The following is a 144,179-nucleotide window of genomic DNA, read 5'->3' as shown; positions in this document are numbered from 1 at the left end:
ATCTGCAGCCACCCAATCCTCAAAAGCTAGATTGATTTTTGTCTCAGTGCCTTCAGTGATGAATTGTGAGGGGCAGCATTTGGTTCCATTAATGAAACCTTCCAGCTTATCTCTTGATAAAAGGAAGAACATGTGTGAGCCACTAGGAATAGTTGAGTCGTCTGTCCAACTTAATAGAGCAGGGCTGAGATAATGGGCTATTTTTTTTTCAGTCAGTTTTGATAAAAGAGAAGCAGAAACAATGGAACTTTCTTCACTATTGCTTGAACCCGTGGCTGGTGTTTGAGGGTTGCTATGGGACTCACCTCCTTCCTCGTGATTTGTTATTGGTAATTAACCACACAGTGCTCTAATACCAAGACAAGATTATAATAAGAAAGGAAATGTTTTTAGTGGGGCGCATTGCTCAAGGTCCTTTTCTATTCTATATATAGACAGGGTAGAAACCCTAGTTTACATAAGAGGGAGACACGTGTCTAGTGTACAAGAAGAAAAGAATATACTTGAAGAATACAATTAGCTATTTGGCTTTAGTAGGACTGGGCTTAAATGTAATGGCTTTACTGTTGGACTTGCTATATTCTTGATAGTGCCAAAGGATAGGGAACTTGACCACGATGCCTTACTTTTTAAGAACCCAAAGAGGCTGAAATGAGCGCACGGCCCCAAAGGATAACAAAAGAATCACTTGACGATACAATTCCATGTCTAACAATTTTTTTAATTCTTTATGGCCTCCAACTATGTATGAAAAGAATTCTTTATTCTCAATGTGAGTGGCCTTTGGGTCTCATGCCCAGCATCCATTAAAATAATAAATAGACAATAGAAAAATCTCCAGACTAAGTTACTACATATATACATGCAACTATCTATAATTTCTATCCACAGGCACGCGCAACCAAAAATTTTAAGAGAAAATGGGTTAATTGATTTTTAATTTCTTTAGTATGCCTTAGTCCTCTGCTCTCCAAATTCTGGTTTTACCAAGAAGTTGATGCTATGGCTCGACTGGTAGTAAATATTGCGTATACATGTGGATATTAACATTGCATAACAGTAAGTATTTTGGTCTCGATGCTCTTTACTAATGTTATCGATATCATATAAGTCTGAATTGCATTCATGCATGTCTTGCAATTAGAAACAAGCCTTGTACAGAATAAAACTTAGAATGAAGAGAAATATAGATGCCATATATTATGTATTTCACTTGTTTAACAATCCAATTACGAACAGAGCATGTGAAGCCTGTTTTTCATCACCGACAGGTCTAGGAGGATCGAGGGGTGCGGCATGAATGTCACCATCATCACCCTCATTTTACCAGTTGGTCATCAAGTGAAGAGCTCTGAATCATTTGAGTTGTTAATTAAGGTGTTGTTTCTTGTCTTTTTCCTGGTGATTTGGTTCTGGTTTCTCTGCAATACCACAGGTGGAAAATATGACAGTGTGGGAATGACAAGAATGATATGTGATTGTGAACCATTTGGATAATATGCCAAACTTGGTGGTTATGATTGTATTTGGCTTTCGTGCTTTGTTTGCTGACTTCAGAAAGTCAACTGATTTTTTTTACTCAGAAATTTTTGGCCATATCAGATGTTATATTTGCTCAGAATTAGTCTTTCTTTTTTTCCTTTCTCACCGCAAAAATAGGTGAGAAAATCATCAAATCTGTTTGTTGTATCTCAGAGTAGCGTAATGAATTCCTTCTCATATAATGATTGAATAAGGCCAGTTTTTCCTATAAATAGAGCCACCATCACTGATTTTCGCTAGTAACATTGGTTTTGTCCCATTTCAAATCCAAAAGCTAGAGGGGGAAAAAGTGATGTATTTATATATAAAGATCAAGGAAAGCCTATGAAGCTAGCACAGTATCGCCATTATACTTTCAAAAAGTTGTTTTCGGATGTTTATTGATCGTTAATTTCACCTATTTCTTTGTTTATTGGCTTCGTTTAAGTGAACATTATTTTTAAATAAATTTCTTGGATATTTATTAGTTGTCAATTCCTCTAGGTTCTTTTGAGTTTTGACTTTCTGGACTTTGAGAAAGCCAAAATGAAAACATGACACTGTGCCACTACAAGTGAAACTAAACGGAGTACTTTGCTGGAATTTATAATGAAATAATTGAGGAATTAAACTAATCGTAGGATAATTTTTGAAGTATTCATGGACACATTATGGGAAAAAAATTCCTTGAAAAGAGCACATCAAATTTTGACGTGTTTACAGAGATGAAAGTAACATTGAAAATTAAAATCATCATCAAGTCAATCATAAACCAAGTTTATTTTTCATTCGTCATTGTGAATGTGAAATATAATTAATAAACTATTCAGCATTAAAACTTTTTGTGTGGGTAGTAAGTGTGTGAAACAGGGGAAGTGATTTCATTTAAAATTGTGGGGTCTAACTATATTATAGGAAGCCTATTATTGGCCACAACTATAATGAATCCTACTAAACTATGGCCGGAAACAGAACCAACTACTGAGGATTCGACCCAAGTCCAGACAAGGTGGAGCAGAGCATGCGAGGTGAAAAAGAGCGGAGGAAATTAATATTATCAACTTTTAAAAAATTAAAGGCACTTTCTTAATTATTCCCCCGAAATGAGCGCTCTTGTTCTCTCTTAGGGAGTGTTTAGCAACCCTCAAAAATACTTCTCAGAAGCACTTTTCCGCAAAACAAGGCAAACTCCTCCACATATTTATTTCGTAGATTGTAAAAGTACTTCTAAAACCATGATTTGGTTTCTATCCAAATATCTCCTTAGTCATCTTTATGTAAGGTAGGTCCTATTTCTTGTCAACATATATAATAGAATGTGCCCACCATCCCATTAGCAAATGTATCAGTACATCCTGTTATTAATATAAGATCTAATTAATTAATTTGAAGAGATTAAAAAAGTTAGTTATATTTGTTATTTGTAATAAATAGATGTTGTCTTCCTTAAAATACTTTTATTAACAATGTTTATTTGAATTACATATTGATAGCAAGTGTTTAACATATACAACCAGTATAGGAATTACTTGAGAGCAAAATGAATGAATATCGGAGACAAAATGAATTGTAGTCTTATATTTAAGGTCAAATTGAAAGTCAAACTAGTCCTTGTATTAAGAATTGGAAGTAGCGTATGTGTCTATATGTATATAAGGACCAGTTATATATATAATGAAGAAAATTATACAACTTTGGTTAATACAAAGTTAATACAACTTTTAGGGTAAAATATTTTTTAAATTTTGAGTACCTTCCCCATATTTTAAAGTTTAAATTTAGCCTCCTTGATGTTATAATTTTTTACCTTAAGCCCCCTATCGTTAATAATTCTCAGATGGAAACGGCAATGTTGGATTAATGAGGATGCTGTGGCATCCTACATAAAATCAAAAATAGCATCTGTATGAGTTAATAATTTTATGATAATTATATATTTTTTACAGAAGGGTTAAAATGCCATTTGTCATTAACAATAACAAACCCCCATCCCTTTTATCTCCTTGCTGCGGCCTAACTCAACTTTCAATTATTAAAATGAACCTCTCTTTCGGCAGATATTAACATTTTGACTTTCAAAGTGTTTGTGTTTTCTTTAGTTGCTTGTACTGATTTCTGCATCGTATCATTGTTCATGTCCCCATTGCATTATCTATTTGCAGTTGTCTAGTCTTTGTGCTTTATTCGATCCCGATTTCAGTCAATCACTCATCGATTTTACCACAACCATTTATAGCTGTGTGATTTCAATTTTTGGTTTTATGATTTTCTCCTTTGATCCTAAATATAAGACTCTTATACACACTAGTATAAAGAGTCTTATATTTAGGACCGGAAGAGTAATTTCTAGTTGTCTGGTTTAGAGAACAAACAATCTGGATGGGACTGTTATGCAATGATTTGTCTTTCAAAGATGCATATAGTTCTATCTCCTCTAAATCTATGCAAACATCTATGACCATCCTTTCTTAATTCCATCAGCCTCTTCAAATCCTGGCTTCGTGTAAATTTGAGGACTTTGAGACTCATAAGCCTATTACTTCACTTAATAATTAGTGAGAAACCCCTTTTTTTTTTTTAAAAGAAAAAAAGCAAAAAAAGGAAACTGGTGCCTTCCATAATATATAGATATAGATATATATATATATGGGTGTTTCACTTGTCCCATCTCATCTCGGTCTTGGTCAATTCGGGACGGGACAGGACAAAAAGAATTTCTGGACTGGACGACTACAGGACAGGATAAAACAATGATCAGGACAGGGTCGTTCTATTCTATCACGTGGTGTTTTTCTTCAAAAAATTTTTTTATTAATAATTATTATTAGATTATTCAATTTAGTTAATAATAATAATTATTTTTATGGTAATTCTTAGCTCTTAAGTTGCAGTGTTATTTTAACAAAATCTCATTTATCAATAAAATAATTTATAAAGTCATTATATAGTGTTTTTTTACTGTTTTTTAACGTACCCTTTTTACATTATATGGTTAGGCTTTCTACAAAGTAATTTTTTAATAATGTTTTTATCTTTAGAAGCACAATGAAAAACAAATATTACAATAATGGAAAAAAAAGATCCATGCCTAAACTTACAATGGTTCTTTGAAAAAAAAAAAAAAGAACGCCTTATACGGCGTCTGGGACGGGACACATCCTCTTCCATCTCGTAAACAACCCTAGATGATATATGTGTGTGTATTCAACAATCGAAATTTCTCAGCACCTATGTCTTCAGATTTCAATGGTTTGGCGCGTGAAAGGATGATTCCAAGACGCTCCTGTATGTCACTGCACCACATAATATGTAAGTTGACCAGTATAGATCGACTCGTTAACTTTCAATAGCATATTAAAAAACTTACATGTTAAAAATGTAGGATTATTATTCCATACACACAATTCATAGAGAGAAATAGATGAGAATCTTTCAAACTTGCTTAAACAACAACTGAGGTGTATTTGGAAAAAATATAATATCAGCAAGTCAACAAGCGTTTTGTTGGAAAAATTTGCATTAAGAAAAGATATCTGCGTTCGATTTTTCATTTTGATAAATGCAGATAAGTTCTTGGGGATTAGAACATTGGCAAGATGATCAAAGTCTTTTTACCCGTGTATAACCAATTCACCCATCTATATGTTATAATCAATATTAATAATCCAATAGCACCTTTTCTCCTGGGAAAAAAAAATCCCTTCCCATTTATTATTAATTTTGATTTTTTTTTTGAGGAAACTGAATGCAGTTGCAGGTAGTTCATAATGTTTATGATGGCTCAAATTATATATTTCTTAGGTTCTAAATATAAGCTTTTAATCCATTTTGTCTTATTAAGTTATACTACCTCCGGTCCTAATTATAAAAGACTTGTTTGGATTAACTTATAAGTAGTTTTTCAAACATGATTTACGAAATTTGAGGTAAGTATATGAGGAGAGTTTTGTTTCGACTTATGTAAACTTGCTTAAAAGTCCGTTTTCAACTAAGCTCCAAACAAGTCCAAAGTCTTGTTTGTATTCTATAAATAAGATTTTATAATTAGGATTGGAGGTAATAGCTTTTCTCTAAACTTTTCCTATTAAATGAACTTATTAAAGAAGTTTTTCATTGAAGAAATAATTTATAATATATAATGCACGAAATTAAAAATGTAGTTTAAAAAAATTGGGATAAGATCCACTTTTGCCATGAAAGTTTTTGCTTAGGAGCTACAGATATTTGAAATTTTTTTTTTAAATTAGTATTACCTCGAAAGTATTTTAAAATGTAGCAGTGTTACCCTAAGCATGAGGGGAAAAAAATAATTTTGACCGTTAACTTTTCCTTTTTGACTTATTCTTGCTGATGTGGCTCTCTCACCTCCTCCCTGTTAGCTTACCTGGCATTTACAAAACATTTATAACTTCATTTTGTAAAAATGAATGGCTCTGCAGTTCCCTTCCCTTTCTGGCGTTGACTCTCAACCTCTCCTCTCCTCTTCGGCTCTCATCTCAATCTTTCACCGCTTGCTCTGAAACCTTAACTTCACCACCACAGTACCGTCCTGTTTACTACAGTCACCATTCATCATCTTCTTCGTTGGCCTTGGATCGTGGTTCTTTCTTCGTCGTGGGCTCATTTGTTTCTTGTTCGTTGTAATCCTTTTCCCAATCCCCATCCCGAATTCCAGTCCTAGAGTGTATTGTTATTGGCATTGATATTTTGGATCTTCATTTGGTGATTATCTCAGAAGCTTGTTGTACCGTCTTTTTCTAAATACAAAACAGGGGAACTCTCCAACTTCACTGGATGTCCTGTACAAATTATTGGCTTGGTTTACCAATGTTTTATAAACTGAGTCTGTCTATTGAAGCCCAACACAAACCAAGCCCAACATTGAAACAAAACCCATAACCGAGAGTGGGATGCTGGCAGAATTCTTCTCCTTTCTTTTTTACTTTTGCTTTACACGTGTAATACCTGTACTGGATAGTGCCCTCAATATATTAGGACACTACTGTTCATAGACATACAATCAATACACACGTTACTTACTCTTCCCCTTGCATGTCTCTGTTGCCTTATTTTCATTGAGCTCTGCTGCCTTGTTTTCACTTCGGCTCTAATATGGTATCAATGTAGAGGCTGCTCTAACACTTAGCAAATGGCTGGTTCTCCTTCACCAAATATGTCCTCCACCACCATGCCACCCTCTATGCCTTCCTCCTCCACTATTGCCTTTCCTACTCCACCATCCACACTTCCTCACTAGACTAAACTCACTCAGGAGAACTATCTTATTTCAAAAGCTCAAATCATGGCCTACCCCTATGGACAACAACTTTTTGGCTACATTGATGGATCCATTCCTGCCCCACCCAAATTATCATCTGGCATTCCAAATCAAGATTATCTTACTTGGTTCCAACAGGATCAAATGGTCCTCTCCATTCTTCTTGCCTCCTTATCTGAAAAAATTATTCCCTAGTTTATTAGACATAGGATCTCACGTGCCATATGGCTCACTTGCACCAGCAAATCAAAACTTTCAAGAAAGGTGGGGAGTCAATTAACGAGTACTATAAAAGAGCAACTGTCTTGGCCAACTCCTTAGCCACAGCAGGCAAACTTGTAGCTAATGATGATTTTATCACCTATCTGTTAGCAGGCTTAGGATCAGAGTTTGATATTATAGTTACTGTTCTTCCCACTTAGCATGCTTTCTCTCACTATTGAGGGAATATTGAGCCATCTCTTAACCTTTGAAGAGTGACTCAACATGCAAAACTCTATTCCACTACCAACTGAAATTACAGCCAACACTATCAGTAGGTTTCCAAGCACATACCCTGGTCGTGGAGGCAGAGGTGGACACTACTCAAGGTTCGTTTGGCAGGGCTTTTGGAGGGCTTAAAAGTAGCTTATTTGTAATGTAAGCCCGATTGGAAAAATCTTGGTGTTTGGTTGGGCTTAAAAAAAAAGGAGCTTATGGAATTTAAGCTGGCAAACGTACATTGTGGCTCAAGCTCCATTTTCTGGCTTATTGGATTAGTTTAAGAGCTTATTTTTTTATTGTTGAGGTGTCGGAGGCTCAAGCTCCATTTAGCAATATTTTTTTTATTTCTCTGATGCTTTCAAATTTAATTCACTCAATCAATTTCACTTCTTCATATTAAATTAATTTAAATTTATTGTATTATGTCAATTCATTTTTTTTTTATCATGTTTCACTTTATATTTTAAATATTTCTTATGATTTCTTTAAAGTTTTTAATTTTAATTCACTAATTAAATCTCACTTCTTCATTATATTATCTTAATTCATTTTTTTTCATCTTTCACTTTATATTTAAAATATTTTTTATGATTTTTCTAAAATTTTAAAATTTAATTCACTTCTTCATATTAAATTATTTTAATTTCATTGTATTATGTGAAATTATTTTTTTAATTATTTTTCATTATTTATTAAAACTCATATCCATTTTGGTTATTTTATAATCAAACTTACTTTTACTCAACCATAATCCAAACAACCTTTTACTAATCTCACTTTTGCAAACTAGCTTTTCTGAACTCTAAATCCAAACACAATTTAGCTTATCCAATTTAGCTTTTACCCAATTTCACTTATCCATAAGCTACTTTTTCAACAAGCAGCTTTTCTAATCGCTGATCCAAATGGATCCTTAGGCTCAGGACGTGGTTTGGGCATTTTAGGCCATGGTCCCCTCCTGTATGGGGGAGGCCGTACACGTGGTGGCCCCTACCGAGAATGTGGTCCAGGTCGCTTTTACCGAGGAAGAGGCTGCTACTTCACTTCTCAACCCACCTTTTCCACCTTTTTCCCTTATGAAGAAGCTCCATGCCAACTCTGTAATCGCTTTGGACCTACTGCCCTCACCTGTGTTGACAGAACCAACAACACACTGCAAGCTCCTCCTCCTCCCACTTTAGCTGCCCACTACTCACAATACTCCAACATGGACGACTCCCTTTGGTTTCTTGATATAGGAGCTACTCACCATATGACCAGTGACCTCTCCAAGCTCAACCTTAGCTCCAAACCTTACTATGGCAATGACTCTGTACTTATGAGCAATGGTTCACCAATGACCATTCACCATCATGGCTCTGGAACTCTCAATACCTCCATTGGCAAATACCTCCTCTCTAACCTCTTACATGTTCCTAATGTTTCAAAAAATTTACTCTTTGTCTATCAGTTTTGTGATGATAATAATGTGTTTTTTGAGTTTCATTCTTGTTATTTTTGTGTGAAGGACGAGGAAACCAAGATGCTTCTTCTTCAAGGTCCCAGCCTTAGGCGTATGTATCCCTTTTCTCCCCAGGTTCACTATGGTGCTCGTACCTCTCCTCTTCACTGGCACCAGCGTCTCGGCCATCCCGCTTTCCGCATTGTTCACCAAGTCCTTCGATCCAACAACCTGCCTATCACCAAAGTCAACATTCAACATCATCAATGCGTTGTAGGACCTCCAAGAGTCATCGCCTTCCTTCCCTTGCTTTACCACACTGTTCTAGCTTTCCTTTTCAATTAGTTTTTTGTGATGTATGGGCTCCTTCCACCACTATGTCTGTAAACGGTTTTAGATATTATGCATCTTTTGTTGATGATTTCTCCCATTATGTTTGGTTCTATCCTCTTCGCACCAAAAATGAACTTCGTTTTATTTTCTATTAGTTTCGCGCTCTTGTTGAAAACTTCTATAAATCCAAAATTTGCTCATTTTAATCAGACTGGGGGCGAGTTTCGCTCTCCACACAAAGATTTAGTCTCTCTTGGCATTTTTCACCAAATCACTTGTCCTCATACACATACTCAGAACGACACTGTTGAACGATGACACCGCACCATTGTTGAAATCGGTCTTGCCCTTATGCATCATGCCTCTGTTATGCAAACATACTGGTCTTTTGCCTTCTCTACAGCCACTTTTCTTCTCAACCGATTACCCAGTTCAATTTTAAAAGGCAAGAGCCCATTTGAGGTATTAACTCACACAAGGCCTGATTATAATTTTCTGAAAGTTTTTGGCACAGGTTGTTGCCCCAATTTACAACCCTATGCTCCTTACAAGCTTGTACCATGATCCCTTCTCTTTGTCTTTATAGGCTAAGCTTCAAATCATCTAGGTTACCTTTGCTTGCATCTCCCCATAGGACGAATCTATGCCTCCAAAGATGTTATTTTTGATGAAAATCTTCTCCCTTTTCAAGCCCAACCCACTCACCGTGAGCCCATCTCCCCTCTTCATTCCAACATTCATCTACCTACTCTTTTACTTTGGCCCAACACAAACAGGCCCACTACTGACTGCCCACCTCCCTCCTCTAACCCTAGTCCTCTCCTTCCTTCCCCCAACGCGTCCTCCCTGTCACCTTCCTCTGACTTATTAGTGCCATCTCTCTCTCTCTCTCTCCCTACTGCCTCTCCAACTGCTACCCCACTTGCCCCCTCACCAGCACCACCTCGTCCTTCTCACCTGATGGTTACACGGTCACAAGCCAATATTTTCAAACCCAAACAACTACCTCTTGACTTTCTCTCTCAATAACTCCACAGGCTCACTACTCCTTGGTCACCGAACCTGCCGTATTCTCTACCATCTCTCAAGCTCTCAAAGATCCTGACTGGTGCCATGCCGTGTAGGATAAGTATCATGCCCTCTTCTCCACCTAGACCTGGGAGGTTGTTCCATATTCCCCTTACTTGAACATTATAGGATGCAAGTGGGTTTTTTTGGAAGAAATTCCTCCTTGATGGATCTCTTGACAAGCTTAAAGCATGGCTCATTGCCAAGGGCTTTCACAAACAACCAGCAATCACTTTTATTGACACCTTCTCTCCAGTTGTCAAACCCATCATGGTTCAGCTCATTCTGGCTCTTACGATTTCAAAAGGATAACCAATAAATCAAATTGATGTTCAAAATGCCTTTCTTCATGGATCCTTTACCGAGAATGTATATAGTCAGTAGCCTCCTGGGTTTGTTCATCCTAAATTCCCAAACCATGTTTGCAAGCTGCATAAGGCCATCTATAGCCTCAAACAAGCCCCTCGTGCTTGGTTTGCTTGCCTCAATGCTCGTCTATCTGAACTTGATTTTTACTCTTCTTAGTAAGATACTTCTCTATTCATCTACCACAACTCCCATTGCACTATCTATGTTTTAATTTATGTTGATGACATAATTGTTACTAGGTCCTCTACTAATGCTATTAACAATCTGATCACTGCTCTTGGTATCTCTTTTCCTGTCAAGAATCTCAGTAAATTGCACTATTTTTTGGGTGTTAAGGTGCTTCCTTCCACCTCTCGTCTTGTTCTTTCTCAACGCAAATACATTCTCGACCTTCTTGAGAAAGCCAACATGTCCAACGCTCGACTAGTATCAACACCTATAGCCTCGGGTTCTATTCTCACTACCTCCCTTGGTCCTAATTATCCCTATCCTCACCACTATCGAAAAATTGTTGGCACCCTTTAGTATTTAAGTTTTACCAGGCTGGATATCACCTTTGTCGTCATCCGTGTTTGTCAATTTATGCACCACCCAAAGGAGCACCACTAGACAGCTGTCAAACGCATCTTACGGTACCCTAGAGGAACCTCTCATTATGCTCTGCATATCAAGTCTTCCTCATCCCTCACCTTTTTTGCCTTTTCAGATGTTGATTGGAGTGGCAACCCAGACGATTGCCGGTCCACAAGGGCTTTTGCTATCTATCTTGGTCCTAATCTCATTGCTTAGAGTTCAAGAAAACAAGCCTCTGTCGCTTGCTCAAGTACTGAGGCTGAGTATAAAGCCATTGCCACCACTGCAAGTAAAGTTATCTGGGTGCAAAATCTGCTATATGAGCTTGGGATTTACCTTCCTGATGCACCTTTTCTCTACTATGACAATTTGGGTGCTACCTACCTTGTTGCCAATCCTATCTTTCACTCCAGGGCCAAACGTATTTCCTTGGATTATCATTTTGTCCATGAATGCCTCACTTCTTGTCTTAAACATCTTAACCAAGCCTCTTCCTACCTCTCAATTCAATATCTTGTGTTTGAGTCTCACTGTCCTTTCAGTCCAGTTCAACTCGTGGGGGAGTATTGAAGCCCAACACAAACCGAGCCCAACATTGAAACAAAACCCATAACCGAGAGTGGGATGCTGGCACAATTCTTCTCTTCTTCATTTTTTACTTTTGCTTTACACGTGTAATACCTGTACTGGATAGCGACCTCTATATATTGGGACATTACTGTTCATAGACATATAATCAATACACACGTTACTTACTCTTCTCCTTACGTGTCTCCGTTGCCTTATTTTCATTGGGTTATGCTACCTTGTTTTCACTTCGACTCTAATACTATCCAAGAATTTTGTGCACGATCATGTAAGGCAAGATTGAAGATGAATTGATGTGTTTTATTTGGGGAATGGGTAACCCTGTGAAGTTATCTTGCCACTGGAAAAAAGCTCTCAGATGAGGAAATTTTCTAAGAGAAGCCACCGGCAATGCGGAAAATGTCAGAGTCGGAGTCAGAGTCTGATATCAGTTCACAATGATCTTCACCTCAGTGTTGCTGAGATCATGGGAGAAATGGATCCGTGGGCCGATTCCGGTTTTGGGTGTTTCAGAGCACGTATCATGAAGATATTTTTTAGATCATGGGAAAAGCTTTTTAACTTGTATATAAAAATCAATTGGGTTCCTAATCAGAATTTTAATAAATAAATCTGGTAGGAGCATCGGGCCAGGGACAAATGGGAAAAGCAAAGGAGGAAGAAGAAGCTATCATGAGGTATTATTGCCATGGTGTAATTTATTATGTCCTATGAAGAGATGCCACATGATATTATGGAGTTAAACATGATGATTTAACTGTCAAATATAACATTTTAAACAGTTGGAGTAACATTGCTACATTTTTAATACTTTCATGGCGATAGAGCTAAAAAAAAACTTCCTGATACTCACAACACCTAGACAACAACTTTCAGAGCAAAATTGGATCTTATCCCTCAAAATTATAATGAATCCTACTAAACTATTACCCAAAACAGAGAGACAAAATTGATGAGTGTGAAAGCATCTTTAATGTATATGCCCAAATTAATGGTGGAAAGCAACATTATCATCCATAAGAGTGGAAATAGGCCAGACGGCCTGTCGGGAGCCTATGGCCTGGCCTATTTAGATATCAGAATAGGTTCATGCCTGTAAAAAGGCCTATTTACTTTATTAGGTTAAGCTCAAGCCTGATAGTTGGCCTGTTAAGCCTGTCAGGCGGCCTGGGCTTGTTATCTTTTTTTTTTCAAGGTTAAAATTGTAAATGGACAGGAGGGAATCTTTTATTTTGATTGGTTAATTGAGAAAACTCCATCCACATAAACGTGTTATCCAGAGCTTGTTACATGTTTCATTTCATTTCCATTCTCTATAATAAAAATAAGTGGTGTATGTATAATGACAAAATTTGAACAGAAAAAGAAAACATAAGTACATTAAAAAAAAAAAAAGCATCATTCATTTTTTTTATTCATGCTTTTTATATTAATCTTATATAGAATATATATATATATATAATTGACCTATTATGTTTTAGATCATATATATATGTGCTCAATCTAATTCTTATTATAATAGTTGCTTAATTAATTTAAATAAACAAATAAATTATAATAAATGTAACATATTTTTTTAAAAAAACAATTATGTGTAACAACAGGATCAAATATCATTTTGTTAGTAAATTAGTTTGAACAAATGATAAATTTAAAATATAAAAAGGGTTAAGGAAGTTTCATATTTTAAACTAGATCTAGTCATCAACTAATTTTTATACTAGAGATAGGATGAAGTGATATTTTTATACCAGAGTAAAATTATGTTTTCTAATAATTTTTCATATTTGATTTTTTTTTTGGGGCCTAAGGGGACATATTTTACAAATTGTGTTAATTTGATAATTTCATATTTTCTGTTTGTATTTTAAATAAATTGGGTTGAATTATTGTAATTTTGAATTGATTTATGTGTATTTAAAATTTGTTAAAAAAACAGGCTTCTTAACAGACTATAGGTCAGGCCAGGCCTGATTACAAGCCAGGCTCAAGCTGATTAAAAGGCTTTTCACAGGCCGTAGGCCAAACTCAAGCCAACAGACCTCACCACAGGTTAGGCCTATTAAGAGTTAGACCTAGCCTGGCCTGTTTCCATCCCTAATCATCTAGCACCAATATCATAAATTAATGAACTATTTAATTTTTTAATTATTTTTTTGATGGTGAGTGTCAAACAGGGAAAGCATTTTTATGTATTCAAATTGTCAAAAGAAGCAGACCATCATCTCTGAAAAGTTATTTTTAATTAATATTATCAACTTTTAAAAGTTAAATGTATGTCGTTTTCCCTCCGAAATGAGCGTTCTCGTTCTCCCTTAGTCGTCTTTATGTAACGTAGGTCCTGTTTCTTGTCAACAAAGAATGCGCCCCCCATCTCTACATCAAATTTGTCTGTCTCTATATATATAAAAGGGTCAACTATATATAAAACGAAGAAAACTACATGCTTTGGATATGGACATAAAATCTCTGGTTAAATAACACGCTTGTTGTTTGAGAAGATAACATTTGACTATAAAGCAATCAAGTCAACAAATCAAATATTTATTTGATTTTTATTTTCTTTTTGGGGCAAGGCAAATGGAGAAAACACGCCTAAGCCAATTTGCCATTTTATTTAAATTATTGAACTTGCTTTCTCATAACGAAGGCTCCTCGTATTGATAAGGAAGCTCCCAGGAACCTTGTTCTTCGCTTAAAACTGCATTGCTGTCTACCCGGACATCACTTTTGCTCTTAGTTTGCCAGAGATAAGGTTTGATCTATCCAGGTACGATGATCTTCTTCCTCGTCTCTGTAAAATTTACATCTTCAAACTATTCATGCATCAGTACATGCGTATCAGGAAAAGCCATAATGTTCCTAATGAGTTCCATATATATGGTTCATGGTTGTGTTCTTGCTCTGTTTCACCATCTTTCATTTCCACTTGTTTGAATTTTATGATGAAGCAGGATCAATATTATGTTAAATTTTAAATAAAAGTTTCTGTGAGATGGTGAATCTTAATCATATATTCTGAATTTCCCTCTTCTACAATTAATCTTGATAAAATAGTCTCAATGACACTGGGACACTCATGTCTGGATTTTAGATCTTGTTCCTTGAAATCTGATCCACTTGTTATAGGTTTAGCTAATAAGTCCTTCAACCCGTTTCAGATTATAATTAGTAGTATTGTTACTTCTGAGATGCTCAACTATTGCTTGTCAGAGGAGAACTTTGAACTTTTCTCCGCCCAGTCACTTACCTTTATTTAATTTATTTCCTGTTTATTGGTCTGAATTGTAGTTGTTAATGACCTATGCTCTTCTTCTCGCGTTGACATCGCCATGCTAGATAGAAATTAAATTCACATGGGAGTAGACATATAATATTTGAGCAGTTATATGTTTATTAGAATGTTATAAACGGGAGCTTGAGGGGAGAGATTAGCATCAAATTTATTAGGAATGATTAACACCCTATGGTTTTTTTTTTGGCTAAAGTATACATTTGGTTTTTTAATTTTATAAAAGGTTTCAATTTGGTCCCTTAACTTTAAAAAGTATACTTTTAGTTCTTTAACCCTAAAATTTTTAGACTTAAATGATATTTTTTGTGACAATCATGGTTGTTTTGAATATTAAACTTAATATGTTAGCATTTAGTAATATTTTATCAACATTCAACAACTCAATATCATCATTTGTTGTTAACAATTTTGAGGTTAGATGACTAAAAGTTTACTTTTTAAAGTTAAGGGACCAAAGTGAAACATTGTGTAAAGTTAAATGACTAAAAGTATACTTTAGCCTTTTTTTAAATATCCAGTAATGGCAACATTTATGACTTCTTCCAAAGTTCGGCAGGAAAAATATGATGTTTTTGTTAGTTTTAGAGGTTCAGACACTAGATGTGGATTTCTTAGCCATTTGAGAAAGCAGTTACAACTCAAAGGGATAAATGTGTATGACGATGAGAGGTCAAAGAGAGGAGATAAAATATCATCTGCACTTTCGGAAGCAATACAAAAATCAAGAATTGCGCTCGTGATATTCTCAAAAGACTATGCTTATTCAGGATGGTGCTTAGAAGAGCTAGTGATAATCATGGAATACAACCGAGTCAATAATCAGATTGTAATTCCAGTTTTCTATGATATAGACCCATCACATGTTAGGCATAAAAAAGGATCTCATGAAGATGCATTTGTTCAGCATCATAATAACTACAAAGTTGATTTAAGGAAGTAGCAAGTTTGGAGATCAGTCTTGGAAGAAACTGCAAATCTAGGTGGTTATCATAATTCCTCAAAATTTAAGTAAGATGTTTCCTCTTTCTATTTATTATTACATAAATCTTGTCACAGTTTATGAATTATATATGTTTCCCATAGACATTCAAAGATAATTATATCTATGCTTGTATTATTGATAATTATATCTATGCATGTATGATTTTTAACAATGTACTGTGTGATTTTTTAAAAACAATTTCTTTCTTTTAACATGTCAGGAATGAATCTGACCTTATTGATGAAATAATCAAAGATGTATCGAAAAAGCTAGAAGGTAAAGACACAATGGAGCCAAAGCACCTTATTGGAATTGAGAAAGATTTGACTGATATTGAATTATTTATGAAAGATGAATCACACAAAGTTAGAGTTCTTGGAGTTTGGGGTAAAGGAGGAATAGGCAAAACCACCTTAGCTTGTGCCGCGTTTGATAAATTTTACCACCGATTTGGTAGGTCTTACTTTACTGAAGATGTGAGAGAGGAATCAAAAAAGAATGGAATAAATTGTTTGGTTGAAAAAATTCTCTCTATTCTTCTAGATGAAAAAAGGCCGAGAATGATTGGAATGCCTAATATTCAGAGGAGCCTACGTAGAACAAGAGTTCTTCTAGTTCTTGATAATGTAGACACCTCAAGTCAATTACTTTCTCTTATTGAAGAAAATCTTCTATTAGGACCAAGTAGCAAAGTCATCATAACAAGCAGAGACAAGCATGTTTTTGTTAGTGGAGGAGTTCATGAAGTACATAAGGTGGAAGAATTAAAAAGGGAAGAATCGCTTCAACTTTTTTGCTGGCATGCTTTCAAGCAAGGCCATCCCAAACAAGGATATGAAGAGTTATCAGTGCAGGTAATTGACTGTGCAAAAGGTCTTCCTCTGGCATTAAAAGTTTTGGGTTCATATTTGAACTCTAGAAATACAAAAGCATACGTGAGTGCCCTTAAAACATTGAGAAAGTATCCAAATAGGGAAATTCAAATTGTACTAAGGGTAAGCTATGATGGACTTGATATACCAGAACAGAGGATATTTTTAAATATTGCATTCTTCTTCAGGAGAGAAAAGAAAGAAGATATTATGAGAGTGCTAGATGCTTGTGATGATGACCTCTATGTGGATATTGGAATGGATAGGCTTCTAAAGAGAGCACTCATAACAATTTCAAGTGACAGCAGAGTAGAAATTCATGATCTGCTACAAGAAATGGCTGAAGAAATAGTTCGTGAGGAATCTAGAGAGCATCCTGAAAGTCGAAGTCTATTAAATGATGACAAAAGAAGTTCAAGATATACTGGAAAATAACAAGGTAAATGAAGGATGCTTTAACTTCCTTTTTCATTCATTAAATTATTTCATTGAAGAATTTTTACTCGCCACTTGTTTGATTTATTATTTGCATTTTGTTATGTTCTAGTGAACTGATATAATTGAAGGCATTGCATTAAACCCATGTGAGTTAGAAAGGGACATACACTTGAGTGCTGACGCTTTTAGTAGAATGAGTAATTTAAGATTTCTCAAGATTGGTCTTAATTTTCAAGGCAAATATAAAGTGCTTTTTCCTTTTGGTCTAGAGTCACTTCCTAATAAACTAAGATATTTTTGTTGGAAAGATTATCCATTGGAGACTCTACCACTTGGTTTTTGTGCAGATAAACTTGTTGAAATCCATATGCATCGTAACGATGCTGTAAAACTATGGGATTGTGTGCAGGTATGGCTATGTATTAATGTACGTTTCATTCTTTAGTCTAATTGAATTATGAGGGCTTTTTTGGTAACTTTTCTCTTTTAATTGTCACAGGATCTTATGAATTTGAAGATAATAAATCTTGCCTATTCGCGGAAGTTAAAGGAATTGCTTGATTTCTCCATGGCACAAAATCTTGAAATAATGAACCTCTGAAATTGTGAAAGTTTATGCAGTTTCATCCATCAATCTTGTCTCTTCCTAAACTTTTTTCTTTGAATCTAGTGGCGTGCTGCAAACTGAAGAATCTTCATGGGGATAACCATTTGAAATCTCTCAAGGAACTCAAGATGACGTTCTGCTTTGCTCTCGAGGAATTTTTGTTGTCATCAGAAGAAATGAGAAGTTTACATTTGGAATATATAGGTATCAAAACATTAAACTTGCAAGTTGGACCGTTCAATAAACTTGAAGAGCTACGTCTCAGTAGGCCTCTCAGGGGCTTTCAAGTAAATGAGCGAAGTTGCTTGACACCTCTTAAAAGATTCTCTCTTTATCGTTTTGGAGGAAGAATAGAGAAATCAAAATCACTCATTCTGTTTGATGCCTGGTGCTCGTTAGAAGAATTGAGGTTGACATACTAAGAGATTTCTGAGCTCCCTGACAATATCAGTGTCATGTCATTGTTGAAGATTCTATCACTACAAGAAAGCAGCGTTAAGAGTTTGCCAAATAGCATCAAGCATCTTTCAGAGCTTAGAGAACTTCATTTGAGTGAATGCAGGAGGCTTAGGTCCTTACCAGAACTTCCACCTTCTCTTACTTATTGTTATCTTGATGAATGCCAGCCACTGGAGACCTTTGGTTTCGCACTGATGCGAGCAATACAAAACTCTAGTGAGGTTAGATTTTGTTATCCCGGAAGCATAATCCCAGGGGGCTTCAAATATTCTCAGACCGCTAAGAGGTCCATTAGTATTGATCTTACACCAGCTTCTTCTGACCATTTATTGGGTTTCGCTTCTTATTGTATTGTTTCCGCATCGCTGATCGACTATTTACCACTAGTCTATAGAAAATTCCACTTTGAAGATGAAAAGATCTATTACAGGTGTGACAGCAAACTCCGTTACCTCAGGTATATGAGTACAGATCATGTTTTGTTATGGTACGATCCAGTGGATCACGTGTTGAGGGAAAACCAAAAAAGGTGATTTAATGAGGGTGCCACTTGCAAGTTTACATGTGAATTCTCCATTGGAGATTCCCTTATCATCTGCCCAAATATGATCGCGTAATAAAAAGTTGCTGAATTTGGCCAATATATGCATCAGAAACACAGGAGAAAATGGAATTAATGCTGGAGATGGATGCTGTTACAAGCAGTACCAGCCAGCACCCTAATGCTGAAGGGTCCCAACATCATCCAGCACGTGATTTTGTTAGGAGAAGCACTTGTGTGCGCCAGGGGACAGGGAACTTGAGCACGATGCCCACTCTTTGAGAACCAAGAGATGTCGAAATGAGCTAACGGCCCCAAAGGATAACCAAAGAATCACTTGATGATGCAATTCCAGTTCCAACAATTTTTTTTAGTTCTTTATAGCCTCCAACTATGCATGAAAAGAATTCTTTGTTCTCAATGTGACTGGCCTTTGGGTCTCATGCCCATCATCCATTAAAATAATAAATAAATATTACTCTTCTGATCCTTAATATAAAACCTATTTAGCCAATATGATTAGATTAAGAAAGTTAGATAAATTAGTTAATTATAAAAAATATGACATGTTTTTTCTAAAACGTCATAATTATCTTCTTTAATATCCTTTCTCTTTTTTTTAACTTGATTATGGTTGAGAGAGTATCAATATGGGATAATTTAGAAAAAAAATGATAAATAGGTCTTATATTTAAGAACAAAATCAACTTAACAATTAGGTCTTATATTAAGGACTGAAAGAGTAGAAAAATCTCCAAACTAAGCTACTATATATATATATATGTATGTAACTATCTATAATTTCTATCCACAAGCACCTGCAACCAAAAATTGTAGAGATCATGGATTAATTGATTTTTAATTCCTTTAGTATGCCTTAGTTCCGTGCTCTCCAAATTCTGGTTTCTTACCAAGAAGTTGATGCTATGGCTCCACTGGCAGTAAATATTGTGTATACATATAGATATTAACAATGCATAACAGTAGGGATTTTGGTCTTCTTCATAGCTGGTCAATTTCCAAGGTCCACGTGATTTTTTGCTTTGCTCTTTACTAATGTTCACGATATCATATAAGTCCGAATTGCATTCATGCACATCTTGGAATTAGAGACAAACCTTGTACAGAATAAAACTTAGAATGAAAAGAAATATAGATGCCATATATATGACGTATTTCACCTGTTTAACTTTACATGTCATATAATATTGGTTCGGTGGGCCAATCCAATTATGAACAGAGCATGTGAAGCCTGTTTTTAATCATCGACAGGTCTAGGAGGATCCAGGCGTGCGACATGAATGTAACCATCATCACCCTCATTTTACCACTTGGTCATCAAGTGAAAAGCTCTGAATCATTTGAGTTGTTAATTAAGGTGTTGTTTCTTGTCTTTTTCCTGGTGATTTGTTTCTGGTTTCTCTGCAATGCCACAGGTGGAAAATATGACAGTGCGGGAATGACAAGAATGATATGTGATTGTGAACCATTAGGATAATATGCCAAATTTGGTGGTTATGATTGTATTTGGCTTTCCTACTTTGTTTACTAACTTCAGAAAGTCAACTGATGTTTCTACTCAGAAATTTTTGGCTCTCATCTCAATCTTTCACCGCTTGCTCTGAAACCTTAACTTCACCACCACAGTACCGTCCTGTTTACTACAGTCACCCTTCATCATCTTCTTCGTTGGCCTTGGATCGTGGTTCTTTCCTCGTCGTGGGCTCATTTGTTTCTTGTTCGTTGTAATCCTTTTCCTAATCCCCATCCCGAATCCCAATCCTAGAGTGTATTGTTATTGGCAATGATATTTTGGATCTTCATTTGGTGATTATCTCAGAAGCTTGTTGTACCGTCTTTTTCTAAATACATAACATTCTCTGAAACTCGGGAGAAAGAATCTCTTTTAACGTATTGATTCGCTTAATGTTAGTTTTTGATTCTAGTCTTTTGTTTTCTTGTTGTGTTTTTCTTCAAGTTACAACCTTATTAACCAATTAATTTGGTTTTAAGAAGTACCTACCATTTAAAAACAGGGGAGCTCTTCGACTTCACTGGATGTCCTGTACAAATTATTGGCTTGGTTTACCAATGCTTTATAAACTGAGTCTGTCCAAGAATTTTGTGTGCCAACATGTAAGGCAAGACTGAAGATGAATTGATGTGTTTTATTTGGCGAACGGTTAACCCTGTGAAGTGATCTTGCCATTGGAAAAAGGCTCGTCGGCTGAAGAGATTTTCGGGGAGAAGGCACCGGCGATGCAGAAAATGGTGTCGGAGTCGGAGTCTGATGTCGGTTCACTATAACCATCGTCGGTGTTGTTCAGATCATCGAAGAAATAGATTCGTGGGCCGATTCCAGTTTTGGGTGTTTCAGAGCACGCATCATGAAGATATTTTTCAGATGATGGGAAAAGCTTTTGGTTTCCTAGTCGGAATTTTATGAAATAAATCTGGTAGGAGCACTGGGCCGGGGAGTAATGGGAAAAGCAAAGGAGGAGGAGGAAGCTGTCTTGAGGTATTATTGCCACGGTGTAATTTATGATGTCATATGAAGAGATGCCACATGCATATTATGGAGTTAAACATGGTGATTTAACGGTCAAATATAACATTTTAATACTTTTAGGATCATATTGCTACATTTTTAATACTTTTCGGATGATATTGAGTTAAAAAAACTTTCTGATACCCAAGACTCTTGAGCAACAACTTTAAGAGCAAAATTGAACCTTATCTCCAAAATTATAATGAGTCCTACTAAACTATTGTCCAAAACAGAGAGACTAAAGTGATGGGTGTGAAAGCATCTTTAATGTATATGCCCAAATTGGTGGTGGAAAGCAACATCATCCTCCAATACCAATATCATAAATTAATGAACTATTCATTTTTTAAATTATTTTTTTGATGGTGAGTGTGAAACAGGGAAAGCATTTTTATGTATTCAAATTGTCAAAAGAAGCAGACCATCCTCTCTGAAAAGTTATCTTTAAAAGTTAAGGGTATCGTTTGCCCTCCGAAATGAGCGTTCTTGCTCTTCCTTGGTCGTCTTTATGTAAAGCAGGTGCTGTTTCCTCTCATCATATATGAAAGAATACGCCCTCCATCTCCATATCAAATGTGTTTGTGTCTATATATATATATATATATATAAGGGTCAATTATATATAAAACGAACAAAATTATACAACTTTGGTTCATAAAATAGTCCGGGGAATAAGCAATTAACAAAACATTGTTATATGAAAAAATGACTGGAAAGAGATTGAAATGTTTCTCGAATAGATATCATTTTCCAACGTGTCACTGACCTTTGAGTAAATGAGAACATCATTGAACAAATTTTTCTTGGATGTAACAGACACTAATGTAATTCGAGGATAATTAATGTTGAGGCAACTTGAATAACCCAATGTAATATTAATCTCCAACAAAATATGCCAGAAGAAGGTGATCATCAAAACATTGCAGTTTCACCTATGATCAAAGTAATAAATTTTTGCAACACACGTGTGATACTCGTCTAATCCTATTTATAAGTCACTTTTAACATGTTTCATATAGACAAAAAAAAATTTAAACTTTATTAACTTTCATTTATCCAACAACTTTTTAATTTTATCCTTATTTAATATACATTATACCTCATATAAACAAAGTCAACATAATAATAAATAAAAGGTAAAATTGTACATCCACATAAAAATTCTCTTAAGTACCCTATAAATAGAATAAAAAATATATTCTCTCTCGGTCCTATAAATAGGACTAGAGGAGTACCATATAATCTTAATAATGGGGGCAATTTAGGAAGGTTGATTTAAATGTGTATAAAGAATGGTGATTTTGATTATGAAACAGCGCAAAAAAAAAATCTATTAATTTTGGATGGAGTAGTTTTAATTATTTTACATATATTAAAGGAGTTTTTTAAAATTGGTTTAAAAAAAAAAAAAGGGTCAGTTATTTTTAATTTGTATCAGGTCACAGGTACCGAGCACTGACATCTAGTATGGCCCACATTTGGATGCGAACATAAAATCTCCGGACTACCAGCTAATTAAATTACACGCTTGTTGTTTGAAAAGATAGCATTTGACTATAAAGCAGTCAAGTCAACAAATCAAATATTTATTTGATTTTTATTTTCTTCTTGGAGCATGACAAATGGAGGAAACGCGCATAAGCTAGCCATTTTAAATCAAATATTTGTTTCGTTGATCATTATGGAAGAACATTGTTACTATTGTCCTAAAATTAGCTACTGTAAATTTGTGAATTGAGACTTCAATTTGTTGCTTATGTTATAAGTGGCGGATTGTCAAATTTCCACTACATTTGGATCTCCATGGCCATTCATTGTGCCGGTGAGATCTTCTTCCACTCTAAACCAATTCACTAGCCCAAGAAGACACGTTAAAAAGTATTTATACCTTTGTACTTCCACTCTCTTGAGGAATGTGTGACTTATGTTTATTTTGACACACCAAGACATATACACCAGCTCCAACAAGGAAGACGAACTTCATGGACGATGGTCACACTTCAACGTCGCCTTACTAAGTAAGCAATAAAAGAAAACCTTAAGTTCATGAGAAACAAAGGGGAAAAAAGAAGACAAGAAGCAGAAAGAGCAAAGGCATTTTAATACGTCATTTTAAGAGATTACCCAAGAAGTTAAAATAAATAATAAAATATTTTGTATAGTCACCAAAAAGTTAAAATAAATAAGTCATTACTCTTACATTGGATATAATACGATGTAACCATCATTACCTGCATTTTTCTTGCTTAGGTTTTGGTTCTGCTTTATCTGCAATATCACAGGTAGGAAACTATTACAGTGTGGGAATGACAAGAATGATACGTGATTGTCAGTCACTTGGATAATATATGCCAAACTTGCTGGTTATGTTTGTCTTTAATGGGCTTTCATGCTTTTGATTGCAGACTTTAGAAAGTCATTAAATCTGATTTTCTCAAGTAATAACATTGGTTTTGTCCCATTTCAAATTCAAAAACTAGAGATAAAAGTGATGTATTTATAGAGATCAAGGATGGAACTTCCGAAAAATTGTTTTCATATGCAACAAAAAGCATTTTTGCTGGAATTTGAAACGAAGTAATTGAGAAGTTAAATTAATTTACAATAATTTTTGAACAATTGATGGACGCATGGAAAGAATCCTTACAAAGAGCATCCCAACTTTTCACAGGGATCAAAAGTAACAGTAAAAATTTAAAATTATCATCAAATCGATCAAAAACCAAGTTTACTTTTCATTTCTCAATGTGAATGCGAAATAGAACTAACAAACCATTCAATATCAAAACTGTATGCATGGACTTTGCATGGAAGCGTGTGAAACAGGAAAAATGATTTAATTTAAAATTGTTGGATATAATATAATTATATCCAAAACAATAAAGGAAAAAAAAAAGTCCTGCTAAACCATTGCCCAAAACAGACACTAACTAAAAGCATAATGATTTTGGAAAACACCGCGATGGGTGTGAAAGCATCTTTCATGTGCCCAAATCGTCAAAAGCAGCACACTCCTCCAACACCAATACCATAAATTAATGAACGAATTTAATTCTAATTATTTTTTGATAGTGACTGTGAAACAGGGAAGCATTTTTATGTACTCAAATTGTCAAAAAAAGCAGACCATCTTCTGAAAAAGTTATTTTTAAGTAATATTATCAACTTTTAAAAGTTAAAAGTATGCCGTCTCGTCTTTATGCAAGTAGGTCCTGTTTCTTGTCAACATATATAAAAGAATTAATGCGTCCCCCATCTCTGTATCAAATATATATATATATACACACACACGTACGTAAGGGTCAATTATATATAAAACGAAGAAAATTATACAACTTTAAGCTCGTATAATGCAGTCCAGGGAATAACCAATTAATAAAACGTTAGTTATATAGAAAGAATGACAGGAAAAAGATTGAAATATTTATTGAATAGATGTCATTTTCCAACGTGTCACTGAACTTTGAACAAATGAGGAGATTATTGAACAAATTCTTTCTTGCATGTGATTCAAGGATAGTGTTGAGGCAACTTAAATAACCCAATGTAATATGAATCTGTAACAGAACATGCGAAGAAGATGATTATCAAAAAATTGCAGTTTCACTTATGGTCAAAGTAATCGATTTTTGCAACACAAATATTATACCATCTAATCTTAATAATGGGGGCAATTTAGGAACATTGATTTAATTGTGTACAGAGAATGGTGATTTTGATTATAAAACAGCGCAAAAAATCTGTTAATTTTTCGTAATAATACAGGACAGATGGAGTACTTTTTATTATTTTACGTAAACTAAAAGAATTTTTTTAACATTAATAAAATAAATGGGTAGTTATTTTTAATTTGTATCAAATCACAGGTACCGAGTAGCGACATTTTAATATGGCCTACATACTTAGGACGCGAACATAAAATCTCTGGACTACCAGCCAGAGAAGATGACATTTGACTATAAAGCAATCAAGTCAACAAATCAAAACGCGCATAAGCCAATTTGTCACCTTAAATTATTGAACTTGCTTTTTAATAACGAAGACTCCTCGTATTGATAAGGAAGTTTCCCAGAAACTACCTTCTTTGCTTAGAAACTGCATTGCTGTCTACTCAGACATCACTTTTGCTCCTAGTTTGCCAGAAATAAGGTTTGATTTATCCAGGTATGATGATCTTCTTCCTCATCTGTAAAATGTATATATTCGAATTATTCATGCATGTGTACATACGCATCAGGAAGAGCCATAATGTTCCTAATGAGTTCCTTATGATTGTGTTCTTGGTTCTTGCTCTGTTTCACCATCGTTCATTTCCACTTTTTTGAATTTTATGATGAAGTAGGATCTACATTATATTAAATTTTAAATAAAAGTTTCTGTGAGATAGTCAATCTTAATCATATATTCTGAATTTTCTCTCTTATCCAATTAATCTTGATAAAATAGTCTCAATGACAACGGGGACGCTCACAACTGGATTTTAGATCTTGTTTCTTGAAATCTGATCCACTTGTTTTAGGTTTAGCTACCAAGTCCTTCAAGCCATTTCAGATTATAATTAGTATTGGTAATTCTGAGATGCTCAGCTATTGTTTGTCAGGGGAGAACTTTGGACTTTTGTCCGCCTAGTTACGTACCTTTATTTCATTTATTTCCTGTTTATTGGTCTGAACTATAATTGTTAATGAGCTATCCTGTTCTTCTCGCGTTGGCATCGCCGTGCTAGATAGAAATTGAATTCACTTGGGAGTGGACATATAATATTTGAGCAGTTATATGCTTATTAGAATGTCATAAACGGGAGCTTGAGGGGAGAGATTAGCATCAAATTTGTTAGGAATAATTAACACCCTATGGTTTTTGTCTATATCCAGTAATGGCAACTTTTACCACTTCTCCCAGCGTTGGGCAGGAAAAATATGATGTTTTTGTAAGTTTTAGAGGTCCAGACACCAGACTTAGATTTGTTAGCCATTTGAGAAAGCAGTTTCGACAAAAGGGGATAGAGGTTTATGTTGATGAGACGGCAGAGAGAGGAGATACAATATCACCTGCACTTTCGGAAGCAATAGAGAGATCAAGAATTGCGCTGGTGATATTCTCAGAAAACTATGCCTCTTCAAGGTGGTGCTTAGAAGAGCTAGTGAAAATCATGCAATGCAGGCGAGACCATAGTCAGACTGTAATTCCAGTTTTCTATGATATAGACCCATCACATGTTAGGCATCAAAGAGGGTCTTATGAAGATGCATTTGTTCAGCATCATAACTGCAAAGTTGATTCAAGGAAGTTGCAAGATTGGAGATCGGTTTTGAAAGAGACTGCAGACATATTTGGTTATCATAATTCCTCAGATTTTCAGTAAGATGTTTCCTCTTTCTATTTATTATTATATAAATCTTGCCACAGTTTATGAATTATATATTTTTCCCGTAGACATTTAAAAATAATTATATCTATGCTTGTATTATTGATAATTAAATCTATGCATGTATGATTTTTAACAATGTACCGTGTGATTATTTTAAAAACAATTTCTTTCTTTTAACATGTCAGGAATGAATCTGACCTTATTGATGCAATAATCGAAGATGTATCAAAAAAGCTAGAAGGTAAAGACACAATGGAGCCAAAGCACCTAATTGGAATTGAGAAAGATTTGACTGCTATTGAATTATTTATAAAAGATGAATCGCACGAAGTTAGAGTTCTTGGAATTTGGGGGCAAAGGAGGAATAGGCAAAACCAGCTTAGCTCGTGCCGCATTTGGTAACTTTTACCACCAATTTGATAGGTCTTGCTTTGCCGAAAATGTGAGAGAGAAATCAAAAACGATTGGAACGAATTGTTTGCTTGAAAAAATTCTCTCTGTTCTACTAGATGAAGAAAAGCTCACAATGGTTGGAATGCCTAATGTTCAAAGGAGGCTACGTAGAACAAGAGTTCTTCTAGTTCTTGATGATGTAGACACGCTTCTTCAATTAAAATATCTTATTGAGGAAAATCTTTCATTGGGACCAGGTAGCAAAGTCATCATTACAAGTAGAGATAAGCATGTTCTTATTAGTGGAGGAGCTCATGAAGTACATGAGGTGAAAGAATTAAATAAGGAAGAATCGCTTCAACTTTTCTGCCGACATGCTTTCAAGCAAGGCCATCCCAAACAAGGATATGAAAAGTTATCAATGCAGGTAATTGAATATGCAAAAGGTCTTCCTCTGGCATCAAAAGTTTTGGGTTCATATTTGAACTCCAGAAATACAAAAGCATGGGAGAGTGCCCTTAAAAAATTGAGAAAGTATCCAAATAAGGAAATTCAAAATGTATTGAGGGTGAGCTATGATGGACTTGATACACCAGAAAAGAAAATATTTTTAAATATTGCATTCTTCTTCAGTGGAGAAAAGAAAGAAGATATTATACAGGTGCTCGATGCTTGTGATGATGACCTCTACGTGGACATTGGAATAGATAGGCTTCTAGATAAAGCACTCATAACTATTTCAAGTCACAGTAGAGTAGAAATTCATGATATGCTACAAGAAATGGCCGAAGAAATAGTTCGTGAGGAATCTCGAGAGCATCCTGAAAGTCGAAGTCGATTAAATGATGCAAAAGAAATCCAAGATGTACCGGAAAATAACAAGGTAAATGAAGGATGCTTTAACTTCATTTTTTGTTCATTAAATTATTTCGTTGAAGAGTTTTTACATGCCACTTGTTTAATATATTATTTGAATTTTGTTATGTTCTAGGGAACTGATACAATTGAAGGCATTGCATTGAACCCAGATGAGTTAGAAAGCAACATACACTTGAGTGCTGACGCTTTCAAAAAAATGAGTAATTTAAGATTTCTCAAGATTGGTTTTCGTTTAGGCAAATCAGTGCAACTTCTTTTTGGTCTGGAGTCACTCCCTAATAAATTAAGATATTTTTGTTGGGAGCGTTATCCTTTGAAGACTCTACCACTGGGTTTTTGTACAGACAAACTTGTTGAAATTCAAATGCCTTGGAGCAAAGTTGTAAAACTATGGGATGGTGTGCAGGTATGGCTATATATTAATGAATGTTTCATTCTTCAGTCAAATTAATTGAATTATGAGGAATTTTTTCAGTAACTCTTCCCTTTTAATTGTAACAGAATCTTATGAATTTGAAGATGATAAATCTTTCCTCTTCCTACGAGTTAGAGGAATTGCCTGATTTCTCCATGGCACAAGATCTTGAAATAATGGATCTCAGTTATTGTAAAGGATTATGTCGTATTCATCCATCAATCTTGTCTCTTCCTAAACTTGTTTCTTTGAATCTAGCGGGGTGCATCGAACTAAAGAATCCTCACGGTGATAACCATTTGAAATCTCTCAAGGAGCTCAAGTTGATGTTGTGCCCTGCTCTCAAGGAATTTTTGTTGTCAGCAGAAGAAATGAGAAGTTTACATGTGAAAAGTAAAGGTATCAAAAAGCCAATCTTGCCAGTTGACCGGTTATTAAGCTTTCCATTTGGATGGTTCAATAATCTTGAAGAGCTATGTCTCAATAGACTTCTCAGGAGCTTTCAAGTAAATGAGCTAGGTAGCTTGACATCTCTTAAAGTATTCTCTCTTGATGGTTTTAAAGGCAAACTAGACAAATCAAAATTAGTCATTCTATTTGATGCCTTGCCTTCTTTAGAAGAACTATATTTGACGTACTGCAGGATTCGTCAGATCCCTGACAATATCAGTGCCATGTCATTGTTGAAGATTCTATCACTACAAGGAAGTAGCGTTATGGGTTTGCCAGATAGCATCAAGCATCTTTCAGAGCTCAGAGAAATTGATTTGGGTAAATGCAAGATGCTTAGGTCCTTACCAGAACTTCCACCTTCCCTTGCTTATTGTTATCTCAACGAATGCCAATCATTGGAGACCTTCGGTTTCTCATTGATGCGAGCAATACATAACTCTAGTGAGCTTAGATTTTGTTATCCCGGAAGCACAATCCCAGGGGGCTTCAAATTTTCTCAGACCACTAAGGGCTCCATTAGTATTAAGCTTGCACCAGGTTCTTCTCACCATTTGTTGGGTTTCGCTTCTTGTTGTATTATTTCCCCATCGAGGCTCAAATCTTTGCCACTAGTTGGTAGAAAATTCCACTATGAAGATGAAGAGATCTATTACAAGGTTGACGACAAACTCTCTCGCCACGAGTTTTGGAGTACAAATCATGTTTTGCTATGGTATGATCTAGTGGATCGTATGTTGAAGGAAAACCAAAGAAGGCGATTTGATGAGGGCGCCAATTGCGAGTTTGCATGTGAATTCTTCCACAGAAGTTTCGTCGGTCCTCATGTGGCAAAATATAATAACAGGATAAAAGGGTGCGGAATTTGGCCAATACATGCATCAGAATTGCAGGGGAAAATGGAATTAAGGCTGGAGATGGATGCTGTTACAGACAGTACCAGCCAGCACCCTAATGCTGAAGTGTCCCAACATCAGCCAGCACGTGATTCCGTTAGGAGAAGCACTTGTGTGCGCCAGAGGACAGGGAACTTGACCACTCTGCCTTACTCTGAGAGCCAAGAGATGCCGAAATGAGCGCACGGCCCTAAAGGATATCAAAAGAATCGCTTGAGGATGCAATTCCAGGTCCAACAATTTTTTTAATTCTTTATGGCCTCCAACTATGTATGAAAAGAATTCTTTATTCTCAATGTGACTGGCCTTTGGGTCTCATGCCCAGCATCCATTAAAATAATAAATACATATTAGAAAAATCTCTGAACTAAGTTGCTACATATATATGGAACTATCTATAATTTTTATCCACAGGCACGTGCAACCAAAAATTGTAGAGATAATGGATTAATTGATTTTTAATTCCTTTAGTATGCCTTAGTGCCCTGCTCTCCAAATTCTGGTTTCTTACCACGAATGTGATGCTATGGCTCGACTGGTAGTAAATATTGTGTATACATGTAGATATGAACAATGTATAACAATAAGTATTTTGGTCTTCTTCATAGCTGGTCAATTTCTAAGGTCCATGTGATTTTTTGCTCTGCTCGTTACTAATGTTAACGATATCATATCAGTCGGAATTGCATTCATGCACATCTTGGAATTAGAGACAAACCTTGTACAGAATAAAACTTAGAATGAAAAGAAATGTAGATGCCATATATATGATGTATTTCACCTGTTTAACTTTGCATATCATATAATATTGGTTTTGTAGGCCAATCCAACTATGAACAGAGCATGTGAACCCTGTTTTTCATCACCAACAGGTCTAGGAGGATCGAGGCAGTTGACGTGAATGTAACCATCATCACCCTTGTTTTACCAGTTGGTCATCAAGTGAAAAGCTCTGAATCATTTGAGGTGTTAATTAAGGTGTTGTTTCTTGTCTTTTTCCCGGTGATTTGGTTCTGCTTCATCTGCAATATCACTGGCGGAAACTATTACAGCGTGGGAAGGACAAGAATGATTTAAGATTGTGAGCCATTTGGATAATATGCCAAACTTGGTGATCGCGTTTGTCTTTGGCTTTCATGCTTTTGTTTGTTTGACTTCAGAAAGTGAACTGATTTTTTCTACTCAAAATTATTTTGTCAAATCGGATATTATATTTGTTCAGAAGTAGTCTTCATTTTATCTTTCTCACCACTAACAGGTGAGAAAATCATCAAATCTGTTTGTTGTATCTCAGAGCAGCGTAATGATTTTCGTGTTATATGATGATTGAATAAAGTCTCTGTTTTTCCTATCAACACTAGAGATAAAAAGGTGATGTATTTATACATAGAGATCAAGGAAAGCCAATGAAGCTAGTACTGTATCGCCATTATACTTCCAAAAAATTGTTTTCATATGTTTACTGATCGTTAATTTCACCTATTTCTTTGTTTATGGGCTTCGTTTAAGTGAACATTATTTTAAAATAAATTTCTTGGATATTTATTAGTTGTCAATTCCTCAAGTCCTTTTGAGTCTATGAGAAAGCCAAAATGAAAACATGACAGTGTGCATTAAAAAAAAAAAAACCGCATTATTCTTGTTGTTTTCTTACCCCTTGTCACTACAAGTGAAACTAAATTAAGTACTTGGCTGGAATTTATCACGAAAAAATTGAGAAATTAAACTAATTGGACGATAATTTTTGAAGAATTCATGGACACATTATGGGGAAAAAATCCTTGAAAAGAGCACATCAAATTTTGACAAAGTAACATTGAAAATTAAAATTATCATCATTTCAATCGTAAACCAAATTTATTTTTCATTTGTCATTGTGAATGTGAGATATAATTAATAAACGATTCAGTATTGGTCGTAAGTGAGTAAAGTGATTTCATTTAAAATTGTTGGGTGTAATTATATCATAGGAAGCCTATTATTGGCCAAAACTATAATAAATCCTGCTAAGAAATTGCCGGAAACAGACACTAGAACATAACGATTATGGAAAACTGCTATGAGCCCAACCTCTTATGTAAGGTAGGTCCTGTTTCTTGTCAACACATATAAAAGAATCCCCCCCCCCCCCAAATCCCTACGGCAAATGTATTACTGTATCTAATTATTAATATAAGACTTGATTGATTAATTTAGAAAAATTAAGAAAGTTAGTTAAGTTTATTATTTTTAATAAATAGATGTTGTCTTTTCTAAAATATTCTTATTAACAATGTGTGTTTGAATTACAAATTAATAGTAAGTACTTAACATATACAACTACTATAGGAATTACTTGATAGCAAATACAATTTTCAGGCTAAAATATATATTAAAAAACCACTGAATTTTGAGTACCTCCCTAATCTTTTAAAGTTTAAATTTAGCCTCCTTGATGTTATAATTTTTTACCTTAAGCCCCCTATCGTTAATAATTCTCAGATGGAAACTGTAAAGTTGGATTAATGAGGATGAGGTGGCATCCTACATAAAATCAAAAATAGCATCTGCATGGGTTAATAATTTTATGATAATTACATATTCTTTTCATAGAAGGGTTAAAATGCCATTTATCATTAAAAATAACAAACCCTCATCTCTGATCATCTCCTTGCTGCGGGCTAACTCAACTTTCAATTCTTAAAAAGAACCCCTCTCGTTCAGCAGATTAACACTTTGACTTTCAAAGTGTTTGCGTTTTCTTTAGTCGCTTGTACCGGTTTCTGCATCGTATCAATGTTCATGTCCCCATTGAATTATCTGTTTGCAATTGTCTAGTCTTTGTGCTTTATTCCATCTGGATTTCAGTGAATCACCCATCGATTTATAGCTGTGTGATTTCAATTTTTGGTTTTATGATTTTAATTTCTAGTTGTCTGGCTTAGAGAACAAGCGATTCGGATGGGACTGTTATGCAATAATTTGTCTATTTTTTCCCCCTTCACTTCTCTAATTTTATGGATAAAGGCTGTATTTTCTTCGCTGGGATGGTGGCGTTGTGCTTGACGGCGACCTGCGGCGAGGAGCTGCAAAGAAATGAGGGTTTGTTTTACCATTTTTAATGACAAAATGACAATTTAACCCTTCTTTGAAATAATATATAATTGTCATAAAATTATTAACTCATACAGATGGCAAGAAGTTGGATGTTATGTAGGATGTCACGTCCTTATTAATTTGACTCGAAACTTAGGGGAGTTTTATATTTTAGCCCAATTTTTAATATTTAAAATTTGAATTCATTGTAATTTTGGTCCCTAAAATTTAAAACAAGTAGTTTTGCTCCTAAATTTGATTTCATTTTGGTTTGGGTATCTAAAATTTGAGACCAGAGAATTTGGTTCCTGAAATTTGATGTCATTTTGGTTCACTTAAAGAATTTCAATCCATGAAACAGTATTTTTCAAGGATCAAAATTAAAATGAGGTCAAATTCTGGAGATCAAAACTGCTAGTGATTTCAAATTTTAGAGAGAACTAAAATAGTAATCAGCTCAAAAAAAATAAAATAATGTTAAATTTCAAGAATCAAAATGACTGGTTTCAAATTTCAGAGGCCAAAACCAAAATAAAATTAAATTTCAGTCACTAATAATGATATTAAGCCTTGATATGACATAGTGGAAGAATAAATTCTTCTTGCAGCAAATGACATTAAATTGACTTAAGGATGGAGAAAATATTGAGGTAGCTTAAATAACTCAATGTAGTACTAGTCTCAGCAAAGGAATGCAATTTCATGTATAAATTTCATAACGACCAAGTTAATAAAAAATGGAATAATCCAATAGATGGCATATTAAAGGAAACCCAAAGAAGGCGATTTGGCGAGGGCGCGACTTGTAAGTTTGCATGTGAATTCTCCATCAGAGATCGCTTTGATTCTCGCGTGGTTCAATATCAGAATAACACGAGAAAATTCAACAAGTGGGATTAAAGCTGGAGAAGGGTGATTTCCTGTCCTATACCATTATTTTATCCAAATGTATCTTTTTCTAAGGGGGAAAAAGGATCCGCCATATACTATAAAATAATATTTATTCATTATTACCTCCAGTCCTAAATATAAGAATTAGTTGACTAATTTGAGTAGATTAAGAAAATAAGTTAAATTAGTTATTTATAATAAACATGTGTTGTTTTTTTCTTCTAAAATATCCTTACTAATCCAGTTTATTGGCTAAAACTACTATTATTAGAAGGACTATCTTGAAAAAAAAAAAAGAATAATTATGAGAGACAAAATATATTAGAGTCTTATATTTAAAACTAAAATAAAAGTCAAACGATGTCTTATGTTAAGGACAAGAGGTGGTATTTTGAATAGAATGAATACTCTTCCTATAATATATCTAATCCTATTGATATGCCTTAACGTCTCTTGTCATCCAAATCTATGTATATGGCGGCTGATAATGATGGACACGTGGCGATGACGTGGACAAGGCGATGACGTGGCTGCATAGGAGAGAGGAAGAGTTGTGGTGGCATCCAGTAATGGACACGTGGCGATGATGTGGACGAAGAGATGATGTGGCAACATGAGAGAGAGGAGTTGGTGAGGTGGCAGCCATTGATGACGTGGCAGCTCATAGTGATGGACACGTGGCGATGATGTGGTATTTTAAATTTACAAAATAAAAAAATTTAGCGACGGATTAGTGACAGAAATTTCCGTCACCAATTTGTGACGGAATGTTCCGTCACAAATCCATCATTATTTTGTGACGAAATTTTTGTGGGATATCCATTACTAATTAGCGACGGATTAGTGACGAAAAATTTCCATCACTAATTTCCGTCGCTGATCTGTTAGTAATCCGTTGCTAATTTTGAATTCCGTCACTAATTATTTAGTGATAGTGGAATTAGTGACCCAAAAAATTTCGTCACTAATTCCGTCGCTAACTGAATTCCGTCACTAATCCGTCGCTAATTTTGATTAGTGACAGAAATTCCTTCACTAAATTCCATCACTAATTTGATGTTTTTTTTGTAGTGGGAGAAAATCTTTGCTCAGAATCAGGCAGCAAAGTCATTATAACGAGTAGAGATAGGCATGTTCTTAAAAGTGGAGGAGTTCATGAATTGCATGAGGTCAAAGAATTAAACAACAAAGAATCACTTAAACTTTTCTGCATGCATGCTTTCAAGGAAGGCCATCCTAAAATGGGATATGAAAGGTTATCAACCCAAGCAGTTAAATATGCTAGAGGCCTTCCCTTAGCGTTAGAGGTTTTGTGTTCATATTTGAGGTCCAAAGATGATATTAATATACGGGAAAGTGCTCTAACAAAATTCCAGAAGTATTCTAATGTGGAAATTCAAACAGTTTTGAGGGTGAGTTATGATGCACTAGAAGAAACAGAAAAATGCATATTTTTAGACATTGCGTTCTTTTTCAGAGGAAAGAAAAAGGATGATATCATGAGGGTGCTAGATGCTTGTGGCTTTTATGCACACTGTGGAATACAAAATCTTGTAGATAAATCTCTCATAACTATTTCAAAAGACAACATAATAGAGATTCATGATTTACAGCAAGAAATGGCTGAAGAAATAGTTCGTGAGGAATCTAGAAAGCATCCTCAATGTCAAAGTCAATTAAATGATGCTGACAAAATATGCGATATACTAGAAAATAAAATGGTAAGAGACATGCATTAAATTTTTTTTTTAATTCATTGTTATTGAAAAGTTTGTAAAATCCATTCTTCAACGTTATGTTTTTTTTTTTTTTCACGTCAAGGAACTGATGAAATTGAAGGCATTATATTGGATGGAGGCAAAATGGACAAGCCCTTGTGCTTGGGTGCGGACGCATTCAAAATGATGACAAATCTAAGATTACTGCATATCAATTGTGAAGTGTGTCTTCCTGTGGATTTGAATCCAATTTCTGAGAAACTTGGGTACATTAATTGGAGCCGATATCCCTTGGAGTCACAACCTTTCGGTTTTCATCCAGAGAAGCTTGTTGAAATCCATATGGAAGATAGCAAAATTAAAAAACTATGGGATGGTGTGTAGGTGATTTATATATATAATATTAATTTACGGTTCAATTTTTTGGTCTGTAATCTAATTGAATAATGGCCCCATTTGCTAGAGCGGTGGAAATCCCCTATAAGCATGTTTAATGTAAGCCAAGACAAAACTCATCTTATATACTTGCCTTGTATTTTGTAAATCAGTATTGAAAAACAGCTTATAAGCTATTTATAAGCTGTTCCAAACAGACAAAATGTGAGGGCTAGCTTCTCCAGTAACATTTCTCTTTTATTTATCACAGGATCTTACGAATTTAAGGATCTTAAAAATCAGCTCCAGAGAGTTGGAGTTGTCTGATTTCTCAAGGGCACCTAATCTTGAAATAGTGAGCCTAAAAAATTGTCAAAATTTGCGTAGTGTTCATCCCTTTATCTTATCTTGCCCTAAACTTGTGTCTTTGGATCTAAGTTTTTGCCCTCAACTAAAGAGTCTTCACAGCGAGAATCATTCGAAAACTCTCAAGCATCTCGAGCTGATAGGCTGCTATGGTCTGGAGGAATTTTTGTTGTCATCATCAGAGATGAGAATTTTGACCTTAAACTGTACCAGAATTGAAACATTGATCTTGCCCAGTGGACGGTTCAATAAACTTGAAGAGCTGCATATTGGTGGGTTGCTCAGGAGCTTTCAAATAAATGGCTGTCGCTTGGCATCTCTCAGAAAACTTTCTTTTTATGGTATGAAAGAAGCAAATAAAGAGAGGAAACTACGAATCTTGTTTGGTGGCTTAAGTTCCTTAGAAGAATCATATTTGACCTCTTTGGCGGTTTATGAGATCCCTGACAATATCAATGCCCTACCATTGTTGAGCAATACGTAACAAATTCTGTGGTGCTAGACTTTGTTACCCAGGAAACACGATTCCAAAGTGCTTTAGACGCAGTCAAACGGCAGGGTCTTCCATTACCATTGAACTTGAACCTGCTTCTTTATTGGGTTTTATTTGTTGCTGCATTCTTCCTCTGTGTGACATAGACTTGGAGGAATCCATGTCATTCTACAGGATCTTCAGCTTTGACGGTGAAGAGGAGATCAAAGACAATGCAGATTCAGTGTCCAAACTAAGCAATGAATTGAGTATGGATCACATTTTGCTATGGTACGAACCTTTTGAGTATGGATCACTCCGATCCTTGTAAATACTAAAGAATTCAGATAATTCTGAATTGCATTCATGAACATTGTAGAATTAAAAATAGGCATCAAGGAAAGCCAATGAAGCTAGTACTGAATTGCCATTAATATTATACTTCCAAAAAAGATCGCTTTCATATGTTTATTGATCATTATTTTAACCCATTTATTGTCATGTGTAGTAATGAGTGATTATATTTGATTCTACTTCATTTGTTAATAATCTAAAAAGGAGTATAATATAAAGCTGGTTGATGGTATTTTGATTGGTGCAAGATATGGAGGCTTAGATGTGTCACACTAAACTCAAACTTCAGCAAAAGCACTTGCCATCAATGTCTGAGAAACTCAACTATTCTAGTCCTTGTCCTTCACCACGGCTACTCAAATTTTAATTTCAAATTGAAGGTAAATGCTGCACCTTCTTTTCCCTCCATATTTCATTTATTTGGCTTCAGCCCCTTATTTATTCTCTTTTTAACCTATGAAAATTGTGAATATATATGGGAGCAAGGACATTGTTTAAAGCTTCTTACGTCATATAGTTCATATTGATTCTTACTGCTGGCTTCTTCTCACTATCAACTGTAGGGTGTAGTTGAACTTACAGCTTTGTCTGAATCTAAAATTCTGAAACGAAGCACAATTCGAATTAGTTAGGATTGCAAGGGAGACCAAATTAGGGACGGAATAGGATTATTAATAACACACGTACCATGATGAAATAAAATACCTTTGTTTTCCATCACAGCATTTATACCCTTAAGTGTATTGATACTATTGATTATTGATCCTTTTTTCCATTTTAACTTGTTTTGAGCTGGTTTTATGCTCAAAAGAAGTGGGGGAAAGAGCTGTATTTCTATTTATGAAGATGCAGCAGTTACAACTGCGAGGGTGCTTATGACAATGAGAGGTTGACAGAATAGTATCAGAAATACAATGAGGCTTGTTGCTTAGTGCTTGATCTTTCCCCCAAATACTGGTGACAGCATCGTCAAGTTATTTTCTTGCATCCTGCAGCAGAAGAATGTGTTCATCTTATTACAATGGTGGTTGAATGAAGTCTTTGTTTCTTAAAAATAGAGTGTATTACACAACTCATTTTGTTAAGCAACATTGATATAATCCAATTTCATATCCAAAAGCTAGACAAAAAAGTGATTTCTTTAAGGGGAAGTGACTAATACAGCTACTAAATTGCCCTTTTACCTCCAAATATTAACAGTAGCTTTACACAACTGCACTTTCATCTATAAACAAAAACTTCAACTAATGTTTTTGTTGAATGAGACATTTCCCATCTCAATTTTAGCACCATATATTAATGAACATCAAATGGATGCTGTAAAATTACCAAATGGAGATTTACAATCGTTATATGCCAACAAGATTCTATCAGCATTCAAATATCAGAAATTTTCATAACTCTGAATAAATCTCATTCTCCTTGTATAGGTTCATGTTCCTAGTGGTGTTCAGGTAAGTGTTTTGCATCCTTGATCAAATTCAATGGGCTAGAGTCAAAATTAGCCTTAGTGATTATCATATATATGTAGTCTGGTACTGTAGTTAGACAATAATTTTGCCTACGTTTAACACAATACCTTTTGCAATTTCCTTCGATTCAGTAAGCTGAAAAAAATAATATGTGGTAGTTAGATATACTGAACTACCGGGGATTTCTATATGTTCAGTCCTTTTATTTTCAAGATGCAAACCAAATTGAAGCAACAAAGGATCAAAGAAGAAAAAAAACAAAATACCCCATCGAAAAAAAGAAAAAGGCAAAATATCCATATGGGTGTGTTGTGTAGTCTTGCCTCCTCTAAATTGATGCAAACCTCTATAACCGTGCTTTCTTAATTTCATCAGCCTCTTCATAATCAAGTTTGCCTATGATGATGCTAACGTCCAAATTGTGCACATATTATCGAAAATTGACCCATTTAAATTTGATGACTTTGAGAGTCATAATTATTTTATTACTTCACTTAATAATGTACTAAAATAATTATGTCAGCGAGAAACCCCTCCAAAAAAGAATAAATATATCGGTGCCTTCCGGTGACATATTACTTCTTATCCTTAATATAAAATCCTGTCGATTAATATGAGAAGATTAAAAAAGCTAAGTAAATTACTTTAAAGTATTTATATTTATTTTTTTAAAAAATTAATTTGTCTAAATTATAAATTGATGTATAAACTCGTAAGTATTTTATAGAAATCATATAACATATATTATAATTAAATAATTTTTTTAATTTTTCTAAATTAGTTAATTGGTTTTTATATTAAGGATATGAGGTAGTAACTTCTAACATTAAAAGAAGGAAAATATTTAAATCAAGTTTCTTATATCCATTATATTAAATTCTTCAATCACACATGTTCATTTATCTTTTTTTGTTTTTCATATAGGTTTATACTTAAATATGTCTTATGTTAAGAACCGGAATGATACTACATAACTATTTTACTAAGAAAAAGTATTGGGAAAGGTTTAGTTTTTTTTTAAAAAAAATTTTATTACTTCTGAAAGAAGAAATATTGAGTAAGTGCAACGAAAAAATTTCAAAAAAATTAACTGTTAAATTTCAAAATCTTAAATCAAGAATTACTACAAAAATATATTGTTATTCACTTTTTGAGTATAGTAATCGATACTCATTGAAAATTTTAAAATTTAATAATGTTTTTTTGAGATTTTTTTCTAAATGCAAACTCCAAAGTCACGTGGGGTGAGATAACTGCTGGAGGAAAAAAAAAGAAAAGTTACTCCTTCGGTATTTATATAAGACCTAATTAGAAGGTTAATCTTAATTCTAAATATAGGACTTATTTCTCATATTTACCAATTCTTTCCTTAATTACCCCTATTAAATAATTAAATACCACAATAATACTTATTACTCATTAATAATACATCTATATATTTTATAAAGTGAGTGAATACTTATTACTCATTAATTCCATACATACATCAATTCTACCGTTTTATATTTTTAATTAAATAATTTTTAAATGAATATTTTCATACAAATACCGTTCAAAGTGATTGGATTTTTTTACCTATAAAGAATAGCATAATAAAATATTAATCATATTATCTATTTTCTTTGTGGCTAGAAAAGCATAATCTTCTATTTATATTTTACCCAATCAAATAGAAAAAATTCCTTCCAGAAGGAAAACAAAAAAATTAATTCTTTTTTTTTTTATAAACAGGGAAATTAAAAACGAACAACGAAACAGAAGCAAAACATTAAACCAAGTTACACCCTAAGTTACACCCTGTCTCACTAACCCAAAAAAAAAAAAATCAAAGAAGTTGGATTGAGCAGAGTTTCAACGACATTGGAGTGGAACATCTGCATTGAACCCAAATGAGTTAGAAAGTAACATACACTTGAGTGCTGACACTTTCAGTAAAATGAGTAATTTAACCCAAATGAGTCAGACATTGTGCAAGTTTATGTAGTATTCATCCATCAATCTTGTCTCTTCCTAAACTTGTTTCTTTGAATCTAATGGGTTGCTTCAAACTAAAGAGTCTTGATGGGGATAACCATTTGAAATATCTCAAGGAAGTCACGCTAACTAGGTGTAGTGGTCTCGAGGAATTTTGATGTCATCAGAAGAAATAAGAAGTTTACGTTTGAATAATACTGGTATCAAAACATTGAACTTGCTAGTTGGACGGTTCAATAAACTTGAAGAGCTACGTCTCGGTCGGCCTCTCAGAAGCTTTCAAATAAACGAGCTAAGTTGCTTGACATCTCTTAAAGTATTCTCTCTTTATCATTTTGAAGGAGTAATAGACAAATCAAAATTAATCATTCTGTTTGATGCCTGGTGTTCGTTAGAAGAATTAAGTTTGAGATACTGTGAGGTTTTCGAGATCCCTGACAATATCAGTGCCATGTCGTTGTTGAAGATTCTATCACTACGAGGATGCACCATGAAGAGTTTGCCTAATAGCATCAAGCATCTTTCAGAGCTCAAAGAAATTGATTTGGGAGAATGCAAGCAGCTTAGGTCCTTACCGGAACTTCCCCCTTCCCTTACTCATTGTTATGTTGACGAATGCGACTCATTGGAGGCCATCGATTTCCCAGTGATGCGAGCAATATATTACAACTACTCCGGTGAGGTTAGAGTTTGTTATCCCGGAAGCACAATTCCAAGGGCCTTCAGATATGCTCAGACCACTAAGAGGTCCATTGCTATTGAGCTTGCACCATCTTCTTCGGACCTTTTATTTGGTTTCGCTTTTTGTTGTATTCTTTCCCATGGCTGAAGGACTGTTATCCCCAAATTTGTAGAAAATTCCACTTTGAGGATGAAGAGATCAATTACAAGGATGACAAGGCATTCCTTCAAATCAATAATCCACTTACAAATCTTGTTTTATTATGGTATGATCTAATGGATGTCATATTGAAAGAAAACCAAAGAAGGTTTTTTGATGAGGGCGCCACTTGCAAGTTTGCATGTGAATTCTTCTTTGAAAATCACTTTTGTTCTCATGTGGTTCAAAATGATTAGTGGACAAAAGGGTGCGGAATTTGGCCAATATATGCATCGGAATTACAAGAGAAAATGAAAAAGGATGCTGTCACAGGCAATACCAGCAAGCACCCAAATGTTGAAGTGTCCCAACATCAGCCAACATGTAATTCTGTTAGGAGAAGCACTTGTATGTGCCAGAGGACAGGGAACGTGAGCACAATGCCCTACTCTTTGAGAACCAAGAGAGGCCGAAATGATAACAAAAGAAACGCTTGAGAATGCAGTTCCAACAATTTCTTTTATGGGCAATTTTGTATTCATGCACATTTTGGAATTAGAGACAAACTTTGTACAAAATAAAATTTAGAACGAAAATAAACATAGATGCCATATATTCTGTATTTCACCTGTTTAACTTTGCATATTATATGATATTGGTTTTGTAGGCCAATCCAATTTTCAACAAAGCATGTCAGGTTCATTTTTCATCATCGACAGGTCTGAATGTAACCATCATCATGACTCTGTTTTTTTTTTTTCCCAGTTATCCATGAAATGAAAAGCTCTGAATTATTTGAGCTGTTAATTAAGGTGTTGTTTCTTGTCTTTTTCCTGATGATTTGGTTCTGCTTTCTGCAAGGTGGGAACGACAAGAATGATATGTGATTATCAGCCATTTGGATGATACTGAACTTGGTGGTTATGGTTGTCTCTGGCTTCCATGCTTTTGTTTGCTGACTTTAGAAAGTCAACTCATTTGTTCTGCCCAGAAAATTTTGCCACATCAGATGTTATATTTGTTCAGGAGTAGTCTTCCCCTTTTCTTTCACACCACAAATATATACATAGGCGGGATAGTCATCAAATCTGTTTGTTGTATCTTCCTCAGAGCAGTGTAATGATTGAATAAAGTCTCTGATTCTCTCAAGTAATTTACCGTTTCAAATCCAAAAGCTAGAGATAAAAGTGATGTATTTTTATGTAGATATATCAAGGAAGAAACCCAATGAAGCTAGCACTGAATTGCCATTATACTTCCTAGAAAATTGGTTTCATAAGTTTATTGATAATTAATCAATTGTCAATTCCTCTAGTCCTTCCGAGTTTTTGAGAAAGCCAAAATGAAAAACATGATATTGCGCAATGAAATGGAAAAAAAAAATCCCTACCAAGAGCATCCCGAATTGAGTTTACAGAGGTAAACTAATAAAAGTAACATAAAAAAATTTAAAGGGTTAATACAAACTTTGGTCCCTCAAGTTTGTCCTCATTTTGGTTTTGGTCCCTCAAATTTCAAACCATAGGTTTTGGTCTCTAAAATTTTCTTTCATATAAAACATTGGTCCCTATAATCCAATAAAAACCTGGACCATTTTGCCCTTTGAGGGACTAAAACCTATGGTTTCAAATTTGAGGGACCAAAACCAAAATGAGGGCAAATTTGAGAGACTAAAGTTTGTATTAACCCAAATTTAAATTATTATGAAGTCAATCATAAACGAAGTTTATCTTTCATTTGTCAATTTGAAGGCGAAATACAACTAATAAACCGATTCATTATTAAAACTTTTTTGTTTGGGTAGTAAGAGTCTGAAAAAAGGAAATTGATTTAATTAAAAACTGCCAGGTATAAATATATTATGAAGCCCATGCTATTCATGGCCAAAACTAAAATGTGTCCCACTAAACTATTGCCCAAAACATAACGATTATGGAAAACATTATGTGATGGGTGTGAAAGCATCCTTCATGCACCCAAATTAATCGTGAAAAGCTAGGGTGTTGTTCATGGGACAGGGTATAATTGGAATGGGATAGTGACGTCTCATCTTTTTTTTCTTCACTTTTTTAATTTAAAAACTAACCATGAAATATAAGAACTTATGATAAAAACTATATAAAGAAAATAGATAAAAATAAGGAAACAATGACAAAGAAAAACTATTTTTTGTAATCTTGAGAAACAAAAAATAAACAAACTTCACTACAAAAAATATCATGTATGCCATACAAAACAACTTATAAATAAATAAATAAATAAATAAAAATTGATAAATATCATTACCAAAATACTATTACAATGATAAATAAATAAATTTATAACAATTAAAAAGAAAGATAATATATTAGAATGGGATTGGGACATGATACCCCTATCCTGTGTCCCATCCTGTCCCCCGAAATTTTATGACACTGAGACGGGACATAATTGAGCACTCCTAGTGGAAAGCAACATCCTCCTCCAACACCAATATCATAAATTAATGAACTAATTAATTTTAACTATTTTTTGATAATGAGTATGAAACAGGGAAATCATTTTTATGCATTCAAATTGTCAAAGGAAGCAGACCATCCTCACTAAAAAGTTATTTTTAATTAATAGGATTAAGATGTAATTTTAACAATTAAATTTTACGTTAAAAGCATATGGCACCATTTAGTTTTGAAGAGTACAAAATTAGACATAATCATTAAAAAAAAAAAAGAGCAATTTCACCACTTCCGTTAAAAAGCAACAAATGACGTTTGTTTTTCTTAAGATGGGTCCCACTCTTTTCACTCATTTCTTCTCTCTCCTCATTGTCATTTTCCTCTCTGTTATTTTTTCCTCAAACTTGCTCTCCAGTTGACGGATGTCTTGTTCACCCTTCTTTAGATTCTCAAACTCTCTCTCCTATTAACACATTCAATTCTAGTCTCTCGTCTCCTCTTATCTACCTTTGCCTCTCATCTTTCTTTCTCTATTGCTCTTCAGCAACCAAGCATCTTGCATCTACAAACCAATGAGTTAGAGTTTTTCAGCGGTTGAGTTCGACAAGCTCATAGCGGTTGAGTGACATGGATAATCTCCCACTGGATGTATAGACAGCTACTTCTAAGGGTAGAACCAGAGAGGTGCGTGGAGCCACTCTCCAAGACTAAGTTGCAGAGAAGCTCTAAAAGGTCCTTCGTTGAGGGGAAGAAGGAGGGCGGAGGGACGATCATAATTCTCAAGCATCATCATTTGGGTATGATTCTTCACATTGCTTCCTTTAGTTTGACCCACTGGGTGCTCCGTAACTTGAATTTGAAAATGCTCATAAACGTAATCCCACTGAGTTTTCCCATGGGAACCACGTGGCGGTGGTTGGGCTGGTTGGCGTCTAAGCAGATGAATCAATCGATACTGGTAACATCATTGGTTTGGGTTGTGGCAGTGTTAGGTGGGACTTGGGTGAGAATTGGGTGGCCATCGGTAAGGAAGGTTGATGCTTGGAGCTCTATGGAGGATGATGAACTTTCATGGTAGAGGCCTGTTTTTTTGCGATCGCTTGAGAAAGTAGCCATGGCAATCCTCTCTAGCGAAGCAGGGATAATAATGGGATGGACAAGAGAGAAAGCAAGAGTTAATTCCAATATGTCAAGAAAAAGAGAGAGGAACTGAAGAGTGATATTATTAAAATAATTTGAGGTGATGAGGGAAAGAGGAGAGATAACATTTTTGCAAGAGTGATGTGTCATTAGAGAGTAGAGAGTAGAGAGCATTCCGACATATACCAAAAACTAAAAAGGAAAAAGTGAATCTGGACCCCCAATCACATGGTTTGGACTTAAAAATTGTCAAACAGGCCCAAAAATCTAAGACTATGGTTTGGATCAAAATTATGGTTTTGAAACCTGAAACCATGGTTTGCAAAGAAGGAAAATGAAACCGCTTCTAGCCAAAAAATTGAGAACTTTTGGTGATGATTAAGCTGTCAGACAATTATATATGACAAAAAACACCCCATATTTCAATTATTCAATTATATCTTCAACCTTCATCCTTCGGTCTTTTGGTTCTTCAAAAAATTAATATTTTTTGTTAGAGAAAAAAATAATCATTTTTCTATAAACATATTTAATCTTATGTTTTATAAATATATATACATATATTAATTATTTATTAGTTACATTTTCTTATATATTATTAATCATGTTGGTAAAAAATATATTATTAACAAATTTATTTCTTCAAATTAACATATATTATAAAATCTATCTTTTATATAATTATCATATTAACTTATTTTTTTTTAGTAATTTGCACATATAAAAAGGGTTTTTGATAACAACTATCCAAATATTTTTATTTTATCAAAATCACTTTTTTACAAAATTTATTATTTATAAAATTTATTCTCCCAAAATCTATTTTTCAGAAATTATTCTCTAAAACATGGTTTAGTTTTATCCAAACACCCCAAAAGTGAAAGAAGACTGACCAAGAGAGAGAACAGAGTGACAAGTAATGAGAACCCCTTTGAGGAAAAGAAACGGGCGTTGCTGCCTTTTAACGGGAGTGGTTAAATTGCTCTCTTTTTTTAATGATTATGTCTAATTTTGCACTTTTCAAAATTAAATGATGTTAGATGCTTTTAAAGTAAAATTTTACTGTTAAAACTGTACCTTAATCCTAATTAATGCTATCAACTTTTAACAGTTGAAGGTATGTCGGTTTTCCCCCTGACATGAGCGTTCTTCTTCTTCCTTGGGGTGTTTGGCAACCTCCAAACCATGGTTTCAGAATTACTTTTCCGCAAAATGAGGCAAATTCTTCTACACATTTACTTTGTAAACCGTAAAAGCACTTCTAAAATCATAGTTTGTGATAAATCATATTCTTTCATATGTTTGGAATGTAGATTTTAGACTATTTTAAGAAATAGATTGAGCATTAATTGCACTAATAAATAAATAAAATGCTGATGCACTTAAGCAAAAGAATTAAGCAATTGTGATATTTTAATAGCTTTATGAAATTCCACAGTTGGATATTACTTCTGGTTTATTGTTCTGAATTCAGGGGCAGAGTTGTAAACATAAAGTGGCAGAAACACATTTCCAGTGAGAAAGGAAAGGGGAGTCCAGAGGAAAACCAATTCCATCACTGATAGAAACTGATTTCTATCACCAATGGAAAAGAGTTTCCACGCAAACTTACACTTAATTCCGAAAACTCCAATTACGGACGGAGGGGAGGGTTCAGAAATTGGGGAGAGCAAAGCGATTAGTTACAGCAACAAGATTAATAACGGCAGAGGATTAGGAAGTTGGAGAAGAAAAATGATTTTATCTGGGCCGAACGACCGGAGAGAGGAGTGATACATTCGTCCACGGGTGCTGATTCATCCGGATCTTGGCAGAACGTCGACTGAGGGATTAGTGGTGATTACCGAATCTGATATTCTGATGGCAGAGCTACAATCTAAGTTTGAAGGAGGAGAAGTCGCCATCATGTGTAGCTAATTCCAGATATTCCTCCAAGAGCAGAGCTGAATCCGAGCTACTGAATTTAAGAGGGAGTCTCACACTCATCTAGTTCTTTTAATTCTTCATTGCTTTGTGAGTTGCAAAGTGATTAGGAATAGATTCAGATGTTTTCTGTTTCAAATACTGAGGTGAATGTTGTACGATTGAATGTTGCAAAGAATTTGGTATTTCACTCTGAATTGAGAAATTAATCAGAACCTTATTCTGATTCAGTGTTTTGAGAATTCGTGATTTGATTAATTGATTCATATGAGCAGGAATTCTGTTCAGTTAATGGTGTTTAATTTTCTGCATATTCGGTGATACTTAGCTCCAGATTAGATAATGCGATGAAGATAAAGCGAAACTCTTGGGAGAATTGACACTCTGATTGTTTTTCTTGAGTTCCAGAGTACCGTTTGCGTTTCCATTCATTCTCATTTTAATATTGCATCTGAAAATCAACAAAGATCTTTTTGTATTAATCTGAATGTTGTTCTTCTTCTATATGTTCTGCAAGTAAATTGTGTTAATTTTACTTAGAAATTCAGAGAGTTATTAGACCAAGTGATTCGACACTTAGGTTGCATCAGTGTACTGCATACCCATTTCTTTATTATTTTTGATTGCCTATACGACTAAGGATAAATCAGTTTGGTTTCTATCTAAACAACCCCTTAGTCGTCTTTATGTAAAGTAGGTCCTGTTTCTTGTCAACATATATAAAAGAATGCGTCCCCCCTCTCTATATGAAATGTGTATATATATAAAAGGGTCAATTATATATGAAACGAAGAAAATTACATGCCTAGGATACGGACATAAAATCTCTGGTTAAACCAGCGCACGTCTCTCACTACCAGCTAATTAAATTACACGCTTGTTGTTTGAGAAGATCACATTTGACTATAAAGCAATCAAGTCAACAAATCAAATATTTATTTGATTTTTATTTTCTTTTTGGCGCATGGCAAATGGAGGCAACGCGCATAAGCCAATTTGTCATCTGAAATTATTGAAGTTGCTTTCTAATAACGAAGACTCCTCGTATTGATAAGGAAGTTTCCCAGAAACCTTCTTCCATTCTTCGCTTAAAAACTGCATTGCTGTCCACCCAGACTTCACTTTTGCTCTTAGTTGGCCAGAAATAAGGTTTGATCTATCCAGGTATGATGATCTTCTTTTGATTCTTTTGATTCTTTCGCTTCACATGTTGGCCTGTTCAATGACACCTGGACGCTCATATCTGGATTTTAGATTTTGTTCCTTGAAGTCTGATCCACTTGTTTAAGCTAATAAGTCCTTCAACCCATTTCAGATTGTAATTAGTAGTATTGGTACTTCTGAGATGCTCAACTATTTTTTGTTAGAGGAGAACTTTTCTCCGCCTAGTTACTTGCCTTTATTTCATTTATTTCCTGTTTATTGGTCTGAATTACAATTGTAAATGAGCTATCCTGTTCTTCTGGCGTTGACAATGGTTTTTGTCACCTACTGATGGTTTTTTCCCACTTTATGATGTTCTAGATGTGAAACCAGCTTTAATTATATCCAAGCCACCCATGCTAGCTACTTTTCTTTTCTTTTTTGCCATCGCCATGCTAGATACAAATTAAACTCACATGGGAGTAGACATATAATATTCAAACAGTTATATGTTTATTAGAATGTTATAAACGGAAACTTGAGGGGAGCGATTAGCATCAAATTTATTAGGAATAATTAACACCCTATGGTTTTTTTTTTGATGTCCAGTAATGTCAACTTTTACGACTTCTTCCAAAGTTCGGCAGGAAAAATATGATGTTTTTGTTAGTTTTAGAGGTTCAGACATTAGACATGGATTTCTTAGCCATTTGACAAGGCAGTTACGACTAAAGGGCATAGATGTGTATGAGGACGAGAGGTTAGAAAGAGGAGATGAAATATCATCTGCACTTTCGGAAGCAATAGAAAGATCAAGAATTGCGCTGGTGATATTCTCAACAGACTATGCTTCTTCAAGGTGGTGCTTAGAAGAGCTAGAGAAAATCATGGAATGCAAGCGAGTCAATAATCAGATTGTAATCCCAGTTTTCTATAATGTAGACCCATCACACGTTAGGCATCAAGAAGGATCTTATGCATATTCATTTGCTCAGCACAAGCAAAAGTTTAAAGACAACTTGTTGCAATTTTGGAGATCTGTCTTGAAAGAAACTGCAAACTTATCTGGTTATCATCATTCCTCAAATTTTCAGTAAGTTGTTTCTTATTTCTGTTTATTAGATAAATCTTTTCATAGTTTGTGAATTATATATTTTCAACATAAAGATTAAAAATAATTATATCCATACATGTATTATTGATAATTATATCGAGGCACACGTATTACATTATTCTTAAAAATGTGTTGTGTGATTTTTTTTTTAAACAATTTCTTTCTTTTATCATGGCAGAAATGAATCTGATCTTATTGATGGAATAATCAAAGATGTGTCAAAAAAGCTAGAAGGTAAAGACACAATTGAGCCAAAGCACCTTATTGGAATTGAGGAAAATTTTGCTACTATTGAATCATTTATGAAAGACAACTCACAAAAAGTTGGAGTTCTTGGAATTTGGGGTAAGGGAGGGATAGGTAAAACAACCTTGGCTCATGCCACATTTGATAAGTTTTCCCAACAGTTTGATAGTTCTTGCTTCGCAGCAAATGTGAGAGAGGAATCGAAAAAGATTGGATTGACTCGTTTGCTTGAAGAAATTCTCTCAATACTACTAAAAGATGAAAGTATTCTCAAAATCGACGGAATGCCTAATATTCAAAGGAGGCTACGTCGAACAAGAGTTCTTCTAGTGCTTGATGACGTAGACACCCCCAGTCAATTACAATATCTTATTGATGAAAATCTTTCATTGGGAGCAAGTAGCAAAGTCATCATAACAAGTAGAGACAGGCATGTTCTTATTAGTGGGGGAGTTCATGAAGTTCATGAGGTGAAAGAATTAAGCAAGGACAAATCGCTTCAACTTTTTTGCCGGTATGCTTTCAAGCAGGGCCATCCCAAACAAGGATATGAAAAGTTATCACTGCAGGTAATTGAATATGCAAAAGGTCTTCCTCTGGCATTAAAAGTTTTGGGTTCATATTTGAACTCTAGAAATACAAAAGCATGGGAGAGTGCCCTTAAAAAATTGAGAAAGTATCCAAATAGGGAAATTCAGACTGTATTGAGGGTGAGTTATGATGGACTTGATATACCAGAAAAGGAACTATTTTTAAATATTGCATTCTTCTTCAGGGGAGAAAAGAAAGAAGATATTATGAGGGTGCTAGATGCTTGTGATCATAACCTCTACGTGGACATTGGAATAGATAGGCTTCTAGATAAAGCACTCATAATTATTTCACGTGGCAGTAGAGTAGAAATTCATGATATGCTACAAGAAATGGCTGAAGAAATAGTTCGTGAGGAATCTAGAGAGCACCCTGAAAGTCGAAATCGATTAAATGATGCAAAAGAAGTTCAAGATATACTGGAAAATAACAAGGTAAATGAAGGATGCTTTAACTTCCTTTTTCATTCATTAAATTATTTCATTGAAGAATTTTTACATGCCACTTGTTCAATATATTATTTGTATTTTGTTATGTTCCAGGGAACTGATATAATTGAAGGCATTGCATTGAATCCACATGAGTTAAAAAGCGACATACACTTGAGTGCTGATGCTTTTAGTAGAATGAGTAATTTAAGATTTCTCAAGATTGATCGTAATTTTCAAGGCAAATATCAAGTGCTTTTCCCTTTTGGTTTAGAGTCACTTCCTAATAAACTAAGATATTTTTGTTGGAACAATTATCCATTGGAGACTCTACCGCTTGGTTTCTGTGCAAACAAACTTGTTGAAATCCAAATGCCTTGTAGCGATCTTGTAAAACTATGGGATGGTGTGCAGGTATGGCTATTTATTAATGCACGTTTCATTCTTTAGTCTAATTGAATTGTGAGGGCTTTTTTCGGTAATTTTTCTCTTTTAATTGTCACAGGATTTTATGAATTTGAAGATAATAAATCTTTTATGGTCGCAGAAGTTAAAGGAGTTGCCTAGTTTTTTCAAAGCACAAAATCTTGAAATAATGGACTTCGGACATTGTAAAAGTTTATGCAGTATTCATCCATCAATCTTGTCTCTTCCTAAGCTTGTTTCTTTGAATCTAGAGGGGTGCAACAAATTAAAGAATCTTCATGGGGATAACCATTTGAAATCTCTCAAGGAACTCAAGCTGACAGGCTGCTTTGCTCTCGAGGAATTTTTGTTGTCATCAAAAGAAATGAGAAGTTTACATTTGGAATATGTAGGTATTGAAACATTAAACTTGCCAGTTGGACGGTTCAATAAACTTGAAGAGCTATATCTTAGTGGGCCTCTCAGGAGCTTTCAAGTAAATGAGCTAAGTTGCTTGACATCTCTAAAGAAATTTGTTCTTTTCAGTTTTGAAGAAAGAATTGAAAAATCAAAATTAGTCACTCTGTTTGATGCCTGGCGTTCTTTAGAAGAACTGTATTTGACGTACTGCGTGATTTGTGAGATCCCTGACAATATCAGTGCCATGTCATTGTTGAAGAGTCTATCACTACGTGGAAGCAACGTTAAGAGTTTGCCAAATAGCATCAAGCATCTTTCAGAGCTCAGAGAAATTGATTTGGGTGAATGCAAGAGGCTTAGGTCCTTACCAGAACTTCCACCTTCCCTTGCTTATTGTTATCTCAACGAATGCCAATCACTGGAGACCTTCACTTTCCCACTGATGCGAGCAATACATAACTCTGGTGAGGTTAGATTTTGTTATCCTGGAAGCACAATCCCAGAGGGCTTCAAATATTCTCATACCACTAAGAGGTCCATTAGTATTGAGCTTGCACCAACTTCTTCTAACCATTTATTAGGTTTTGCTTCTTGTTGTATTCTTTCCGCATCAGCGACCTACATTTTACCACGAGTTGACAGAAAATTCCACTTTGAAGATGAAAAGATCTATTACAGGGGTGACAACAAACTTTGTCACCTCAAGTATCAGAGTACAGATAATGTTTTGTTATGGTATGACCCAGTGGATCACATGTTGAACGAAAACCAAAGAAGGCGATTTGATGAGGGCGCCACTTACAAGTTTGCATGTGAATTCTTCTCCAGAGATTTCTTTGGTTTTTATCAGGATAAATCTGATGACATGATAAAAGGGTGCGGAATTTGGCCAATATACGCATCAGAAATACAAGAGAAAATGGAATTAAGGCTGGAGATGGGTGCTGCTACCGGCAGTACTAGCCAACACCCTAATGCTGAAGTGTCCCAACATCAGCCAGCACGTGATTCCGTTAGGAGAAGCACTCGTGTGCGCCAGAGGATAGGGAACTTGACCACGATGCCTTACTCTTTGAGAACCAAGAGAGGCCGAAATGAGCGCACGGCCCGAAAGGATAACAAAAGAATCGCTTGAGGATGCAATTCCAAGTTCAACAATTTTTTTAATTCTTTATGGCCTCCAACTATGTATGAAAAGAATTCTTTATTCTCAATGTGACTGGTCTTTGGGTCTCATGCCCAGCATCCATTAAAATAATAAATAAACATTAGAAAAATCTCCAATCTAAGCTGCTACATATATATGCACCTATCTATAATTTCTATCCACAGGCACGTGCAACCAAAAATTGTAGAGATAATGGATTAATTGATTTTTAATTCCTTTAGTATGCCTTAGTCCCCTGCTCTCCAAATTCTGGTTTCTTACCAAGAATGTGATGCTATGGCTCGACTGGTAGTAAATATTGTGTATACATGTAGATATGAACAATGTATAACAATAAGTATTTTGGTCTTCTTCATAGCTGGTCAATTTCTAAGGTCCATGTGATTTTTTGCTCTGCTCGTTACTAATGTTAACGATATCATATCAGTCGGAATTGCATTCATGCACATCTTGGAATTAGAGACAAACCTTGTACAGAATAAAACTTAGAATGAAAAGAAATGTAGATGCCATATATATGATGTATTTCACCTGTTTAACTTTGCATATCATATAATATTGGTTTTGTAGGCCAATCCAACTATGAACAGAGCATGTGAACCCTGTTTTTCATCACCAACAGGTCTAGGAGGATCGAGGCAGTTGATGTGAATGTAACCATCATCACCCTCGTTTTACCAATTGGTCATCAAGTGAAAAGCTCTGAATCATTTGAGGTGGTAATTAAGGTGCTGTTTCTTGTCTTTTTCCTGGTGATTTGGTTCTGCTTCATCCGCAATATCACTGGTGGAGACTAGTACAGCGTAGGAATGACAAGAATGATTTGCGATTGTGAGCCATTTGGATGATATGCCAAACTTGGTGATCGCGTTTGTCTTTGGCTTTCATGCTTTCGTCTGTTGACTTCAGAAAGTGAACTGATTTTTTCTATTCAAAATTTTTTTGTCAAATCGGATATTATATTTGTTCAGAAGTAGTCCTCATTTTATCTTTCTCACCACTAACAGGTGAGAAAATCATTAAATCTGTTTGTTGTATCTCAGAGCAGCGTAATGAATTCCTTGTTATATGATGATTGAAAAAGAGAATATCAACAGAACCAACCACCACCACTGATTTTCTCTAGTAACATTGCTTTTGTCCCATTTCAAATCGAAAGAGATAAAAAAAGTGATGTATTTATATATAGAGATCAAGGAAAGCCTATGAAGCAAGTACCGCATCGCTGTCATACTTCCAAAAAATTGTTTTCATATGTTTATTGATTGTTAATTTCACCTATTTCTTTGTTTATTGGCTTCATTTAAGTGAACATTATTTTTAAACAAATTTATTGGATATTTATTAGTTGCCAATTCCTCAAGTCCTTTTGAGTTTTGACTTTGGAGTCTTTGAGAAAGCTAAAATGAAAACATGACACTGTGCAATAAAAAAAAACCGTATTATTCTTCTTGTTTTCTTACCCCTTGTCACTACAAGCGAAACTAAACTAAACTGAGTACTTTGCTGCAATTTATAGCAAAAATAATTGAGAAATTAAATTAATTGTATGATAATTTTTGAAGGATTCATGGACACATTATGGGGAAAAAATCCTTGAAAAGAGAATATCAAATTTTGACAAAGTAACATTGAATATTAAAATTATCATCAAGTTAATCATAAACCAAGTTTATTTTACATTTGTCATTGCGAATGTAAAATATAACTAATAAACGATTCAATATTAAAACCTTTTGGGTGGGTCGTAAATGTGTGAAACAGGGCAAGTCCAGCCAAGGCGGAGCAAAGCATGCGGGGTGAGAAAGAGCAGAGAAAATTAATATTATCAACTTTTAAAAAATTAAAGACACTTCCTTAATTATTCCCCCGAAATGAGCACTCTTCTTCTTCCTTAGTCATCTTTATGTAAGGTAGGTCCTGTTTCTTGTCATCATATATAATAGAATGCGCCCACCATCCCAATAGCAAATGTATTAGTACATTTAATCATTAATATAATATCTAATTAATTAATTTGAAGAGATTAAAAAAGTTAATTACATTTGTTATTTTTAATAAATAGACGTTGTCTTCCCTAAAATACTTTTATTAACATTTGAATTACAAATTGATATTAAGTGCTTAACATATACATCCACTATAGGGATTACTTAAGAGCAAAATAAATGAATATTGGAGGCAAAATGAATTGTAGTCTTATATTTAAAGTCAAATTGACAGTGAAACTAGCTCTTGTATTAAGAACCGGAAGTAGCATGTGTGTCTATATGTGTATCAGGACCAGTTATATATAAAATGAAGCAAATTATACAACTTTGGGTAATACAAGGTTAATACAACTTTTAGGCTAAAATACTTTTAAAAAAAAAAACTCCTGAATTTTGAGTACCTCCCCAATATTATAAAGTTTAAATTTAGCCTCCTTGATGTTATAATTTTTTACCTTAAGCCCCCTATATTTAATAATTCTCAGATGAAAACCGCAACGTTGGATTAATGAGGATGAGGTGGCATCCTACATAAAATCAAAAATAGCATCTGCAAGGGTTAATAATTTTATGATAATTATATATATATTTTTATAGAAGGGTTAAAATGCCATTTCTGTGGCCTAACTCAACTTTCAATTCTTAAAAAGAACCTCTCGTTCGGCAGATATTAACATTGACTTTCAAAGTGTTTGGTCAAAGTGTTTGTGTTTTCTTTGGTTGCTTGTACTGGTTTCTGCATCGTATTATTGTTCATGTCAGCATTGAATTATCTATTTGCAATTGTCTAGTCTTTGTGCTTTGTTCGATCCCGATTTCAGTCAATCACTCATCGATTTTACCACAACAACATTTATTGCAGTGTGATTTCAATTTTTGGTTTTATGATTTTAATTTCTAGTTGTCTGGTTTAGAGAACAAACATTCTGGATGGGACTGTTATGCAATGATTTGTCTAATTTTTCCCCCCTTTCACTTCTCTAATTTTATGGAAAAAGGCTGTATTTTCTTCGCCAGGATGGTGGTGTTGTGCTTGACGGCGGCTTGCGGCAAGGAGTTGCAAAGAAATAAGGGGTTTTTTTTTATTGACAAAATGACAATTTAACCCTTCTTTAAATATATATATATATATATATATCTGTGTGTGTGTAATTATCATAAAATTATTAACTCATACAGATGGCAAGAAGTTGGATGTTATGTAGGATGTCACATCCTTATCAATTTGACCCGGAATTCAGGAGAGTTTTTATATTTTAGCCCAATTTTTAATATCTGAAATTTTAATTGATTTTGATTGTGATCTCTAAAATTTAAAACAAGTAGTTTTGATCCTAAATTTCACCTCATTTTGGTTTGGGTATCTGAAATTTGAAACAAGAGGATTTGGTTCTTAAAATTTGATGTCATTTTAGTCCATCTAAAGATTTTTAATCCATAAAATAGTATTTTTCAAGGATCAAAATTAAAATGAGATCAAATTTTGGAAATCAGAATTACTGGAGGTTTCAAATTTCAGAGAGAACTAAAATAATAATCAGCTTAAAAAAACTAAAATAATGTTAAATTTTCAGAACCAAAATTACTAGTTTCAAATTTTAGAGATCAAAAATCAAAATAAAGTTAAATTTTAGTGAGTAAGAATGATATTAAGCCTTGATATAACATAGTGGAAGAATAAATTCTTCTTGCAAGAAATGACATTAATGTGATCTAAGGATGGAGAAAATATTGAGGTAGCTTAAATAACTCACTGCAGTATTAGTCTCAGCAAAAGAATGCAATTTCATGCATAAATTTCATCACGACCAAGTTAATAAAAGGATGGAATAATCCAATGGATCGCATATTAAAAGAAACCCAAGGAAGGCGATTTGGTGAGGGCACCACTTGTAAGTTTGCATGTGAAATATTGTGAATTCTTCATAGGAAATCGCTTTGATTCTCGTGTGGTTGAATATCAGAATGAGAAAATTCAACAAGTGGGATTAAAGCTGGAGTAGGGTGATTTCCTGCACTATAACATTATTTTATCCAAATGCATCCTTTTTTGTTGGGGGAGGATCCGCCATACATTATGAAATACTACTTTATACTTAATATAAGAGTTCATTTGATTTTTATTTTAGTCTTAAATATAAGACTCCAATATACTTTGTCTCTCATATTTATCCATTTTTTTCAAAATAGTCTTCATAATAATAATAATTCTAGCCAATACACTTGATTAGCAAGAATATTTTAGGGAAGACAACATCTATTTATTACAAATAACTAAATTAACTAGTTTTTTTAACTTACTCAAATTAGTCAACTAGTTTTTTATATTAAGGACCGGAAGTAGTAATGTTTATTCATTATTTTGAATAGAGGGAATACTCTCCTATAATATATCTAATCCCATTGATATGCCTTGACCTTTTTTTGCCATCCAAATCAGATATATCTCCCTGCTTCAGATCCCCAATCATTGGATTATGCTGTTAGAATCTCCATTTAATCAGCTTTAATTTTAACAGCCAAAGATGGGAGAATCTCCAACCATGAATGAAAAGAATTCTTTATTCTCAATGTGACTCGCCATTGAGTCTAATGCTGAACATACATTGAAATAATGAATAAACATTAGAGAAAATCTCCAAACTAAGCTAGCACGCATGCAGCTAATCTCTAATTTCTATCCATAGGCAACTGCAATAAAAAATTGAAGAGATAATGGATTTAATTGGTTTTTAATTCCATAAATGTGCCTTAGTCCCCTGCTCTCCAAATTCTGTTCTTACAGAGAAGTTCAGTGCTATGTCTCGTCTTCAAAAATTACGCAAAGTCGGATGAGGCTTCGCTTGTCTTTAGTGAGCAATTGATTCAGTGCTCAATTATAGTGTGTACTTGAACTTACAGCATTTTTTGAATTAGGATTACAATGGAAGCCAAAGTTAGGAAGGGAATAGGATTGTTGATAATGCTGATACTATGATAAAAATATATATCACCTTGTTATCAATCAAAGCATTTATTCTTGAGTATACTTAATTTCATCAATATGCTTCCACACATATTTTCTTAAACAACTGTTTATTAGAAATGAGTCCCATGTGTTAGCACAGAGTCTAAAATAAGTCATACTAATGAATAAATCAACTTCCTATAAATTTTATTATAGACATTGATATTATTGATTATTGATTTCTTTTTTCCATTTTAACTTGTGAGCAGCTTTTCTTCTCGGAGGAAGGTAGAGGAAAAATGATTTCTTTAAAGGGAAGTCACTGATACAGACTATATTGCGGTTATACTTCCAAATATTAATAGTAGCTTTACACAACATCATTTAAATTGCGCTGCCAAACATTTACGTACAATCCTTGTGTTCACATTATTATATGCTATGTCTGCAATTTCCTTCAATGTAAAAAATTAGTATATTTGTAACAGCCAGATATAATGAACTCCCAGGGATTTCCATCTGTTCAGTCCTGTTATTTTAAAGATGCAAACCAAATTGAAGCAACCAAAGGAACAAAAAAAAAAAACACATATATATATATATATATATATATGTATGGGTCACATACTCCTCTCTCCTCAAAATTTTTGGAAACATCTATAACCATGCTTTCTTAATTTCATCAGCCTCTTCAAGTCCTAGCTTCGCTTAAATTTGAGGACTTTGAGACTCGTAATCCTATTACTTCACTTAATAATTAGTGAGAAACCCTTTTTTTTTAAAAAAAAGAAAAGAAACAAAAATGCAAATCAATGCCTTCCAATGATGTAACTTCTAATACTAAAACAACATTCTCACTCTACAAACTATATATAGTAGATGTGTTCACAGAACAAAACGAGACGGGGACAACCCCATCTCGATAATTGGAACGGGAGAACTTTTCTGTCTCATGTCCTGTTCCATCCCATTCGAGACGAGACAGGGATGTCTCATTTTTCTAAAATTTTTTATGTTTTTTAATTTAAACACTAGTTATACATGAACTATAACAAATTATGATAAAAACTATATAAAGAAAACAAATAAAAATGAGGAAATGATGGCAAAGAATTTTTTTGTGGTAATTTTGAGAGACAAAAAATAAATAAACTTAAAATGTACAAAGAATATCATGTAACCATACAAGACAACTTATAAACAAATAAAAAATAACATTTGACAAATATCATTACCAAAATATTATACAATAATAAATATAATAAATTTATAACAATTAAAAATAAAGATAATATATTAAAAAGGAATAGGGACGGGACACCTTCATCCTGCATCCTGTCCTGTCCCAAAACAATTTTGTCTCGTCTCGCTCTCATTCCGTTACAAAATGATTAGAACAAGGACGGAATGTTGGGACGGGACACAATTAGACACCCCTATGGGTGTTTCACTTGTCTCATCCCGCTCTAGTCTCAGTCAATTCGAGACGAGACAAGACAGAAAAAATTTCTGGACTGGATGATTACAAGATAGGACAAAATAGTAATCGGGATAGGCTCGTCCTATCCCATCATGGGGTGTTTTTCTTAAAATTTTTTTATTAATACTTATTATTAGATTATTTAATTTATTATTAATGATAATTCTTTTTTTATAGTAATTTTTAGCTCTTAAATTGCAGTGTTATCTCAACAAAATCTCTTTCCTTGATAAAATAATTCATAAAGTAATTATATAGTGTGTGTTCTTATTTTTTTGGGCCAAAAAGTCAATTTTATTAATATTCAAAAAAACATTACAAACACCAAGCCAAAAAAACACACTCAAAAACACCTACAGTACAATCTAACACTCAACTAACCAAAAATAAAACTAAAGAAACAAACACAATTAGCCTATGCCAAGCTTATTAAAAGCTTTACACACGTTAAAGTCTGAAGCCATTATTCAGTGTTTTTTTTATATTGTTTTTTAACGTACTGTTTTTACACCGTTTCTACATTATATAGTTGGGCTTTTTACATAGTATTTTTTTATAATATTTTTATCTTTAGAAGCCTAATAAAAAACAAATATTACAATATTAAAAAAAAAGCATCCATACCCAAAATTACAATGATTTGTTAAAAAAAAGGAACGTCTCATACAGCTTCATGATGGGACACAGGACAAAAATCCCATCTCGTTCCTGTTTATCAGGATGGGCCTAATATAATCCTATTCCGTCCTGTGAACAATCCTAGATGATATATATATATATATATATATATTCAACAATCGAAATTTCTCAGCTAGTATAGGTTGACTCGTTACCTTCCAATCGTATATTAAAAAACTTACATATTAAAAATGTGGGATTATTATTCTATACACGCAATTCATATAGAGAAATAGATGAGAATCTTTCAAACTTGCGTAAACAACAACTTAGATGTATTTGGAAAAACATAATATCATCAAGTCAACAAGTGTTTTGCTCGAAAAATTTGCATTAAAAAATATCTGCGTTCGATTTTTCATTTTGATAACTGCAGATCAGTTCTCGGGGATTAGAACATTAGCAAGATGATCAAAGTTTTTTTTCCCCTTGCATAACCAATTCACCCATCAATATGTTATAATCAATATTAATAATCCAATAACACCTTATCTCCTGAAAAAAAAAAAAATCCCTTCCCATTTATTATTAATTTGGATTTTTTTTATTTTTTTTGGGAGGAAACTGGATGCAGTTGAAGGTCAAATTATATATTTTCTAGGTTCTAAATATAAGTTTTTAATCTATTTTATCTTATAAAGTTATACTGCCTCTAATCCTAATTATAAGGCCTCATTTATAAACGAGGCCTTATAATTAGGTTTCTTATTAGATGAACCTAGCAAGAAAGTTTTTCATTAAAGAAATAATTTATAACAATGCACGAAGTTAAAAATGTAGGTTAAAAAAATTGGGATAAGATTCAATTTTGTCCTAAAAATTTTCGCTTGGGAGCCATAGATATCCAAAAACAATGTTTTTGGCTCAGGTCACCCCGAAAGTACTTTAAAATGTAACAATATTGCCCAAATATTAGAAAAAGTTAATTTTGACGGTTAAATTTTCCTTTTTTGACTTATTCTTGCTGATGTGGCTCTCTCACCTTCTCCCAGTTAGCTTACCTGGCATTTACATAATATTTATTACTTTATTTTGAAAAAATGAATGGCTCTGCGGTTCTCTTTCCTCGTTTCTTGCTGGCATCGACTCTCACCCTCGCCTCTTTGGCTTTCATCTCAATCTTTCACCGCTTGCTCTGAACCCTTAACTCCACCACCACTGTACCGTCCTGTTTACTCCAGTCACCCTTCATCATCGTCTTTGTTGGCCATGGATCGTGGTTCTTTCCTCGTCGTGGGCTCATTTGTTTCTTGTTCGTTGTAATCCTTTTCCTAATCTCCATCCCGAATCCCAATCCTAGAATGTATTGTTACTGGCATTGATATTTTGGGTCTTCATTTGGTGATTATCTCAGAAGCTTGTTGTACCTTCTTTTTCTAAATACATAACATTCTCTGAAACTCGCGAGAAAGAATTTGTTTTAACGTATTGATTCGCCTAATGTTAGTTTTTGATTCTAGTATTTTGTTTTCTTCCTGTGTTTTTCGTCAAGTTACAACCTTATTAACAAATTCATTTGGTTTTAAGAAGTATCTACGGTTTAAAAACAGGGGAGCTCTTCAACTTCACTGGATGTTCTGTACAAATTATTGCCTTGGTTTACTAATGATTTATTAAACTCTGTCCGTCCAAGAATTTTGTGTGCGATCATGTAAGGCAAGACTGAAGATGAATTGATGTGTTTTATTTGGGGAATGGGTAACCCTGTGAAGTTATCTTGCCTTTGGAAAAAAGCTCGTCGCCGGAAGAGATTTTCTAAGAGAAGCGACCGGCGATGCAGAAAATGGGGTCGGAGTCGGAGTCGGAGTCTGATGTCGGTTCGCTATAACCATCGTCGGTGTTGTTCAGATCATGGAAGAAATAGATTCGCAGGCCGATTCCAGTTTTGGGTGTTTCAGAGCACACACCATGAAGATATTTTTCACATGATGGGAAAAGCTTCTGGACTTGTATAGAAGGATCAATTGGTTTCCTAGTCGGAATTTTATGAAATAAATCTGGTAGGAGCACTGGGCCGGGGATTAATGGGAAAAGCAAAGGAGGAGGAAGAAGCTGTCTTGTCTTGAGGTATTATTGCCACGGTGTAATTTATGATGTCCTATGAAGAGGTGCCACATGGATATCATGGAGTCAAACATGATGATTTAACGGTCAAATATAACATTTTAAACGGTTGGGGCAATATTGGTAGATTTTTAATACTTTTAGGATGATATTGAGTAAAAAAAACTTTCTGATACCCACGACTCTTGAGCAACAACTTCAAGAGTAAAATTGAACCTTATCTCCAAAATTATAATGAATCCTACTAAACTATTGCCCAAAACAGAGAGACTAAAGTGATGGGTGTGAAAGCATCTTTAATGTAAATGCCCAAATTAGTGGTGGAAAGCAACATCATCCTCCAACACCAATATCATAAATTAATGAACTATTTATTTTTTTAATTATTCTTTTGATGGTGAGTGTGAAACTGGGAAAGCATTTTTATGTATTCAAATTGTCAAAAGAAGCAGACCATCCTCTCCGAAAAGTTATCTTTAAAAGTTAAAGGTATCGATTTCCCTCCGAAATGAGCGTTCTTGTTCTTCCTTAGTCGTCTTTATGTAAAGTAGGTGCTGTTTCCTCTCATCATTTATGAAAGAATACGCCCTCCATCTCCATATCAAATGTGGGTGTGTCTATATATATATATATATATATATAAGGGTCAATTATATATAAAGCGAAGAAAATTATACAACTCTGGTTCATAAAATAGTCCAGGGAATAAGCAATTAACAAAACATTGTTATATGAAAAAATGACTGGAAAGAGATTAAAATGTTTCTCGAATAGATATCATTTTCCAACGTGTCACTGACCTTTGAGTAAATGAGAACACCATTGAACAAATTTTTCTTGCATGTAACAGACACTAATGTAATTCGAGGATAATTAATGGTGAGGCAACTTGAATAACCCGATGTAATATTAATCTCCAACGAAATATGCAAGAAGAAGATGATTATCAAAACATTGCAGTTTCACCTATGATCAAAGTAATAAATTTTTGCAACACACATGTAATACTCGTCTAATCCTATTTATAAGTCACTTCTAACATCTTTCACACAGACAAAAAAAAAAACTTTGAACTTCATTAATTTCATTTATTTAACACCTTTTTAATTTTATCCATATTTAGTATACATTATACCTCATATAAACAAAGTTAATACAATAATAAATGAAAGGTAAAATTGTATATCCACATAAAAATTCTCTTAAGTACCCTATAAATAGAACAAAAAAATATCTTCTCTCTCGGCCCTATAAATAGAATCAGAGGAGTACCATATAATCTTAATAATGGGGACAATTTAGGAAGGTTGATTTAAATGTGTATAAAGAATGGTGATTTTGATTATGAAACAGCGCAAAAAAAAAAATCTATTAATTTTGCCTAGTAATACAGGATGGATGGAGTAGTTTTAATTATTTTACATATATTAAAGGAGTTTTTTAAAATTGATAAAAAAAAAAGGGTCAGTTATTTTTAATTTGAATCAGGTCACAGGTGCCGAGTACTGACATCTAATATGGCCCACAATTGGATGCGAACATAAAATCTCTGGACTACCAGCCAATTAAATTACAGGCTTGTTGTTTGAAAAGATAGCATTTGACTATAAAGCAGTCAAGTCAACAAATCAAATATTTATTTGATTTTTATTTTCTTCTTGGAGCATGGCAAATGGAGGAAACGCGCATAAGCTAGCCGTTTTAAATCATTGAAGTTGCTTTCTAATAACGAAGACTCCACGTATTGATGAGGAAGTTTCCCAGAAACCTTGTTCTTCGCTTAAAAACTGCATTGCTGTTTACTCTGACATCACTTTTGCTCTTAGTTTGCAGAAACAAGGTTTGATCTATCCAGGTATGATGATCTTCTTGCTCGGCTCTGTAAAATGTGTGCCTTCGAACTATTCATGCATGTGTACATACGCATCAGGAAAGGCCGTAATTTTTCTAATGACTTCCATTCCATATGATTGTGTTTTTTCTCTGTTTGACCATCCTTCATTTCCACTTGTTTGAATTTTATGATGAAGCAGGATCAACATTATGTTAAATCTTAAATAGAAGTTTCGGTGAGATAGTGAATCTCAATCATATATTCTGAATATCTCTCCTATAATTTATTTTATTACACAATTAATATTAATAACATACTATAATTTCTATTTTATTTTTCAGCTTTTATAACGCTCTCTGATATATTCTACTCACAAAAAAATTTCTCCCCTCTGCGTCAATAATCCCTATTCTTCAAGGAAGAACAGAGATTTTATTTGATTCTTTCGCTTCGCATTTTGGCCTGTTCAATGACCCTCGGACGCTCATGTCTGGATTTTAGATTTTGTTCCTTGAAGTCTGATCCACTTGTTTAAGCTAATAAGTCCTTCAACCCAATTCAGATTGCAATTAGTAGTATTGGTACTTATGGGATGCCCAACTATTTTTTGTTAGAGGAGAACTTTTCTCCGCCCAGCTACTTGCCCTTATTGCATTTATTTTCTGTTTATTGGTCAGCATTACAGTTGTAAATGAGCTATCCTGCCTATTCTTCTGGCGTTGACAATGGTCTTTGGCACCCACTGATTGTTTTTTCCAACTTTGTGAAACCAGCTTTAATTATCTCCAAGCCACCCATGCTAGATGCTCCCCCCCCCCCCGGGCCATCGCTTGGCTAGATACAAATTAAACTCACATGGGAGTAGGCATATAATATTTAAACAGTTATATGTTTACTAGAATGTTATAAACGGAAACTTGAGGGCAGAGATTAGCATCAAATTTATTAGGAATAATTAACACCCTATGGTTTTTGTTTATGTCCAGTAATGTCGACTTTTACAACTTCTTCCAAAGTTCCGCAGGAAAAATATGATGTTTTTGTTAGTTTTAGAGGTTCAGACATTAGACGTGGGTTTCTTAGCCATTTGAAAAAGCAGTTACGGCTAAAGGGCATAGATGTGTATGAAGATGAGAGGTTAGAAAGAGGAAATAAAATATCATCTGCGCTTTTGAAAGCAATAGAAAGATCAAGAATTGCGCTGGTGATATTCTCAAAAGACTATGCTTCTTCAAGGTGGTGCTTAGAAGAGTTAGAAAAAATCATGGAATGCAAGCGAGCCAATAATCAAATTGTAATCCCAGTTTTCTATAATGTAGACCCATCACATGTTAGGCATCAAGAAGGATCTTATGCAGATTCATTTTCTCAGCACCAGCAGAAGTTTAAAGACAACTTATTGCAAGTTTGGAGATCTGTCTTGAAAGAAACTGCAAACTTATCTGGCTATTATCACTCCTCAGATTTTCAGTAAGTTGTTTCCTCTTTCTGTTTATTAGATGAATCTTGTCATCTTTATTGATAATTATATATATGCACGTATTATTGTACATGATTTTTTAAAAAAACAATTTCTTTCTTTTAACATGCCAGAAATGAATATGATCTTATTGAGGGAATAATCAAAGATGTATTGAAAAAGGTAGAACATAAAGACACAATGGAGCCAAAAATCCTCATTGGAATTGAGGAAAATTTGCCTACTATTGAATCATTTATGAAAGATGACTCACAAGAAGTTAGACTTCTTGGAATTTGGGGTAAGGGAGGGATAGGTAAAACGACCTTAGCTCGTGCTGCATTTGATAAATTTTCCCACCAATTTGATAGTTCTTACTTTGCAGCAAATGTGAGAGAGGAATCGAAAAAGATTGGATTGACTTGTTTACTTGAAAAAATTCTCATTGTTCTACTAAACGAAGAAAATCTCACAATGGTTGGAATGCCTGATATTCAAAGGAGGCTACATCGAACAAGAGTTCTTCTAGTGCTTGATGACGTAGATACTCCCAGCCAATTACAATATCTTATTGAAGAAAATCTTTCATTGGAACCAAGTAGCAAAGTTATCATAACAAGTAGAGACAAACATGTTCTTGTTAGTGGAGGAGTTCATGAAGTACATCAAGTGAAAGAATTAAACAATGAAGAGTCGCTTCAACTTTTCTGTCGGCAAGCTTTCAAGCAAGGCCATCCTAAACAAGGATATGAAAAGTTATCAGTACAGGTAATTGAATATGCAAAAGGTCTTCCCCTGGCATTAAAAGTTTTGGGTTCATATTTGAACTCAAGAAATACAAAAGCATGGGAGAGTGCCCTTAAAAAATTGAGAAAGTATCCAAATAGGGAAATTCAGACTGTATTGAGGGTGAGTTATGATGGACTTGATATACCAGAAAAGGAACTATTTTTAAATATTGCATTCTTCTTCAGGGGAGAAAAGAAAGAAGATATTATGAGGGTGCTAGATGCTTGTAATGATGACCTCTACGTGGACATTGGAATAGATAGGCTTCTAGATAAAGCACTCATAACTATTTCAAGTGGTAGTAGAGTAGAAATTCATGATATGCTACAAGAAATGGCTGAAGAAATAGTTCGTGAGAAATCTAGAGAGCATCCTGAAAGTCGAAGTCGATTAAATGATGCAAAAGAAATTCAAGATATACTGGAAAATAACAAGGTAAAAGAAGGATGCTTTAACTTCCTTTTTCATTCCTTAAATTCTTTTGTTGAAGAATTTTGATACGCTTGTTTAATATTAGTTGGATTTTTTTATGTTAGGGAACTTATGCAATTAAAGGCATTACACTGATCCAAAATGAGTTAGAAAGCGACATATGCCTGAGTACTGATCCTTTCAAAAAAATGAGTAATTTAAGATTTCTCAAAATTTCTTATAATATGCCAAGTTTTTGGGTGCCAATTCTTTTTTGTGGAAGCAAATCAACGCAACTTCCTTTTGGTCTGGAGTCACTTCCTAATAAACTGAGGTTTTTTTGTTGGGACCATTATCCTCTGAAGACCCTACCGTTGGATTTTTGTACTAAAAAACTCGTTGAAATCCAAATGGAGGGTAGCCAAATTGTAAAACTATGGGATGGTGTGCAGGTGTGGCTAAATCTTAATGCATGCTTTATTCTTTAGTCTAATTGGATTATGAGGGCTTCTTTTCAGTAACTTTTCTCTTTTAATTGTCACAGGATCTTATGAATTTGAAGAAAATAAATCTGGGCTCTTCCCAGTTAAAGGAGTTGCCTGATTTCTCCATGGCACAAAATCTTGAAATAATGGATCTTCGATATTGTGGATGTTTATGTAGTATTCATCCATCAATCTTGTCTCTTCCTAAACTTGTTTCTCTGAATCTAGAGGAGTGCCACAAACTAACAAATCTTCACGGGGATAACCATTTGAAATCTCTCAAGAAACTCAAGCTGACAGGCTGCTATGCTCTCGAGAAATTTTTGTTATCATCAGAAGAAATGAGAAGCTTACGTTTGAATGCTACCAGGATAAAAACATTGAACTTGCCTGTTGGACGATTCAATAAACTTGAAGAGCTATATCTCGGTGGGCATCTCAAGAGCTTTCAAGTAAATGAGCTAAGTTGCTTAACATCTCTTAAAATATTCTCTCTTGATTGTCTTAGAGGAAGAATAGACAAATCAAAATTAGTCATTCTGTTTGATGCCTGGTGTTCATTAGAAGAATTGAGGTTGAGATACTGTGAGGTTTCTGAGATCCCTGACAATATCAGTGCCATGTCATTGTTGAAGATTCTATCACTACAAGGAAGCAGCGTTAAGAGTTTGCCAGATAACATCAAGCATCTTTCAGAGCTCAAAGTAATTGATTTGGGTGAATGCAAGAGACTTAGGTCCTTACCAGAACTTCCACCTTCCCTTACTTATTGTTATCTCAACAGATGCCAATTATTGGAGACCTTCGTTTTCCCACTAATGCGAGCAATACATAACTCTAGCGAGGTTAGATTTTGTTATCCCGGACGCACAATCCCAAGGGGCTTCAAATATTCTCAGACCGCTAAGAGGTCCATTAGTATTGAGCTTGCACCAGCTTCTTCTGACCATTTATTGGGTTTCGCTACTTGTTGTATTCTTTCCACATCGCCAATCAACTCTTTGACACGAGTTGAGAGAAAATTTGACTTTGAAGATGAAAAGATCTATTACAGGGGTGACGACAAAATTAGTTACCTCGAGTATGGGAGTACAGATCATGTTTTGTTATGGTATGATCCAGTGGATCGCATGTTGAAGGAAAACCAAAGAAGGCGATTTGATGAGCGCGCCGCTTACAAGTTTGCATGTGAATTCTTCTTCGTACATTACTTAGGTTGTCATGTGGATGAAATTAATGACAGGATAAAAGGGTGTGGAATTTGGCCAATATATGCATCAGAATTACAGGGGAAAATGGAATTAAGGCTGGAGACGAATGCTATTACAGGCAGTACCAGCCAGCACCCTAATGCTAAAGCAGGCCAACATCAGCCAGCACATGATTCCGTTAGGAGAAGCACTCGTGTGCGCCAGAGGACAGGGAACTTGACCTCGATGCCGTACTTTCTGAGAACCAAGAGAGGCCGAAATGAGCGCACGGCCCCAAAGGATAACAAAAGAATTGCTTGACAATGCAGGTCCAACAATTTTTTAATTCTTTATATGAAAATAATTCTTTATTCTCAATGTGACTGGCCTTTGGGTCTCATGCCCAGCATCCATTAAAATAATAAATAAACATTAGAAAAATCTCCAAATTAAGCTACGACATATCTATGCAACTATCTATAATTTCTATGCAGAGGCAGGCGCAACCAAAAATTGTAGAGATAATGGATTCATTGATTTTTAATTCCTTTAGTATGCCTTAGTCCCCTGCTCTCCAAGTTCTGGTTTCTTACCAAGAAGTTGATGCTATGGCTCGGCTGTTAGTAAATATTATGTATACATGTAGATATAACAATGTATAACAGTAAGTATTTTGGTCTTCTTCATAGCTGGTCAATTTCCAAGGTCCATGTGATTTTTTGCTCTGCTCTTCACTAATGTTAACGATATCATATAAGTCTGAATTGCATTCGTGCACATCTTGGAATTAGAGACAACCCTTGTGCAGAATAAAACTTAGAATGGAAAGAAATATAGATGCCATATATATTATGTATTTCACCAAGGTGACTTTGCATATCATATAATAATGGTTTTGTGGGCCCATACAATTATGAACAGAGCATGTGAACCCTGTTTTTCATCACCGACAGGTCTAGGAGGATCCAGGCGGGCGACGTGAATGTAACCATCATCGCCTTCATTTTACCAGTTGGTCATCAAGTGAAAAGCTCTGAATTATTTGAGTTGTTAATTAAGGTGTTGTTTCTTGTCTTTTTCCTGGTGATTTGGTTCTGGTTTCTCTGCAATATCACAGGTGGAAACTATGACAGTGTGGGAATGACAAGAATGATATGTGATTGTCAGCCATTTGGATAGATAATCCCAAACTTGGTGGTTATGTTTGTCTTTCTTTGGCTTTCATGCTTTCGTTTGCCGATTTCAGAAAGTCAACTGATTTTTTATACTCAAATTTTTGGCCAAATCAGATGTTATATTTGTTCAGAATTAGTCTTCCTTTTTGTTCCTTTCTCACGGCAAAAATAGGTGAGAAAATCATCAAATCTGTTTGTTGTATCTCAGAGCAGCGTCATGAATTCCTTGTTATATGATGATTGAATAAAGAGAATATCAACAGAACCAACCACCACCACTCATTTTCTCTAGTAACATTGATTTTGTCCCATTTCAAATCCAAAAGCCACAGATTAAAAAAGTGATGTATTTATATATAGAGATCAAGGAAAGCCTATGAAGCAAGTACCGCATCGCTATTGTACTTCCAAAAAATTGTTTTCTTATGTTTATTGATTGTTAATTTCACCTATTTCTTTGTTTATTGGCTTCATTTAAGTGAACATTATTTTTAAATAAATTTATTGGATATTCATTAGTTGTCAGTTCCTCAAGTCTTTTTGAGTTTTGACTTTAGAGTCTTTGAGAAAGCCAAAATGAAAACATGACACTGTGCAATAAAAAAAAAAACGTATTATTCTTCTTGTTTTCTTACCCCTCGTCACTACAAGCGAAACTAAACTGAGTACTTTGCTGCAATTCATGGCAAAATAATTGAGAAATTAAATTAATTGCACGATAATTTTTGAAGGATTCATTGACACATTACGGGGAAAAAAATACTTGAAAAGAGAATATCAAATTTTGACAAAGTAATATTGAATATTAAAATTATCATCAAGTTAATCATAAACCAAGTTCATTTTACATTTGTCACTGTGAATGTGAAATATAACTAATAAACGATTCAGTATTAAAACCTTTTGGGTGCGTGAAACAGGGAAAGTGATTTCATTTAAAATTGTCGGGTATAATTATATCATGGGAAGCCAATTATTGGCCAAAACGATTATGGAAAACTGCTATGGGTCCAACCTCTGATGGCCCTATATCCACAGAACCAACTATTAAGGATTTGACCCAAGTCCAGCCAACTCGCAGGTTACGGGTTGGCCCGTGACGGGTTACAGGTTATTTGGGTCGGGCTTAAAAGGCCCGTTTTCTGACAGGTTGATATCTTGCGAACCCTAACCCACCAACCCGCCAGATTTTAAAAAAAAAATTTTTTCTTATAAATAATTAAAAATTAAAAAAATCAGAAATGATTTAAAGTATTCTAAGCATTCACACAAAATTACAACACATTAAAACACAAAATATACAATTGTCCAAAGTTCAAACTCCAAACATATAAAACACAAGTTCAAACATAAATTTTTCCTACCTTTCTAGCCCATCTCCTAATATTTTAATATATATAAAAAATTTTAAAAAAAAATTTTGGCAGGTTGGCGGGTCGTGGGTTGACCCGTCGCGAGCTCAGGTTGTAGGGGTGCAGGCTCATATTTTTTAGGTCGTGGCGAGTTGACCAAAGGCCAACCCTAACCCATCTGTTTTGGCGAGTTGGGGGTTTAACCCGCGGGTCCAACTCATATTACGGGCTCTGGCACGGGGTGACAAAGAGCAGAGGAAATTAATATTATCAACTTTTAAAAAATTAAAGACACTTCCTTAATTATTCCCCTGAAATGAGCGCTCTTCTTCTTCCTTAATGGTGTTTGGGTAAGAACAAAATCATAATTTTAAAAGTGTTTTTACGGTATATGAGGGGATGTTTTGATAGAAACTAAACTATGATTTTAAAAGTACTTTTACAGTATACAAAGTAAATATATAGAGGAGTTTGTCTCGTTTTGCGGAAAGGTGCTTCTAAACACCCCCGAAATAAATATGTGGAGGAGTTTATCTTGATTTGCGAAAAAGTACTTCTGAAAAGTGTTTCTGGAGTTACCCAAACACCCACTCATCTTTATGTAAGGTAGGTTCTGTTTCTTGTCAACATACATAAAAGAATGGGCCCCCATCCCTATAGCAAATGTATTGCTACATTCAATCATTAATATAAAATCTAGTTGATTAATTTGAAAAATTTTAAAAATCAGTTAAATTTGTTATTTGTAATAATTAGATGTTTTCTTTTCTAAAATACCCTTATTAATAATGTGTGTTTGAATTATAGATTGATAGTAAATACTTAACATATATAACCACTATAAAAGTTACTTGAGGACAAAAGAAATGAATATTACAAATAAAACAAATTGTGATCTTATATTTAGAATTAAATTGAAAGTCTAACTAAGTCTTATATTAAGGACTGAAAGTAGTATGTGTGTGTCTATAGGTATATAAGGATCAGTTATATATAGAATGAAGAAAATTATGCAACTTCGATTAATACTACCTCCGGTCCTTATTATAAGACCCCATTTGACTTTTTGTTTGGTCCTAATTATAAGACCCCAATCCATTTTGTCTCTCATATTTATACATTTTTTTCCAAGATAATCCTTCTAATAATGATAGTTCTAGCCAATATACTTAATTAGCAAGGATATTTTAGGAATGACAATACTTATTTATTACAAATAACTAACTTAACTTACTTCCTTAATCTCCTCAAATAAGTCAACAGGGTCTTATAATTAGGACCGGAGGTAGTACAATTTTTTCCGGAATTTTGAGTTGATAATTATCAGATGGAAACCGCGATGTCGGATTAATGAGGATGAGGTGGCATCCGTATGGGCTAATAATTTTATGATAATTATATATATTTTTATAGAAAGGTTAAAATGTCATTTGTCATTAAAAATAACAAACCCTCATCTGTTTTATCTCCTTGCTGCGGGCTAACTCAACTTTCAATTCTTAAAAAGAACCTCTCGTTCGGCAAATATCAACGTTTTGACTCCCAAAGTGTTTGTCTTTTCTTTAGTTGCTTGTCCTGGTTTCCACATCATATCAATATTCATGTCCCCACTGAATTATCTATTGATTTGTCTAGTGTTTTTTTTCCCTCTTCACTCTCTAATTTTATGGAAAAAGGCTGTGTTTTCTTCGCTAGGATGGTGGCGTTGTGGTCGACGGCCTGCTGCAAGGAGCTGCAAAGAACTGAGGGGGGTTTTTTTTTTTAAATGACAAAATGACAATTTAACCCTTCTTTAAAAATATATATATAATTATCATAAAATTATTAACTCATGCTGATGGATGTTAGGACATCCTTATTAATCTGACCTAGTTTCGTTCTATAAATTTTATTATATACATTGATATTATTGAATATTGATTTCTTTTTAAATGATTTCTTTAAAGGGAAGTCACTGATACAGACTATATTGCGGCTATACTTCCAAATATGAATAGTATCTTTACACAGCTGCATTTAAGTTGCGCTGCCAAACATTATGCACAATCCTCCTGTTCACATTATTATATGCGATGTCTGCAATTTCCTTCAATGTAAAAAAATTAGTGTATATGTAACAGCCAGATACATCGAACTCCCAGCGATTTCCATCCGTTCAGTCCTGTTATTTTAAAGATGCAAACCAAATTAAAGCAACCAAAGGAACCAATATATATATATATATATATATATATATAGGTCACGTGGTCCTGTCTCCTCTAAATCTATGCAAACATCTATAACCATGCTTTCTTAATTTCATTAGTCTCTTTAAGTCCGGGCTTAGCTTAAATTTGAGGACTTTGAGACTCGTAATCCTATTACTTCACTTAATAATTAGCGAGAAACCCCTTTAAAACAAAAAAAAAGAGGAAATGTTGCCTTATAATGATGTAACTTCTAGTACTAAAACAATATTCTCACTCTATAAACTATATATAGTAAAGGTGTTCATGGGACGGGATGAGATAAAAAAGACCCGGTCTTGGTCCCATCCTGATAATTAGGATGGCACGGCTTTTCTGTTTCATGTCTCATCCCGTCCCGTCCCAATCAAGATAGGACATAACTAAGACTAGACAACAACATTCCTTTTCTTTGAATTTTTTTATGTTTTTAATTTAGAAACTAGTTATACATGAAGTATAAAAAATTATGATAAAATCTATATGAAGAAAATAAATTAAAATGAGGATAAATTTAAAATGTTCACTACAAAGAATATCATCTATATGCAACTATCTCTATTTTCTGTCCATGGGCATTGCACATAAAAGATTTTAGAGGTAACGGTTTCATTGGCTTTAATTCCATTAACATGCCTTTGTCCCCTGCGCTCCAAATTCTGTTTTCTTACGAAGAAGTTGATGCTATGTCTAGACTGGTAGTAAATATTGTACTAACATTGTAAGTATTTTGGTTTTCATCATAGCTGGTCAATTTCTAAGGTCCATGTGATTCTTTGCTCTGCTCTTTACTAACGTTAACGATTTCAAGTAAATCTGAATTCCATTCATGCACATTTTGGAATGAGAGACAAGCCCTGTACAGAATAATATTTGGATTTTGGAATGCAAAGAAATATAGACACCATATATTATATATGTATTTCACCTGTTTAGCTTTGCACATTATATATAATATTGGTTTCGTAGGCCAATCCAATCATGAACAGAGCATGTGAAGCGTGGTTTTCATCATCGACAGGTCTTGGAGGATCGAAGTGCGTGAAATGAACGTAATTAACCATTATCACCTTCATTTTTCCCATTGGTCATCAAGTGAAAAGCCCTGAATCATTTGATTTATTAATTAAGGTGTTGTTTCTTGTCTTTTTCCTGGTGATTTGGTTCTGGTTTCTCCGCAATATCACACTTGTAAACTATTACAGTGTGGGAATGACAAGAATGATATGTGATTGTCAGCAGCCATCTGGATAGATTCTTTTTGTTTGCTGACTTTAGAAAGTCAACTGATTTTTTTCCACTCAGAAATTTTTGCCAAATCGGATGTTATATTTGTTCAGAAGTAGTCTTCATTTTCTCTTTCTCACCACAAACAGGTGAGAAAATCATCAAATCTGTTTGTTGGATCTCAGAGCAGTGTAATGAATTCCTTATTACATGATGATTGAATCAAGTCTCTGTTCTTTCAATAAACAGAACCAACAAACCTCACTGGTTTCCTCAAGTAATTTAACATTTCAAATCAAAGAGTGGTGTATTTATATACGGAGATCAAGGAAAGCCAATGAAGCTAGTACTGCGTTGCCATTATTCTTCCGAAAACTGTTTTCACATGTCTATCATCATTAATTTAATCTGTTTGTTTGTTTGTTGACTTGAATTAAGGCGAAAATTCTTTTAAGTAAATTTCTTGGAAGCTCAATTGTCAGTTACTCAAGTCCTATTGGTTCTTTAGGAGAGCCAAAATGGAACACGACTTTGGGCATTGAAAGAAACGTTGTATTATTGTTGTTGTTAGTTTTCTTCTTAACCCCCCCCCCGGTCACTGGAAGCCAAGTTGAACGCATTATTTTGCTGGAATTTATAACAAAATAATTGGGAAATTAAATTAATTGTACGATAGTTTTTGGAGAATTCATGGACACATAAAAAAGTCTTTACAAAGAGCATCCCAAATTTTGAGGTGTTTACAGAGATAAAAGTAACATTAAAAATCCTACTAAAATATTGCTCAAAAGAGACAAATTAAAAGCATGATGATGTTGGAAAAAAATTGTGATGGCTGTGAAAGAATCTTTCATGCGCCCAAATCGTCAAAAGCAACGCCCTCCTCCAACACCAATGGTTATAATTATAATAAATAGTTTATAGCCTATAAATAAAGTTTCATAATTAGGACTGGAGGTAGTAAATTAAAAATAACTCTTGACTATAAAAGACAATCAAGTCAACAAATCAAATATTTATTTGATTTTTATTTTTATTTTTACTACCTTCGGTTCTAAATATAAAAACTAGCTAGGGGGTTGGATTTGGTCATAAATATAATACTTCAATCAATTGTTTTTCAAATTCATAATGTTTTTTTCAAAATATCTCTATTAATTATGAGAGTTTTTGGTTAAAGAGTAATTCTAACGTACATGATTAAATAGAATAATTTAAAAAAATGAGCACATATTTATTATAAATAACTAAGTTAACTAATTTTTTAATATCAAATTAGTCATCCATCTATGTATCAGAGTTGTTATTTTCTTCTTGGAGCATGACAAATGGAGGAAACGCGCACAAGTCTATTTGTCATTTTCAATTATTGAACTTGCTTTCGAAGTTCTAACGAAGACTCCTTGCATTGAGGACGAAGATTCCCAGTGCCTTGTTCTTCGCTTAAAAACTGCATTTTTGTCTATTCAGATATCACTCCCCTATTTTGCCGGATAAGGTTTGATCAAATCCAGGTACGATGGTCTTCTTCCCCATTCCTTACGTAAAATGTATGCCCCATGTTTGAACTATTCCTCACGTACATATACGTGCCAGGAAAAGCCATAATGTTCCTAATGCGTTCCGTATGACTCTGTTCTTGCTCTGTTTCACCATCTTTCATTTCCACTTGTTTGAATTTTGTAATGATGCAGCATCAATATAGTTTAGTTTTTATAGCGCCTGATATACATTCTGTTACTTGTGGGTGTGGCCCTCTCAGTTGTAGCCATTGTGATCGCCGTCTTCCATTCTTCCAGGAAGAACAGAGGTTTGATTCTTTCGCTTCCTCTTCAATTTCTCTGCTTCTATGGTCATGAAGAATTTTAGTCTTAAATCTGGATGTTAGATTCTGTTCCATGAAATCTGATCCACTTTTTTCGTTTTATTAATAGATTAAAAATAAGTTTTACCATGACATGTTAAAGTTGATGAATTTTATTATATATATATTATCGACAAAAATCCATTTAAATTTTACTCATAGTAATTGGGTCTAATAAAAGAGAGGTTCATCACTCACAGTGTTTTAAATTAAGGGTAACATACATATAACTAATAAAAAAATCTATTTAAATTTTATAAGGCTAAAACAATTACTTTTTTTATTAGCTTCTCTCTCCTCCTCTCCTAGAATAAAAATAAAAAACTATCATTAAAATTCCTCTCTCTACTCTGCCATCATTTCAAACAAAAGATTATTAATCCCTCATGATTATGACTTTTCCTTTCGTCCGGCCAATTATCAACTTCCATTAATGGGTTTAATTGGATACTTTCATAACAATTTATTTTTATGTAAACGGTTCATTATCATCCATCACTTAAAGTATTTTTTTCACTAGCACTTAAAATATGTTCTCTTTGGAGCACTCAACACTAAATATTTTTCTAGTAACAACTAGTATTCTAAAAGAATGTTTAGTGCATCTATCACCATAAGTTATATTTTTAGTTCACTCAGTATCCTAGGTTGGGAATGTCTTTGGCTACTAAAAAAATACTTTAAGGTAAAATCACCTGAAAAATTACTTTACGATACTTAATGCTGTTTTAGTGGGGAAAAATTTTAAGATATTAAATGTCCAAAAAAATTAGTTTAAAATTGTGAGTGCTATTGAAAAAGTATTTCATGATGCAAGATGTAACCTAATCCCTATGTAAACCAAGTCAGAGTTTTGCCATCTTTTGTAAATTAAAAGCCAATAAATCATAAGATTTAGATAGTTTATCATTCTTTCCCATTAAAAAAGAATCAAGACTTAAAGTAACTGAGAAACAGACTAGGTCATTCAAAGAAAATTTTACAATAATTATTATGACCTTATAGTTTGTTTTTAAATAAAAGGGCTGTTATTGTTACTCAATAATTTGCACTATTTTTAATACTTTTTTTTTTTTGAAAATAAAGGTGCATGAACTCTTTCAATTACAAAATCACTTTGTTAAGTCTTTCCCTTTTTTTATTCCATTCTTTTTAAGTATAAGCATCTGGACGTGGAAACAAAAGATCAAATTTCAGTATTCACCAAATGGAAGCCAGCATCGCCAATCTTATTTTTAGCGAAAATTGTGAATATGCTCCAAATATAGGACTTGTTCATAAACAAGTCTCACGATTACATTCGTTAAAATTCAGTGAAGTTTTATGAGTATTATTTTTTATATGAGCTAAAAAACCAAATTTCCCCTTGACAAGTTTAAAGGATTGACTTGTAAATAAAATAAGTTTATTTGTAATTCTAGAAAGCAGACTTGTAAATTCGTACATGAAATTTGTCCATTTGAATAACTAGTACAAAAATTATGTTGATTCAAGGTTTGAATTGTAAATCTAGAAAGTTAACATGTAAATCCGTATGTAAATCTGAATAAAGAGTAATTTTGTCATTTGCACATGTAAAATGCAACACTCAAAGACTTTAGCACTGCATCGTGTCTTAGCAAATTCATAGGAATTATTTGTAAATGAGTCCCTTATTTGGAACCTGTTCATAATTTTCCCATTTTATTATGTTTTGCATATCAAACTAGCCTTAGTCATATCCAAGCTATCTGTGCTAAATACAAATTAAATTCATACGAGAGTAAACATATAATATTTGAACAGTTATATGTTATTATAAATGTTGTTAGTGGAAACTTGAGCAGAAATATTAGCATTCAAATTATTTAGAAAAAATTAACACCCAATTTTTGTTTATGTTCAGCAATGGCTGTTTTTGCTAGTCCCTCCCAAGTTCGACAAGAAAAATATGATGTTTTTATCAGTTTTAGAGGTTCAGATGTTAGACATGGATTTCTTAGCCATTTAACACAGAAATTACAACAGAAGGGGATATATGTATACATCGATGAGAGGCTACAGAGAGGAGATGAAATATCATCTACATTACTGGAGGCAATAGAAAGATCAATAATTGCACTAGTGATACTTTCAAAAGACTATGCTTCTTCAAGGTGGTGCTTAGAAGAGCTAGTGAAAATCATGGAATGCAAGCGAGTCAATAATCAGACTGTAATTCCAGTTTTTTATAATATAGATCCATCACATGTCAGGCATCAAGAAGGATCTTATGCAGATTCATTTGCTCAACATGGGTACAAGTTCAGATTTGACTTGTTGCAAGTCTGGAGATGTGTCCTGAAAGAAACTGCAAACCTATCTGGTTATCATCATTCCTCAAATTTTTGTAAGTTGTTTTCACTTTATATTTATTCAATATATCCTGTCTTAATTTATCAATTACATGTTTCTCCATACAAAATTAAAAATAATTATGTCTATGCATGCATTTTTTTAGCAAATGTGGGGTGTTTTTAAAAAATAATTATTCCTTTTAACATGCCAGCAATGAATCCGATCTTGTGGATCAAATAATCAAAGATGTATCAAAAAAGCTGGAAGATAAAGACACAACTGAGCCGAAGCACCTAATTGGATTCAAGGAAAATTTGGCTGCTATTGAGTCATTTATGAAAATTGGCTCACAAGAAGTTGGGGTTCTTGGAATTTGGGGTAAGGGAGGAATGGGTAAAACAACCTTAGCTCGTGCTATATTTGACCAATTTTCCCACCAGTTTGATAGTTCTTACTTTGTATCAAACGTGAGAGAGGAATCCAAGAAGATTGGATTGACTTGTTTGCTTGAAAAAACTATCTCTGTCCTACTAAATGATGGAAATCTCACAATGATAGAAAGCCCCAACACTCAAAGAAGGCTACGTCGAATAAGAGCTCTTCTTGTGCTTGATGATGTAGACACCTCCCACCAATTACAGTATCTTATTGAAGAAAATCTTTTATTGGGACCAAGCAGTAAAGTCATCATAACAAGTAGAGACAGACATGTTCTTGTTAGTGGAGGAGTTCAAGTAGTGCATGAGGTGAAAGAATTAAAAATGGAAGAATCACTTCAACTTTTCTGTTGGCATGCTTTCAAGCAAGCTTATCCCAAAATGGGGTATGAAAATTTATCAGCACAAGCAATTCAGTATGCAAGAGGCGTTCCCTTAGCAATAAAAGTTTTGGGAAAATTTATCAGCACAAGCAATTCAGTATGCAAGAGGCGTTCCCTTAGCAATAAAAGTTTTGGGTTTATATTTGAACTCTAGAAGTACAAAAGCATGGGATAGTGCCCTCAAAAAATTCAGAAAGTATCCTCATATGGGAATTCATAATGTATTAAGGGTGAGTTATGATGGACTTGATGTGCCAGAACAAAGGATATTTTTAGATATTGCATTCTTTTTTAGGGGAGAAAGAAAAGAAGATATTATAAGGGTGTTAGATGCTTGTAATGACTTCTATGCCTATTGTGGAATAGATAGCCTTCAAGATAAAGCTCTCATAACTATTTCAAGAGACAACAAAGTAGAAATTCATGATCTATTACAAGAAATGGCTGAAGAAATAGTTCGTGAGGAAGCTAGAGAGCATCCTGAAAGACGAAGTCGATTGAATGATGTAAATGAAATTCAAGATGTATTGAAAAATAGCACGGTAAGAGATCCTGCCATTTAACTTCCTTTTTCATTCATTGTTTTCATTGAAGAATTTTTGAAATCCACTTGTTTAATATTATTTGAATTTTGTTATGTCAGGGAACTGATGCAATTGAAGGCATTACACTGAACCCAAAGGAATTTAGAAACCACTTGCACTTGAGTGCTGACGCTTTCAAAAAGATGAGTAATTTAAGATTTCTCAGGATTAGTTCTAAGTTAAAAGGAGGTTATACCGTGCGGTTTCCTTTTGGTCTAGAGTCATTTTCTGATGAGCTAAGATATTTTTGTTGGGAAGAATATCTTTTGGAGTCTCTACCATTGGGTTTTTGTGCAGAAAAACTTGTTGAAATCCATATGGTTTGCAGCAATGTGGTGAAACTATGGGATGGTGTGCAGGTAACTATATATTAATGCATGTTCATTCTTCAGTCTAATTGAATTATTAGGGCTTTTTTCAGTAACTTTCCTCTTTTAATTGTCACAGGATCTTATGAATTTGAAGACAATAAATCTCAGCTTTTCCTCAAAGTTAAAGGAGCTGCCTGATTTCTCAATGGCACAAAATCTTGAAATACTGGACCTCCGATATTGCAAAAAGTTGCGTAGCATTCATCCATCTCTCTTATCTCTTCCTAAACTTGTTTCTTCTGAATCTAGCGGGGTGCTGCAAACTAAAGAATCTTCATGGGGACACCCCTTTGAAATCTCTCAAGCATCTCACGCTGACTGGATGTATTGCTCTCAAGGAATTTTTGGTGGCATCAGAAGAAATGAGAATTTTACATTTGAATAATACTAGTATCAAAACATTGAACTTGCAAGTAGGATGGTTCAATAAACTGGAAGAGCTACATATCGGTTGGCGTCTCAAGAGCTTTCAAATAAATGAGCTAAGAAGCTTGACATCTCTGAAAATATTCTTTCTTTCTAATTTTACAGAAGGAATTGACAAATCAAAATTACTCATTCTGTTTGATGCCTGGCATTCTTTAGAAGAACTGCATTTGAGACGCTGTGAGGTTGGTGAAATCCCTGACAATATCAATGGCCTGTCATTATTGAAGATTCTGTCACTACGACGGTGCAGCTTGAGTAGTTTGCCTAATAGCATCAAGCATCTTTCAAAGCTGAGAGAAATTGATCTGGGAGAATGCAAGTGGCTTAGATCCTTACCAGAACTTCCACCTTCCATTACTCAATTTTATGTCAATGAATGCACATCATTGGAAACCATTGATTTATCACTGATGCAAGCAATATGCAACAACTACTCTTGTGAGCTTAAAGTCTGTTACCCAGGAAGCACAATTCCAACGGGCTTAAAAAATTCTCAGACTATGGAGAGGTCCATTGCTACTATTGAGCTTGCACCAGTTTCTTCTGACCGTTTATTGGGTTTTGTTTGTTGTTGTATTCTTTCTCCATTAGACTTAAGCCATGTCGTAGCATCAATTTGCAGAAAATTCCACTTGGAAGATGAAGAGATCAATTGCAAGGATGAAAAAGATTCCCTCGCCTCATGAAATTGAGTACAGATCATGTTTTTGTATGGTATGATCCAATGGAAAGCATAGTCAAGGGAACACAAAGAAGGCGATTTGATAAGGGCACCACTTGTAAGTTTGCATGTGAATTCTTCATTGAAATTCTTCTTCCGTTCTGGGCGAAAAAAAATATGATCACTTGATAAAGGCGTGCGGAATTTGGCCAATATATGCGTCCAAATTACAAGAGGAAGGTCTACAAATGGAATTAAAGTTGGAGAAGGGCATTGTTACAGGCAATAATATCACTGGCCCAGATGAGAACCCAAATGCTGAAGTGGCACTGTTACATCAGCCGGAATTTGGCCAATATATGCGTTCCAAATTACAAGAGGAAGGTCTACAAATGGAATTAAAGTTGGAGAAGGGCATTGTTACAGGCAATAATATCACTGGCCCAGATGAGAACCCAAATGCTGAAGTGGCACTGTTACATCAGCCATTACCTGATTCCGTTAGTAGAAGCACTCGTGCGCGCCAGAGGACATGGAACTTGAGGTGGATGCCCCCTTTTTGAGTAACAAAAGAAAAGCTTGAGAATTCAGTTCCAATTCCAACAATTTTTTTTATGGGTAATTTCCTGCGCTATACCATTATTTTATTCAAATATGTCTTTTTTTGTCCTGCTGCAAATCTCCAATCATGTAGGATGGATCAAGTTGTAGAATCTGAATTTAATCAGCCTTAATGGCCAATGATAAGAAAATCTCCAACCATGTATGACAAGAATTCTTTATTCTCAATGAAACTAGTCTGTGAGTCTAATGCTGAACATGAATGAACGTTAGAAAAATCTCCAAAGTAAGCTACCAAACATGCAACTATCTGTATTTTCTATCCATGGGCATTGCACGTCAAAAAATGAAGAGATAATGGATTAATTGATTTTTAATTCCATTAGCATCCCTTAGTTCCCTGCGCTGCTCTCCATGTTCTGTTGTCCATGTAGATACTAACATGTGCCAATGCTAATTCTTAGTTGTGCTTGTGACTTATATCCATGGAGCTCAGTAATGTAGTTAAACTTTGTGATGTGTTGAATTGAATGTGATGCAAATAGCATCTATCATCTTCCACAGCCTTCATTACTATCCTTTAAAGAAATAGAATGGTTACATTTTGATATATGTGATTTTATTCCCTCCTTTTTCTCTTTTACAGTGGGCTCTGATTGTCTTTTAGTTGTTGTTATATGCAGATTTCTTTGGAAAGGAGTTGAGTTGACTTTATCGTATCATTCTGGATATAAATGTGTAATACTTGCATAGCAGTAAGTATTTTGGTTTTCTTCATAGCTGGTCAATTTCTATATGTTTCATTTAAACTTTTCCTCTGCCTCTACTAGCGGCAGTGAATTCAAATAAATCTGAGTTGTGTTCATGCACATTTTGGAATTATAGGAAAGCCTTGCACAGAATGAAATATAGAACGAGAGAAAAACATATATGGATGCCATGTATTTCAACTGTCTAACTTTCATATTTATAATATTGGCTAATTAGGCAGGCCAATCCAAGTATGAACACAAGCTGTAGCATCTTTTTCAGGTAAATTTGTCTCTGACATGTTTGCATTTCCGTTCATTTGTAATAATGAGTTTCTATATATGATTCTATTCTAGCCCTAGTCCTTCACGGCTACTCAAATTTTAATTTCAAATTGAAGGTAAATGCTGTACTTTCTTTCCCCTCCATATGTCATTTCTATGGCTTCAGCCCCTTATTTATTCTATTTTTAACCTTTGAAAATTGTGCATATATGATATGTGTAATAATATTAGTAAGGCCATTAAGGTAAATAGAAAGCGGGTAGTGGTCCATAAATAGGATGCTAGAAGTGTATTGGGTGTCAATTGAATATATATCTTTACTGCTTACCTTGTGCTCTCTCTGTTCTCTCTATCTGCCTATAAATATAAATGGCAGTAAGAACACTGCTTAATAATAATATTAGTAAGGCCATTAAGGTAAATAGAAAGCGGGTAGTGGTCCATAAATAGGATGCTAGAAGTTGTATGGGTGTCAATTGAATATATATCTTTACTGCTTACCTTGTGCTCTCTCTGTTCTCTCTATCTGCCTATAACAATATAAATGGCAGTAAGAACACTGCTTAAAGCTTCTTACGTCATATAGTTCATATTGATTCTTACTACTAGTTTCTGCTCACTTTGAATTGTAGTGTATAGTTGAACTTATAGCCTTAATTGTTTGAATCTAAAATTCTGAAACGAAGCAAAATTTGAATTAGGATCGCAATGGAGACCAAATTAGGAAGGGAATAGGATTATTGAAAATACATATACCATGATGAAATAATTACCTTTATTTTCAATCACAGCATTTATACTCCCATTCTTTTTTCCATTTTAACTTGTAACGAGCAGGTTTTCTTCTCAAAGGAAGTGGGGGAAAGAGCTGCATTTCTATTTATGAAGATGTAGCAGTTACAACTGCAAGGGTGCTTATGACAATGAGAGGTTGACAGAAGAATAGCATCAGAAATACAATGAGGCTTGTTGCTTAGTGCTTGGTCTTTCCTACAAATACTGGTGACAGCATCATCAAGTTGATTTCTTGCATCTTACAGCAGAAGAATGTTTTCATCTTACAGTCTGTGTTTCTTAAAAACAGAGTGTATTATGTAACTCATTATGTGAAGCAACATTGGTTTCATCCAATTTCAGATCCAAAAGCTAGAGAAAAAAAGTGATTTTTTAAAGGGAAGTCACTGATACAGCTACCAAATTGCCATTTTACTTCCAAATTTTAATAGTAGCTTTACGCAACTGCACTTTCATCTATAAACACAAATTTCAACTGCTGTTTGGTTGGATGAGACATTCCCCATCTCAATTTTAGCTCCATATATTAATGAACATCAAATGGATACAACAAAATTACCAAGTGAAGATTTACAATTGTTATATGCCAACAAGATTCTATCAGCATTCAACTGTCAGAAATTTTCATAACTCTGAACAGATATCATTCTCTTCTGCAGGATTATGTTCGTGTGATGTTTAGGTATCATTCTTGTATGCTTGACCAACCTCATGTTATGGCATCAATGAGTTAAACTCAAAATTAGCCTAGGTGATTATTATATATGTACTCTCACACCATGCTATTCATACTCTCTAGTTAGGCAATCCTTTTGCCTGCGGTTACCACATGAATGTGTTGTGTGGAAGATGTTAAATTATGGGTAACATGCAATACTCGATTGGTTTTGTTGGCATCATTGTACGATCGACTAAATAACCAAAGCATTTGACTAGTTTCGAGTTAAAGGCAAGAAGCAGCGGAACTGGTTTGATGAACATGACTCACTTTCATTTATGCCTTCTCTAGTCTTGGAGAAGAGACGACAGAGATTTTCCGATACTTTATTCTCAATATTGAAGCTGGAGTGACATTGATGGGGAGCCATCATCAGAACAAAGAGATGAGAATGAACATAAGCCAAAACTGCAATCACTTCAACACCACCAAAACGAACTTTGGAATATCTCTTTCAAGCCTACCCAAAAGTTTTAAGTTATTTTATTCTAAGGATATTTCAAAAGATACCTAATTACGTCTACACACACAGTATATATTATATACATACATATGTATATGCAAATTTAATCATGCGTCCGTAAAAGCATTTGAGAATCATAAATCTATTATTGTCCTTAATAATGCAAAATAATTAAGTCGGAAAGAAAAACTCTTCGAAGAAAAAATCAGCGACTTTGTGTGATATAACTTATAGTATAAATCAGGTAAAACAAATCTAATATTAAAAGAATATTCTCACTACAAAAACAAAAGAGTATCCTTAACTTAAAATGCTAAAGTACATCCAGCAATTCAAAGTATTTTTTAGATACATCTAATATCTTAACATATTTGTAATATATTCAACATTCTAAAGTATTTTTTTAACGGTGTCTAACACTTCAAATTATTTTTTGATGTATCTAGCATTTTAAATTGTTAAGTGTAAAATTATACCAAAAAATACATTAGGATGTTAGATACACCTAAAAAAAATACTCTAAGTTGTGGATGCACGTTAAATGTTAAGAAGAATCCAACTTTCTCTCACACACACATATATATGCGCCCACACTATCAGTCAATGAACTGATAGCACTTGTAAACACACTATCCCTTCCCAGTAATAATAGTCGTTATAAGGAGGTCTCAGGAAGAGATGTGTCAACAGTAGAATATTTCTCTACAGTAAAAGCAAATGATAGTGTTCGGCCGGAGCAATGAAGGAATCTGTCCAGGTTGGATTTTTTTTTCCCTTCCTTTTGTGCCAGAGAAAGACTATCATTAAACAAAAAATAGCATATTGCGTCTTGCAAGTTGTAGCAAAATCATAACCAGGCAGAAAAGAGAACAATGGAAAGCAAAGTCATCCAACACTTTCCCTCTAGAAGACACATCATCAAGAACTTAGACGCGTTGAATGTGAACGATGTTTACACATATTTATTAACAGTTGAACTCACTTATAAACAGTTCATGACTAATAAGCATGTTTGAAAAATTTCTCCTCTTATTACAGTAGCTTTTGGCTGATATACTTATGAGTCAAAAGTTGATTTTAGAGCACAATATAAAAGTATATAAAACCTGGTTAAAACTTAGGTAAAAGCAATCTTTTTTGAATCAGAAAATATTTTTGCTCTTTTGTTTATGTTATTTATGCATCTCTCTGCATATTTTTTATGTTTCCCAATTATTTTTTAATTATTTTATTTTTAATTTTCCGTTAAATAAAAATAGTTTTTAACATGATTTTTATAAGATTTTTAAATTTTAATATTATTTGTTATTTTATATTTACATAAATTTTACAAAATATATATCATCCGATCATTATATAATATTATTCACTTCAAAAATTTTCACATTACTATGATATCTCATTTAAAATATTTTATTCATTAAATATAACTTCTTCCTATCATAATATTAAAATTATTATATTATGTACATTATTTTTTATTTTTATTATTTAGTAAAAGTAATTTTTTTATCATTTTACAACTAAACTTATTTATTCAATAATAATCCAAACAACTTCTACTTTTACAAACATCTTTATTATAAAAGTTAATCCAAACATAAATCACATCATTTAATTTAATTTTACACATGCTTAACTTTCTAAAAGTTCAATTAAAAATAAATTACTTTTGGCTGCTAATTTAAAGCGCCGTCAATGTTTGAAAATCTACGTCCAATTTTTTGGGGGGGGGGTCCCTCATCCGTGCTCGATCAGTGTGTACCATCACCCATGGCTTAGTGATCAAGATATACTGTTCTTGCCCTTAATATAGGTCTAACTGAAGAATTAATTATATTTAAGACTTATTTTATATATTTATTAATTTTTTTAAAATTAATCTTATTGATATATCTTTAATAATAATCAAATAGGAAAGGAAGGGAGAAAAATGAAAGAAGATTTTTAGGGGTATTTTAGAAAACATATCGTATTAACTAATTTAACTAATATTTTTAATTTTATAGGGGTATTTTAAAAACATATCGTATTAACTAATTTAACTAATATTTTTAATTTTACTCAAACTAATTAATTTTTTTTGGCCGAAACTCAAATTAGTTAATTAAATCTTATATTAAAGATGAAAGTAGCATATAACAACCAACAAATGGATATGGGTATTGATTACCGAAGATGCAATATCTATAAATTGAATGGTTCCAAAAAAAAATGGTCTTTAAATTATTAGTACTTAATTAAAGCCGTGCGAGCAAATTAGAGCCTTCTAATACATTTCCTTTCTTTGTTCAATTCGAAGCTTTGTACAAAATACGGACAAAATGTGAAGCTTAAATAATTCACATTCTCAAGACTCCCACCCCCGGTCCCCCCCCCCCCCCCCCAACAACTCTCCTTCAAGCCAATCAAATATTTTATTATCTAACACCAAGTAAAAAACTCTTAAAATATTTCATGGAGTTCTCAGTCTTAGTATGAAATCATCCTTAGGCACCCAAATCAACAAAATTATCTTTATAAAAATTTCCCAGTTAAACTTTGAACAGAAAAAAGTTTTACAAGTTCTCATGCCTTATTTGCGAATCAAACTTAAAAATTTACTTATTATTTTTGCATAAGTTTTCTGGGGCACTTAACTAAAGGTTCAGGATATCAACCCAAAACCTGCGATTAAACCAGCTTGTTGGTCGAAAACGTAACATTTGACACTATAAAACAATCAAGTCAACGAAACGAAGCAAACATTTGTTTGATTCTTATATTTATTTTCTTTTTGGGGCACGACAAATGGGAACGCTCAGAAACCAACTTGCTGTATATTTTAAATTATTCAACTTACTTTACCAGAGACTCCCCACCGTATTGATAAGGAAGTTTCCCAGAAACCCTTCAATTCTTCACATATATAAATTGGATTACTGTAATTCACGCAGACATCATCACGATTGATCTGAGTTTGCCAGAAGAGGTTTGATCTATCCAGGTACGATGATCTTGTTCCTCATTCCTTACGTAAGATGTATATGTTTGACTACGATGTGTTGATTTTTTTTACCTATATTATCAATCACTTGAAGGACTGGAGCATGGAGTTCTTCGAGGCACTGGAGAATGAATTGCTTGTGGGTGTGGCCTTCTCTTTCATAGCCATTGGGATGGCCGCTTTCTATTATTTCTTCTGTTCTTCCGGGAAGAACAAAGGTTTGACTCTTACGCTTTGTGTTTAATTTCTATGCTTCTATCATCATGAGGAATGATAGTCTCAAATCTGGATTCTAGATTCTGTTCCTTGAAATACCCAAAGCAATAATAATGTTTCCGCATGAAAGCCAGCATCCCGAGTCTTTAATTTTAGAAAAAAATTATGAATATGTGACTTATTTATAAATGTGCTAAAATAGAGTAAAATTCCCAAGTTCCCTGAATGATTTGTTTGGTTGTACCAAAAAGACCAAATTGCCCCTAAACTAATCCAAAGGGATTGATTTGTAAATCAAAGAGGTTGATTCGTGAATCTAAAAAGTGGGCTTGTAAATCCATGTGCTAAATTCTAACGACTAGCGCAAAAGTTATGGGGATTTACTTATAAATATAAGATGTTTGAATCGTAAATGTAGGAGGTTAGCTTGTAAATTCATATGTAAAATTTGAATAAAGGGCAATTTAGTTATTTGCATGTGCAAAAAATCACACTCAAAACCTTACGACTGCACCCTATTTTAGCAAATTTGCAGGATTTATTTGTAAATGAGTCCCTTATTTGGGTCCTACTCGTAATTTTTTTCCATTTTATTATCAAAACGGCCTTAATTATATCCAAGCTACCCATGCTAGACACAAATTAAATTCACATGGGTGTAAACATATATAATACTAGAATAGTTATATGTTTATTATAATGTGATTATTTGAAACTTGAGTAGAGAGATTAGCATCCAAATTTATTAGCAATAATTAACGCCCTATGATTTTTGTTTATGTTCAGTAATAGCTGCTTTTGCTGCTACTTCTCAAGTTCGGCAGGAAAAATATGATGTTTTTATCAGTTTTAGGGGTTCAGACATCAGACATACATTTCTTAGCCATTTGAAAAAGCAATTACAACAAAAAGGGATAGATGTGTATGTGGATGAAAGGCTAGAGAGGGGAGATAAAATATCATCCGCGCTTCTGGAAGCAATAGAAAGATCAATAATTGCGTTGGTGATATTCTCAAAAGACTATGCTTCTTCAAGGTGGTGTTTACAAGAGCTAGAGAAAATCATGGAATGCAAGCGAGTCAATAATCAGATTATAATTCCAGTTTTCTATAATGTAGACCCATCACATGTCAGACATCAAGAAGGATCTTATGCAAATGCATTTGCTCAACATGAGCAGAAATTTAAAGATGACTTATTGCAAATTTGGAGATCTGTCCTAAAAGAAACTGCAAACTTATCTGGTTATCATCATTCCTCAGATTTTCAGTAAGTTTTCTCTCTTCATGTTTATTCAATATATCTTGTCATAGGTTATCAATTATACGTTTTCCACATGAAAATTCAAAAATAATTATATCTATGAATGTATTATTTTTAACAACTACCTAATTTTTAAATATAATTTTTTTTTTCTTTTGACATGTTAGTGATGACCCTGATCTTATTGATGCAATAATCAGAGAAATAGTGAAAAAGTTGAGAAGTAAAGACATAAATGAGCCAAACCGCCTAATTGGATTTGAGGAAAATTTGGCTTATGTTGAATCGCTTATCAAAGTTGAATCACAGGGAGCTAGACTTCTTGGAATATGGGGTAAGGGAGGGATAGGTAAAACAACCTTAGCTCGTACCATATTTGAGAAGTTTTCTCACCAATTTCATAGCTCTTGCTTTGTGTCGAATGTGAGAGAGGAATCAAAGAGGATTGGATCGACTCATTTGCTTGAACAAATTCTCTCTGTACTACTAAATGATGAAAATATCACAATGAAAGGAAGATCCAACACTCAAAGGAGACTAAGTCGAACAAGAGTTCTTCTAGTACTTGATGATGTAGATACCTCCAGCCAATTAAAGTTCCTTATTGAAGACAATCTTTCATTGGGACCAGGAAGCAAAGTCATCATAACAAGTAGAGACAAGCATGTTCTTCATAGTGGAGGAATTCATCAAGTACATGAAGTGAAGAATTAAATAAGGAAGAATCACTTCAACTTTTTTGTCGGCATGCTTTCAATCAAGCCGATACTAAAATGGGATATGAAGATTTATCAGCACAAGCAATTCAATATGCAGGAGGTCTTCCTTTAGCATTAAAAGTTTTGGGTTCACATTTGAACTCTAAAAAAGTGACAACATGGGAGAGTACCCTAAAAAAATTGAGGAAGTATCCCAATGCAGAAATTCATAGTATATTGAGGGTGAGTTATGATAGCCTTGATATACCAGAACAGGAGATATTTTTAGACATTGTATTCTTCTTCAAGGGAGAAAAAGAAGAAGATATTATGAGAGTGATGGATGCTTGTGATGACTTCTATGTGGATTGTGGAATAGATAGCTTTTTAGATAAAGCACTCGTAACTATTTCAAGAGACAATAGAGTAGAAATTCATGATTTGTTACAAGAAATGGCTGAACAAATAGTTTATGAGAAATTTAGAAAGCATCCTGAAAGACGAAACCGATTAAATGATGCAAAGGAAATTCAAGACATACTGGAAAATAACAAGGTAAGAGAAGGATGGATTAACTTCATTTTTCATTTATGTTTTTTCATAAGTTCTCATTGTCTTTTTTTTGGGAAGAATTTTAAAAATCTCCTTGTTTAATATTATTTGAATTATATTATGTTAGGGAACGGATGCAATTGAAGGCATTACATTGGAGATTGAAAATGACCTGTACTTGAGTGCAGGCACTTTCTAAAAAATGAGTAATTTAAGATTTCTCAAGATCAAACCTCTTAAAATAAAGACAAGACTTGTGCATCTTCCTGATGGGCTGGATTCACTTTCTAATAAACTAAGGTATCTTTGTTGGGAAAGTTATCCTTTGGAGTCTCTACCATTGGGTTTTTGTCCAGAAAAACTTGTTGAAATCCATTTGAACGGAAGCAAGATAAAAAAACGATGGGATGGTGTACAGGTAATTATTCTCTTTGACCTTTTTTTTTTTTTACACAATAAACAATCTCTCTCAGTACAGTTTCTAAATAGAAGAAACAAATTATTTTTGTTTGAAATTTTAAACCGATCATCCGCTTTTCTCCTCATTAAATATATGTCACTTATTATCTTTCCGTAATAAACTTCTACTCATTATCTTTCATGTACTTTCTTTATAAATAAGAGTATGATTGGAAAACACATATATTTTAGACACTTATTATTTTTAATCAAATTTAATCCATATTTTGAAAGTTGTTTTTTATAATAAGCGAGGAAGGGACTATATACTAATTTATGTTTCAATTTTCAATCTATTCTAATTAAAATGGCTTTTTTCAGTAACTTTTCTGTTTTAATTGTGACAGGATCTTACGAATTTAAAGGTAATAAATCTCACTTTTTGCCGACAATTAAAGGAATTGCCTGATTTCCCCATGGCACAAAATCTTGAAACAATAGACCTCACACATTGTCAAAATTTGCGTAAAATTCATCCGTCTGTCTTATCTCTCCCTAAACTTGTTTCTTTGAATCTAAGAACGTGCGAAAGACTAGAGAATCTTGATGGGGATAACCACTTGAAATCTCTCAAGGATCTCACGCTGACTGGCTGTGGTAGTCTCAAGGAACTCTTGTTGTCATCAGAAGAAATGAGAAGTTTAAGTTTAGTTGGTACTGGTATCGAAACCTTGAACTTGCCAGTTGGACGGTTCAATAAACTTGAAGAGCTATATCTCGGTTTGCCTCTCAGGAGCTTTCAAATAAATGAGCTACGCAGCTTGACATCTCTTAGAATATTCTCTCTTATTGACATTGAAGAAGGAATTGACAAATCACAATTACTCATTCTGTTTGACGCCTGGCGTTCTTTAGAACAATTGAGTTTGAAAGACTGTACGGTTTCCGAGATCCCTGACAATATCAGTGGGCTGTCATTGTTGAAAATTTTATCACTACGAGGATGCACCATAAAGAGTTTTCCCAATAGCATCAAGTACCTTCCAGAGCTGAAAGACATTGATTTGGGTGAATGCTGGAGGCTTAGGTCCTTACCAGAACTTCCACCTTCCATTACTCATTTTTATGTAGACGAATGCACATCACTGGAGACCATCGATTTCAAGGGTACAATCTTTGAGCACAATAAAGAGAAGAGTTCATGGGGACTGGATAGATGTGATGTGCCAGAATTTATTCATTTCACACTGATGCGAGCAATATATAACAATTACTCTTGTGAGGTTAAAGCTTGTTACCCAGGAAGCACAATTCCAAGGGGCATCAAATATTCTCTGACCACGGAGAGGGCCATTACTATTGAGCTTGCACCAGCTTCTTCTGATCATTTGTTAGGTATTGTTTCTTGTTGTATTCTTTCTCCGTTGGACCTCAGGGATATCTTAGCAATCGTTTGCAGAAAATTCCACTGTGAAGATGACGAGATCAATTACAAGGATGAGAAGGTATTCCCTCGTATCTATAAGTTAAATACAGATAATGTTTTTGTATGGTATGATCCAATGGAACGCATATTAAAGGAAACCCAAAGACGGCCATTTGATGAGGGCACCACTTATAAGTTTACTTGTGAATTCTTCATAGGAAATTACTTTCATTCTCGTGTGGTCCGATATGATCACTTGATAAAAGGATGCGGAATTTGGCCAGTATATGCATCAGAACTACAAGCGATAGCTCAACAAATGGGATTAAAGCTGGAGAAGGGTACAGAACCAGAGATGCCAGAATCATTCAACATTATTCAAAGATTCTGGAACTTGAGGTGGATGCCCAGCTTCCTGAGAACCAAGAGCAGCCGAAATGAGCCCACAGATCCAGAGGTAACACAAGAAATGCTTGAGAGTTGATAGAAATGCAGTTCCGACCAATTTTTCATGGGTAATTTCCTTGTCATACCATTATTTCATCCAAATGCGCCTCCTCTTTTATTGAATATTTACTCATTATGTTTAATAGGGTGAATACTTTCCAATAATATATCTAATCCCATTGATATCATTTAATTTCTTTCTTAATCTAAATCAGATATTTCCCCAGCGCAGATCTCCAATCATTTGTAGGATGGATTAAGTAGTAGAATCTCAATTTAATCGGTTGTAATAGCCAAAGATATAGGAGAACCTCCAACTACGAGTGAAAAGAATTCTTTATTCTCAATGTGACTAGGCTTTAAGTCTAATGTTGAGTGTACATTAAAATAATGAATAAACGTCAGAGAAATCTCCAAACTAAGCTAGCACACATGCAACTACTATTTTCTATCCATTGTGCATGCGCAATCAAAAGTTGAAGAGATAGTGGATTAATTGATTTTTAATTTCATCAACATCCTTCGTTCCCTGCTCTCCAGATTTTGTTTTCTTATAAAGAAGTTTTGTGCTATGGCTCGTGTGGTGGTAAATATTGCCTATACATGTAGACACTAACATTGTATAGTCTGTGATATGACTTGTATGCGTTGAGCTCTGTAGTTAAACCTAGTGATGGTTTGAATTGAATGTGATAGCACCAATCAGCCTCTACATTTTCCACAGCCTTCATTACTATCCCTTAAAGACATATAAAAGTTACATATTGATATATGTGATTTTATTGTCTCCTTTTTCTTAAAAGTAGGCTCTGATTGTCTTTTAATTTGTTCTTTTCCAAAAACTTGAGTTATATCACTCTGGATATAAACGTATCATTACTTGTGTAATAGTAAGTATTTTGGTTTTCTTCATAGCTAGTCAATTTCCATGGTTCATTTGAATTTTTGTTCTGCTCTTCGCTGTGTTAATGAATTCAAATAAATCTGAATTGCAATCATGCGCATTTTGGAATTATAGACAAACCTTGTACAGAATAAAATTCAGAATGAAAAGAAATATAGATGCCATATATTATGTATTTCACCTGCTTAACTTGCATATTATATAATATTGGCTTCGTAGGCAGTCCAACTATGGAGAAAGCACGTCAAGCCTCTTTTTCAGATAACTTTGTCTCTGACATGATTATATTTGATTCTACTTCATTTGTTAATAATCTCTGTATTAATTGGTGTAAGATAGGGAAGCTTTGATGTGTCACCCTAAACTCAAACTTTAGCAAAAGAACTTGCCATCAATGCCTAAGATGAAGATGACTCAACTATTCTAGTCCTTGTCCTTCAAGGCTGCTCAAATTTTAATTCCCAATTGAAGGTAAATGCTGCAGTTTCTTTTCCCTCCATATTTCATTTCTTTGGCTTCTTCCCCTCATTTATTCTATTTTTAATCCACGAAAATTGTGAATATACATCAAGTAAGGACGTTGTTTAAAGCTTCTTCCATCATATAACCCTTACTAGTTCTTATTGTTGCGCTGTTCGTTTCTGCTCACTATCAACTATAGTACTCCTCCGGTCCTAGATATGAGACTTTTTTGGTAGTGTATATAAGAATCTTATATTTAGGACTAAAGGAGTATATAGTAGAACTTGTAACATTGTTTGAACCTAAAATTCTGAAACAAAGAATTTTGGATTAGGCATGGAAGCCAAAATTAGGGAGGGAATAATGCATATGCCATGATGAAAAACATCTCTTTTTAGCAATCCAAGCATTTACACTCCGCTATACTTAATTTCATGAATATGTCATACTTAATTTCAAGAATATTTTATGTACATATTTTCTTAAACAATTCTTTATTGGAAATGAGCCTCATACACATTTTCATACAGAGATGAGCATCAAACATATTTTCATCCCTTTGTTATCAATCCAAGCATTTACTCTCCAAGTATACTTAATTTAATAAATATGTTTACCAGTTTACGTACCGATTTTCTTAAACAGCTGTTTATTGGCAGTGCCGTCTTCTGTAAAGAGGACCGATGGAATCCCCCAGAATCAGAATGGCTGAACATTAACATGGACGGAGCCTTCTCCCAACGCTCTGGCATAGGATGTGGTGGTTTATTTTAGGGCCAATGCTGGAACTTTCCTATCAGGTTTCATGCATGAACCTGTGGCGGACCATCTCACGGCGGAACTCTGGGCTATTGTTCTTGGTCTGAAAATGGCGTATGAAGGCGCTAGAAAACGGCAAATCGAGATTGATTAGGCCCGCGCATGAGGAGGATGTGAGTTCTCACCCTGATGCGGGACTTTGAGATGAAAGGAGATGATCCAACGCGACTGGGTATACACTGATACAGATTAGAGAGAAAAAGAAATTCCTTTACAGGAAAAATCACTGATACAGCTACTATCTTGCCGTCTTTGCTTCCAAATATTAATAGTAGCTTAACATAACTGCATTTTCATCTAAAACAAAAATTTCGACTAATGTTTTGGTTGAATGAGACATTCCACATCCCAAGTTGCAAGCAAAATATAAAATTGCTCAATTTTAGCACCTTAACATTACCATAAATTGGATACAACAAAATGACCAATGGAGATTTACAATCGTTACATGCCAACAAGATTCTATCAGCATTCAAATGTCAGAAATTTTCATAATTCTGAATAAATCTCATTCTCTTCTACAGGATTATGTTCCTAATGGTGTTTAGGTATGTGTCTTGCATCCTTGACCAACCTCATATTATACTCTGTAGTCTGGTACCATATTATTCATACTCTGTAGTTAGGCAATCTTTTTGCCTACGTTTCCGACTTCCCTTCTTTCTCAGTTTGTCATTTGGCAAATCTTCAAACTGCTCTGCTAAACATTTATTTACAATGTTCCTAACCTCATCAAGCAACTCTCTATTATAAGGATCCAATCCTCCTGCGGACACTATATCTGCTATGTTTGCAATTTCCCTCATTGCAGTAACCTGAAAAGTAGTACGCAGTAGTGAGGTATACACAAAACTAGGAGGGATTTCATCAGTTCAGTGCAGTCATTTACAAGATGCAAAGCAAATTGAAGCAACCAGTGGAACTAAAACAATAATTTCAGCCCACCCGTATTTGGCAGTCCAGATCTCTTTATCTTAATCAGGGATCAATTAAGTAATTACTTGTTAACTAATGCTTACTCTTAAAAGTTAATATCAAACAGCTCTTAGCTGATAAGCTCAAACCTGTAACTTTTCAATAGGGGAAAATTACTTATAGGTTCCAAGTAAGAAAAATACAAATAGGTCCCAAAAATTTCACATTGACAAGTCAAACCTACATATTTACAAGTCAAATTTTGTCATTTACAAGTCAGATTTAAAATTTCTATTTACAAATCAAATTTCCACATTTACAAGTTGAACTTGCTTATTTACAAGTCAAACTTGTAAAAAATCGAATTTTTGGGACCTATTAGTATTTAATTTTATTACGTTAGGACTCATGGGCAATTTTCCCCTTCAATTATGTAATTCATCATTTGATTTAAGGAGGCAAAAAAAAAAAAAACACGTGAGTGAGAGTGTGTCAGTGTGTGTGATTGAGAGAGAGAGAGGGGTTAAATTATGAATTAACATGCGATACTCGGTTGGTCTATTTGCTTCATTATCCGACAGAAAACCCAAAACAAGAAGCAGTTGAATTGATTCGATGCACGTTTTAAAGCCAAATTCAATAGACAAAGGAATATCGATGGTTTAGCAGAGACTTACAGTTCTCTGATACTCTGACTCCAGAGATGATGTAACCCTTCCAATATATCTTCGAGTAATCTTCTGGTACCACTGCATGTACTCATCCTCACTGACAGTGTCATCACTTTCCACAATATAAAGCCAACGCTCTGACCATTCTTTGAGTGGCAGATCCATTCTCCCCAGCAAGTCCACCCCGTGGTCCACTATACGACTCTTCCTCTCCCACCGTTGCACTTCCTGTGGAATTGTTTGACGCATCCCAAATTGCCTTAAGCAGCGATCTGGAAGGTGCCTTTCTGCCTTGTCAAAACATAATAACATTGTTCTAGATGCACGTAACATTAGACTGGCTCTTATATCTTCTAGTATAGTTGTACAGTCCATATCCCTATAAGGAAGCCACTGGACCTGGATATAAACACTAAAGCAGATACAGTATCTTCTTCATCATTAAAATATTAACGCCACTATGATTAAGACTTACATTGCAAGGGTCAAGAGAATCCAAAGCCTTCCTGTAGGTTACGACATTACATTTAGCTCTTGAACCACTTTTCCCTTTCCATCTAAGTACAAAGGGGAAGCAATTACTCTCTGGTTCTTGATTAAACTTTGGTTGACCAACATTGAGGCGAGAATAACTCCAACACTGAAAACAGCACTACTTTATCAGCATTTTGAATGAAAATCATTAGCAGAACAAATATCTATAACAAATAAAGCAAGAGCTAAAGGTTTGTGTTCATGACCTGTACTAGAGTTAAACAGCCGCTAATGGTACTTTGAGATTTAAGGGACGCATTGCCAAGGGCTCTATATAAAAATGCCAATGCTGCAGCACCCCAAGCAAACTTCCCAGCCTTGTCAAAATCCTCAAACAAAGAAAGGTACATTACAGGTACTTTGTTCCCAGTTGTTGTGGAAAATATCGTACTTCCCACTAGGTATAGAAGGTAGGCACGAGTGCAACACTCAATCTCTTCTGCTGGTGCATCTTCAGGACACTCAGAAAAGAATTCCTTCAGCCAAGTAAGCTTCACCATTCCACCATTCAGATCCTCCGGTACTCTCCCAAGCAATTTTTCACAAACTGAACTTGGTGTACTGATTGGACCTATGACCGGATCTCCATCAATTGCTAATCCAAGTAACAGTGCTACATCTTCAAGGGTTATTGTCATTTCTCCAACAGTCAAGTGAAAGGTATTTGTTTCTCTTCTCCACCGCTCTACCAAAGCTGCTATCAGTGCATTGTCAAGACTCATAGCAGGAAGCAATCTTAGGTAACCAAAACCAGCCTTCTCAACCAACTCAATCTGTTTAGCCTTGAGCTTCCACTGATCAAGCATTGAAGTGTGTTCATGACATCTAAGAACACCACGCTCCTGTGCTTTTTAAAGAAAAAAAAAAAATTTATACAAGAGAAAATGTTATCAGGAAGGAAGGGAAGTAAATAAGAAAATGACAAGTTATCTTCATAAGATAAAATACTGGGACCTAAACTATAATTAGGAAAGAAACTTAATCATGTAACAAAGCTGCCCAATCCCTCCGCACATCTAATAAAATCATGATCTGAATATGCAATTGAGGATTTGGTATGCATAAGAAGGCATAAAATGATGTGCATATTGACAAATCTATAGCAGTAGCAACAAGAAACTCACTCACCTGACCGTCCCAAACTGCTGAAGAAACATGATTATCTTGATCATAAAGTACAGATTTATCGATTGGCCCGGGATCTTCATTGAACTCCATCTGCGGGAACTGCCCAAGATACGGGAATCGAAGTAAGCAAGTGCTAGAATTAGCCCCACTTTGTGATTCTGAAGCAAAATATTCATGTGATTGCTATTAATTCTCCCTTAAGCAAAGATAAACTGTCACTTGCAAAATAATTTTTCTAGAGTTGAGTGATAGCTTTTAGCTGAGAAAAATGTGATTACAGTAGCCAAGTTAGGATTTTTCAAATGCTTAAAAATCAAGTACTTAAATATATGAAAACATCGGCTATCAAAATTACCCAGTTAATTTTGTGCTAATGACATGGATAATCACAAAAGAAAGGAAGGAGACAATCTTCAAAGAGAACCTTAGATTTCTATCCCCTCTTTAGGACACGGAGAGGAAGACTTGCATATAGCAGATTGTGGTCACTTAGGTGCTTCCCTTTCAAAAGGTAAATAAACCCAAACATAGGATGAAAGTTCCTACATGTCTCTAAAAGTCTAAATCAGAAGCCATCACATAGTTAAATTGCACATCCAATGGGTATTACTCTGAAAATGCAAAGAACCCCACATCTAATCCTCTTAGGTTATCTTGAGTGTTGATTACGCATTAAAGCTGGTTAATTTTTCAAGAAAAGTAGTTTGATGCCTCCCTTAACTCACAAATAGTCATCATATCTTACGTTCAGTCACGTCCCCGACAAATTTTGTCGACCCTAATGGCTACCAGGAAACTAAGGTCAAGGGAGGCAAGGAAACATTAATTAAATACAACCAGAGATAATACATTTAACTGGAAAATTATCTAAGGAAGATCGCTATAGACAGAGAAGTAAAAATATCAATATAATCCTAGTCCGAAAAGAGAGAGAACAGAACCTGAAACTGAGAAACAAGTTCACAAATCACAACATAACGCCGTGGTCGATGATGAAAGTGAAGACGAGATGCCAGATGAGGCCGAGCGGAAGCGGAGGGTGAAGCAGAGCGGATTGGGATGACATTCGCAACGATGGCGCAAGAAAGGAACTTTATTTTTTACCTCTTAACGGAGGATGCAATCATTTTTCCCCCGTTAATAACACAGAATTGCAAGGGATAATTCATCTGATTTTTTAACTGTCGGTAACATCCTATTTATAAATTGTTTTCAACATATTTTACATAAATTAAAAAAAAATTTTAAACTTTATTAACTCTTATTTAAAATTTAACAACTTTCTAACTTTATTTTTATTTAATATATATTATACCTTATATAAACAAAATCAACACAATAATAAAGAAAAGATAAAATTATATATCCATACAAAAAATTTCTCTCACTGCCTTGTAAATAAAAGTAAAAAAATATCTTCTCTCTGTCGTATAAATAGGACAAGAGGAGTACCTAAATAAAATGAGTCTTGTCCGGCTTAATTAAAGATTTATCTGATTCTTTCCTAAATCCAAAACGTTAAAAATCTTGCTGGGAGAAGAACGGCCCGTCTAAAATCTCAACAATATTTGCAATAACATACATCATTAGAGACAGGAGAAGCAAATTCATCTCTAATTTCCAACAGATTCAACAAGAATGATGTTACTTGTCATATTGAACGTTTTCTCAATTGACATTCTTTCACCAACTAACACCAAGCTTGAGCCAGGAGAATCTGATTCTGATGAAGAATCAAGTAATAATTTGCATAAAGCAGATTTTGTTCTCAGATAATAACTCCTTGAACCCCAACCGTCCTCCATGAGATTTTTTTTGTTGGCAATTGTCTCCCAATGCTATTGGGCTTTTCTTACTACGCTCTTTCCCTAACCAAAGAAAGCTTTAACATAAAGCTTGACCTCTCTGCAAAACCTCTTTGGGGAAGGGTGAAGATCTGACTCCAAAACACAAAAGAGAGGAGTTTTTTTTTTTTTTTTTGGAATTACAACAGGATATAAAGAAAAGTCTCTACAAAAGCCTAAACAAGAGAACGAAACAAAAATTAAGCTCCTGCATCACTTTCCGGCTCTTGATGAATAGGAGGAGGGTGATCAATGATCCAAAAGGAGTTAACAAGGTTATGTGAACATTTCGCTAAATAGTCAGCCATCCAATTCTCATCCCAATACGCATGCTGAAAGGTGACCTGCCAATTCTTGTTTAGCATGAATCTCGCATGCTCAATAACTTCTTTAAAGGGATGATGACCGTTGCAACCTCTCACGACAAGGTTGATAGCCTCCAAATTGTCTAATAATAGAACAACTTTTCGAAGATTCCTGTTCCAGCAAAGGTTGAGCCCATGGATGATACCAAGTACTTTTGCGATCATAAGGGGCACACTGATGAGTTTGCAACTAAAACCACACACTTAGTTATTTGTCAGATCCTTAATGACTCCTCCACAAAGGAGAGAAGTTGACTCTACTTAACATGTGCCGTCTGGTTGATAATTAATTGAAATTAATGAAATTAATAACTCATAATATATATCCCAGTCATCATTAATATTCAGCAATAAAGCATCATTCATGTCATTATCCATATTTATATATATTCTCGAATTGTAATCAATGGCCGCAAAAGCAGCTGTCTTATTTTAAGAGACATGGCTCAGAGTCCATAATGTCACTACTCATTTTACACATAATAATTTTTTATCCATATATATCTTATACAAATAAGAGTGTATGTTTAGTCTTTCAATTTCGTTTTTTTTAATCTCTTAATTTTATATGGTACGTTTTTAACTCTTTAACTCGGACACTTAGTTTAGTAAAAAAAATGTTAATAATGAATCGTAAATGATAACAAAGTTTCTGCTATATTAAATTTAATTTATCAAAATAATAAAGATTGACACAAAAGATAATCATTTAAAACCAATGAGAGGTTAACTCATAAAATAAAAGCCTAACAATGTTAAGATTAGAGGGTAAAAAATATGTTTTAGGAAATTAAGAGGTCAAATTGAAATGTTCTATAAAGTTAACAGATCAAAGGAACATTTTTCTTTATCACAAATGATACATTTAAATATTTTTTAATTATAATTAGGAGTAGGTTCTCAATATAACCTTTTTTAATCATTAATGTTCAAACTTTTGCCTTTTTTTTTGGGTAATAAAAATGTTTAGTTAAGTTGAATTCCAGAGACTCATCAGGACCAAAACATGCCTCTTGACTTAAAGAACGTTTAAAGAGATACTTACAGATCGTTCACTAATTTTTGCTCTTTTTTTTAATTAAGTACAAATACACTCTCATTATAGACCTGCTCAAAATATTATCATGTGCTAAATATAAGCATTTTTTTAAAGTGAAATTCGAATTTTGATTCATCACATTATAAAAAATTATTTTCTTCCACTAGATGCAACCCTATTAATAACTTTCAACTTTCTTTAAAAATTGGTGGCAAGAAAAAAAGCTTCATCTGAAAAATATATATGACGAATATATGCACACCATCCATACTTCACAATATTTTATACATACATGGCATAGAGTTGCACAAAACTTCACAACACGGCTAGTGAAATTTCATTGTGCTCCACAATGTTATTTCACAACATCACGCTAACACTACATGTGTCCCAGACAAACGCATTTACAATCACGTGACTACATTTATATAACATTACTAACTCCTCATGTATCGTACACAACACAGCATCGTTCACATTTCACAATATTTACACACAAACACAATCACAATTGGAGACACACATTACCAAAATTTTTGGATGGGATAGAAAAGATTATACTAGTGAGTATAAGGGTCTTATGTTTAAGACCAGAGGAATAACTCAAAAGCCTAGTGCAATGTATGGGGGTATGGTTGAGTATTAAATACGTGAGCATGTATTTTTTTTAATTTTTAATTTTTTTCTGCATGTTTGTGAATAAAATAGCATGATTGATTAACGAGCAGGAGTAAGAAGAATATGCTAATCTCAAAGATAAAGACATTTTTTTAAATTCTTTCGTACAAAAAAAAAAGAAAAATATGACAGATACTAATTGTTAATTGAATATTAAATATTTATTATAAAAAATGTAATACTACCTCGGATCCTAATTATAAGATTTCATTTACAGACTATAAACGAGGTTTTATAAATAGGACCGGCGGTAGTACTTTTTAAGAAAAATATTATCAAACTAAAACAAAAAATATAACAACTAAAATTTTCGAATAATAAAGAAGTAGTATAAACTTGTTTTTTTTTTTTTTGCAGAAAATCATCATTAAAAGAATTTTTTTGGTAATTATATTTTTCAATCAGACAAAGGTTTTCCCCACTTTTTATATTTTACTTTTTTTGACAAATCATATTTTGACAAGTGGAAGAGTGAACTGTAACTGCAACCACTAAAAACGAAAGAAGAAACCATTTCTTTGACGCGTTTCGTTCGTTGAATTACCGATTACTGTTCTTCCTTCCTCTTGTTCCCGAAAAGAGTAAAGATCCCATTTTCACAAGTAATCTCCCTCTCTCTGTTTGGCGCTTTGAAGCTTTCTTTGTCTTCGATGTCTTTTCTTTTCTCTTTCCACATAACGCCGTTAGAACCGGTCTATCTATCCATTTCTTTAAGCAGTCCCTACCCTTTTCATTCATTTTCAGCGCTTTATTGCCCTCCTTTTTCTGCTCTTTCTTCTCTCCCTAGGGTTTTGAATCTTCCTTATTCCTAAAATTCCCTCTCTTTCTCTCATCATTCGTCTCCTGTTTCGAAGAATCTCTCATTCTTCATGACGTCTACTTCTGTCAAAAACAAAATGATGCCCCCAGGTCTCGTCTCCAATCTTCAACAGGCCCTGCTCAGCAGGAAAGTAGCCGAACAAGGCGACCAATCGGAGAACGGTGCTGAAACTGCCGAACCGTCTTCTACTTCCGGGGCTGATTCCGAGGAGCTCAATGATAGTTCGAAGCCTATTGTCCTGGTCACCAATAGCGAAGGAATTGAGTCCCCCGGCCTTACTTACCTGATTGAAGCTCTTGTTCGCGAAGGCCTCTACAATGTTCATATCTGCGTTCCTCAATCGTGGGTTTCGTTCCCTCACTCTAATCTTGATTTATTTGTCAATCTAATGCGTCATTTATCTGCTTTGATTTTCTTATTTGCCTGCTTGGAATTTATAAGATTATTTGCTCGATTGACATTCTGTTTCTCTTCACACACATCTCCATTCTTTGGATTATGGGTTCTCTCTTATATTCCTTTTTGTTATTGTGTTTTAAATGTATTTTGAATATCTCGTCATCCATTCAATTCTGGAAATCTTCCACACCCATCTCTTGTTTGTCACCGAATCCGGGTTATCTTTGTAAATTGATAACGTCTAAATGGTGGTTTTAGGGACAAATCAGCTGCGGGGCACTCTGTAACGCTCAGAGAAACGGTGGAAGCGAGTTCTGCTCAAATTGATGGTGCCATTGCGTTTGAGATTTCAGGTATGACTTGTATTTATTTATTTTTAGTTCTTTTAGTGCTCTTCTACCATGGTATTCGTTATTCAAAATACATACAGGGTTTTTGTGATTGGATTCTATTCTGTCAAGGTTTGAATTTGTTAACGAATATGACTTATTTGATCGTTTGCAGCATATTATCTCTCTGTGCTGACTAGCCTTCGCGCATATCATTATTACAATATGATGTGAAATCGAAGCTTAAATGAATTGGATTCACTGGCCTGAATCTTTGGATGGAAGAATTATAACTTATATATTTGTAATGGCGATACCAATAATTTGACATCAATACATATAGGTGTTTTCATTTTTTATTTTTTAATTGAAAGATGGTTGTTTTTATATTATTTTTTCTTTTCAAATGGCTATAATCTTTGTGTGCAGGTTTATCATTCTAGTTGCAGATTGTTTATATTCTTTTATATTTCATAATCAGGAACTCCTGTGGATTGTGTTTCATTAGCTTTATCAGGGGCGTTATTTTCATGGTCAAAGCCTATGCTGGTTAGCCTCTATTTCTACGTATGATGATATAATGCACACACTTATTGTCATAAACAAGGTTGTTGATTTAATATAAATTTCAGGTTGTTAGTGGAATTAATAGGGGTTCAAGCTGTGGTCATCACATGTAAGTTTATCTTGTTGGATACTTGACAGATAATATGTGAGTGTGTGTGTATCCTTATGGACTTTAGCTCTAAGGTGGTGACCTAAGTTTATGTTATGCTTTAAATAATCCAGGTTCTACTCAGGTGTTGTTGCCGGAGCTAGAGAGGCATTACTTTGTGGTGTACCATCACTGTCAATATCATTGAATTGGTGTGTTTAAGATTTTTTTTTTTTTATTCCTAGGATATATGTTGTCTGGACTGCAATTTCATATCAGAGATTACACAAGGTATCATATCCTGTTGCAGGAAGAAGGGTGAAAGTCAAGAAACAGATTTCAAGGACGCAGTGGCAGTCTGTTTACCAGTAATAAATGCAGCTATAAGGGATATTGAAAAGGGAACTTTCCCTAAAAGCTGCTTTTTGAATATAGAAATTCCGACATCTCCTCTGGGTAACAAGGTCTGCTAATTTTATTGTGAAAATTTCTTACTCTTGGTTTTAGGCCATATGTTTGTACAAAACCCTTAGCACTCATGGATAAAATTCTAGGAAATTTGCTTCTTTTGGAGTAGTAAATTGGTAGGCATCGATATGCTGATGCTATGTGGTGATGATACACTTCCCTTCAGTTTTAATCATGCCACTAGTAGCTCTGCCTTAGCTGTTCATTTTGACTTCAGATTTATCAAATTTGATCCTCTTTTGAGAAATTCTCTACGTAACTGTTTCAAGGGCTATTATTGACACTGTATGCTTATGTTCAATCTTGATGCATTGATCTGGCAAATTCCTTGCTAAATCTCATCTTGAGCTATACAGCTTGAACATAATATCTTAATTCATCCTGTTTTTAATTCAAAAGGTCATGGTTTCTCTTTCTTGTTTTCCATATTTTTAATGGAGTAATATTGTAAACCCATGTTCCGCTTATTCTACTTTAGCTATCTATCTTTTGTTCTTAGATTCAATTCACTCTAAATTTCATGGTCTTGCATGGATTTGTGTTAATTGCTTGATTGGCAGGGTTTCAAATTGACTAAGCAAAGTATGTGGAGATCCACTCTAAACTGGCAAGCTGTTTCAAGTAGTCGCCACCCTCCTGGTCATCTCATGGCTAATCAGCAAGGCCTTGGCCTTCAGCTTGCGCAGCTTGGCCGAGACGCCTCTGCTGCTGTGAGTATCCTACTTATTATTGTGTATGTTGTAATTATGTTGGGGGATCGCAGTGCATCTGTTGATGCTAATATCAGAATCTCTCTTATCTTGGTTACTTCAGGGTGCAGCTCGTAGATTGACAACGCAGAAAAAGAATTTGGAGGTGGTTGAATCAGTTGGAGCTGTGGGAAAGCCTGATTTCAGCAGAGTGAAGAAATATTTCAGATTAGAGGTAAATAGGAAGGAAGAAAAAACCAAAATCCCTTATTAATCCTTTTATTGTGACATTGATCTGTGTTTCTGTGCTGAATATGAAAAGTATCAATTAGTAAGAGGAGGTTATTCCATGGATATATAATTGTTTTCTTTGATAACTGAAATCTTTGAAAGATTCATTTGAAGTATGGTCTTTTAAATTTTAATCTTCACTTTACATGCGATTCAGGTAGTTTTTCACTTTAATACATTTTTTAATGGCAAATTAATTAAGTTGTTTGTAGAAGTGAGCTTGCTCTTACACTACTTGTATCTGCAGTTTTCAGAAAAGCAGCAGGAAGATCTAGAAGATGATCTGGATTATAGAGCTCTTGAAAGCGGATTTGTAAGTGTTAGCATTGGACTATATGGAATTGTTGATCTAAATTCTAAAATGAAAATTATTTCAGATTATATTCTTAACTAACGTTTTGATGTTGTATTGGACTGCATATCTAAAGTTCATTAGACATTTGCCGACAGATTTTCCGATAAAAGAACAAAACATGTTGGCGAACTTTTTTGGGAAAAACTCAATTATGTAATGCTTCTTTAACAGAATCATTTATCAACATATATGGAACATAAAATCTTATAGCAAGTCAATGATATGTACAAGTTATGAACGGTGCAACTTATGTTTTAGAGACAATGGACATATGGATGTCTTGTCTTAAAAGTATGATGACCAACCGAAAAAGAACTATATTTTCTCTTTGATATTAATATATTTACTCTGATTATCGCATCCGACTTGGTGGAACAGGTTGCAGTAACCCCACTTTCACTTTCTCCTCATACTGAATCTGATATCCGAACGGCAGCTTCTGATTGGATTTCTACTGTGGTTCCAAGTGAACAATGAAAAGCTGAGAAGTCCTGTACATTTGAGTTATGATAATTCTTTCTTTATTCTTGTTTTCATCATTTTTTTTTAGTCAAAGATGGAAGGAGGAAGGAATAGTCACACCAATTCAGTAGTTGATTTTCGAGCTGCACAACTATTTTTCGTGTATAATTTTTTTCCCATCTTCATTGTTTCTGTTTCCTTGGTCTCTGTTGTTTCTTACAAGAAGCCATTGCTTCTTGTAATCTGTAAGGCATATTTTGAAAATGCCATTTCGTCTTCTTGTAAGTTATAACTAGCTTGTTACCACCCAAAAAAAAAAAAAAGGTTGTTACTGGCAACATTGGTGCCGTTGTAATTTTCAATATAATTATCTGTTTGAATATAGTTAAGCTCGGGTTGATCTAATGTTATTTTTTTTCGGAGTATTTAGTCTTCTGATCTAATGTTATTTTTAGGTGTATCTAGTATTCTAATTTTTGTTTTTTACGTTATATTCAGAATCTTGATTTTATTTTTCTGGTGTATTTAGTATTATGATATTATTTTCAGTGTATTAAGCATCCTAAAAATTCAGATGTTAAATGTTACTGAAAAAATATTATTGAGGTGCTGGATATACCAAAAAAATATGATCAAGGTGCTAGATGTATTATTAAAAGATCAGAAGGCTAGACGAACTTAGAAAATAAGATTAAAATGTTAAATACGTTTTATTGAAATATGTATTTTTGACGCATAGGAAATGTAAACTTGTGTGTAATGTGCCTATGAGGAGTAAAATCTGATCAGAGTCTAATTTAGAGAACTCAACCCCATTGGACCAAACATCAAACAAGAAGGCCGTGCAGCACGTAGGATAAAAAATCATTCGTGTATTTGAAAATAAATAATGAAGATAAATATAAGGTAATTTTGGTAAAAATAAATGATAGGAAAGCTAGTGGTGTTGCATTTAGACTATCAATTTGTCAAAAAGGTTTTCAGTATTTGTTGCATAAAAATCAGTAATTTTGGACATGTCGTTTTATGTGCCTTTGATTTAAGTATGATAATACTTATATCAAATTACTTATATTCATTGTGTTAAGTTTTGAATCATATATAAACATGTATTCTATTTTTGAAATATTATTACTCCTATTAATATTTTCTCAATCATGATTAAGTAAAAAAATAGAGGGAAGATATTAAGAAAGATGATTATTATATTTTAAAAAATATATCATATTTTTTATAATTAACTAACTTATTCAGCTTTCTTAATTTAATCAAAGTAGTTAAATATGTTTTACATTAATGACCAGAGAAGTATTTAATAGCATTTAATTATAAATCTATATGAAATAAAAAGGAAATAATAACTATATATGATTGGAGAACTTAACATAACAAATATAAACAACTTTACCTCAATTTTTTTCTTTTAGGTATGTTCTAAAGGAACTAAATTTGAAAAAAAAAATGATGATAAGTAGCTTAGAATCAAACAGTCGAGGTTAACATTTGTTTTTTGGTTATAATAATCAAAGATAACATTTAATTTAGGGGGAAAAAAAAGTGCTACGAAAAAAAAGTGGGACCCGGCGCGAAGCTCTTCCTCTACATTGTGCTCTGGTTCCCTAGGGTTCAGGGGAAAACCCAGGAATTTCAGTCGGAAAGATGGCATCGAAAGCCCTTTGTCAAAATGGAACTACTTTGTTGAAGCGGCTTTCAAACTCATTGCTTCACCGAAGTTTGCATTCGAATCCCCAAACTGTTTCACCTGCCCTTGAAATTGCTCCCAAGCTATTCCCTTCCGTCTCCAAGCTCCCTACTTCTGTACACCTTCCACAAAATGAGGCCGATTCGCTGAAAAAGTTCGCCCCTGAAAGGTTTCTGTACCCTTGTGGCCTTCCCTCTCTCCGATTCTTCTTACCTGATGGTATGCTTTCTTTCTTTGACGCTATTAGTTATATTTACTCGTTGGGAATAGTGAACGTTGAATAACATGCAAAAGGTCGTGCCTTTTCTCTTTTATTTTTTCATTCAATTCAATTTTATGCGTTTTTACTGTGAAAATGTAGATGAAGTGGTGTATGGAGTGCTTTTGTTATGGTCTTGCCAATTTGTTCCGCTAATGCCTTTGTTCTATCCAACAATTTGGTGGTTGTCATGAAACAATTTTCTGATGAATTTGTTTTTCTGGTTCAACTTCTTTATGGTTTGGCGAGGGGTATATTTGTAGTCTTCAATATTCAAGGGCGTGAAACTTTTTCCTTGATTGTGCTGTTATAACTACAGGTTAGTTTTGCTACAAATAAATGTGAAATGAAGGTGGGTAATGTGAGACAGAAAGAAAGCAAAGGGCAGCGAAATTCGTTTCTGTGAAAATCAGAGAGAAAGATAGGATGGAGAAAAACTCAGTGAAGTCTGTATTACTAATGAATGGATTCTAAGATAGCACAGCTGCACACATAGCTTTGAATGACTGTCTTGACAATGTTAACTTCTCTAACTTCTATGTGACATCTTCCTGTAACATTCTCCCTCAAACCGAACTCAGTTGATTGAGATATGTACTGCCATTCTCTCCTCTTGAACAGAAAGCGTTGTAGCTTTCCGCTTTTAGTTTATTTCTGAGCAACATGTCTCACTTCTGCCAGCTTGTTGATATCTTCTCTCTGACAAAGTTGAGGTCCAGCATCAAATGTGTAGTTCTCAAGTGGAGTACAGGATTTGTTGACACCTCTAACTTCTTTGCTTAGATTAGCAATCATCACAGTTCCCTTGAAAATCCAACTGACCTTTTCAATTTTAAATTTTCATTCGTTAAGTTGTATGGATTAACTACTCATTGATTACAATGCCAAGGGCGCTTAGGAGGAGCATTTTATTTAACAAAATTCATTTTGAGCTTTTAGTTCATTGATCTGTGCCAATTTTTCCTATTGAATCGTTGGTATGAATGCAGAGTTTATAATAATGACGTGCATTTTTCTTCTGTTAGCTATTAAATAATTTAAATTCTTTGCACTTGGACAAAAACAACTGAAGAAGCGGTACACTTCTGTTCCTTGCTTTGTTATCTCGTTTATGTTGTTTGCATGTACAAGGCAGCAGAGACAAGGAAAGATCCCCCAACCACACCAACCCCCCTCCCCCCCCAAAAAAAAAAAAGAAAAACAGAAAAAAAAAAACTTAATGGATCTCCTTATGGATATCACTAATCATAACCTGTTCCTAAAATTTTGGCTTCCAGCATAGTTTGTTTTTGCATGATTCATATACAAAGGGGAATAATGACGTGCTTTTTTTGGGTGAATTTTATAAAATGAATTCGTAATAGAGTTCTGAAGTGCTAAATGAGAATGCATCATCCGAAGAGACTTTCTTATTTGAGTCAGAGTTGTTTAGACTTCTGCTCATACTATTCCTCTTAATAGAATTATCTCAAGAGTTAAAACTGATGTGCCTGGAAGCTTTAATTGTTCTAGTTGAATGAAGAGGCATAAGGAAATAATATGTAATTTGATGATTGCAGATCAATAGCTGGTACCATATACATAGACTTAATTACAAATATATTGCTTTGCTTAACTTAAAAGGTATTCTTTCCTTGCTTTAGTTACTTTAATGGATTTAAAGAGTCGTTCCAAATCGTCACTAGCTAGTCCATCAGTTTCCTTCGTTTTCCTTGAGGGAGAAAAATGGGGAGAAATCATTTCTTTCCTGTTAATATCTTGCGCTACTTTTATGTGTTAAATATCCTGCATAGTTTTTGCATGAGAAGCAATAACGTGGGAACAAGGTGGGTCATTTGAACTGGATGTATATGATCTCAGCTGACTTAGAGAAGTATCAGATTAATTTATCATGAATTTGATTAATTGATGATGCAGATTTTTGGAATAATTTCTTGATTCTAGAAATGCTCTTTTAAGCCCTGGTTGGTGCAAGTTGTTTTCCCATTCAGTTGTGATTGACCGAGCACTGCATGTATTTCCTTTTCCAAATGTTGTCTGCTAGCTGCCATTGATATTTATGACGCTATATACCTGCCAACATGGAATGAGATGATGTACTGTTATATATGATATGCAGTCCAGCTTTTCTCTATCAATCTGTTTTCTTTTCCTTTCTTGATTAAATTGTTTTCATTGTTCAGCAGGGGATGCTGCTTCATCAGAGAACCCAATGCTTTTATTCCCCAAAAGGACATTCCAACCTAGCCTTATCCGGCGAAAGAGGAATCATGGGTTTTTTGCTCGGTAAATATCTCATCTGTAAACATATATGTCTCCACTTATCCTATGACAGGAGGACAGAAGGCTGATGAACTCTTATGCTCCCTTCTTCTACCTGAGTGTAAATGAGAGAACCGTGGAAGTCTTGTTGATAATGTCAGCACTACACACTTTGACATGTATGAGTAACATGGAAGTTTATCTAGCGTGTGCAAAATTTTGCATGAACAAAATTATTGAACTCTGCCTGTATGGGATATAGTTTGGAGCTTGGATTGTAACATTGAGTACCACTTACTTTAGTGCCTACGGCTTTACATTAGGTTTCTCTCTCTGTAACACTGATAAGTTGATAGCGCAGGCGTAAAATAATTTTTGAACTCTTTTTTATGACTGAAAATGGAGCATGAAACTACAGACTATACCTGGCAAACTGAGTAGGGGCCATATGGCCCGAGGATGGGGCTGCCTCCTCACCTTGATAAAATGGTGATCACCTACTCATTGATCATGCACTTAGTTTAGTTGTAGAGGAGGACAAGGCTGTAAATTTTTATGCACCATGGATGTCAATATTCATGTTGGCTACTTTAAGGGGGAAAACTATGATTATTTAGATGACATGATATTTCTTTCAAATGAGCAGGAAGGCAACCAAGGGGGGCAGAAGAGTCATTGCCAGAAGAATAGCAAAAGGACGGTCAAGGATTACAGCTTAGTATTATGGAATCTGGGGCTGAATATTCACTCCTTGAGACTTAAATGTGGAATTATGCTTGCGGTTTGTTGTGCAATATTTTAGGGATATATGGTGTATCGAGTTTTTGTAGATTCACTTAATAATCCAATATGCATGGTGGAGATTTTTGTCAGTTGCAAATGCTAATGCATTTTAGCTTTGCTAATACTAGTCTGAAGTTTAGTGGGCACAACAAATGCCTGATTTTGTCCCATTTCAACCAAATTGCAAAGAACAGCACCTGAGTCCTGTATTGGAAGTATGAGATTAATATTAAGCCAAAGCTCGACAGTCTCGTGAGCTGGGTCTTGAGGCAATGCTCGCAAGATTATATGACGACATTGTCATATATGCGGCCTTCCATATATGATAAGGCAACGAATCTCCTTAAAGTTTACGAGGTTGAGGCCTTGAGCTTTGTACGAACAAGGAAACCTTCAGTCCTCGTTCCCCAATTAATGGAGCCTTACTTTGCGGCTTGACATACAACTGTAGTAAACTTTTATCTGAGGGAACAAAAAACGTCGTAACCTTGTTATGAACTCTTGCAATTATATTTCCGAAGCATTTTTTAAAAATAAAATCATTTAATGTCTAGTATTATCTTCAGCTCAAATTTAAAAAAAAAAAAGTGTTATCAAATCAAATTTAAGTATTGCTGAACTTAATTGAAAATAACTTATTCAAAGTTATTTTTTAATTGTCTGACCAAAAAAAAAAAGTTGAATTCTAGATTTTATTCAAGAGAAATCGAGTTTATCTCTTCGACGGGATCTTCGACGGGATCATAGCTAATTTAAAAGCTAATTCTTTAAAATTGGAGAGTTTAAGATTCTTGCGGCGTCTGCCGTCACTATTCCTTTAGTTATGAAATGAATTGAAATAGAGGTTCATATGTGAAATTTATGGATCGTAACAACCTTTTTTGGAACATAAATAATTGATTGAATAAAAAATACTATGCTTAATATAAGAACTAATTATGAATTAAATTTAGTTCTAAACATAATATTTCAATTCACTTTACAACAACAACAACAAGCCTTATCCCACTAGGTGGGGTCGGCTACATAAATCACACGATGTCATCGTGCTAGGTCAACAACCCAGTCCTTAGATATATTGTTGATTAGGAGGTCTCGTTTAATGACCTCATTAAGCGTTCTTCTTGGTCTTTCTCTGTTTCTTTTTATGGGACTCCATCTTGTCTGATCCACCCTCTTCACCAGGGCCTCTAATGGCCTTCTCTGCACATATCTAAACCATCTTAAGCGATTTTCAACCATTTTTTCTTGGATAGGTGCCACACTGACTCTTGCTCTGATATTTTCATTTCAAATCCTATCTTTTCTTGTATGACCATACATCCATCTCAACATTCTCATTTCTGTTACCACAACTTTGTGCTCTTGTTTTCCCTTTATTGCCCAACATTCACTACCATACAACATAGCCGGTCATATAGCAGTCCGATAAAATTTTCCTTTAAGTTTTTCAGGTACTTTCTTATCGCAAATAACTCTGGTAGCTTTCCTCCACTTTAACCAGCCAGTTTGTATTTCAATTCACTTTATCTCTCAAATTTATAATTTCCTTTCCATGTTATTGATTATACATTGTATTACCTCCGTTTCTTAATATAAAAGTTAGTTGATTACTTTGAGTAGATTAAAAAATTAGTTAAGTTAGTTATTTGTTATAATAGGTGTTACTTTTTCTAAAATATCCTTACTAATCAAATGCATTAGATTTACAATGACTACTTTGGGGGGGGGAAATATAAGAGACAACGTGGATTTGAATCTTATATTTAGGGTCAAAATAAAAGTCAAACGAATTCTTATATTAAGAACTGAAGATAGTAAGAAGGTTTTATCAAAAGATAATTCTAATGCACATCATTAAACGAGATAATTTAAAAAAGCATACATACACCCATTTGTTATAAATAATCTACTCAACTAATTTTTTTAATATCCTTAAATTAGATACCTAAGTCTTATATTAAGTATTGGAGATAGTAGAAGATATGAATGTTACATCCTTGTTTAAGTGTAGTCACAAGTCTAGATGTATCGTGTGTGAAAGATCCGAAAAAGAAATAGCAGCTCACAGTGTATAATATGATTGAACCTTGAGCCTTGTCATGTTACAAAGTCAAATGAGAAAAGGTGGTGCTAATTTCTCATGTCTTTTTCCCCCTTGATGCTTGCCTGCAACACTACCCTGTCTGAAGAAAGAAGTGTGTGAAGAAGACGAAGATGGGCCATGAGAAAGCAAAAGGGACTTTTGAAGATTCTTCAATGTGGAAGCTGATTGGAGTGCTGGGAAAGGGCCAGCTTTGAGTGATGAAGCTTTGTCGCTTAAAAGCCAAAGAAGATTGTCTCAGACAAAGAGAGTCCACCTCCCAAATTCTGGGCCCTTCCATTATTGAGCTTACGGGTGGCTACCTCGCTGGCTCTTAACTCCATCTTCCCATTTCCCCTTTAATTTCTTTCTTCTGATAGATCCTCAGAGACAATCAATCTTCTGCAATTTTAAAAGTGACTGTGTATCTATAACATATTGAAAAAGATCAAGAAGACAAAAGAGGATAATCGTAATGTCTCCCTTTAAATGGATGGATTATATATGAGTAAGTGAAAGATTTACTTTTCTTTCTCGTTGATTGATTGAAGTAATTATCAAAGCAGATGGTTGTTTTAAAAATAAATAAATAAATAAATGAAAGGAAAAGGAATTGGTGGGGGAAAAGGCGATTATCTTTTCCTTTGCTTCTTTCACGAGCTGGAAATGGCTCTTTGTTTTACGTTCTTTTTTCAAAAAGGTTGATCCAATTTATAAGCAAAAGATTTTTATCTCTTTGATGGATGAAACCAAAATGTCAAGACAGGATAGGATGGACTCTTTATGAAAGTCAATGCATGCATAAGTAAATTTTATTCTGAGGTTCATATTCTTTGATGATACAATCATATTTTCTAGTTTCATATCTTGACATTATTTTAATGTTAATTTTATTAAAAAAAATCTTGTTTTTTTGGTCAACCTATAATAAAATCTCACCGGGTAAAAGTAACACTAATCTGAAACGGGAACACGGAAAAACTACGGATGACTGTTAACAATGTATAGTTAGCTTTATACAATTGTTGTTTTCATGGACTTAATGTTCCTTTATTGTTGAATCATAAGCTCATAGTAATCCCACCAAACAATGCCGAGGAATCTTTACCAAACCTTCGATCGCAAGAAAGTTCTATATTGGTACTATAAACTTTTGAAATAATTAAAGTATGCTATGTGACAAAACAGCCAGTACAACCATTTTCAACTGACCTTTCGGCTTTTGATTTTAAGGGCACCTTGCCCTCCAGGGCCTTCAAGTTGACCGGTACATGCGCGAGAGGGGGGGGGGGGGTGAAATATATTAATATACTACTCCAGTCCTTAATATAAGAACTCGTTTGACTTTTATTTTAGTCATAAATATAAGATCTCGATCCATTTTGTCTTTTATATTTATCTAGTTTTTTTTTTCAAGGTAGTCATTGTAATGATAGTAATTCTAGCTAATATACTTGATTAGCAAAGATATTTTAGGAATAACAACTGTTGGGGAAAAAAAAAGAAGACAATATCTATTTATTACAAATAACTAATATAACTAATTTTTTTAATCTACTTAAATTAGTCATTTAGCTTTTATATTAAAGACCAGAAGTAATATGATATAGACCACACATTTATGATATATATGATTGGTGTGTGTGTGTAGTACTTTTACGGGAGAGACAAATTATGGCTCAAGAGATATGCTTTTAGGCGACAAACATACCGAAGAAGAAGAACCATGAGACATGCATATTTACGGAACATCAGTAAGAACTACTTATGGAGGAGTCTAATGAGGTGATGACTTTGATATGTTCACTACAAAAGATGACTGATCAAGACAAAGTCATATGACATAGTATTCATCATGAATAACTACATCATATGAGATTACCGCATATAGATAAGAATTACAATGAGTAAAACTACATTAGACTCAATCAAACATAATCCCAATGATATACCAATATTAGTTTCTCAAAGTCATCTTCATGGCTCCCAGCATGAAGGAAAACTAGGGGTATTTGTGACAACTTGGTTGTTTGATGACAAAGATGACGAGGATGATGATGATGATAATGGCAACGACGACATGATGGCATCTATGAACTCCATGTGATTGGCTGCCACGTCAGCCATTTGACTTTGATCTTGTGGATAAGCGAAACCAGAAGATGGACAGGTCTGAATAATTCTTGCAACAAGAGGGTCTTGTTCTTGTGAAGCAGATGCAGATGAATATGGGACGCCACAAACATTAATATTATAAGCCTCGATAGTACTCTGAAGCATTTTTTGTTCAATACTAGGATCCACAGGTTGACTCTCATGATGCTGCAGAGTTGAACTAGGGTTCATGAATATCTCATCAATGTAATATGGGGATAACAGATTGGCATGTTCACTTCTGGAAATCTGATTATTTTCTTGGTTTACCAGTGACCAAGTATCTTCATAAGAAGATGGAATACTGCTATTGGATGGTGTAATTTCCTGCAAATTTTGATTCTGAACATGAAGGAGATTGCCTATCTTAAGCTTTTCAGAAGCTTCACGATCGAATTGAAAACCTTGAATAAGTGATTGTGAAGAAGTGGGAAGGTAAAGCTGGTCTTGGTGATGATGATTATGGCGAGCGTTTAGGATCATGTTGGTGTTCTCAGGGTTTGGAGTAAGAGGGAAGAAGCTTTCCACAGAAGTAGCATTATAAGTGGTTAAAGGAGGAAGAAGAAGATGATCATGAGAAAGAAACTTCTTCTTGACGCTTGAATTCCAAAAGTTCTTCACCTCGTTGTCTGTTCTTCCAGGTAGATGCTTTGCTATCTGAGCCCACCTGTTAACAATAAAGTTATAATTAATGCTGAACAAATTAGCCCGCGTCATTAGTACTAACCAATTAATTAATCACCTGTTGCCCAGAATGCTATGGAGTTCAATAATGAGAGCTGCTTCTTGAGGAGAGAAGCTTCCTCGTTTCAAATCAGGTCTCAGGTAATTTATCCATCTTAATCTGCAACTTTTTCCACATCTCTGAAGCCCTGCACAGTTATGAAAAGAACATATAAATAAATATCAGAATCAGTCCTGCAAGCTAAAATATGTAGTTGTTATTAATTATATAATACAATATAGCATTTCTATACATGTTACATCATTATATAACTTATGATTATCTTTGTAACTATTAGCGTTTTATAGCTTTTCAACCGAACAAAAAAGAGACCATATATATGGATACGCTGGGCGGGGCAGGCTTCAAGCCCAAAAACTCAATACTATGAACGTGCACAAAATATCTAATGTTCAGTTGCATTTCAAACGTCGGCCTTTGTTTGATTCCAAAATATGAGACGATATATGAGTTTCCATATATAAAACGAATGAGTTCTTTGTACGACTGCCTTGGAAGAAGAATCATGAGCTGTAAGAGAGAAGAAACTATAATTTGCAGATAGAGTTCGTAGAAGAACCTGCAAGTCTGGGGACAGAGCTCCAGCAACCATGGCCATGGGTGGTGATGTAGTTGATGAGCTTTTCGTCTTCTTCAGGTGACCATAGTCCTCTTTTCACCTTCTGCTTGTTACAGCAAGAGTGATGACCCATGCTTCCAATTGGGTTAATCTTCTGAGAGCACTACTAGTAATATAGTACAATCCAATTAATGTGCAAAACAAGATCTGTTTGGAAATTATATATAAAGAAACGTGAGGGGGGAGAGGACAAAGTAATAATAAAGAAACGTGAGAGGGGGGAGAGGACAAAGTAATAAGCTCTCACCGGCTAACCTTGCTGAGCAAAGATTTTTTTTTTTCTTTTTAAATTAAAAAGTCATAGTGTGAAAAAGAGTGAGGTACGTGGTGAATTTAATGTGAAGGAGCGATGTCTGTCCTAATGGTGGCCCAACTAATTAGGGTTTTTTTGGGAAAAGACTAAAAGATGTAGTATGAGTGTATCACTGCAGAAATTGCGCGCCTTATAAGGGATCCTTTTCTCTTTCTACAGTGAGGATGGACTGGCTAGCACACGTGTCATGCATGCAGGTTGTGGGACCCTTTGTATTGAAGGGTCCCTCCTCGAACGCACGCAGATGAAGAACGTTAAACCATATAACCTTAGCAAAACTTGATGTAGTTGTGGATGGTCTCACCACATCCAGCTCTGTGTCTTCCTCCTCAAAATTATTCATTAATATGTTGGTTTCAACAATGCAAATTATAATAGTTTTGTGTTACTTTCTCTCTAAATATATGATTGGAACTATATATGATATAGGGAAGAAAAAGATCAAAACTTGAGCGTTTAATATTTGGATTGCTTGGACTAATATATAATCTATCCCATATGATTAACCCTTTTGCAGCCATTTTTTTCTGTATGCATTGTAAAACTAATATTTGCATAAAGGCTCCTGTGAAAGATATATTGAAAATTATAGGTTTTTTGGTTGGTAAGATGTAGAAAGCTCCCAATCATATGGAAATGTCTCTAAAACCTCACCAATAATTTGATTGAAAATATGTTACATAAAGTTCTAATTAAAAGATGCAAAAGTATTCAAAGAATAAAGCTGGAGTTCAGGCAAATAATGAAAAGCCAAAGGGTTGAATTCTATTGTCGATTAGATCAGTTATTTTATCTTTAGCTGGAAAGCTGTCTACTTTTCCAGCAACTTGGTCCTCCAGTGTAAACATCATGTACCATTCTGATGGCAATATATGTGGGGTTCAATTCTCATATCGCAAGAAAATAGTAATATATATAAATATATATACACTAGATACGTTTGACGAATTTCTCATGGAATTAAATTCTTCGAATATTCCTATTATGACGAGTTAAAGAGCTAGTGACTCGTCCTGAAAATAGTTTCTCGCGATTAGAGTCATAAATAGTTGATTTAGAGACTTAGTTTGAAGCGAAGTTCATGCTTTAAAATCATCATTACCCTAAAAAAAATTAGTTATAAATTTTCTATGTTGATTGGTACGTAACTTTTTTGTCAAAAGTTGATTGATCATAACTAATTGGATTATGGAATTAACTAATGTTATTGTAATAAATTATTCAGTGAATTATGGAGTTTTGCACAGGGCTTTTTTTTTGTTGAAAGAAGCAAATAGAATAGGGAGAAATTGTCACATTTAATTTGATTATATACATGTTATTTAATCAAACTTTTGTAAATACCATAATACTTTCCTTTTATCCTAAATATAAGTCAATTATCTTACCAGAATCAAGTAAAGTTATTATCATAATGAAATGTTGCTACCTGGATAATTAATTTGCAGGTATTAATTAAGAAAATTAGTTAAGTGAATTATTTACAACAAATGTGTCTTGATTTTTTTAAATCATCCTCTTTAATCATGTAGATTGATACTACTCTTTGATTAGGAGCCTCTTAGTATGTACAATCAAATAGGAGTATATATTTTAGATGAAAATTAAAAATTTTAAATTTTAGACAAAAATTAAAAATTTTGAATTTAAAAAAACTTTAAAATTTTGGAAGACAAAGTAATTAAAGTTTTATATTTAGAAATAGAAAAGAATCTTTTGTTTAGCTCCTATATTTAGAATCCAGAAGTAGATAAGTTATCTTCATCCTTGATTCACCCCATAAGTTAATTTAAAAAGCCAAGTAACCTCCCTATATATTCATTGAAAAATTGCAAAAGGGTAAATTTGAAGAAAAACAAGCATTACATACTCAACAATTCATGAACAATGACTTATATATCTAAGATCTGATGATCTACAACAAGGATCAGATGGAGTATAATATATAATGGCCTTCACAACTAATCAGCAACTAACTAACTAGGTTTCAGCCAACTGAAAACTTTCCTAGGTAGGCTTTCTTACATTAAAAAGGGTTTTTTTATACCATGAAAATATGAAACTTAATTGCATAACATTTTTTTAATTGCCCAATGCTGCTCGTGTCTTCTTCTGCTCTGTATCATTCTCAATAAATCTTCGTCTCCTTCATAATGATTCCGCAGATAACTTCCGATGAGGTTTTGCTTCATCAAATTTGCATCATTGCATCATTGTTTGTACTATGATTTCACAAGGTCTCTCTGTTGAAGGCAATTAATATATATTCTTTCCTAAAATCGAAATGGTGGATAACATATTAAATTTCTCAACAATATATATAGTCTTCAAATCAGATTTCGAGCAATATATAGCAATAAATGACATATTAGGAAACATTTTAACATTTTAATATTTGATGATCATCAAAATCTACTATATCACGAGATCATTGGGCTAACTTTGTGGAGAATATACAATAAAAACTAAAAAGATGAACAAATTGTCAATGTGAAAAGTGTCCTTGAAAGAGAAAATAATTAATGCCACTTTTTTTTGGGGGACTGAAAATATGTAATGTCACTTAAAGGCGTTTCTTTTAACATATGTAATTGCTCTTTGCACTTTATCAAACCTCGATAAAGCATGCGCTAACTGCTTAGGTGAATATCCACGTGGCAAAGCAATAATAATTAACAATTCTTTCTTTTTGGGCCAAATTTAATCATTCTTGTTCTCTTTTTCACACATTAATCACTCATGTTCTTCATAAATCTAACAAAATCTCATTGACAAAGGACATGATGATTATGTCCTCTGATTCCAAACATATTATAACTTAATCATCTTTTTTGATAATTTTTATCGGTGGCAATCTTTGATCATACCTTTGAGAAAGATAATTTTAAACCACTAGATTTGACTATCTCAAGCATCGTGTTGCTTCAATAATTATTTCTTTTACTATTGCTTACCAACACTGGGTTATGTAAAATGAATGTAAATTGAATCTCTTTAATTAGTATGTTTTGGTTGGAGTCTCGCAAGTATATTAACAATTATGTCGGGATTTTTTTTTTTTTTTTAGCTTTTAGGTTTTGCACCTGATGATTCAAACTCAAATTATTCATTATTTATTAACTTTGAATATCGAATATTTTTTTAAAAAAACTATTTTTATCACAAGTATTATATATGCCAGATTTTTACAGTTAAGTTTATCCGAATACGATTAGCTTTATGGTTTCAAAATTAAAAAAAAAAACCGCATCATTAGGGACTATCAAAACTATATTAATCAAGATATTAACATGCATGCATGAGCAAGATAGGAAGATTAACATTGTAGTAAAATAACAAGAAAACTAAACTGCAATTCAGGGGTTTTCATATTCATAATAATAAAAAAAATTAACATCCTCATATGATGAACTTTTAATTTCGAAAGGTATAAGTTACTGAACAGGTGAATGTGATCTTCGAGCGCCTATCTCATGGCCTTTATTGTATACTCTTAGTTTCAAATGTATAGTTAAAGGACTTGCTTATATTATCTCTTAAATTTGTAATTCTTTTCCAAACCATTTATATTATATTGTTTTGCATATATTAAAGGGGATGCGATCAACAATTATGAGTGGTTTCTAATAAATTGATTAAATATTTCAATTAGGAAGACCAACTTACTCCTAGAATTTTATGTATAAGTCAGTTATATCATGTTTTACTAAAATCAAGAAAGATTTTAAATCCTATTGACTATCTTAAAATTTAATAACAAGATATATTCATATTTAATATATATACTTTTCAAGAAAATAATAGTCTATACGATAGGTAAAATTATGCATTGGCAAAGAAAATTTAGTAATGTGATCTATAAATAGGATCAAGAAAACATGCTCTTTAAAACTTACTCGAAATACAAGACCAAAGGAGTACGTTTTATACGGACAATTAATTGAGTTAATTTCATTAATTTCTGTAAAGTAGTTATCTGATTCTTTTATTTAGCAACGGACTTATTTTCTCATGGCCGCATGCAATAGAAGAAAATTTTTTCTGTAATTTTTTTCTTTAAATAAAAGTTGGTAGGAGAGAATTCGAGAGGAGAGGAGAGGAGCTGAACTCATACTTATCCAATACCAAACACAGGAGTCAACGCATGCAAGCTCATCAAGTTTAATTAAAAATATATTTTGCATGGACCTTTTGCTAATAATTGTTGTTGTAATGTCATATCATTGTTTGTATGATAACAACATCTCTTTATTTTTATTAAATATATATTTTAATTTTTATGTTATCATCTGAGTTTTCGTTTTCTTATGCCCATTAGCTCACATGCGAGATCCATTTTCAAAGTGCACTTGACTCTGTTTGGTAAGTAATATGTGTGTACAGATCCTAACCTCAACGAATAATAAATAAAGATATTGCATGTGATCGTCTTCCCATTTTCATTTATTTTGAAAAAAACAAAATAACAAAAATAACAAAAGGTATCCATCTTCAAAACATGACATGTTAGCTAGGGTTTTCAATCATTTCATACTTACCAACATACTTAAATGACAATTTATGAAAACAAAGTCAATCATTTTTATATAAATTTATTGGAAATTTAATTAGTAATTTAGCCTAAAAAATAATTTCTTTATAATTAATACGATCTCTTCTAAACATAATATATATAGGTTTTGCTTCAATTCTTCAAGAATTATTTTTTTCCTTCTAATTTGACTCCTTAAAATAACAAAAACTCTCAAATTAATGAAAACCGTCAATATTAATGTCAATATTATATCAATATATATATTTTGGGCAATATCAAACTACTACTCATAAGTATATACACAGCTTATTTTTTTAATAACAACACAAGGGGAAAAAACATGTCAAAATATTTATCAATTTTCAATCAAGCGTTATTTTAAGATAAAGTAATATATGTAACTTCACTTCATCAAAAAAGGAACAATAAAAAAAATGATGTGGCTTAACTTCTAATAAGATTGATCGATCATGAACGATGAATCCCTCACCTACATAACTAAGGAAACCGGTGATTTGTTTGCAGAAGATTTAGTATATGGCTTCAATATAAAATGTACACTGTTTTAATTAATTAAATAATCATAAAAACACGTTCCTTTTCAATTATTTTCTCAGTTCTTTTTCTTTGGGCTGAATCTTTACATTTTAGGGAGTTTCTTGGAAACACTGCCAACTGAAAAGAGGGTAATGGGGACAACAAGAGGAATCTAATTGCCGGCCACTTTGAGTAATACTCCTCTGGTCCTATTTATAAGGCACTTCCAACAAGTTTCACACAGACCAAGAAAAACCTTAAACTGCATTAACTCCTCATTAAAATATAGCAACTTTCCAACTTTACCCCTATTTAATATATACCTTTTTCAAAAAAGTAACTATCTACATTATAATAAATGAAGGACAACATGGTAAAGTCATAGTAAAAAGTTAATGAGGTGCCCTATAAATAGGACCAAAAAAAACCTTCTCTCTCTGCCCTATAAATAGGACCAGAGGAGTATTTCTAACGTGAAACCATTTAATTAAATTTCAAACATTAATTTATTCACCAAAGTCACTTAATTGACAATAACATTTATTTTCTAACCAAAGCAGTGTATGATTAATAAAACCGACAAGAATGCATAGTTTATAGGGATGTTATGCTAGTTAGTTTGGCTTATGGGATTTCGAGTTAAAGTCTTATGGTCGCACTATCATCAAATTGACCCAAATTTTAAAAAAAATAATTAGTGGACTTTATTTGGTAGTTGCGTTTTTTGTGTCCCTTATATAAATCACTTACGAACTGTCTGGTTAAATTTTCATATTTAATTATGATGATATGATTTAATATAATATTTCCAACTTATCTTTCAGTAAATTTTTCTTTTTTGGAGCTGAACTGTGATTAAATGCATCTCTGTGTAACGTTAATCGAGTGTCACTCTCTTTCACTTATTTCTCAATTAAAATCTTGTGATTTAGTAGTTTCCAATCATTTTGTCACAAGTTAAATTCTTAAGTGTGTTTAATAGATTTCTTAAATTTCCATGTATAAACTAAAACCTTGCATGCAGGGATATCTTCAATGTAAAATATTAAGCCACAAACAAAATGCTTTGCTGGGATAAAAAGCAGATTGCCAAATCAAACTAGGGTTTGCTGTAAAATATGCATGTTGCTTGAGAAAGAAAAAAGTAAGAGCTAGCTTGCATGGATAATGCTTATAATAGAAGAAATATATAACTAGTTCTCATTCTAACTAATAAACAAAATTCCGATATATAATTAATTCTTGCACATGCAACATTAAATACTACTGTTCCTCTTTTGCTTTATTTGTTGAGCCATCGGTAGGACTCTTGTTCTTATCAAATTCCTTCGGTTTTCTTTTCCCTCTGAACTACACACACACACACAAAACGTAGTACCATGAAAGAATAATATTGCTGTGTAATTCTTTGTCCTCTCATGATCTCCGACTGAGTTTAATTTGGTATGAGTCATTTTCAGTCCAAAGAAAAAATTTAATGGTTTTCCTCTCTTCCTTCATGAATTATGAGAGAGAGACATGGATCAGGACTCTCTCTCTCTCTCTCTCTCTCTCTCTCTCTCTCTCTCTCATATCAGAAAAGAGATCAAGATCAGTGTCCCTTCAGATATAACTGACAAACCCTAGACGGCAAAATTAACAAGGATGGCTTCTGGCTTACCCAAACCCATCATGAAGTCACATTATATGGAAAATCATGTATAATCCAACATTTTGGATAGGTATTTTTTGTTTGTACATAGCCGGCCCATTATTAATATTACATCAAATATAATACTGACACGTTCTTGCAATTTTAAATTTTTATCTTCTGATAGAGATTTGTTGAGGCAAGTCAACGTTGTGTTAATTATCCAATCCTACTTTGTCACATGTCTTGTGTTTAGTTGGTGTATATTATTAGCAGTAGTTTGTTGTCCTTAATTTGAGTACGGCTAAACTAGGGCTATAATTCTTGCAATCTAAATCTGTGCCTAGCGTTATTAACTCACTTCTGCAGATAGGAGTTCTAGGTTCTATCGCTTCAAGTTTAATTTGTCCAAACTTACCGTTTGTACTTGAGGGGGGGGGGAGAAGAGGTAAATCATACGATGTTTCTCCAACTAAAAAAGTGAAAGGATCCTCTTAATTTTAGAATAAAATTAAAATAATTTTAATTTTAATTTCACTTGTTCAGTGGATAAATGGTCATTCATTATATATATTAAGACAAATACGTGTGTTTAATTAGAACTCTACAAAAAATGGGTATATTGATTAAACCATACCGAAGTGTACACAAAACAACTCATTTTCTTTCACTTATTCAGTGAGTCTAAACTTGTTATACATCCTATTCTTAGTATTTAAACAGTTCAATTAAAAGTTGCTTTAAGTTTTTGTCTCAACGATTGATTTTGATGTCATTAAACACATAGTTCAATTGACAGGAGGGTTGTATACTGGCTTAACTAGTATCAATTAGTTCGAATTTGAGAATATATCTTACTCCTCCGATCCTTAATGTAAGACCCATTTAACTAATTTGATTAGATTAAGGAAGTTAGGTAAGTTAGTTAATTATAAGAAAAGTGACATATTTTTCCTAAAATACCATAATCATCTTTTTTAATACCTCCTCTTCCTCTTCTATTTGATTATGGTTGAGGAAGTATCTATAGGGGTAATTTAGAGAAAATTGATAAATATGATAAATGGGTCTTATATTTAGGATCAAAACCAACTCAAGAATTGGGTCCTATATTAAGGACCGGAGGAGTATCTTGATATAGGTTAATTTGAGATAGATCCTCCGGTTAAAGTAGGAGAATAGGCTCGTGATACTACATGGAAAAAGAAAAGGATCATGGCTCCTTCGGCATCTGTACTTAATAAAACTGAATTTAAAGCACAAAATAAAGTAGATATATGTTTTGCCCATACTAATACAATGACTTGTACTTATTTCGTAGTGTATCTTCAATTTTTTTTTTATTTAATACAATTAATCGCATATACGCACACAAACATGTTAACACTGGACTTAAACCCAGAACCTTGTTCAAGCTTAGTAGATAACGCTGTTGCTGGGACAAGTAACCATTGACACGTGTATCTTCGATTCATTTGTGTGTTAGAACGTGATTAGTGAATTTAATTAAGCAGATGATCAACGGATTAAAAAAAATACTGATTGATATGCTTTCACAAGATTCACGAGGCTACCCAACTCATCTTTTACAGCAAGGCACAAGCTGGCTAGCTAGTTGACGAAGATTAATAAAGTTGATAAACAAGTTTTAACTTAATGATATGGACAAAATACAACATGAGATGTGTTTTTGTACTCCCATTTGGCAATCAAACTTTCACTAAGTCATAGAAAAAGAAAGGAAGAAATAGTGAAACAACCTTTAATTTGAATTTTCCCAAGTCAATCACTGATTGACAACAACATATGCGACACACAAGGGCCACGTTGGTCGTCCTATCAGTGCAAATAATTAATTTGGGAATATAAAGGAAAATGAAACCACAAGTTATATTCTCTTTTAAGCAACGAAACAAAACAAAACTACCCCACAGATAAAGGGATGGATGTGTGTGTGTGTGTGTGTGTGTGTGTGTGTGTGTGTGTGTGAAAAGGACCCTTCTAGATGACCCAACCCTTATATGCCCCCACTTATCTTCTATTCATAGCAATCCCCTCGTTAGGGAGGAAGCTTTGCACCCTTAATTAGTACTCCAAATTGAAGATAAAAGATCGCCACACTTTCTTTCTTTCTCTCTTTCTTTTCTCCTTTTGATTGTTTAAATTTTCTCCCTGACCTGGAAATTCCCCAAATGAAAGATTGAAGAAATTTTACTTCTTTTGGCGGCATCCTGATTTCTTGCCTTTGTTAATGCATAATGTCATCTTGAGCACGTAAGCCACACGATGTGGCAGAGAAGTCAAACCTTTCATGTATTAATTAAAGATACTGTCTAAAACCTTATACCTGCAGAATAAATATATGTCTCTGTGTGTGTGTGCGTGCGTGTGTGCGCGTACATATTTTTAGACACACACAGAGACACAAATAAATGCCTATGAAATTGACCCTTGAACCATTTCTTCATGTGTGGTCTATTTGTCGCTGAAGATTTTTTATTATTATTACCTGCAGGCTCTATCAACTTCCTTATTTGGTATCTGGTCGGATATATTTTTGAACAGATTTTGGTTTATTATGAACTTGACTTAATTAGTAAGCTACTAATTAACTAGAGATTTATGTAAGTTCATTTTTATTTAAACACAGTTAAGTTAGTTTCAGTTAAAGTCTCAAAAGTTTGATAAATATATGTTAAATTTGGTATTCTGATAAGTATATACCACCTTTGGTCTTGATACAAGTCATATAACAGCTAGTTAAAAGATAAATTTGATCTTAAATATAAGATTTTAATCAAATTTATTTGTTTATTTTAGATATATATATCACGTGTTTTCCGAAGCAAGATCTATTTTATTCAATTAATTTATTAATGTCGAGATGATAAATGTTAATAATCCAAGTGAACAAAGATTAAATAAACATGTCAAAAAATCCTATTATCATGAATATATATATATATATATATATATAGCATATTAAAAGTTAACATTTCATTTAAAAGTTCGGCGGACAAAGTGATGGATGCATGCATCAAATATTTTAAAGGGATTGACCGTATAAGTGAAAGTGGTCCAATTAATGCAAAAATAGCGGGGCCAAATATGTACAGCGCAAGATGATGCAATAGTTTCACATAATTTCAAAATTATGGACCACAAGATTGCTATTTTACTATTATTTTACCCTTTAAATATTGTTTAATTTATTAATGGAGAAAAGATGTATTTAATCAATAAAGCTCAGTTATTTATAATAATATTCTTCTGATTTTAAATATAAAGCCTCTTTTATAATATAAATTATATTACAAAATGAGTTTTATATTTAGGATTGAAAGAGTATTATGTACTTCACTGCAATTTTTGGTTGCACAACGTTCATGCCCAACTAAAGGGTTTGGTCACCAACATTAATGAATCAGGCTACACTCCGAAACATCAAAAGATACCATCTTTTTCATTTGGTCAACTACGTGCGAAAGTGACTCTTCATTATATTGGCGGGAATGCTTTTTAAGCTATTTGCTTTCTATTGTACTATCATCTTGAATTTCACATTAATAAATTTAATATGTATGTTTGGATTGAATTTATAATCAATTATATATAACAAAACTTTTGATTCGGTTAAAAATGGATGGTCTAATTAAACAAGCTTTTAATTTAAAATTTATTTGAGTTAAAACTTCGGTGTAATTAGCCATAAGCTACTCAGAATAAGATTCTAATAATCAATTATTATAAATTATAATTTAAAAAACAACTCACAAATCAATTTTATCTAAAATCTATTTTTCCCACCACTAATTCAAATCCACACTAAAATCAACTGACTAAACGAGCTTACTTAAGCACGAAATTGATCCCATTAAGAACGGTAAAGTAAGTAATTATCAAATGTAGTCATCGAATCCACATATATACACACACGTTAGTGTCCTAAGAAGTCTAATGAGGAACAAGGTTAAGGGAGGATTTGCCACTAAATTACTTGGATTAGGAAATCTATGTTATTTATTATGAAACTCCAAAGTCAAAGCTACTCATCATATCATAACGTTAGACTTAATTAAAAATATTTTTATGATAATTATTTGATTAATCAATACATACTGATATTGATTAGACGGATATTAATCCACTGGCCTCCAAAATATATAATTCCTTTATGAACTTTTTAAAGGCACGCTTTTTGCCACGATTATACACATGCATATATTCATCTCAAAATTTTATTGCTCGTTATTGACATATTGAGCAAATCATGACATTCGATTCAAACTGTTATGGCGATCCTACACATTACGTTATTAAACTGAAATCGGTTTAGGAGTTGGGAAGAACCTAAATAATAATAATGATAATGATAATAATACATGTCCATGGGACGACTCACGTTTTATTAATCTTAACGATAACTAATATAACTTTTCATATGTAATTATAATTTATAACTTAAAATTTGTAGATATTATAATTAATATATGCATATAAAATTTTAGCAAAATTAGAAAGTCAGAGTCGCCTAGCATGATGAGTACGTATAATAGTTAAGGATCTCCCCTGCTGGCTATTTATACTCAGGGACACGCATCATGTGAGACTTTACTTTGTTCTAAAGTTTATGCAGTACTCCTCCAAGGAGATTTAATTTTATTTTTGAAAATTGTTGGAGAAATTAGTTTGCTCAATTCAACTGAACAATCACTACACTACAGAACTTTTTTTTTATTTTTTTTTATCAATTTTAAACATCAAGGTACCAAGCACTTTTTTTATGAAGCGCTAGCCCGCTAACAAGATTGTTATAAAACATTTGGTAGGTCTTTTTTTTTTATTGGGTAGGTATTATTTTATACTCCTTGTGCATCAAAGGTTTATACATTCTATACTCAAGACCACAAAAATCATAGCGCAATGCAAAATATTGGTATAATGCTTGTTGGATAAAGGCAAGAGTTTGATTACTCTATGTTCAAGGTGCATGTCTTCGGATGTAAGCGGGTAATAACAAAAATGAATTAGTTGGCCCAAAAAAAAAAATGGATTAGGCATTGATGAGTTTGTTCAAGTTAGGTATAAATGATTTTTTTTCTCTAAGTATAAGTGTCTTTCTATTAGAAGCAATCTTATTCGAGACGCAATTAAATACTAAATGTGGGCACTTTCTATAATGAAAATTTGAATCTTAGATGTGAGGGATTACTCATTTCTATTAGACTCAAGCTTACTAGTAAATGATTCTTTTATATTAGTTTCACAAAGAGAACAAGCTTTTTTCTATGTATTGATTAGACGAAAAGATTTTGTCCATTATACCTTTATCAAACAATAACAATGAGGAAAAAGATGATGCTTAAAGCAATGAAAATATTGATTAGATGAACCCGAGACATTAGAATCAAAAGGTAGTGATGAAGACAAAGACAGGTCCTTTTAAATGAGAAATGACCCATAAGTCAATTTATCAATTCATAATACTTTTGGAGAACGAAAGGGAACAAAATTCTTAATCTTTTTTTTTTTTGGTGCCATCAACACAATTCTAATTCTAATTCTAAATCTAAAATAAGTAAGAGAAGGAACATAATTTTAAATCAAACGAGAAATATTCAAGGAAAATGCAGAGTATCTTCACACACAATTTGCTAAATTAGTGAGACCTTCAAATAGTATGTGGATTATTTTCGCACACAATTTGTTAGACTAGTAGCACCTGACAAATTGAAAGATTCCAATTAAACCATTAGATGTACAAGAGGACGTAGAATCGACATAAGCCCTCGTGTAGATTCTTTCACGTTATATCGATGCGGCCCATTTGACATCCTAACCACCTCCTCTTAAGGTATTGGTTTATTGCAGCCCACACAAAAATGCTTCCCATACCGAAGATATCACAAACACGTAGTCCTTACTAAAGCTAAACCAAAGCCAACTCCATTTGAATGATGTGAGCTTTGAATGGTATGACACACAAAAGTCCCTGCAAACGAAGGATTATCCCTATTTTGGCCTTCAACCGATGTGCAATTATTGGCTTTAGATACTTGACTTCGATAGGACATGTTGAACTTGAGTATCAAGCACTGAAATGGGGGAGAGAGAACATATTGAGAATGTGAAAATAGAGGTTTCTAACATCTTCACGCACCAAGTCCATACTAAAGTTGAACCAACAATCCCCTTAAGAATTGGATCCTCCCCTCAGGTTTATACTCATCACATTAGAGTTATCATTAAGAGTTGGCCAATCAAAGAGAGGGTTCTGACGGATAGTAGACCAAGTAAAATGCCGTAGAGTGGAGCTGCCCAAAACGTCAGCCCTTAAAGAGGGTGCATTGTTATGAGTCCCCTTTAGGAGTCTCACATTGAAGAATCTCACAGGTGTCATAGGATTTATAAATTCAAGGGACTCTCTCCGTATTAATAGGCTAGTTTTTTGGGATCTGACTCTCTTCTTACATTTATGCTCATCACATTAGAGTTTTCATTGAAAGTTAGCCAATCAAAGAAGGCTATTTGGGGAGGGTTATGACAGCTAGGAGACCAAGTGAAATGCCATAAAGTGAAGCTACTGAGAACATCAGCTCTCGAAGAGTGTGCATTGGTATGAGTCCCATATTAAAAAATCTCACAAGTGTTGTAGAGTTTATAAATTCAAAGAGCTCAGCTACATCAATAACTAGTGTCATGTGTTGGGATGTTAAACCCATCAAATGAGTTGGAAGATGTTGGCCTGCTCTGATATCATTTTGGATCAAGCAACTACCAAACCAAAAGTTATAACTTCTTTTGGCTGGGAAAAAGTTATAGCTATTAGTCAGGGCACAACTCTGTTCTTTTATGCCTTTTCAAAAAGCTGTAATGGTCAATAGTGTCATGGGCTGGGATGTTAAACCCATCAAATTAGATGGGAGATGCTGGCATAAACCAACCCCTTCATTCCCATCTTCGTATAGATTAGTACCTGCATGATAACAACCTACAATTTTTTCTTTGATAGGAGAAGAAACAACGAATGACTACTCCACACTAGAAGAAGAAAGCAAAACGTAGATATGCCAAAGAATCCGCCTACCTTCGGGTATCAAATCCAAAGAATCACTTTACCAATTATATTTTTATATTTTTATTTTCAATAATTTTAAATTTTAGATAGTTTATAAAGTAAAATCAAATACAAATCAATATTTATAATTTTTTTATGAAATTTTTCTTTAAAATTGCTTCAAGTTTTTGAAATAAATCCAACCATTTATTAAAATGTATATTTAGGTCTCATTTTTAAAATTTCAAACACTTGTTTAAGAAAATGTACTTTCTTCTGGATAAAAATATTATACACAAGTTGAAACATAATGCTCATAATACCTAAATCAATAGAGCTTTTGAATCTGCATTGTAACATCCGGGTTTTTTTTTTTCTTTCACTGTAACATAATGCTCAAGTAGAAGCCTTTTAAATTTGAAGTTGATCACCTAAAATTTTCAAGACACGATCTTCTTTAAATTATTACTACCTTCGGTCTTTAATATAAGACTTTGTTTGACTTTTATTTTGATTCTAAATATAAGTCCCTAATTCATTTTGTCTCTCATATTTATATATATTTTTTTCAAAGTAATCCTTCTAACAATAGCAATTCTAACCAATACACTTGATTAGCAAGGATATTTCAGGAAAGACAACACCTATTTATGTAGGACAAATAACTAACTCAACTTACTTTCTTAATTTCCTCAAATTAGTCAACTAACTCTTATAATTAGGACCGGAAGTAGTATCATATTAAACTGCACTTTGGTGTCTTAGGTCAAATAATCCTCCATATTTGACACTTAGAGATTCTAGAGATTGAAGCAAAGTGACGGAACCAGATCACAATTCTGTTAATTTGACCTACTTCTCTGAGCAGCTTACCTTACCTTGCCACAAACGAATTGGATCATCCTACCTATTGGAAGTTACCTTGCCTGGTGGAACACTCCGTAGTCCAAACCCATATCCCATAGTAAAAAGCTGGCTTTCTCCGTATTCACATAAAAAATTATAACAACAAAGATAACAAACCTAAATCAAAAGCACTAAATTTCTCTTAATTGCAATGTCATGCAATTTACAAAGCACCATTGAACCATGTTACCAATGGATTCTAAGACATCAAGAAGAGGGAGAACGATAAGTATAACATAGACCAATATCAACAACAACAACAACAAGCCTTATCTCACTAGGTAGGGTTGGCTATATGAATCACACGACGCCATTGTGTTCTGTCAACAACCCAGTCCTTAGATATGTTTTTGACTAGAAGGTCTCATTTAATGACCTCATTAAGCGTTCTTCTCGGTCTTCCTCTGCCCTTCTCATTGGGACCTCTAACGGCTTTCTCTATATATGTCCAAATTATCTTAAGCAATTTTTAATCATTTTCTCTTGGATAGGTGCCACACCGACTCTTGTCCTAATATTTTCATTTCAAATCCTATCTTTTCTTGTATGACTATACATCCATCCCAACATCCTCATTTCTGCTACCCCGATTTTGTGCTTTTGTTTTCCCTTTATTGCCCGACATTCACTACTATACAATATAGCTGGTCTTATAGCAGTTCAATAAAATTTTCTTTTGAGCTTCTCAGGTACCTTCTTATCACAAATAACTCCGGTAGCTTTCTTCTACTTTAACCAGCCAATTTGTATTCTATGAGAAACGTCTCCATCAATTTTTCCATCCTCATGTATAATTGATCCTAAGTATTTAAACTTTAATACTTGAGAAATGATTTGAGAAATGATTTGATCCCCTATTTTCACCTCCAAATCCCCATTGCCTTGACTCCCTCCAAAATCACAATGCATATATTCTGTTTTGTTCCTGCTCAAGTAGAAACCTTTCGACTCCAACTCCATAACTCCAATCTAGTGTTAATTTCTTCTTTTGATTCCGCCATGAGAACTATGTCATCTGCGAAGAGCATGGACTTAGGGATTCTTTCTTGAATAGGTTCAGTTAGAGCATCCAGAATAATATTAAACAAGTACAAACTCAAAGAAGATTCCTGATATAGGCCAATCTTAATAGGAAAGTTCTTTGTTTCACCTTCAGGCGTCCTTACACTGGTAGTTACCCCCTCATACATATCTTGTATGGTTTTGATATAAGCAACCTGTATACCTTTCTTTTTCAAAGCCTTCCATATTACTTCTCTTGACAGACTATCATAAGCCTTTTTCAGATCAATAAAAACCATATGTAAATCCCTTCTTTTACTCTTATATCTTTCCATTAACCCCCTTAGTAAATAAATTGCTTCTGATGTGGATCTCCTTGGCATAAATCCAAATTGGTTTTCTGAAATAAAAGTCTCCAGTCTCAATCTATATTCCATCACTTTTTCCTATAACTTCATTGTATGACTCATAAGTTTATTCCTCAGAAGCTTGCACAATTTTAAATGTCTTCTTTATTCTTGTAAATAGGAACTAAAATGCTTCTCCTCCAATCATCCGGCATATTTTTATAGTGTAAAATTTCATTAAAAAGCTTGATTAGCCACACCTCACCCTCATTGCCCAAATATTTCCAAACTTCAATAGGAATACTATCAGGCCTAACGGCTTTACCATTGTCCATTTTCTTGAGAGCTGCCTTAATCTCTCTGATACGGATCCTGCGGTAAAAAGCCAAATTCTGATCATCTTCGTTAATTAGCAAGTCCTGTAAGTCCTTAATCACATAATTGCTTCCCTCATTAAACAACTTGTAAAAGTAAGCCTCTCATCTGTCTTTAATATCACCATCAGTAACTAGCACTTTACCATCTTCATCCTTTATACACTTGGTCTAGATCTCGTTTTTTCCCCTCCCTTTGCTTCGTAATCTTGTAAATATTTCTTTCTCCTGTCTTTATTCCCAACTCTTGATAAAACCCCTCATAAGCTTTAGTACGTGCTTCATTCACTGCTCTCTTCATATCTGTTTTAGCCAACTGATACTTTTCTCGGTTTTCTATACTATTGTACAAATGTATGGCCTTAAAACAATCTCTTTTCTGTTTGACTTTCTCTTACACACTCTTATCTCTCTGACTAGGAGCTTTAGATTCTCCCAAAATTGCTTTAGCTACGAAACGAACCCTTGTAGTTATCTCTTCCCACATCATGTTTGCATTTCCCTGTGACTCCCAATTCCCTTCCTCCAAAAGGATCCTTTTGAATAACTCCTGCTTCTCACCCTTTAACTGCCACCACTTAACCCTGGGTTTTACCACTTGATGGTACTTTTGTCTGGTATTCTTAAAACGTACATCAAGAATAAGTACTCTATGTTGGGCAATCACCCCATCTCCCGGAATCACTTTGCAATTAGTATACAGTCTGCTGTCCAGATTCTTAACCAAAAAGAAATCAATCTGTGATTTTGAGGCACCATTCTTGTATGTGATTAAACGCTCCTCTCGCTTCTTAGAACAAGTGTTGATAATCTTGAGATTGTATACAAGAGAAAAGTCGAGAATAGATTGTCCTCCACTATTAAGCTCCCAAAAACCAAAACCACCATAGGCCCTGCTGAATTGTTCTGCTTCCTTACCGACATGTCCATTAAGATTCCCACCGATAAAAATTTTTTCTTCGAGTGGTATGCTTTGAACCAACCCCTCCATATCTTTCTAAAACTTATCTTTAAGGTGTGTCTCTGCCCCAAACTGAGGTGTATAGGCACTAATGATATTGATAGTATTCTTTCCAATAATTACTCTTAAAGATATTATTCTATCATCAAACCTTTTAACTTCTACCACATTTTTTTTTCATGTTCCATCAACGATGATACCAACCCCATTCCTTACACTCACCTTCCCTGTGTACTAAGGTTTATACTCTCCAAGTTCCTTGGCAACTTCTCTAGTCCATTTGGTTTCTTGGAGGCACAAGATATTAATCCTTCTGTTCCTCATAACTCCTACTACTTCCATAGATTTCTCATTCAGCATCCCAATATTCCAAGCGCCAAATCTAATCTTGGTTTCATGAACTAACTTCTTTAACTCGAGCCATACAGCGCGTCACTTCTAAGCAATGAACCTTAGTACAGAGCATTGGCATAATTACTTTGTTGATCCATGTTCATCAGATTTGACAGGTTTTTATATTGGCTGTCGAGGGCCTAACACAACCCTCCTCCTTTATCCGGGCTTGGGACCGGCTATACAATACAGGCGGAGTTAATATAGGCCAATATCAATCTAAGAAAATAAAGGGCATTAATAAACGTTTCTTACACCATACTAGAGACAAAACAGATTATGAACTTTAATCTATAATTATGCTCACTGGCTTTATGGCTCTACACATGTGACTGTTGAAATAAAAATAAAAACATTTTCATTTTATATTTTATCTTTTTATTGGAGGATTTGATTGTGCCAATTTAATCGTTCAAAACAAATTACCTGAGCTGAGAGAGAACGAGTCAGTGCTCCCCCTATCTCTTGATGATTGCATCTTGCTTCATTTGTATCTTTGCTTTAACTTCATCCACAGCTCCTAGAACGTCACACGGGTACATATTCCTTCCTGGAAATTGCAGGTACAGAATTTTACATGTCAACATCATCTTAGTATCTGCTAAACTGCAAAGGAGCTTGAAAAGATGATACCTCAGCTTGCTTAACAGGATCAGTAGCTTGTTTGTGATAGTCATCTAATAACTTCTGAACAGCCTTCCCGTACCGAGGCATCCTCAAATGTTGGAAAACATTAGTGAATCTATTTGATAGGATTTGTCAGATATTGGAACAAATATGGTGATAATTAGTTTCCAATTTATAAGTGATTAATGCATTTGGCTGTGGGGAAAAAGGGAAACACGAAATTAGTGCAAAAGATGCAAGCACGTGAAAAACATATGCTTGATAAGCATACCAAACCTAGATTGAGATCTTATGCAATAATAAAGTAAAAGAAGCAAAATGTGTCTATGCCACTATTTATTGTATCCACTTTTATTTTCTGTTGTCCATTTAAGTATTTACTCTCAACATGCAGATCAACATTCCTTGGAACCCTCTCTTAAAAACATTGAGGAAAGAGGGTAATAAGTGTTGTTGTTATAACCCTCCACCAACAAGAGCATTTTAGGAAGCTGCAAATATGATTAGGTCTAGCAACACTCAACATGAAAGAATTTCACATGTATACCAGTCTGATCATTTAAAATAAATTACCTAAGCTGACAGAATAAGCCATTGTTACATGTACACCATCCTTCCTGGAAATTGCAGGTACAGAATTTTGCATGTACACCTGTCTAATCTCTCAAAATAAATTAGCTGATAAGCCATTGACCTCTCCCTCTTGATGCTTCATTTGTATCTGTGATTTAACGTCACCCACAGTTCCTGGAATGTCACATGTACACCATCCTTCCTGGAAATTGCAGGTGCAAAATTTTACATCTCAACATCTTAGTATCTATTCTGCTAAAACTGTGAAGAGCTAGAAAAGATGATACCTAAAGTTGGCTTAACAGGATCAGCAGCTTGTCTGCAATAATCATCCAACAATTTCTCAATAGCCTTCCCTTTTGGAGACATCCTCTCAGTGCCCTCACACGTCCATGCACCCTTAGTGTTATGGCTGCTTGTAGAATCACTTCCCTCCCTCTGACTATTGCTTGTAGCCTCACCACTGCCTTAAAAATTTTGAACACGTTCACAATTTTATTATGAACATGGATAAGAAAATCATTAGTGACTCTATTTAATGGGATTCTTTAAATATTGGAACAAATATGGCGATAATTAGTTTCCAATGTCTAAGTGATTGGTGGCATATGGCAGTGGGGGGAAAAAGGAGAAATGAGATCAGTGGAAAAGATGCAAGCACATGAAAAACGGAGGCTTGATAAGCATGCCACTATACGAAACCTAGATTGCGATTTTTTGCAGTAAAGAATAATGTATTTGGCGAAATAAAAGAAACAAAATATATTTGCAACCACTTTTTTTGTATCCCACTTTTATTTTCTGTTCTATCTCTCTGTAAATCCATGTAAAGTATTTACTCTCAAAATGCATATCAAGATTCCTTGAAACCCTCTTGTTATAACCCGCCACCTACCAATAGCATGTTAGAAAGCAGCACATAGGTCTGGACACATTCGGCATAATTTATCTCAAGTTAATAAAACAATAGCACACTGTAATTAAGATTTCTACAAAAGGCACAGAAAGATCAATTTTTACAGGTGAAGACTGTGCTAACATTAAGAGGCCTCAAGTATAATGTAACAAGTTGGATCAGTTACTAAAACCCTTATAAAAAATTTGAGATGAAAGATTTGAAAAGCAGAAAGACAAGCATAGTATGGCTTAAAGTATGGTAAAAAAGTTCATAAATGAGATGCTCATAAACACTCAAATCCTTTAAAATCTTCAGGTAAACGATTTGGAAAGCAGAGCGACATGCAGAACATGGCTGAAGCATGGTAAAATTGGCCGAGCAGCGAAAATCCCACTTACTAAGAAACATCATAACAAAGATTGCATGCGAATAGCAGACCGTTCTTGCTTGATCAACCTCAAATCTAATTTAGGAGCAGCTCGGACCGCCACAGTAGTCATGGCACAAGCAAATGCATCATCCACCACAAACGTAGATGAACCAGACTAAAGCATAAAAAGACAAGGATGCAAAACTTTGCATATGAGAGGAAGGGAAGTCATAAGCTGAGGGTTCTCTTCAGTGAAAAAAACTGTGTTCATCAAATTAGGCATCAGGAAAGCCGCACAATCAAATTGCACAGCAAATCTGGAAATTAAATGAGAATGAAGATTTCATTCCAGTGGAGGAGCCATAGGATCGTCTAGTTAACAATCATATCCAAAAACGTAGATGAGTCCGACTGAAGCATCAAGATACAAGGAGGCGGAACTTTGCATATTAGATAAAGGGAACTCATAGGCTAAGGATTCTATTTAGTAAAGAAACTGCGTTCATCAAATCAGGCATCACGAAAGCTACACAATTAAACCGAGTGAGAAATCAGGAAATTAAATGAGTTGAAGATGCCATCCAAGAAGCCATAGATCTTCCAGTTGATTAACCTGGAGTATCGCACCATATGCATATTAGCGACAAAACAAGATTTCATCCAACTCACAAAAAATAATTGAAAATAAACCATCGAGAAGCAATTATGAATGAATACTTTATGGCAAGACATTCAAAAACCAGGCTCTAACTTTTGGATAAGAGATCTGACCAGGAGCACCGGCAAGAGACAATCTAAACACAATAAAAGAAGAAAGCAAAAGGAAAGACACAATACCTCTGACCCACAATTCGGGTTCCGCGCTTCCTTGGAGAACGCCCTTTCTGAAAATCAATCAGTGCTCTCTCCAACAGAGTCCTCCGAGATTCTCACGTCGGGAAGAGGGGAGAGCAATCTGTACAAGATAGATCAGTATTAATTCAAGAAGAAGACGGATATACGTTTCTTATTCGATACTGGAGTATGAAGATCTCACTTCATAAATATCTTAATAAATGAAATTTGCGTTCAAAGCATGACATAATTTAAGCATAAAAAAACAGGGACACAAAACTTCCATAGCATAGAGGAGAGGAAACCTTAGGCCTAGGAAGTAAAGAAACTGCGTTCATCTAATCGGGCATCGGGCATCGGGCAACAATTAACTGCGGAAAAAGACATGGAAAACAAATAGCCAGACGACATCCACATAAAATGCTTGGGTAAAAGCTTTGTTTCGGAACAACATCAACAATCTAAACACAAAAAAGAAGAAAGCCTAAGGAGACAGCAGAAGAATACCTCTACTTCTCTTGGAGGCTTTGGAAGCGAATCAGTTGTCTCTGTGCTCCGAATACAATGACGGAACTGAAAAGGTTGCACTTATGAACGGTAAAATTCGACCGAGGTGGAAAAGTAGCCGTTGGAATGCAAAATTAACACCCGAAGAACGCTGAGACTTGGCCGGCCCGCTACACAAACCCATGAAAAAAAAAAAAGGTTATATATTTAATATCTGAGAGTGTTAAATTATAGATTTGTACTTAATAGGCTGGCAAACAAAAAAAGATTTGTACTTTATTGCTCTCATTTGCCAGTCACTCATAGGTGAAAACAATAAATGAACTGCAATTTTTTCTCTGAGTAATATAAATATTTTCTCTATTGTAAAAATAAACATTTTTATCTAAGCAATAACATTGTCAAGACAGATTCTAAAGTATATCATTTAATTAAAAATCATATTAAAATAAATTTTATTTACTAATTTTTCCCTCCCCATGCTAAATTCTTACTTTATCTTTGCAAAAATTTTATCAAAAAAAAAAGTTGCAGAGCAAGAAAAAATATTTTATTTTATAATCATGTGAGCGTGCTTAAATGGTGTCTTTTTTTTGTCAACATATGTATATTTAAAGGATTAATAAATAAGTTTAAATAAACAAAAGTAAAAATTATTGCAATAATAATAATTTAGAAATAAAAAAGTAATTAACTTTATAATATGGTCAAGGTTAATCAATTTAATAATATAAAATTTTGTAAATATAAATTAATTTTCTTGATAAATAGAAGTGTTCAGATATTTTTAAGTAATATTTCTGTTAACAAGAAACTTTTTTTGTTAAAATAAAATGTCAAGTACAATTTAACTGGCACCAATGTAATACTTTTTTCAATGGATGTTTATATAAATTATTAAAATAAATAAAAAATTTCTTTGGCATTAGTTAACCAGAAGAAATGCTACTTAAAAAAAAGGAAATGGTAAAACTAAACGGTCAAAATAGAAAAATTCCATACAAAAACCCGTTTACAAAAATTGTTGTCAAAACCTATATTAATGTTGTCATAAGTCTCTATTTGTAATTTTTTTATTTTAAAAGTTTCGTTTTGCCATTTTTCCAGAAAATATTACAGGATATTAGTGTGCTAAATAAAAAATTTGTTTATAATAATGTGAGTTTGCTCCAATGATGTTTTTTTTTTGTCAACATATATATATTTAAAGGATTAATAAAGAAGTAAGTTTAAATAATCATGTGAGTGTGCTTGAATGATGTCTTTTTTTGGTCAATATATATATTTAAAGGATTAATAAATAGGTAAGTTTAAATGAACAAAAATAAAAACCATTGCAGTAATAATGATTTAGAAATATAAAATTAATTAACTTTATAATATGGTCAAGGTTAATCAATTTAATAATATAAAAAATTTATAAATATAAATTAATTTTTTTTGTAAATAAAAGTGTTTAGATGACTTTTAGGTAATATTTCTGTTAATAAGAAACATTTTGTGAAAATAAAATGACAATAGTATTCATCCAGTCCTAAATATAAGATTCCTTTTGTAATGTATAATTTAACTGGCAACAATGTAATATTTTTTAATGGATGTTATATATATTTTTTAAAATAAATAAAAAACTTCTGTGGTATTAATTAAATAGAAGAAATGCTACTAAAAAGAATATTACAGGATATTAATGTGCTAAAAATTAAATTTAAAATAGTGAGTAATAAAATAAGACATTAATATAGTTCTTGATTCTTTAAATTTGTCTTCATTTTGGTTTTAATCTCTTTAGGTTTCTTTTTATTTATAACATTAGTTCTTATAATCTGATAAAAATCTGGATTATTTCAACGCTTAAAGGACTAAAACCTATAATTTGAAACTTGAAAAACCAAAACTAAAATGAGAATAAACTCAAAAGACCAAAGATTATATTAATCCAAGAAAAATTAATAAAAACCAAAAAATTTAAATTAAAAAAAAGAAAAAAGAAAAAAAAAAGGAGGTGCATGGCTCATCCCCAAAAGCTGTCGTTTGGGGATGAACATTCCCCGCTTGATATTTTACAAATTCTCTTTCTTGTTTTTTTTTTTTGGCCCTGAACAAATTCTCTTATTTAAAGTTAACCAGTGTTATGCAAACTTTAGTTTATTTTATTAAAAAATATAAAAGATGCATCATTCATCATCATTCTTCAATTCATGAATTTAAATTATACTATTTCGATGGCAAAAGAAAAATACACTATTTCATTTTCGTAGAAAAACCACTTGTAATCTACATTATCCATGAGTCATTCTCTACATTTGTATCTCCCAACAAGCTGTTGAAATAAAATCTATGGAAGGTTGAGACTAAGCCAACCTTTGTTGTCTCGCAAAGTTTCTCTGTTGGTAAGAAAACCTTTCAGGTGTTGCACAAACACCTTTCCACAAATTAACACAAGGATCAGAACCAGAACAAATGCTCCTACAATCTCCACTCATATTCAAGTAACGACAAGCTCTTTGTTTGGCCCTTGTTGACTCTGTCAGATTCATATAGCTAGGTCTATGAAAAGTCTTTTCCTCCCTCGTTTCCTCCGCAAGAGTATTGCTGCTAAATGGTACACAATGTGATATGGATGTGTATGAAGTTGATGATTCAGGGCTATCATCAAAAGTGCAGCTTTCAGAACTCGAGGTTGAAGATGATGATGATGATGTCAGAGTCGATTGGCTTGTTGTAAGAGACCTACTGGAAATAAATTTCGGTCACACCATTCCTTCTTGCTTTGATCAACCCTTGTTCTTGAACAAGATCATTGCTTTTCCTGGACAATGGAGTGATAATGTCAGTTGAGTCATAATAGTTACCACCGTCCATCAACCTGCTTCCCATGGCTTCACTGTCATCCATTGCTCTAACAAGCTCTTGTTCACTGTCTTTGTGCCTCTTGCTTTTGGACTCCCACCCACTCGTGCCTGTTCAAATTAAAGAAAATTAGAACAAAGTTTAAGATTTTTGTTGCAAATGTTGTCTCTTCACTTGAGGATTTGATTACGCCTGAGTCTGAGACTGATCTTTACCTGAGCAGAAAGAGAATAAGCCATTTCTCTCTCCCTTTTGATGACCGCCTCTTGCTTCATTTGTATCTTTGCTTTAACTTCATCGACAGTTCCTGGAATGTCACACCATCCTTCCTGGAAATTTCAGGGACAGAATTTTACATGTTAAATAGACCTTAGTATCTGCTAAACTGTGAAGAGCTTGAAATTATGATACCTCAGCCTGCTTAACAGGATCTTCAGCTTGTCTGCGGTAATCATCTAATAATTTCTGAACAGCCTTCCCTTCTGGAGACATCCTTACATTCATTGCCCTCACACGTGCCTGAACTTTAACCAGAGCATGCATGCACCTTAGTGTTATAGCTGCTTGCTTTCTCACTCGCCTTCCTCTGAATATTGCTTGCAGCCTCACCACTGCCTTCAATGCCCTCAAAGCTCGTCTAGCCTACATCATGTATTGTGAACACGTTTAGCAGAAGTTTATAGCCAACAAGGATATGGAAAAACATTAGTGATTTATTTGATGTGATTCATCAATCATTTGAACTATGGTGATAAATGGTTTCCAATGAATAACTTCTGGCATATGGCAGTTGGAGGGGAAAAAAAAGAAAATGAAACGAAAGAAACAAGTATCTGTTTAGTGAATCTATCTGACGTGATTCTGCAATCACAATAATGTATTTATAAAAAAAACTATGGCACACTACAATTATTACTATTTCTACAACAGCCACACACAAAATTTAAAAAAAAAAGAAGAAGCAAGTTTTACAGGTGAAGACTGTGTTAAGATTAAGAGGTCTTAATTATAATGGAACTTTAGTTAGATCAGCTACTAAAATGTTCATACGTGAGACACTATAAACACTCATCCTTGAAAAGTTTTGAGGGAAAGGAATTGAAAAGCAGAGCAACAAGCATAGTCTGGCTAAAGTATGGTAAAACATCCCACTTACTAAGAAACCTCGAAACACAGATTGAATCCGAATGGCAGACCATTCCTGCTTGATTAGCATGAAATCTTTAGGAGCAGCTCGGACTGCCACAGTAGCCATGGCAGAAGCAAGCGTATCATCCACCGCAAACGTAGATGAATCAGACTTCTCTGAAGCAGCTTCGCGTTCCTTCTTGATGCTTTTCGTGGAGGACCCAAATCCAAAACCTTCTGAAGAGCTTCTCCACAGCCTCCACTTCTTCTTACTCTTATCCCCAACCTTCTCCTTTTAAAATCCAAATCCAAAAGCAGAGCAGTTATAAAAAACACACTTGAAGTAACAAGCTGACAGAACATGAAGAAAGTAGCTAAGGGACTTACAGGGTCATTGGAGGAGGGCTTTTTATGAGAAATGAGGGATTTCAACCATCTTCCTGAAAACCCATTTGGTAAAGAGATTATCTTTGAGCAGGACAGAGAAGATCAGATAATTCAAGTCCTGAAAATGTGATGTGAATGTAGACGGGCTACAGAGGTTACGAGTTTTCCTGGGGTTTCTGAATTCAGAGCGAGGGGCTGTCTCTACTTATTAAGTAAGGCGAGCATGAGACAAAGCAGAGACGAGAGCGTCTTAAAATTTGTTTTGAAATTTGAAATTAAATTGTCCCTTTGTTTTTTTTTTGCAGAAAAAGCGGGTCGATAAACCGTAACGGATATCTGAGAGCGAGGTCTATTTTCCTCACGCTCCCTCCGATTTGACAATTGCGAATGTCGACGTCACTAGCCGGTAATAGGGCTGGGCTCGCGGGCCCAGCCACCGCAGCCCGCCAAAAAAAGGCGGGCTTGGGTTGATGTTTTCCCAGCCCGTCATGGTGGGGTACTCTAGCCCGCAACCGCTTTTCGTGCTCCGCCGCGGGCTTAGCCCCGCCAGCCCGTTTTTTTTTTTTTTTTTTTACTTTTTCTGATAGTTTTAATACATTATATAATATAGTTAGATGATTTTGACCATTAAATTTCATATGGACATTACCTCATCTATATCAGTTATATATAATTAATTAAGCACTTCATATATATGTATGGTTATATCATATGAAGAGCACTATCCATCTTTATTTTTATATCTATTGTCGTTAGTATGCACGGCTTCATAAGATTAGATAAATATGATGATTTTCATATAGTCATACATACACACACATAAAATATTTACTTAATTAATTTGGATAAGAAAACTAGTTAAATTAATTATTTATAAAAAATATATATGTTAGTTTTTCTTAAATTTCTTCTAATATTATTAAATTAATTCTCTTTTTTTTTTTATTAGAATCCATTACTCAAGTTTAAAACTCGGAGCCTAATTTCAACATTTCAATATAGCTAAACTCATACTAATATAATAAATTTTAAAAAAAAAAATTTAGGCGGGGCTGGCGGGCTGGCCCGCAACCCGCCTTAGCGGGCTCGGGCTGGCAAAATGCCAGCCCGCCAAGGTGCGGGCTACTCACCCGCACCGCATTTGGCCCGCATCGCGGCGGGCTGGCCCGTATCCGCACCGCCCAGCCCGCTTTCCCAGGTCAGGATGCGCCCCCTCCCCCACCCGGACGACGTCGTTTCTCTTGGAGCTATTTATTCACCGAGGCCCAGCCCA

At 34.0% G+C, this 144,179-nt stretch overlaps 13 protein-coding genes, 2 long non-coding RNA genes and 1 pseudogene across 19 annotated transcripts; 12 read left to right on the top strand and 4 right to left on the bottom strand.

The window, feature by feature from the left end:
* Positions 1-15,469: 15,469 nt before the first annotated feature.
* On the top strand, positions 15,470-15,889 carry LOC114762170 (disease resistance protein RLM3-like). The gene has a single exon (XM_028951628.1). It carries the CDS (start codon positions 15,470-15,472, stop codon positions 15,887-15,889), a length of 420 nt encoding a protein of 139 aa, XP_028807461.1.
* A 329-nt stretch (positions 15,890-16,218) lies between these two features.
* Positions 16,219-18,840, top strand: LOC114762169 (putative disease resistance protein At4g11170). The gene is made up of 3 exons (XM_028951627.1): positions 16,219-17,191; positions 17,589-17,650; positions 18,319-18,840. The coding sequence occupies exons 1-3, from the start codon at positions 16,219-16,221 to the stop codon at positions 18,838-18,840; spliced, it is 1,557 nt and encodes a 518-aa protein (XP_028807460.1).
* Positions 18,841-26,272: 7,432 nt separating this feature from the next.
* LOC114762168 (TMV resistance protein N-like) lies at positions 26,273-26,761 on the top strand. Its single transcript, XM_028951626.1, has one exon. It carries the CDS (start codon positions 26,273-26,275, stop codon positions 26,759-26,761), a length of 489 nt encoding a protein of 162 aa, XP_028807459.1.
* A 322-nt stretch (positions 26,762-27,083) lies between these two features.
* On the top strand, positions 27,084-29,980 carry LOC114762167 (TMV resistance protein N-like). Its single transcript, XM_028951625.1, has 5 exons — positions 27,084-27,694; positions 27,794-28,043; positions 28,152-28,239; positions 28,384-28,445; positions 28,541-29,980. The coding sequence occupies exons 1-5, from the start codon at positions 27,084-27,086 to the stop codon at positions 29,978-29,980; spliced, it is 2,451 nt and encodes an 816-aa protein (XP_028807458.1).
* Positions 29,981-48,569: 18,589 nt separating this feature from the next.
* On the top strand, positions 48,570-52,297 carry LOC114762166 (disease resistance-like protein DSC1). The gene is made up of 4 exons (XM_028951624.1): positions 48,570-49,051; positions 49,251-50,343; positions 50,452-50,751; positions 50,885-52,297. Exons 1-4 carry the CDS (start codon positions 48,570-48,572, stop codon positions 52,295-52,297), a joined length of 3,288 nt encoding a protein of 1,095 aa, XP_028807457.1.
* A 12,015-nt stretch (positions 52,298-64,312) lies between these two features.
* LOC114762165 (TMV resistance protein N-like) lies at positions 64,313-67,979 on the top strand. The gene is made up of 5 exons (XM_028951623.1): positions 64,313-64,794; positions 64,918-66,007; positions 66,109-66,149; positions 66,267-66,435; positions 66,528-67,979. Exons 1-5 carry the CDS (start codon positions 64,313-64,315, stop codon positions 67,977-67,979), a joined length of 3,234 nt encoding a protein of 1,077 aa, XP_028807456.1.
* Positions 67,980-75,426: 7,447 nt separating this feature from the next.
* LOC114762164 (putative disease resistance protein At4g11170) lies at positions 75,427-80,707 on the top strand (annotated as a pseudogene).
* Positions 80,708-82,340: 1,633 nt separating this feature from the next.
* Positions 82,341-83,408, top strand: LOC114762174 (uncharacterized). Its single transcript, XR_003742232.1, has 2 exons — positions 82,341-82,393; positions 83,115-83,408. It is a non-coding gene; the product is annotated as an uncharacterized LOC114762174 (long non-coding RNA).
* A 324-nt stretch (positions 83,409-83,732) lies between these two features.
* Positions 83,733-98,740, bottom strand: LOC114762173 (protein MAIN-LIKE 2). Of its 3 annotated transcripts, XM_028951631.1 has the most exons (8): positions 98,616-98,740; positions 98,099-98,216; positions 97,675-97,773; positions 96,753-97,388; positions 96,488-96,652; positions 96,019-96,411; positions 95,016-95,241; positions 83,733-83,834 (listed from the first exon to the last, which is right to left on the bottom strand). In XM_028951631.1, exons 3-7 carry the CDS (start codon positions 97,762-97,764, stop codon positions 95,032-95,034), a joined length of 1,494 nt encoding a protein of 497 aa, XP_028807464.1. In that variant the 5' UTR covers positions 97,765-97,773; positions 98,099-98,216; positions 98,616-98,740; the 3' UTR covers positions 83,733-83,834; positions 95,016-95,031. The 3 variants fall into 3 exon arrangements, with proteins under 3 accessions (XP_028807464.1, XP_028807463.1, XP_028807466.1); XM_028951630.1 differs by lacking the exon at positions 98,099-98,216; XM_028951633.1 differs by lacking the exons at positions 97,675-97,773; positions 98,099-98,216; positions 98,616-98,740 and adding an exon at positions 97,506-97,563.
* On the top strand, positions 87,274-90,185 carry LOC114762163 (TMV resistance protein N-like). Its single transcript, XM_028951621.1, has 6 exons — positions 87,274-87,296; positions 87,404-87,457; positions 88,303-88,725; positions 89,124-89,412; positions 89,694-89,972; positions 90,097-90,185. The coding sequence occupies exons 1-6, from the start codon at positions 87,274-87,276 to the stop codon at positions 90,166-90,168; spliced, it is 1,140 nt and encodes a 379-aa protein (XP_028807454.1). The 3' UTR covers positions 90,169-90,185.
* On the top strand, positions 90,845-94,729 carry LOC114762162 (disease resistance-like protein DSC1). Its single transcript, XM_028951620.1, has 4 exons — positions 90,845-91,873; positions 92,013-92,309; positions 93,481-93,616; positions 94,267-94,729. Exons 1-2 carry the CDS (start codon positions 90,845-90,847, stop codon positions 92,052-92,054), a joined length of 1,071 nt encoding a protein of 356 aa, XP_028807453.1. The 3' UTR covers positions 92,055-92,309; positions 93,481-93,616; positions 94,267-94,729.
* Positions 98,741-102,261: 3,521 nt separating the features above from the next.
* LOC114762156 (5'-nucleotidase SurE) lies at positions 102,262-106,457 on the top strand. The gene is made up of 10 exons (XM_028951615.1): positions 102,262-102,762; positions 103,078-103,172; positions 103,630-103,697; positions 103,781-103,824; positions 103,938-104,015; positions 104,114-104,267; positions 104,832-104,981; positions 105,085-105,195; positions 105,499-105,564; positions 105,985-106,457. Exons 1-10 carry the CDS (start codon positions 102,470-102,472, stop codon positions 106,081-106,083), a joined length of 1,158 nt encoding a protein of 385 aa, XP_028807448.1. The 5' UTR covers positions 102,262-102,469; the 3' UTR covers positions 106,084-106,457.
* A 1,175-nt stretch (positions 106,458-107,632) lies between these two features.
* LOC114762158 (uncharacterized) lies at positions 107,633-111,220 on the top strand. Of its 2 annotated transcripts, none has more exons than XM_028951617.1 (3): positions 107,633-107,989; positions 110,216-110,315; positions 110,938-111,220. In XM_028951617.1, the coding sequence occupies exons 1-3, from the start codon at positions 107,728-107,730 to the stop codon at positions 111,008-111,010; spliced, it is 435 nt and encodes a 144-aa protein (XP_028807450.1). In that variant the 5' UTR covers positions 107,633-107,727; the 3' UTR covers positions 111,011-111,220. The 2 variants fall into 2 exon arrangements, with proteins under 2 accessions (XP_028807450.1, XP_028807449.1); XM_028951616.1 differs by having other exon boundaries at positions 110,213-110,315.
* Positions 111,221-114,928: 3,708 nt separating this feature from the next.
* LOC114762161 (transcription factor MYB26-like) lies at positions 114,929-116,748 on the bottom strand. Its single transcript, XM_028951619.1, has 3 exons — positions 116,616-116,748; positions 116,054-116,183; positions 114,929-115,978 (listed from the first exon to the last, which is right to left on the bottom strand). Exons 1-3 carry the CDS (start codon positions 116,746-116,748, stop codon positions 115,135-115,137), a joined length of 1,107 nt encoding a protein of 368 aa, XP_028807452.1. The 3' UTR covers positions 114,929-115,134.
* Positions 116,749-136,291: 19,543 nt separating this feature from the next.
* LOC114762157 (uncharacterized) lies at positions 136,292-138,387 on the bottom strand. Of its 2 annotated transcripts, none has more exons than XR_003742231.1 (3): positions 138,337-138,387; positions 138,035-138,152; positions 136,292-136,396 (listed from the first exon to the last, which is right to left on the bottom strand). It is a non-coding gene; the product is annotated as an uncharacterized LOC114762157 (long non-coding RNA). The 2 variants fall into 2 exon arrangements; XR_003742230.1 differs by having other exon boundaries at positions 136,292-136,392.
* Positions 138,388-141,402: 3,015 nt separating this feature from the next.
* Positions 141,403-142,987, bottom strand: LOC114762159 (protein IQ-DOMAIN 1-like; the record flags this gene model as incomplete). The annotated part of the gene is made up of 5 exons (XM_028951618.1): positions 141,403-141,501; positions 141,607-141,720; positions 141,803-142,033; positions 142,548-142,811; positions 142,907-142,987. Coding segments are annotated over 5 exons (789 nt in total), but the record flags the coding sequence as incomplete, so codon positions are not given.
* Positions 142,988-144,179: the final 1,192 nt, after the last annotated feature.

The sequence above is a fragment of the Neltuma alba genome, unplaced genomic scaffold (assembly GCF_004799145.2).
Source record: "Neltuma alba isolate B1F8T4 unplaced genomic scaffold, ASM479914v2 tig00011197_pilon, whole genome shotgun sequence".
Taxonomy (NCBI): Eukaryota; Viridiplantae; Streptophyta; class Magnoliopsida; order Fabales; family Fabaceae; genus Neltuma; species Neltuma alba.
Note: the sequence above shows the minus strand (reverse complement) of the source record. Positions and strands in the feature narration are given on the sequence as shown.

Excerpts from the sequence above, each read along its gene's own strand:
- LOC114762156 (XM_028951615.1), top strand. The coding sequence starts at position 102,470 with ATGACGTCTACTTCTGTCAAAAACAAAATGATGCCCCCAGGTCTCGTC. Across the intron at positions 103,173-103,629 it reads CATTGCGTTTGAGATTTCAG|GAACTCCTGTGGATTGTGTT; the intron begins GTATGACTTGTA and ends TTTCATAATCAG. Across the intron at positions 103,698-103,780 it reads CATGGTCAAAGCCTATGCTG|GTTGTTAGTGGAATTAATAG; the intron begins GTTAGCCTCTAT and ends TATAAATTTCAG.
- LOC114762162 (XM_028951620.1), top strand. The coding sequence starts at position 90,845 with ATGGCACAAAATCTTGAAACAATAGACCTCACACATTGTCAAAATTTG. Across the intron at positions 91,874-92,012 it reads TCAATTACAAGGATGAGAAG|GAAATTACTTTCATTCTCGT; the intron begins GTATTCCCTCGT and ends AATTCTTCATAG.
- LOC114762166 (XM_028951624.1), top strand. The coding sequence starts at position 48,570 with ATGTCAACTTTTACGACTTCTTCCAAAGTTCGGCAGGAAAAATATGAT. Across the intron at positions 49,052-49,250 it reads CATCATTCCTCAAATTTTCA|AAATGAATCTGATCTTATTG; the intron begins GTAAGTTGTTTC and ends TTATCATGGCAG. Across the intron at positions 50,344-50,451 it reads ATATACTGGAAAATAACAAG|GGAACTGATATAATTGAAGG; the intron begins GTAAATGAAGGA and ends GTTATGTTCCAG.
- LOC114762169 (XM_028951627.1), top strand. The coding sequence starts at position 16,219 with ATGGAGCCAAAGCACCTTATTGGAATTGAGAAAGATTTGACTGATATT. Across the intron at positions 17,192-17,588 it reads AGAGCATCCTGAAAGTCGAA|ATAAACTTGTTGAAATCCAT; the intron begins GTCTATTAAATG and ends GTTTTTGTGCAG. Across the intron at positions 17,651-18,318 it reads AACTATGGGATTGTGTGCAG|ATTCTATCACTACAAGAAAG; the intron begins GTATGGCTATGT and ends TCATTGTTGAAG.
- LOC114762170 (XM_028951628.1), top strand. The coding sequence starts at position 15,470 with ATGGCAACATTTATGACTTCTTCCAAAGTTCGGCAGGAAAAATATGAT.
- LOC114762165 (XM_028951623.1), top strand. The coding sequence starts at position 64,313 with ATGTCGACTTTTACAACTTCTTCCAAAGTTCCGCAGGAAAAATATGAT. Across the intron at positions 64,795-64,917 it reads TATCACTCCTCAGATTTTCA|AAATGAATATGATCTTATTG; the intron begins GTAAGTTGTTTC and ends TTAACATGCCAG. Across the intron at positions 66,150-66,266 it reads ATTACACTGATCCAAAATGA|CAAATCAACGCAACTTCCTT; the intron begins GTTAGAAAGCGA and ends TTTTTGTGGAAG.
- LOC114762158 (XM_028951616.1), top strand. The coding sequence starts at position 107,728 with ATGGCATCGAAAGCCCTTTGTCAAAATGGAACTACTTTGTTGAAGCGG. Across the intron at positions 107,990-110,212 it reads CCGATTCTTCTTACCTGATG|CAGGGGATGCTGCTTCATCA; the intron begins GTATGCTTTCTT and ends TTCATTGTTCAG. Across the intron at positions 110,316-110,937 it reads AATCATGGGTTTTTTGCTCG|GAAGGCAACCAAGGGGGGCA; the intron begins GTAAATATCTCA and ends TCAAATGAGCAG.
- LOC114762168 (XM_028951626.1), top strand. The coding sequence starts at position 26,273 with ATGGCAACTTTTACCACTTCTCCCAGCGTTGGGCAGGAAAAATATGAT.
- LOC114762163 (XM_028951621.1), top strand. The coding sequence starts at position 87,274 with ATGTATATGTTTGACTACGATGT. Across the intron at positions 87,297-87,403 it reads TATATGTTTGACTACGATGT|CCATTGGGATGGCCGCTTTC; the intron begins GTTGATTTTTTT and ends TCTCTTTCATAG. Across the intron at positions 89,973-90,096 it reads ACATACTGGAAAATAACAAG|GGAACGGATGCAATTGAAGG; the intron begins GTAAGAGAAGGA and ends ATATTATGTTAG.
- LOC114762161 (XM_028951619.1), bottom strand. The coding sequence starts at position 116,748 with ATGGGTCATCACTCTTGCTGTAACAAGCAGAAGGTGAAAAGAGGACTA. Across the intron at positions 116,184-116,615 it reads CTCTGTCCCCAGACTTGCAG|GGCTTCAGAGATGTGGAAAA; the intron begins GTTCTTCTACGA and ends ATAACTGTGCAG. Across the intron at positions 115,979-116,053 it reads CATAGCATTCTGGGCAACAG|GTGGGCTCAGATAGCAAAGC; the intron begins GTGATTAATTAA and ends TATTGTTAACAG.
- LOC114762173 (XM_028951631.1), bottom strand. The coding sequence starts at position 97,764 with ATGGAGTTCAATGAAGATCCCGGGCCAATCGATAAATCTGTACTTTAT. Across the intron at positions 96,653-96,752 it reads GCTGTTTAACTCTAGTACAG|TGTTGGAGTTATTCTCGCCT; the intron begins GTCATGAACACA and ends TGCTGTTTTCAG. Across the intron at positions 95,242-96,018 it reads AGTCAGAGTATCAGAGAACT|GTTACTGCAATGAGGGAAAT; the intron begins GTAAGTCTCTGC and ends ACTACTTTTCAG.
- LOC114762167 (XM_028951625.1), top strand. The coding sequence starts at position 27,084 with ATGAATCGCACGAAGTTAGAGTTCTTGGAATTTGGGGGCAAAGGAGGA. Across the intron at positions 28,240-28,383 it reads TGACGCTTTCAAAAAAATGA|ACAAACTTGTTGAAATTCAA; the intron begins GTAATTTAAGAT and ends GTTTTTGTACAG. Across the intron at positions 28,446-28,540 it reads AACTATGGGATGGTGTGCAG|AATCTTATGAATTTGAAGAT; the intron begins GTATGGCTATAT and ends TAATTGTAACAG.